The sequence below is a fragment of the Pempheris klunzingeri genome, chromosome 7 (genome assembly GCF_042242105.1).
Source record: "Pempheris klunzingeri isolate RE-2024b chromosome 7, fPemKlu1.hap1, whole genome shotgun sequence".
Classification (NCBI taxonomy): domain Eukaryota; kingdom Metazoa; phylum Chordata; class Actinopteri; order Acropomatiformes; family Pempheridae; genus Pempheris; species Pempheris klunzingeri.
This window is the reverse complement of record NC_092018.1, coordinates 19,534,536-19,678,714: the sequence shown is the minus strand read 5'-3', so window position 1 is coordinate 19,678,714 and position 144,179 is coordinate 19,534,536.

Below are 144,179 nucleotides of genomic sequence, written 5' to 3'. Positions count from 1 at the left end.
CTAACTGTCGTGACGGTGCAGTCAATGTGTAATGTCAATGTCAAGTCAATGTGTAAATATATTGTATTGTTTAAGTGCTGATTGAGATCAGACAAGGAATTGATACGCTACGGTTAGTATGACGGGCGTGTTGTTCAAACATCCAAGGTAATGGAAAATTTAACCCCTCAATAAGCATGAAACATTGTAACCAAAATGTAACCAAATATCACATTTTATACTGTGTTTTAAATATATAATCTTTTATACTTTATTTTAAAAAATGCAGTAAGAGGAAACCCAAATCTAAGAAACCAGAACTTAATGCTGTAATTGGGAGTGAAAGTATTATGTCAACTTAATGCTGTAATTGGGAGTGAAAGTTCCAAGTTAGTCCAAAGTATACACTTTGGACTAACTTGGAACTTGGTAAAACTTAGAGCCTGGACGGAGAGGATTGACACTTAGTCTATGGCCCAAGTTGGGGGGTTTCCCTTCCACCAACATCACTGGAACGAAGCAAGATACAGCACACAGACTGCCTGTAGCTCCTTGTTTAGAGTGAGCTGATATTTGTTTCAGTACTTTTGGTGCTTAAACAAAGTTATTTCTCATTTTCCACGTATCAATATGACTTAAATGAGGCCAAATCAGTTAGAGAGTTATAATATTGGTTTGGATACATTTTCTATCACATGCCAAGCCTAATATTGCTTGCCCATGTGTATAACTTACCTGACATACACGTCAGATGGAAGAGATATCCAGGTGACTATGAGCAGAGTTTCCCCACATCTCCCTCACTACAGGAAGCAAATGCTTTGTGTGTAGATCCAATGCAGCATACAGCTGATTCTCAGGTGTTGGTGTTCTGTGAAAACATGACAAATACAATTGTCTTCAGTCACCACCCCTTCTCATCAAAAGCACACCAATAATAATATCTCAGTCTTTTGTAAACCTCTGCACATTATGGTCACTGAATGGAGGCATGTGGCGAAGCTGCAGCAAGACTGTCACTGCACCTCCTGTCACTGTAAACAGTGTCGTGACTGCGCAAGTCAACGTGATCACTAGAATCAGTTTTCACACTTATTAAGAGACATGATTATCCTTGTAAATATGCAATATTTGACTATTCTTTCTCTCTTCACTGTTGATCTATGTTCATTATACATGTAAACTACCATTATATGTGAGAGAAGTCATCATGACACTTCTATACATCCTTTGATATTGGTATCCCTGAAGATCTAAATAACTACAACACTAACTTATTGTCTGGAAATTCAGCTATGCCCAATCCATGTTTGCTGTGAATACTATATTCAGTATATCACATGAAAGTGCTAAATGTAATGACGCTGACTGACAAAAGTCAGACGCCTGGTGTGCTATAAAATATTGGGATATCACATGATGTAAATATAATGTACTGATTAAATGCTGAATACGATGTAGAAGCAACTGATATTCAATGATTAGTATGACAGGTGTGTTGATCAAATATCCAAGGTAATGGAAAATGTAACCTCTCAATAAGCATGAAACAATGTAACCAAAATGTAACCAAATATCACATTTTATACTGTGTTTTAAATATATAATCTTTTATACTTTATTTAAAAAAATGCAGTAAGAGGAAACCCAAATCTAAGAAACCAGAACCTAATGCTGTAATTTGGAGTGAAAGTATTGTTTAAAAAGTGTTAAGTAGGAGTTGGAACCTAATAGGGTCAGGAGATGGCGCTATAGGATAAGGGATAAATAATAGCTGCTCAGTGGAAGCTCACAAGGTAGGACAAAGTCATCAGGTCAAATTAAGTTCAAAGGGACAAACTCCTCCTTATAAAAGGTGGTATAATTGAATTGGTTAGGGACAGATGCTAGGGGGCAGGCAGATGCTGATTTTGGGTTATAAAAGATGGAACCCGTGCATTGTTTAGTCAGAACTGTTCAAGTTTTGGCCTCGTTCAGATCTCGGGCTTTGTTGTCGACAATAAATCTCTACTGTGCTGAACTCTGAAGTCTCCCGGTGCCTGTTTGGAAAACTTAGACTCTGAGAAAAACTTAGACTCTGAAAAAAGCTCTGAATCTGGAAACAACTTTGACACTCTGGACTAACTTGGAAATTGGTAAAACTTAGAGCCTGGACGGGGAGAGGATTGACACTTAGTCTATGGCCCAAGTTGGGGGGGGTTTCCCTTCCACCAACATCACTGGAACGAAGCAAGATACAGCACACAGACTGCCTGTAGCTCCTTGTTTAGGGTGAGCTGATATTTGTTTCAGTACTTTTGGTGCTTAAACAAAGTTATTTCTCATTTTCCACGTATCAATATGACTTAAATGAGGCCAAATCAGTTAGAGAGTTATAATATTGGTTTGGATACATTTTCTATCAAATACCAAGCCTAATATTGCTTGCCCATGTGTATAACTTACCTGACATACCCGTCAGATGGAAGAGATATCCAGGTGACTATGAGCAGAGTTTCCCCACATCTCCCTCACTACAGGAAGTAAATGCTCTGTGTGTTGATCCAATGCAGCATACAGCTGACTCTCAGGTGTTATTCTGTGAAAACATGACAGATACAATTGTCTTCAGTCACCACCCCTTCTCATCAAAAGCACACCAATAATAATATCTCAGTCTTTTGTAAACCTCTGCACGTTATGGTCACTGAATGGAGGCATGTGGCGAAGCTGCAGCAAGACTGTCACTGCACCTCCTGTCACTGTAAACAGTGTCGTGACTGCGCAAGTCAACGTGATCACTAGAATCAGTTTTCACACTTATTAAGAGACGTGATTATCCTTGTAAATATGCAATATTTGACTATTCTTTCTATCTTCACTGTTGATCTATGTTCATTATACATGTAAACTACCATTATATGTGAGAGAAGTCATCATGACACTTCTATACATCCTTTGATATTGGTGTCCCTGAAGATCCAAATAACTACAACACTAACTTACTGTCTGGAAATTCAGTTATGCCCAATCCATGTTTGCTGTGAATACTATATTCAGTACATCACATGAAAGTGCTAAATGTAATGACGCTGACTGACAAAAGTCAGGCACCTGGAATGAAGCAAGATACAGCACACAGACTGTCAGTAGCTTGTTGTTTCGGGTGAGCTGATTCAGTACTTTTGGTACTTTTTAGCTCTTATCACGGCTTCCTCTCCTCTTCTCCCGAGGACATCGCCCCTCCCGCTGCGGAGCTTGGTTCACGGGGACCGAAGATGAGATGGGCAGCAATCACATCAACGCCTGCTTTAATCCATTTCCAAGAATTTTTAGGTACCCCAGAATACAGAAATATACAAATACGCAATTTTAATCACAGGAAAAAATAACACATTTGACCTGCATGCAAAAACTGCATACTTTTTGACCCAAATTGGATGGGATGAGCATCCAATGCACGTCTGTAAAAGGGAGACTCCTGAAACTTTAAAAATGGCATGCCTGTTTTCCCTTCGCCAAAAATTTAGCACAATTTTGAAATGTTATTACTCCCCCTAGACAAGCTAGCATGATAAGGTTGACGGTACCGATGCGTTAATTCGTCTAGTTTCGTGTGATATCTGTATCTTCAATCTACGCATCTGCTTGCTAGCTAACAACGCAGAACAACACATGTTCGGCCCTTCTGGTCGAGAAAGTAAAATTTTCTTCATTTAAAACATAATTGTTGTAACCTTACCACCGCGGTGCGAGCCTCTGGCGTAGTCCATTAAAACTGAGTCGGGTGCCGACATCGGTAGAAGGACGATAGAGATCGTGTGCTGGCTTTGATTGGCTGGCGGCGGTAGGATCAAAGCGCATCGTCAGCGTCTTCGTTTACCGATGGCATCTGCCTGAAACTTGAACTTTTGAAAAATAACAGATTTCTATGTACTATCTATACATTATGTTAGGCTACATGTTATGTATAATAAATGACAGGATAATTTGAACACTGTATCATGTTTTGATGAGTTACTTTCGCACAGGCTTTTAGATTCATTTTAAATACTTGACTCAGTGTGATTCGACGCGGGTATTTGAAAAAATATTTTAAAGCCATTGACGTTATCTTGAATAAGGTGGATCATTTTTAATGTAGTAGGCCTACAACTGACTGAAAATATCACCTCATATAACTGTACACGCACACATCTCTTATGCCATCACACAGCCTATATGCCAGTGGTCTGTGTATATTGTATCTATGTTATTTCATGTAGGATTCTCATCTCAGCATCATCAATATGCAGCATACTGTTAACATTAGTTGCCATAATCACCAGCATGTTGGCCTTTACAGGCTATATATAGTCTGCCCTCAAATTCACATATTTCATGTACTACCTACTCACATAATTATTGCTCCCATTTAACAAATAAATATTGTCCTGTTCTTAACTGTCAACATCTACTGACGTGTTGACATGTTATTACATCACAGTCAACATTCGTGTTGACTATCCAACACCTCAATCTATATTTTTCATATGTGTTAACTACTCTTAAGCTTAACATAGTTACTTACTGTAACTATACATAATGTTCTCACACTGTATATTTACGCTGGGCTAATCTCTGCATGGAACATGCATTACATTTCCATATAGGCTATGCTTTTCCAGAGGTTTCTTCAATTGTTTTCCCCAATCTTTAGGAGGTATTTTTTCTCCACCCAAGGAAAATCCACATATATATTGTAGAGATTGTAAAGGCCTTTATTTGGGATTTATGATGTTGGGCTATGTTAATAAAACTGACTGAGTTTTGCTTGACTTGAAGGCATGTGCATATACAGTTTATGTTTATAATCCAAGTGTATGACATATTAATCATCGGGTCACAAGTCATATTCTGATTTATTTTGGATATAATGATCCAAAATCATTTATTTTATTTAAGCTATGAAGGAATGATCGTAAACAAAACCTCATTTAAAAAAGTGTCAACCAAACCAGTTGATAAAATAACCCCTAGATAATTGATTCAACCAACACTTGGCAGCAGCAGCTCCTAATCCAGACAGAGATAAAGATTCCATGATTGATGTATTTAGGGTCATGTTCTTTGACTTCTCCAGTGCCTTCAACACCATCCAGCCGTCACTGCTCAGGGTGAAGCTGGAAAGAGCGGGAGTGGACTGTCACCTGGCTGCATGGACAACAGACTATCTCACCAACTGACCGCAGTACGTGAGGCTCCAGGACTGTATGTCTGACATGGTGGTCTGCAGCACAGGGACCCCACAGGGGACAGTACTCTCCCCCTTCCTCTTCACCTTGTACACCTCGGACTTCAGCTACAACTCTGGGAGCTGTCACCTCCAGAAGTTCTCCAATGACACAGCCATCGTAGGGGGTGTGTCAGAGGGGGACGAACAGGAGTACCGGTCGGCCAGGGACTGGACATTGAGAGGGTGGAGACCCTCAAATACCTGGGTGTTCACCTCAACAACAAACTGGACTGGTCTCACAACACAGACGTCCTGTACAAGAAGGGCCAAAGTCGTCTCCACCTGCTGAGGAGACTGAGGTCCTTTGGAGTGTGCAGGACTCTGCTCTGGACTTTTAATGACTCTGTGGTGGCGTCTGCAGTCCTCTATGCAGTGGTCTACTGGGGAGGAGGGAGCACGGAGAGGGACAGAAAGAGACTGAACAGGCTGGTCAGGAGGGCCGCTTCTGTCCTGGACTGCTCCCTGGACTCCATAGAGGAAGTGTGTGAGAGGAGGACATTAATAAAACTCAAGTCCATCATGGACAACCCCTCTCACCCCCTGCACGAGACTGTGGGGCCCCTCAGCAGCTCATTCAGCAGCAGGCTGAGGCACCCACCCTGCAAGAAGGAATGCTACTGCAGGTCATTTCTACCATCAGCCATCAGACTCTTTAACAGCAGCATCACTGGCTGATGTTAATACACTGTTTTTCCATCCATGTCATTCCATTCTTTCATTCCTGTCCATACCTGTACATTTCTGAACCAAAGTGTAAATATCCCATAGTGTAAATATTTATTTCATCACAGCCATATATTTATATTTATATTTATTTTGCTATTGCTATTTTTTCTTTTTAAAACAGAACCAACATGAAAGGACATTAATCAAAAGAGTAATACTAAGTCCCCAGCCTCGTTGTATCCCTCTCTCAATACGCTAACCCCCCTGAATATGAATCAGATGAAGAACTAATTGATTGGATGTTTCTGTTCTGATAAGACATTTTATTCTCATACACTGCCTAAAATCACCCTCACGACTATCTTCCCAGATGTTGATAATGTATCTTAGCAAATTCAAGCATGGAGGAAACGGTGTGCTTTTGAGTGGATAGAAAATTGCAAGTAAGGTTTTGATTCCATACATAGAGGACATAGTTCTGAGCAGATCAAATATGGTATGGAGTGATGGCATGTGAATTTAAGAAGACCTTTGCTGTGATAAAGAAAGGATAAGATGTAGAAGTGGATGACATGTCCAAAACTATACAGGTTATGCTACCTTTAATGTCAGTATTTTGAGATATAAGTTAGTTAAAAAAGTACACGGCCCGTGATTTGAAACTGTGTGAGGATTTAGCTGTGATTTCATGTGCCACAGTAGAAAATACACTCTGTAATGTTTCAGTTTTACAGTAAAGTAAAATAAACCAAAAAAGAAGTCAAAAGAAAAAAGAGGTAAAATCTAAGTACGATCTAAAAGTGGACTTCAGTAAAATGCAAGAAAAGTCAAGCCTCGTGTGTTTATTGGAGGACTTCTGACTGTTAACTGGCTGTCTAGCTTTGCATAAGAGAATGCGCTGCAAGGTCAGTACATGGGTGTAACTGGCATTTGTCACTATAGTTAGAGACCAGGACATTGGGCCAAAGACTGCCTGACAGGACAAATATCAAAACATGAGAGAAGCTCAACTGCAAACTTACCCCTCTCCTCCACCAGCAGCCACTCTTTCATCCACCATACACACAGCAGCAGATGTCTGGAAGCAATCAACAGCAAGAGGCAGCTGCTGAGCAAAGACCTGCTAATCTGCTATGGAGGCAATAGGGAGACCGACAGTGGGACATTGATAAAGGTCAATATTTCAAAATAATAATAAATACTCCTCAATTCCATAACCATCTGAGATACCACAATTAAGTTTGTGTCTCAGGAAAAACGGTCCCATTTCTAATTGATACAACAACACTTTCATGTATAAGACAAAAGGATTTGAAATTAGTAGACAATTCATCTAGTCTGTCTATAACAGTGATGTCCCACAAACAGAACCATTGTCTATTCCATTACACATTGAATTACATGACGTTAAACTCCAAAATCCATATGTTGTGAGTGCTACAACACTAATGTCTTTATTAGGCCATGAGCTTACTGCAATTACTTTATGCTCACAAGATGGCCTTGAAATTCACATTCCTGTTCCATTTCAATTATTCTCTCGCAACATCAATGTAAAGAGTTTCCAGTGAAGAAGTTTACATTTGCCAGCCTCTTGTGTCAAAAATGAGCGTGTTTTGACGAAATAAGCCCAAAATGAACATTTGGTCTATTACCTATTCTAAGTGTGTCCAGTGAATAAGTTGTCATCTGCCAGCTTTTGGGAAGCCTTTCCACCCACTATGTCAAAAATTACCTTCTTTTGATGAAAGAAGCCTAAAATTAACATTAAAAAAAGACTTGTTAGCAAGAGAAACAATAATTTAAATTATGTAAATCATCATGTCCAGAGAGAATCCCCAGTTTCAAGTTCCTTGGGACACACATCTCCGCAGACCTCTCCTGGACTACACACACCTCCCCTGTCATCAGCAGGGCACAACAACGGCTCTATTTCCTGAGTAAGCTCAGGCGAGCGAGACTGACCCAAAACCTTCTGCATCACAGCATGGTATGGTAGCTGCACCAGGAAAGATCAGAATGGGTTGCAGAGGGTCATAAAGACGGCCCAACGCATCATAGGAACTCAACTCCCTGGCATTGAGGACATTTACTTGGCCTGATGTCTCAGCAGGACCATAATCATCACCCGTGACCCAACACACCCGACCCACCAGATCTTCACACCACCAGGCAGGAGATACAGGACAATTCGTGCACACACCACAAGAGTGAAAAACAGCTTCTGCCCCAAAGCTGATTGCCCCCTCGCCCCACTCAATTGACTAATTTGCAGCTACTGATAATTTGCACTGTCACATGTATGAATATAGTTTTCATTGTGTTCTATTCTGTGTTCTATTGTGTTCTATTATATTGTATTTATTCTATACATTTTCTAATATTTGTTTATATCTGTATAGTCATATTTAAATCTCAGGGAGTGTAATCACAATTTCGTTGTATTGTTGCAGCAGTATAATGACAATACAGACTTTTTGATCTTTTAACTTTTGACCTTCTTACAATACAGACATTTGTATCAGACAGCATGTGAGAGCTCAGAATCAGCATTTGCTATGTAGAGACAAACTAGTCAGAGAAACTGTCAGAGGACTCACAGATACATAGGCTGGTCTGAGGTAGGTATGGCCCTGTCTCATCTGCGCATCACTGCTGTATTGTGACCACACGCAGTTCACGTGGATAGAGCATGAGTGGCACAGCAAACAGGGAGGGATAGGGGAGGGGACTCAGGTTAAATGCTGTTCCCACCTATTCTCAATGTGCACAATGTAGAAATTAGCATTTAACAGATTGTCAGTGGAAATTTCACTTCAATTGTAAAAAATCTGTCTATATTCTATTCATCTATATTCATACATATATGTAGGGTGGATGTGGCTGAGAGGTGGAGTGAGACATTTGCATCTGTCAGCTTGTGAGGATAAATTTCACATAAAAAAGAAGTCTATATTCTCCATCCATCCATCCATTATCTTCTGCTTATCCGAGGTGGAAACAGGTCAAGCTTCAGACTCTGCCTCCTCCACAGAGGACGTGTTGGTTGGGTTCAGGAGTTCCTCAAAGTGTTCTGTCAAACCTCAGCAAACCCTCACTATAGGTTTGGGTGTACTGTGTCTGTCTGGCAGCTTCACCCGCCATCTGATCCAACTCACCACCAGGTGGTGATCAGTTGACAGCTCTGCACCTCCCTTCACCCGAGTGTCTGTTGTATCTTCTCTGATGCCAATGATGTGCAGTTGATGAAAGGAAACAATGAACACAACTATAATCATATGCCCTAAAGGCACATACCAGACACTACATATCAGACACCACATGTCCAAGACATACGGCCACAGATCTGATGACACGACCACAAAGTCGATCATAGATCTTTGGCCTAAGGTGGTCTGGTACCATGTATACTTATGAACCTCCCTATGCTCGAACATGGTGTTTGTTATGGCCAAACCATGCCTAGCACAGAAGTCCAATAACAAAGCACCACTCTGGTTCAGATCAGGCAGCCCGTTCCAAAAATTATCGAATGCCCATTTGCTATCTAGAGACAACCTAGTCAGAAACTTTATTCAAAACATGTTATTTGTCATCCCCAACTATTCTCAGTTATTGCAAGAAGAAGATGCAAGAAGTATGCATAGTCTTTATTGGTCATCAAAATGACACTTATAAAAATATAAAAATAAGAGGTAAAGATCAATGAAATGTAATCTATCTGTCTATCTATCTTCAGAATTCAAATATCTTCAGATTCAGAATCTCCAAGACAAGATCACATCACACTTTGCAAGGGCATTGATTGATTAAGATAGTGGAGGAAAACTTGCAATGAGAGATATTCTTGATGATGACCTGTATAAGCACTTCTTTGTGTTTATTGTAGCTATAGGCATTCTGTAATGTCCAAAACTCATGACAGATCACAGTGCTTATGCCCAGCTTCTAAAAGTCCGAAAAACTAGCTAGGGTCCTCTTGGGATGACGTCATGATGTACAATATATGCAGTCTTGATTATGCAAGGAAATATGGGAGGCAGGACAACTGCAGCACATTCCAGTTTGGAAAACTGACTTCATGGCATCAAATGGCTGGTGTGGGTTGGGAAGTATGTACGTTTTTATTAGACTTCAATTCAATTCAGTTGTAACCCATAGAAGATAATCCACAATGAGTACCATGATCCACAAATTTCCCTTAAATTAACCCTTTTTCTTTTCACTGACATGTGTTTTTCTATTTATGTTGTGTAGAGATCAATTTGCAATTACGCATAATATGCATACGCACTTACTCAACACAAAGTAATTTTTTATACATTTGTACATGTGAAACATGCACATTTGTAGATTGTTTTCTGTCAGCGGTTAACGTGTTTGACGTCCCTCCAATTTGTTTGCAGATTTTTGTCCCATTTGTACTGCAGCAAATCTGTTGAATAAATCTACATATGTGAGGTGCAGTTACTAGCTGCAAGCAGCAGATGGGGACATTCATTTACATGAGCTGACAATACAGCCTGCTGTGGAAGAAAGCTAATACACAAGTCTTGTTTTGATGACTTGATTTATCAAGTCATAGAAGTACTTTAGTCTGATTATACTGCGCTCATGACTTAGTTACTTTGGGATGTGTATGATGATATAGATGCATATGACCTAACACAGGCCAGAGTTTTTTATTGTACTTTTTGTTCTTTGAACTGTTAGCTTTGTGTTGTATCCGAAGGTCTGCCATTTTACTTCCCAGTCTAGAATCCTTGTCACGTAAATGTTTCCAAACGACCAATTATTTGTGGGGATGTTCTATATTTGTTCCTTATCCTTATCCATTGAAACCATTTCTCTCTCCTCCTATTTCAATGAACTAGTGTTGCGGGATGGAGACCCCCAGCATGGACCATAGACTGCGTGTTTGTCTTCTTTTTTCTTGGTTCAAAGTTTTTCAAAGTCTTCAAAAATCACATTATTCAAAAAGGCACCAGGAGACTTCAGAATTCAGTGCAGTACAGATTTATTGTCGACAACAAAGCCAGAGACCTGAACAAGATCAAACCTTGAACAGTTCTACAAGATCAAATCTTGAACAGCTCCAACACATAATACAAGGTCATTCTTTTTATAGCCCTAAATCTTGGCAGGATGATGACATTTGCCTGTCCCCTTATCTTGAGTCATTATAATATTGTTTATTATATTATTTATATTTATATTATATTCTTCACAATCTACTCAGAGGTCCAGGCACAGTTTGCTTCTCAGAGTCACATCTCCTTTACACTGTGTTAGGAAATAGAAAATGTGCATACACGCTTATGCTAATACATTTTTATGTTAGTACATTTATGCTTTATTATCATGAAGTTTTAGCCTGATGCTGGACTGTGTAATGGTTGCTGTGACCTTTACACAGATCAAAGAGATGTGTGTTGGCGTAGGATGTATCAGACTGTGCTTGCATTCTTGAGATAAAGAAGAGTTTGAGAAGGCCTTGAACGGAGAGAAGTCAGCGTACCTGCGTTTCCCACCAACCTCCCCTGCAAGGAGGAGAGGGAGCAGGGTGCGGCGGAGGACTGCTGAGAGGAGGAACTTTGCTTATACATGTTATATATGCTTGAAAGACACTGAGACTGCTCAGTGCAGATGTAGATCTTTGCCTGTACTCCTTGCTTGTTGCAAGTAAAACTTTGAACTGAGATCTCTGTCTCTGAGAGTTTATCTTGTGTGTTGGGAAATTAATGGTACGAACTAACAGCGAAAATACAGTTCTGGTCTTATAGAAATAATTTCCTGACACACTGCCCTGGCATGCCCTCCTTGTTATTATTATTTTTTAATCTGCAGCACACCCTGCTGAGACCATTAGGTTCTAATTCCATCTCAAGTATTCACTCCAGTTCACACCATTAGATTCTGGTTTCTTCTTACTGCATTTTTTAAAAACAAAGTGTAAAATGATATATTTGGTTACACTCATGTTCTAACACACTAATTTTGGTTGGTTACATATTCCACCACACCTGTTAGTTGATTAGAACACCTTATGTCAGCCTTAGTCATTGTGTTTCATATCTTAATCAATTCATATTAGGTTAACCAGAGTATTAGGTTACGCATTCGAATCAACACATTATTAATCAATACATTATGTAATATTCACACAATGTGATATCTCAATATTTGATACCACACTAGTCTCAGCTTCTTGATTTTCCTGAACTTGGAATTGTCATGTTGTCATCTTCATTGCCTTCTGCACTAAAATTTGAATCTAGGGCAGCACACAACATGCTATCGTCATTTATCAGGATTGGCTTTTTTATGAACATGCCTACCTTAGTTAGGACTCCCTGCATGAACTGGATGTCAGCCACCACCATGGTGGACCTGGATTCACATTCGTGTCGGATTTCCTCCTTCATCTGTATGCACTAGCATAGCAGTGCAGCTTTTGTTTAGCTGCCCTGCAACTTCATCATGACAAGACTGTTTGGTGGCACGTTAGTGAACTCCATTTTCAAAACTCTGAACTGAAATTAGTCAGTTTAACACAATTTAATAAACAAATAAGGCCTGCATGCCTGTGATAAAACTAACTGTAAACCTGTTAGTTTTGGTTTATTCTTTGGTTTATTATTATATCATTGCTTTCTTGTCAAGTGCATCTGTTCAATTTTTGACAAGAATTTCAAATTTAGATTTCGTCTTAGTTGCTTCCTGAAAATTGTAGTTGTCTTTAAGTCACAGTTTAGTCTTTGTGTATTGTTCCTCCTTCTTGTGGGGATTGTCTGTTACTACACTGAGAGACAGTGGTATCTTACCGCAAGGCCTGAGGAAGGATCGATAAAGTCTGCCCAGAATCCTTCTCTCTGCAGGGCGAAGCAGATCTCCTTCACACCATCAACAAACTGGACAGCAAAACAGTTATTCTCAGTCAGTGAATAGGAATATAGTTTTCACTTATAATTTACTGTCCTCACCTACAAGTGTGTGACACGTGTACAATAAGATAGGTGATCGAGATATTAACCAAAAGTATTTTCTCCCAAAATTCCACAGACCTGGGATGGTTTAACCTTGTGAATGTATTGATTTTGATTTGCTTTAATGTTCATTGAGTTTGATTATTGTGATGTGTTGTAGTTAACTGTGCAGCCCTAAGATTAAGCTGAGTTTGCTCACACAGACAGTTTTGCAGTTTGCAGTTTGCAGTTTTACAGATAGGCCTCAACCAAGAGAGAGAGTTAAGCTTACAGCTACAGCACATAGCTTTCCTTTGTCTGCCTCCCACCCACACACCAAGGAGTTTCGTGGCCATTTTGTAGGGGGTCACCATTTGGTTCTCCCACCTTTTGTAGTCTTCCATGCTACATTCCTTTGCATATTCACTTGTACACACCCCCCCTCAAACATGTACTCTCCCTATTGTTAGTTAGGGCGGCTGTGGCTCAGAGGTAGAGTGGGTCATCCATCAATCGGAAGGTCACTGGTTCGATCCCCGGCCCTATGAGTCTGCATGTCGAAGTGTCCTTAGGCAAGACACTGAACCTGTGAATGAGACAGAATAGTCTCTTCCAATTTAGATTCCTCCTGAATGAGGATGTAATGTAAAAGTGCTTTAAATCATGGAAAATAACATTTAATAATAATTTGGATCAAGTTTTACTGATGAGTTTGTGTGCTGATAGCTTAAATGCAGTTTGATCTCCTCTCTTTGAATTAAGAATGAATTATCCCTTAAGGATAAATTATATAGTCAGTGGATGTATGGATGGATTATTTATTTTCTCAATTCTTTTCGCTTGTGGCTGTGTGCTTTGAGATACTTTTTCCCCATGTCAAGTGCTAGATGTTTAAGTTTGAATTTGAACACTTGGCATGTCAAGCCTAATAACATTTGGGAATTTAATTACTAAATCTCATAATAAATTGTTCAAAATTAAGATATTTTCCGATGTCTGCAATTGCTAATTAGACAGTGGGTCATTAGAAGGATGTTGAAATCTTGCACTTCTTCATAAAACATCTTTACATGAGGTCTAATTTACATATCTAAGATGTAAGCCAGCAGTCGAATCTTGAACATTGATTATGCCCGAAGAGTTGACTCATGAGCTTGAGCTTGTGAAATAAGCTAATTTTCAGCAGATTTGAGACTGCTTGCCACAATCTTTCAGATATAAAATTTTGCACTGTTCACTCTAAGAATGGTAAATAATGTAAATACTTAATGTTAACATAGTTTTATGATCAACTTTTACTGCATAATTTTTCTCTGAATAGCAAATGTTCATTTCGAGCCTTCTTGGTGAGATAAGTTTTTGACAGTTGATGTGAAACAAACAAGCAGTCAGATATAAATTTCAGAATTATATACTATGAGACTGGTAAAGGAAGGAGGCTCACATAGTTTAGATGAAGGTGTACTGGTGTGTCCCAATAGCACATGTGCATTGTGAGCTTCTCTTGCTGAAATTGTTTCTTTTTGTGGTGGAAACGGTTGTGCCACAAGCTGTCACTTACAAATCCCTGCACTGCACTGAGAATGTTAAAGGATGAATTAAGTTTCAGTGACTTTTTTTGTGACATGCTCAGAATGGTAAATAATGAGGGTTAATGGATTGATATGTCCAAAACTTGTGCGACCCCCTGCAATTTCTTTTACTGTTATTCATTATTTACTATCATTCAATCATATTAACTATGCCACAGGTAAATACTGTTGATATTATTTAACACTATATTGCTCCCTCCTACATTGATCCCTGATCAACTATGTGACTTTATTCTCAGTCCAGGTTGCCATAACTCCACTAAATCTTCACATAGCAAATAGTTGTTTAAAGCCTTATTAAAGTACTGAATGTTGTATAGAGATCCTTTGAGGTGATAGGGTGTAGATACAAAATATTTTTAGTCTTCCCCTGCTTATACTGTATTAGTATTACATTGTCATGGCACAGTCACAGTGGCAGTATAATGTATGCTTCCATAAAAAAACCCCCACACAACCCAGACAATTCAATCATAGTAGTGAGAAAGATGTGACTGTTTAGTCAAGACACATGTTATTGTGATAACAGCACTCATTGCAGTCTATGAGTTTGGAATCTATAAATATAAATCACTATCAGCAAATATTTAAACATACATGTTGCACAGACAACAGGTGACACAGTTTATGATGTCAAGTCAAGGATACTATCACTTAACATTCCATACATGTTTTTACAAAGTTTATTGGGCAACCCTGTGTCCCTGAGCTTTTGTTCAGCTGCCCTGCAACTTCATCATGACAAGACTGTTTGGTGGCGCGTTAGTAAAAACTGTCCCCACAAAAACATGTGTCCCCCACAGACACCCTGAGGTGTTTGTTTTAACATGATGAAAGGACACAATGAAGAAATTTCAACTTGGCAGCTGAGGCAGAGTAGTTTTCAAGTCAAGTGTCACAAACGGCCTTAGTTTAGTGAGAAAAGCAAGAAAACCACCATTTCAGTATTTGCTGTCTGGGCAGCACCACCTCCTCTTGTCTCACAGCACCAACAGAAACCGGGCTTGCTGCCACGTACCAAGCCAAAGGGTTCTGGAATGTTCTGGCATGTATGTATGCATGTATGTATGTATGTATGTGTGTGTGTGTGTGTGTGTGTGTGTGTGTGTGTGTGTGTGTGTATGTGTGTGTGTGTGTGTGTGTGTGTGTGTGTGTATGTGTGTGTGTTTCATCCCGTCACTACCGTAACTGTATAGCAATAAACCACACACACACACACACACACACACACACACACACACACACACACACAGACCAACAAGCCCACAGTCATATGTTCTGGAATGTTCTGGAAAGTCCCGTAACCTTCTGTACTAGGGCCACAGGACCTCCATTAGAGTACTCCATTAGAGTACTCATTAGAGTCTCTCTCTTCACAGACACACTGGGGTCCGATCCACCAATACCCAAGGCCATTGTCCCTTTCGACAGTATATGCCGAGCAAACCTGCCAAATACGGGATCAAGTCGCGGGTGGCCTGCGATGCCAGATCCAGGACAACCTGGACAAAGTCGTCGGCACCTACAGCTGCAGGAGGATGACCGCTCGTTGGCCCGTCGTCGTCTTCCACAACATTCTCAATGTGTCCTCCTACAACGCCTTCGTAATTTGGAGAGAGCTCAACCCCGACTGGATGCCCGGCAGGCGCAACAAGAGGAGGGTGTTTCTCGAGCAACTGGGCAAGGCGCTCGTCGAACGGAGGGCTCGCCTGGATGCAGCACATAAAGAAAAAGAACACATTTTCAGGACTTGCATGACCTGTCATCTCAAGTTTCAAAAATTAAAGTGCAAAAGTAATCATCAACACTCTATAAGTACTTAGTCTCACTTTGTGTATGTAACTCATCATGTATTCTTTTATGAGCTTTTCATGGTCTTCGTTCAAGTAGGTACACAAGGACTGGAGGATACATGCTCTTCTTTTGTGTATTGAGTCATCCTGATGGGAAAAAAAAGGAATCCATTTAGACAAAATATAACATTTAAGGCAGTAGTTTAAAGAAGGAACTCTGCAGTTGTGATAGCAAACTGCAAGTTTTACAGAATTTTTTTGCATAATTATTATGGTAGACTAGATCCCAACCTTTGTTTGGTGTCAAGGAGCCTAAAATTGATACACATCAGGCTGTGGACCCGTTGTCCTTGTAAGTTAATGTGTCTCTTCAGAGTAACCAACTGCAGGCCTCCCACTGAATAGGCAGCTAACGGGTAGTCATCAAGCAGTTCCCCATGCTCTATCAGAACCACCTCTCTCACATGTGACATATCAAGTTCAAAAGCTCTAAAGTGGCAGAGAACCTTTTCACAATAAAATGTACCTTGCCTTGCAAAATACAAATCTGCATAATTTCAGCAAACTCGGGCAGACCAAATAATTGACCATGGACAATAATCATTCCTTTGTTGTATTTGATACCATTGTGTGACACACTGTTTGTGATATGGACATCAGTCTCATCTGGTAGTCTTTGCTTAATAGCAATTGCAACGTCAATTTGTAAAACATCAACTGGTATTGATGACACACAAGTTCCTACCAAAGGTGTCCCATGGTCAGAAGAGTACAGGTCAGAAGCAATTATGAGCTGGTGCGTTTTGGCCAGTGTGAGAGGAATGTTTTTAAAACAGTTGGTATGGCAAGCAATCTCTTTAAAGAAACTATGTTTTGCCTCAAATCTCAATGTCCATTTATGAACAAGAGGCCCAAAGAGGCGTATCAGAACAGTGTAGTGTTCCAAATAATGATGTTTAGGGAGAAGACGGCTTTCTGGGAAAAGTGCTTGGTATCTCTGGCGATGTTCACTGATTTTCCACTCAAGATATGAAATTGACTCATCGGAGTGGACAGGGGCTACGAAAAGCTCAACTATGTCCTTGAGATCCAAAGGAACATGCCATGCAGGTTCATCCTCAGGAACAAGTGGACCAATAATCAGAGGCAGCAATCGAAGAAGAGACCAATTCTCAGTGCATTTCCACCAATGTTGTTTTTTGCTGAGAAAGTCTGGGGTATTGCATGGGGCCTGTTGGTTTTATCTCCCCATTTGTATTCAAAATTATGGATCAAATTGTTCAGTTTTTCTAAGGTGAAATATTTTTTACAGATCAAAATAGAAAAACAACGAGCAAGCTCCACAGGTATTATACCCTCAAACAGATCATGCGCTTAATCTGGAGGGTATCCTGCAGTGACATGAAAATGGGTAGGATTCTTAGTCAAAACACAATCCCTTTTAACTCCACAGCATACACTCTGTGTTTCCAGTGCACGCTTCAAATGAGCTTCATGAAGTTGCTGCGTTCGACGCTCAAAAACACCAGCAGTCAATGACTGAATTTCTGATTTCTTAGCTGTGCAGAATCTACAGATGTATTCAGCAGAAAAACTTTCCACAAAACCTGCCAGCCCGTGACCACCTAGGTTGTCAGCTACTACACAACTAACAGTCCCTTTTATAGACTCATTCAACTGACTGATGAACACCCCACGTTGCTCCAAAATGACGAGATCTTTCTAAAGTGGATCCAACACTTGTTCAAACCCAAATGTCCTCACATCTTCACTTTTACAAAGCACAGCCAAATAAATGGATGACAGAGCAGAATGAGAGCCAGGAGGCAAATTCCCCAAGACCCAATATACACCACAAAGCTTATGCTTTTTGCGTGACGTCCCAAGAGGATTACAAATCTCGAACTCGTCAATATAAAGTCTTATGGTTTGAGATTATGGTAATCTCAATTCTCCAACAGCTAGAAAACTATTTGTTTTATAATGCTCACCATCTCGAAAAGACCTGTAAGCACGCTGATCACCATGCAATTCCTCTCTATTTTCTTGAGCTATTTGTTCGTCAATCACTTTATCCAGTAATGTTTTGTGACTTAATATTTCCTGCAAGAACTGTAACAAAGGAATGTACTGAAATGACTGTCTTTGGTCTGCAGATAAAAAATACTCAACTGGCTCAATAACCCTAAAATTTTGCTTGTAGTATTCTTTTCTTTTGTAAGAAGTGGCAAGAGGGCCACACTTTCCCAATATTTTAGCTACAGGATTAGAAACACACACAGAATTGGCAAGTTCTTCAATGACAGCCTGACCAATATGGAGGTTATGGCTTTTGAAAATTTCAGTAACTGTATGCTTTGTGACAGGTGCACAAGCTGAACTCAATAAAAAATGCAATTCTTCCAATAACTCATCAACTCTTCTTGCTGGAATATGAAAAATATGTTCCAATTTCAACAATATTAATGCTATTTTCTGCTCAGTTACTTCTGGCAGGTTTTCAACAGCACCATCATTTTCTGTCAATGATTCATTTTCAACTTCATCACATGACACATCTGCAGAACAGCCAGCCCTCACAATATCAGAGGTATCTGACCCTCGAACCAGGTCCACAAATCTAACTACACTGGCTTTAAAATCTTTAAGTGTGTGTGGATGATGCTTCCTCTTTTTGTGCGTGTAAAAAGTACTGTAAACATTTGTTTTGAAAGGACAACCAAAAAACACACAACTAACCGTCTCGTTACTTCGCAGGTGTGTTCCAATATGAACAAAAAAATCTCTCTCAAAGGCTTGTTCAGCACATTCACATAACTCACATTTAAACGTCACTGAGTTAGAGGCTGTCTGTGTAAGCTGAGAAGAATGAGCTTTATGGACATGGGTGGCAAGTCCACTCAATGTCTTGAATGTGCATGGACAATTTACATATATGCACACATAATGTTGGCCTCGTCCGTAATGGTGGTGTAGTCTGTAATGTTTAATTAGTTTGTACCCACTACTCTCCCTGGTTGTACAATGTTTGCACTGCCACATACAGGTCACTGAAAGAGGAAGAAAGAAAAACATTAGCAAATGATGAAATGAAATAGGAATGCTCAATACAAAGACCCAACAGACTGGTCGGTGAGGGGCAACTAATAATCATGGTCATCTAATCATCTAATCATCTAATAATGATGGTATTTTTGTATATTGTTATTTAATTTTAGTATTTGTTTTAAATAGACAACATTGTCTGAGTTCATTGTCAATTCTTTCAAGTCTAGTTTTTCTTTTAAGTAAACTTTGATATTTTTTTAACACCTAAACAATAATGTTACAAATATATTACCTTACCATGTAATGTAGAGGAGGTGCATACAAATCTTCAGAGCATGGGGGCACTGCTTATTTTTGAGATGTATTTCTGGAGGAAAAAAAGAGAGACATTTTTGAAAAATTAGTCCAAACATTGTTTTTAAAAGAACAAATACAACAGGACAAATGTCTCTATTATGAGTAGGTGCTACAATATTCTTTATATTATAAAGGAATAAATGAAAGCACTACATATGGGATTTTTTTCAATGAAATTGAAAAAAGAGAACTTCTAAACAAATCCGTGTGACAAACGAAGTGGCTAAAACATGATTTACTACAGTTGCAACTATGTCCAGTCACTCCCCCGTTCCCCCATTCTCTCTCACACGCGCGCACTCGCACAAACTGTCATGGCGGAGCAGCTCATGTTTACCTGGCTGCAAGTTAGTTTTGATGCAACGGGCGGGTCAGGCAGCAGTTTCCACACAGAGCACGAAAATTGCACTTTTCAAAGATTAAACAACCATTAGACAACTAAAAAATATGGCAGTATCAGTGACATGAGTGAAGCTAATTCATCCAGTTTTTTTTTAATCCATGTTCAACAGACATGAATGAACCATTTAATGAACATAAACACTCTTAATTCATTTAAGGTGAACATAGTTCTAGTTTATTGAACAAACACATGCCCTAGTTCCTTTTATTTGAGTGTGCATGTTGTTATATATTTTTATTAGTAGTATTATTATTAGTGGTATTATTGTTATTATTCTGATTATTATAAGACTCTGGACTCACCTGGTGCAGTAATTTACCTCTGTGTAATAATTTGTAATAATAATTTTTAATACATCTTTTTTTTTAATTCATACTTTTATATATACTTACATTTTTGCCCAGAAAACACTCTAGTTAAGATGATGAATTACATTAGTTGGATGAAGTTTCTCCAGCTAATTTCTCCAGCTGTTGCCATGGCGCTGTAGAAATGGCAGCCTCTCCAGTTGCTGAGTGTTTGTTTGTTTTTGTTTTTTTCCCTTTTCTTCTATCTAATGTTTATTTTTTGACTTTAAAATGCCATCAGGAGTCGGTCATCTTGTTTACTCAAGAGAGGAATTACTGGCCTTAGAGACAATGGCAAAAGCTGGAGCACGACACAATATACCGGCAGAACTGAGGAGAAGTTACAGAGGCTGCAAGGCTGGTGCTAAGCTAAAGGCTAAGCTGGCAGACAAACGGAGGCGTTTCAAACCATCGATCCCCACCATCATAATGGGAAATATTAACTCGCTACCAAACAAGATTGACGAGCTGTCTGCACTCAACAATCAGCGGATTTACAGAGAGAGCAGCTTGTACATCTTCACAGAGACGTGGCTAACTCAACTGATACCAGACACTAATGTGGACCTGCCGGGCTTTACTGCAGTGAGAGCCGACAGAGACGCTAACGCTTGCGGGAAACGCAGAGGTGGGGGGATAATCATATGTATTAACAACCTCTGGTGTAGCCCGGGACATGTCACTGCGAAAAAAAGGTCTTGTGTTGTAAAGATTTGGAACTGTTAGCCGTTAGTCTGTGGCCATACTATCTACCGAGGGAGTTCAGTCACGTGATCGTGTTAGATCTCCTGGTTCTTTTATTGACAGTCCAAGGATTTCAGCCGGAGAGTTCTGCAGTTCTCAGTAGCAGTTTTATTCAAGTCACAGAAGTCACAGGTAAAGTACATACAGCGCTGGGCTCGGAGTGACAGAGGCCTCATGGATCTCTGGCAGTGAGCCCCGACTCTTTCATGCATATGCTTTTTAAAGGGTTGGCTGGACCGAGTACTATACGTGACTGTCTCTAACTGGCCATTTCACAGATAGTGCATCCCTGGTGTGATCATATAATATTCAAACACTTGTGGATGTTGTTTGCGTAGGCGTGTATCTCTAATCATAACTTAAGAATATGATTAGCACAACAAAATTATTACAATCAAGGTCCGTCTGGTACATTCTGTCTATCTTCTTAACAAAACGATACAGAAGAAGCCACGTCTGTGGAGGTCAGATTGACATATTCTGTTCACTCTCATGAGGAGAGAGTAACTTTATTTGAGAAGGCCTGAAACATTCTATGGTCATATTAAATTCTAATTCAACAATCGCACTCTGTGTTTACATCCCTCCGAGCGCCGATGCCACCATAGCCTGTGAGAAGATCCACACAGTGACAGCAAGGCTACAGACACAACACCCTGAGGCGTTCATTATCATCTCTGGGGATTATAATCATGCTGCCCTGGACTCCACCTTGACTACCTTCCATCAGGTTGTGGACTGTCCCACGAGGAATAACAGGACAATTGATCTACTGTACACCAATGTGAAGGATGCATACAGAGCCAACCCCCTTCCACCTCTGGGAAAGTCCGATCATAACCTGATCCACCTACAGTCACAATACACTTCCCTGGTGCAAAGACAGTCTACTACAACACGCTCTATCAGTGGTCTCCTGAAGTGGAGGACGCCCTGAGAGACTGCTTTGAAGCCACGGACTGGGATGTGCTGCTTAAAGCACATGGTGAGGACATAGAGGGGCAGACACACTGTCTGACGGATTACTTAAATTTCTGTTTGGACGTGGACCCTCCCCTGTTAAGACTGTACACTGCTACCCGAATAATAAACCCTGGGTGACTCAAGAGGTCAAAGCTGTTCTTAACAGGAAGAAGGTGGCTTTCAGGAGCAAGGACAGAGAGGCAATAAAATCAACACAGCGAGAGGTGAAACAATGTCTGAAGGAGGCAAAGGAAAACTACAGGAGGAAGGTGGAACAGATGCTGAGTGAGAGTCGCATGAGGGATGTCTCGGATGGTGTCAATACTATCACAGGCCTCAAGACAAAGTCTGTAACAACAGTAAGGGGGACAGTGGAGGAGGCAAACAAACTCAACAACTTTTTCAACCGTTTTGACCAGCCCCCCATCCCCCCACCCTCACTGCAGCCCTCCCTCCCCCCAATGCACCCCTCCCCCAACAACAATGCTGTCATCCCCGTCATCCCATCGTCCTCTCCCCTCTTCTTCTCCCCTCTCCCCTCCCCACAGCCTCTTCCCTGTATAACTTCAGACCAGGTCAGGGGAGAACTGAGGAAGCTTCGCCTCAGGAAAGCAGCAGGCCCAGGCAAGGTGTCCCCCCAGGCTGCTTAAGGTCTGTGCTGCTGAACTGGGTGAGCCACTCCAGCAGGTCTTCAACCTTAGCCTTCAGCTAGGGAAAGTGCCCTCCTTATGGAAAACACCCTGTATCGTTCCAGTTCCAAAAAAGAACCGGCCCAGTGAGCTGAATGACTATAGACCGGTGGCACTCACATCACAGCTGATGAAGACACTGGAGCGACTCGTCCTTAACCTCCTCAGGCCCCAAGTGCAGCATGCCCAGGATCCCCTACAGTTTGCCTCCCGGGCAGCTGTTGGTGTAGATGATGCCATCCTCTATCTCCCACATCGCACCATCCATCACACTCCTGGATAAGGAAAGTGGCTCAGTGAGGATCCTTTTTCTGGACTTCTCTAGTGCATTCAATACCATCCAGCCCCTTATGCTGCAGGACAAACTGTTGGGAATGCACGTGGACCCCTGCCTGGTGTCCTGGATCTCGCACTACCTTACTGATAGGCCGCAGTATGTCAGGATGAAGGACATCACATCTGACACTGGTCAGCAGCACGGGAGCACCTCAGGGGACGGTGCTGGCCTCCCTTCTCTTCACCTTATACACCTCAGACTTCTTCTACAGCTCGGAACTGTGTCACATCCAGAAGTTTGCCGATGACACAGCCATCATGGGGTGTATTAGGGATGAAAGAGAGGATGAGTACAGGAGTCTGGTAAAAGACTTTGTTGCCTGGAGTGACAAAAAACACCTACAGCTCAACACCTCAAAGACTAAAGAGCTAGTCATAGACTTTGGGAAGTCCAGACCACGTCCACGTCCAGTGTCAATCAAGGGCGACGAGGGCGTGGCTGGACAACAAGCTGGACTGGTCATGCAACACGGACCACCTGTACAAGAGGGGCCAGGGTAAGCTGTACTTTCTGAGGAGGCTGAGATCATTTAACATCTGCAGGGAACTCCTGTGGATGTTCTACCAGACTGTGGTCGCCAGTGTTCTCTTTTATGCTGTGGTGTGCTGGGGTGGCAGGGCATCAAAGAAGGACACCAATAGGCTGGATAAACTGATCAGGTGAGCTGGCTCTGTGGTCGGCATGAAGCTGGACTCTCTGGTGACAGTTGCAGAGAGGAGATCGTTGGACAAACTACTGACCATCATGGATGATGTCAGTCACCCTCTGCACACTGTCATCAGCGCACAGAGAAGCCTTATCAGTAACAGACTGCTCCTCCCCAGATGCAAAACAAATAGACTGAAAGACTCCTTTGTCCCCCGAGCCATTTGTTAGAAACTTTTTCGTCCGGTTCTTATATTGGCAGCTCAAAAACTCAACGGAGGTTTTCAGTCTGGTCTCACAAGCAGTTTATTCATGTCACAGGTCACAGGTAAAGTACTCACAGCGCTGGGCTCATGACCGGACCCCGAGGGGCCGGTCAGAGGAGCTCCCTCTGCTGTGTGTGTCCCTCTGGTGTGTCCTGTCCTGTTCTGTCCTGTTTCCAAACATCTCATGTTTAAATGCTTGTTGGATATCATAAAGTACGTAACCATTTCTGATTAACCCTCTAAGCGCCAAAGTCACAAAATTGCGACAAGCAACATTGCTGAATAAAACAGGCTGTATCTATAAATGTGGTGCCGAATCTTGTTACTACTTTTCACCAGGACATGGCGGACATGTGTGCCTGTAATCTGAGCAGCATTTGTGGGCGTGGTTCTATTCAAAGTTTTACAGTAAAAAGAGTTTGTAAAACACCCTCCGGCGCAGAGACGCGGCAGCGAAGCAGAAGTAGTAGTGTAGAGCGTAGCGAGAGCGAAAGAGTGTTTTTTCATTTACTCACGATGGCGAGAGGTCGGTTTACCATCAACTAAGTACTTCATCAGGTACTGGCTGACTCCGATTCCGAGGAGGAAGACATGCAGTTGTCCAGTGAAGCAGAAACTGACATTAGTAGTGACGGCGAGTCCGTGCGCCATAGTCCACAATCAGCACATGGTATAGCGGATGCTTCACCTCGGCGTGGCCGGGGTAGAAGCATTCTGTGAACGTCAAGCAGGGGACGTGGTCGAGGTGGCAGGGGGGCTCATAACACCGCAAATATGGGTGAATGTAGCGGGGATGAAAACAACCGCGGTTGTCGTGGCAGACGCGGGAGAAGCCGCGGGAAAAAACACCGCTAATAGCAGCAGAGGTGGCGTTCTTTGCCGCACCGTAAATCACGGCGGCAATGATAATGATGATGATGGCTGGCAGTTCTTGAGAGAAGAGGAAGAGTATCAAAAGTGGATCCGAAATTTTGATGAGCCTGTTGGTTATTGTGGAGACGATCTGACAAATTCTGAGCCCATTGATTTCATCTCTCTTTTTCTGAATGATGAATTCTGGAGCCTATCCCAAATTTCGTTTCATACTAAAGATATTTCACATTTACAGTATGCCTTTATCTCAAACCACTTTAAAGTTATAGCCTTTTGAAACCTTGATATCAAAATTGAACATTTTCCAATATGTCCACCACCTTGTGACGTCATAATATGCAAATTAGATGAATAATTTCACTCCCATCACAGACTTTGAGTCATACTGAACAATTTTCTCATTGACAGTATACCTTTATCTCAAACTACTTTCAAGTTATAGCCTTTTGAAATCTTGATATCAAAATTGTATATTTTCTTGAAAAAACTCCGGCGCCTAAAGGGTTAACTGTTTAGGTTCGTGCGTCACAGATAGCACGTTCCTGTAGTGATGTTATGGTAATCTAACAGTTGGATGGTGGTTGCAAGGCGTGTATCTATAATCTAACTTCAGAATATGTTTTGCACAACAAAAGCACTACAATCAAGGTCTGTCTGGTACATTCTGGAGGTCAGATTGACATATTCTGTTCACTCTCATGAAGAGAGAGTAACTTTATTTGAGAAGGCCTGAAACATTCTATGGTCATATTAAATTCTAATTCAACACATTAATCTGTACAACTTTGCCCTCGGTGGGAATAATTTTTGTGTGAATTTTTTGTAAATTTTATCTTGGTCAAAACACTACCCTTGTATATATATATATATATATATATATATATATATATATATATATATATATATATTTTTTTTTTCTCTTTATTGTACTGTATTGTGCTGTGCTGCTGCTGGAACTTCAATTTCCTGAGGGAACCCTCCCAAGGGATTGATAAAGTGCTATCCTATCCTATCCTATCCTATCCTAATTTTTCTGTTTTCAACATGTGTTTATTTTGGCGTTCTCTTGCCATTCTAAGCTTATTTTGGACACAGGAGCTGAATTGTCTTTCCAGGGGCTTACACACCTGAATTTCTGTACATTAAACACTCAGAATAGTTAAAGATGATGAATTACATCAGTTGGATGAAGTTTCTCCAGCTAATTTGTCTGTATTCAACATGTGTCCATTTTAGCGTTCTCTTGCCATTCTAAGCTTATTTTGGACACAGGAGCTGAATTGTCTTTCCAGGGACTGATCGACTTACATTTTTGCCTAGAAAACACTCAGAATAGTTAAAGATGATGAATTACATTAGTTGGATGAAGTTTCTCCAGCTAATTTGTCTGTGTTCAACATATGTTTATTTTGGCGTTCTCTCTAAGCTTATTTTGGACACAGGACGTGAACTGTGTTTCCAGGGGCTGGCAGCCCTGAACTTCTGTACAGGAAACACTCAGAATAGTTAAAGATGATGAATTACATTAGTTGGATGAAGTTTCTCCACCTAATTTGTCTGTATTCAACATATGTTTATTTTGGCGTTCTCTCGCCATTCTAACCTTATTTTGGACACAGAAGGTGAATTATGTTTCCAGGGACTGATATGCTTACATTTTTGCCCAGAAAACACTCAGAATAGTTAAAGATGATGAATATCATTAGTTGGATGAATGCCAGAGCTACTAATCCTCATTAATAGAAGAAAATAAAAGCAACCCTAGATTCCTTTTTAGCACAATAGCTAGGCTGACAATGAGCCAGAACTCTATTGATCCTTGTGTTCCCTTAGAGCTCAGCAGTAAAAACTTCATGAGCTTCTTTAATGTGGTAAATCGGCCAGCAAACAGCTGTCAGCCAAAACAGTGGAGGAGGGGGGATTTGAAAAAAACCTTGACCGCGGGGTCAAGGAAGTTTCCGTTTTTTGAGCCGACACCAAACTGCCTCTTTTTGGTCTGATCCGCCTCCAAACCCGTTGGAAAACAGGTATTGATCACTTTTAATGTGGTAAATCGGCCAGCAAACAGCTGTCAGCCAAAACAGTGGAGGAGGGGGGATTTGAAAAAAACCTTGACCGCGGGGTCAAGGAAGTTTCCGTTTTTGGAGCCGACACCAAACTGCCTCTTTTTGGTCTGATCCGCCTCCAAACCCGTTGGAAAACAGGTATTGATCACTTTTAATGTGGTAAATCGGCCAGCAAACAGCTGTCAGCCAAAACAGTGGAGGAGGGGGGATTTGAAAAAAACTCAAGGAAATTTCCGTTTTTGGAGCCGACACCAAACTGCCTCTTTTTGGTCTGATCCGCCTCCAAACCCGTTGGAAAACAGGTATTGATCACTTTTAATGTGGTAAATCGGCCAGCAAACAGCTGTCAGCCAAAACAGTGGAGGAGGGGGGATTTGAAAAAAACCTTGATCCCGGTCAAGGAAGTTTCCGTTTTTGGAGCCGACACCAAACTGCCTCTTTTTGGTCTGATCCGCCTCCAAACCCGTTGGAAAACAGGTATTGATCACTTTTAATGTGGTAAGTCGGCCAGCAAACAGCTGTCAGCCAAAACAGTGGAGGAGGGGGGATTTGAAAAAAACCTTGACCGCGGGGTCAAGGAAATTTCCGTTTTTGGAGCCGACACCAAACTGCCTCTTTTTGGTCTGATCCGCCTCCAAACCCGTTGGAAAACAGGTATTGATCACTTTTAATGTGGTAAATCGGCCAGCAAACAGCTGTCAGCCAAAACAATGGAGGAGGGGGGATTTGAAAAAAACCTTGACCGCGGGGTCAAGGAAATTTCCGTTTTTGGAGCCGACACCAAACTGCCTCTTTTTGGTCTGATCCGCCTCCAAACCCGTTGGAAAACAGGTATTGATCACTTTTAATGTGGTAAATCGGCCAGCAAACAGCTGTCAGCCAAAACAGTGGAGGAGGGGGGATTTGAAAAAAACTCAAGGAAATTTCCGTTTTTGGAGCCGACACCAAACTGCCTCTTTTTGGTCTGATCCGCCTCCAAACCCGTTGGAAAACAGGTATTGATCACTTTTAATGTGGTAAATCGGCCAGCAAACAGCTGTCAGCCAAAACAGTGGAGGAGGGGGGATTTGAAAAAAACCTTGACCGCGGGGTCAAGGAAGTTTCCGTTTTTTGAGCCGACACCAAACTGCCTCTTTTTGGTCTGATCCGCCTCCAAACCCGTTGGAAAACAGGTATTGATCACTTTTAATGTGGTAAATCGGCCAGCAAACAGCTGTCAGCCAAAACAGTGGAGGAGGGGGGATTTGAAAAAAACTCAAGGAAATTTCCGTTTTTGGAGCCGACACCAAACTGCCTCTTTTTGGTCTGATCCGCCTCCAAACCCGTTGGAAAACAGGTATTGATCACTTTTAATGTGGTAAATCGGCCAGCAAACAGCTGTCAGCCCAAACAGTGGAGGAGGGGGGATTTGAAAAAAACTCAAGGAAATTTCCGTTTTTGGAGCCGACACCAAACTGCCTCTTTTTGGTCTGATCCGCCTCCAAACCCGTTGGAAAACAGGTATTGATCACTTTTAATGTGGTAAATCGGCCAGCAAACAGCTGTCAGCCCAAACAGTGGAGGACGGGGGATTTGAAAAAAACCTTGACCGCGGGGTCAAGGAAATTTCCGTTTTTGGAGCCGACACCAAACTGCCTGTTTTTGGTCTGATCCGCCTCCAAACCCGTTGGAAAACAGGTATTGATCACTTTTAATGTGGTAAATCGGCCAGCAAACAGCTGTCAGCCCAAACAGTGGAGGAGGGGGGATTTGAAGAAAACCTTGATCCCGGTCAAGGAAGTTTCCGTTTTTGGAGCCGACACCAAACTGCCTCTTTTTGGTCTGATCCGCCTCCAAACCCGTTGGAAAACAGGTATTGATCACTTTTAATGTGGTATATCGGCCAGCAAACAGCTGTCAGCCAAAACAGTGGAGGAGGGGGGATTTGAAAAAAACCTTGACCGCGGGGTCAAGGAAATTTCCGTTTTTGGAGCCGACACCAAACTGCCTCTTTTTGGTCTGATCCGCCTCCAAACCCGTTGGAAAACAGGTATTGATCACTTTTAATGTGGTAAATCGGCCAGCAAACAGCTGTCAGCCAAAACAGTGGAGGAGGGGGGATTTGAAAAAAACCTTGATCCCGGTAAAGGAAGTTTCCGTTTTTGGAGCCGACACCAAACTGCCTCTTTTTGGTCTGATCCGCCTCCAAACCCGTTGGAAAACAGGTATTGATCACTTTTAATGTGGTAAATCGGCCAGCAAACAGCTGTCAGCCAAAACAGTGGAGGAGGGGGGATTTGAAAAAAACCTTGACCGCGGGGTCAAGGAAATTTCTGTTTTTGGAGCCGACACCTAACTGCCTCTTTTTGGTCTGATCCGCCTCCAAACCCGTTGGAAAACAGGTATTGATCACTTTTAATGTGGTAAATCGGCCAGCAAACAGCTGTCAGCCAAAACAGTGGAGGAGGGGGGATTTGAAAAAAACCTTGATCCCGGTCAAGGAAGTTTCCGTTTTTGGAGCCGACACCAAACTGCCTCTTTTTGGTCTGATCCGCCTCCAAACCCGTTGGAAAACAGGTATTGATAAATTTTAATGTGGTAAGTCGGCCAGCAAACAGCTGTCAGCCAAAACAGTGGAGGAGGGGGGATTTGAAAAAAACCTTGACCTTGGTCAGGGAAATTTCCGTCTTTGGAGCCGACACCAAACTGCCTCTTTTTGGTCTGATCCGCCTCCAAACCCGTTGGAAAACAGGTATTGATCACTTTTAATGTGGTAAATCGGCCAGCAAACAGCTGTCAGCCAAAACAATGGAGGAGGGGGGATTTGAAAAAAAACCTTGACCGCGGGGTCAAGGAAATTTCCGTTTTTGGAGCCGACACCAAACTGCCTCTTTTTGGTCTGATCCGCCTCCAAACCCATTGGAAAACAGGTATTGATCACTTTTAATGTGGTAAATCGGCCAGCAAACAGCTGTCAGCCAAAACAGTGGAGGAGGGGGGATTTGAAAAAAACCTTGACCGCGGGGTCAAGGAAGTTTCCGTTTTTTGAGCCGACACCAAACTGCCTCTTTTTGGTCTGATCCGCCTCCAAACCCGTTGGAAAACAGGTATTGATCACTTTTAATGTGGTAAATCGGCCAGCAAACAGCTGTCAGCCAAAACAGTGGAGGAGGGGGGATTTGAAAAAAACTCAAGGAAATTTCCGTTTTTGGAGCCGACACCAAACTGCCTCTTTTTGGTCTGATCCGCCTCCAAACCCGTTGGAAAACAGGTATTGATCACTTTTAATGTGGTAAATCGGCCAGCAAACAGCTGTCAGCCAAAACAGTGGAGGAGGGGGGATTTGAAAAAAACCTTGATCCCGGTCAAGGAAGTTTCCGTTTTTGGAGCCGACACCAAACTGCCTCTTTTTGGTCTGATCCGCCTCCAAACCCGTTGGAAAACAGGTATTGATCACTTTTAATGTGGTAAGTCGGCCAGCAAACAGCTGTCAGCCAAAACAGTGGAGGAGGGGGGATTTGAAAAAAACCTTGATCCCGGTCAAGGAAGTTTCCGTTTTTGGAGCCGACACCAAACTGCCTCTTTTTGGTCTGATCCGCCTCCAAACCCGTTGGAAAACAGGTATTGATCACTTTTAATGTGGTAAGTCGGCCAGCAAACAGCTGTCAGCCAAAACAGTGGAGGAGGGGGGATTTGAAAAAAACCTTGACCGCGGGGTCAAGGAAATTTCCGTTTTTGGAGCCGACACCAAACTGCCTCTTTTTGGTCTGATCCGCCTCCAAACCCGTTGGAAAACAGGTATTGATCACTTTTAATGTGGTAAATCGGCCAGCAAACAGCTGTCAGCCAAAACAGTGGAGGAGGGGGGATTTGAAAAAAACCTTGACCGCGGGGTCAAGGAAGTTTCCGTTTTTTGAGCCGACACCAAACTGCCTCTTTTTGGTCTGATCCGCCTCCAAACCCGTTGGAAAACAGGTATTGATCACTTTTAATGTGGTAAATCGGCCAGCAAACAGCTGTCAGCCAAAACAGTGGAGGAGGGGGGATTTGAAAAAAACTCAAGGAAATTTCCGTTTTTGGAGCCGACACCAAACTGCCTCTTTTTGGTCTGATCCGCCTCCAAACCCGTTGGAAAACAGGTATTGATCACTTTTAATGTGGTAAATCGGCCAGCAAACAGCTGTCAGCCCAAACAGTGGAGGAGGGGGGATTTGAAAAAAACTCAAGGAAATTTCCGTTTTTGGAGCCGACACCAAACTGCCTCTTTTTGGTCTGATCCGCCTCCAAACCCGTTGGAAAACAGGTATTGATCACTTTTAATGTGGTAAATCGGCCAGCAAACAGCTGTCAGCAAAAACAGTGGAGGAGGGGGGATTTGAAAAAAACCTTGACCGCGGGGTCAAGGAAATTTCCGTTTTTGGAGCCGACACCAAACTGCCTCTTTTTGGTCTGATCCGCCTCCAAACCCGTTGGAAAACAGGTATTGATCACTTTTAATGTGGTAAATCGGCCAGCAAACAGCTGTCAGCCCAAACAGTGGAGGAGGGGGGATTTGAAAAAAACTCAAGGAAATTTCCGTTTTTGGAGCCGACACCAAACTGCCTCTTTTTGGTCTGATCCGCCTCCAAACCCGTTGGAAAACAGGTATTGATCACTTTTAATGTGGTAAATCGGCCAGCAAACAGCTGTCAGCCCAAACAGTGGAGGAGGGGGGATTTGAAAAAAACCTTGACCGCGGGGTCAAGGAAATTTCCGTTTTTGGAGCCGACACCAAACTGCCTCTTTTTGGTCTGATCCGCCTCCAAACCCGTTGGAAAACAGGTATTGATCACTTTTAATGTGGTAAATCGGCCAGCAAACAGCTGTCAGCCCAAACAGTGGAGGAGGGGGGATTTGAAAAAAACCTTGACCGCGGGGTCAAGGAAATTTCCGTTTTTGGAGCCGACACCAAACTGCCTGTTTTTGGTCTGATCCGCCTCCAAACCCGTTGGAAAACAGGTATTGATCACTTTTAATGTGGTAAATCGGCCAGCAAACAGCTGTCAGCCAAAACAGTGGAGGAGGGGGGATTTGAAAAAAACCTTGATCCCGGTCAAGGAAGTTTCCGTTTTTGGAGCCGACACCAAACTGCCTCTTTTTGGTCTGATCCGCCTCCAAACCCGTTGGAAAACAGGTATTGATAAATTTTAATGTGGTAAGTCGGCCAGCAAACAGCTGTCAGCCAAAACAGTGGAGGAGGGGGGATTTGAAAAAAACCTTGACCTTGGTCAGGGAAATTTCCGTCTTTGGAGCCGACACCAAACTGCCTCTTTTTGGTCTGATCCGCCTCCAAACCCGTTGGAAAACAGGTATTGATCACTTTTAATGTGGTAAATCGGCCAGCAAACAGCTGTCAGCCAAAACAATGGAGGAGGGGGGATTTGAAAAAAAACCTTGACCGCGGGGTCAAGGAAATTTCCGTTTTTGGAGCCGACACCAAACTGCCTCTTTTTGGTCTGATCCGCCTCCAAACCCATTGGAAAACAGGTATTGATCACTTTTAATGTGGTAAATCGGCCAGCAAACAGCTGTCAGCCAAAACAGTGGAGGAGGGGGGATTTGAAAAAAACCTTGACCGCGGGGTCAAGGAAGTTTCCGTTTTTTGAGCCGACACCAAACTGCCTCTTTTTGGTCTGATCCGCCTCCAAACCCGTTGGAAAACAGGTATTGATCACTTTTAATGTGGTAAATCGGCCAGCAAACAGCTGTCAGCCAAAACAGTGGAGGAGGGGGGATTTGAAAAAAACTCAAGGAAATTTCCGTTTTTGGAGCCGACACCAAACTGCCTCTTTTTGGTCTGATCCGCCTCCAAACCCGTTGGAAAACAGGTATTGATCACTTTTAATGTGGTAAATCGGCCAGCAAACAGCTGTCAGCCAAAACAGTGGAGGAGGGGGGATTTGAAAAAAACCTTGATCCCGGTCAAGGAAGTTTCCGTTTTTGGAGCCGACACCAAACTGCCTCTTTTTGGTCTGATCCGCCTCCAAACCCGTTGGAAAACAGGTATTGATCACTTTTAATGTGGTAAGTCGGCCAGCAAACAGCTGTCAGCCAAAACAGTGGAGGAGGGGGGATTTGAAAAAAACCTTGACCGCGGGGTCAAGGAAATTTCCGTTTTTGGAGCCGACACCAAACTGCCTCTTTTTGGTCTGATCCGCCTCCAAACCCGTTGGAAAACAGGTATTGATCACTTTTAATGTGGTAAATCGGCCAGCAAACAGCTGTCAGCCAAAACAATGGAGGAGGGGGGATTTGAAAAAAACCTTGACCGCGGGGTCAAGGAAATTTCCGTTTTTGGAGCCGACACCAAACTGCCTCTTTTTGGTCTGATCCGCCTCCAAACCCGTTGGAAAACAGGTATTGATCACTTTTAATGTGGTAAATCGGCCAGCAAACAGCTGTCAGCCAAAACAGTGGAGGAGGGGGGATTTGAAAAAAACTCAAGGAAATTTCCGTTTTTGGAGCCGACACCAAACTGCCTCTTTTTGGTCTGATCCGCCTCCAAACCCGTTGGAAAACAGGTATTGATCACTTTTAATGTGGTAAATCGGCCAGCAAACAGCTGTCAGCCAAAACAGTGGAGGAGGGGGGATTTGAAAAAAACCTTGACCGCGGGGTCAAGGAAGTTTCCGTTTTTTGAGCCGACACCAAACTGCCTCTTTTTGGTCTGATCCGCCTCCAAACCCGTTGGAAAACAGGTATTGATCACTTTTAATGTGGTAAATCGGCCAGCAAACAGCTGTCAGCCAAAACAGTGGAGGAGGGGGGATTTGAAAAAAACTCAAGGAAATTTCCGTTTTTGGAGCCGACACCAAACTGCCTCTTTTTGGTCTGATCCGCCTCCAAACCCGTTGGAAAACAGGTATTGATCACTTTTAATGTGGTAAATCGGCCAGCAAACAGCTGTCAGCCCAAACAGTGGAGGAGGGGGGATTTGAAAAAAACTCAAGGAAATTTCCGTTTTTGGAGCCGACACCAAACTGCCTCTTTTTGGTCTGATCCGCCTCCAAACCCGTTGGAAAACAGGTATTGATCACTTTTAATGTGGTAAATCGGCCAGCAAACAGCTGTCAGCCCAAACAGTGGAGGAGGGGGGATTTGAAAAAAACCTTGACCGCGGGGTCAAGGAAATTTCCGTTTTTGGAGCCGACACCAAACTGCCTCTTTTTGGTCTGATCCGCCTCCAAACCCGTTGGAAAACAGGTATTGATCACTTTTAATGTGGTAAATCGGCCAGCAAACAGCTGTCAGCCCAAACAGTGGAGGACGGGGGATTTGAAAAAAACCTTGACCGCGGGGTCAAGGAAATTTCCGTTTTTGGAGCCGACACCAAACTGCCTGTTTTTGGTCTGATCCGCCTCCAAACCCGTTGGAAAACAGGTATTGATCACTTTTAATGTGGTAAATCGGCCAGCAAACAGCTGTCAGCCAAAACAGTGGAGGAGGGGGGATTTGAAAAAAACCTTGATCCCGGTCAAGGAAGTTTCCGTTTTTGGAGCCGACACCAAACTGCCTCTTTTTGGTCTGATCCGCCTCCAAACCCGTTGGAAAACAGGTATTGATCACTTTTAATGTGGTAAGTCGGCCAGCAAACAGCTGTCAGCCAAAACAGTGGAGGAGGGGGGGTATGAAAAAAACCTTGACCGCGGGGTCAAGGAAATTTCCGTTTTTGGAGCCGACACCAAACTGCCTCTTTTTGGTCTGATCCGCCTCCAAACCCGTTGGAAAACAGGTATTGATCACTTTTAATGTGGTAAATCGGCCAGCAAACAGCTGTCAGCCAAAACAGTGGAGGAGGGGGGATTTGAAAAAAACCTTGACCGCGGGGTCAAGGAAGTTTCCGTTTTTTGAGCCGACACCAAACTGCCTCTTTTTGGTCTGATCCGCCTCCAAACCCGTTGGAAAACAGGTATTGATCACTTTTAATGTGGTAAATCGGCCAGCAAACAGCTGTCAGCCAAAACAGTGGAGGAGGGGGGATTTGAAAAAAACTCAAGGAAATTTCCGTTTTTGGAGCCGACACCAAACTGCCTCTTTTTGGTCTGATCCGCCTCCAAACCCGTTGGAAAACAGGTATTGATCACTTTTAATGTGGTAAATCGGCCAGCAAACAGCTGTCAGCCAAAACAGTGGAGGAGGGGGGATTTGAAAAAAACCTTGATCCCGGTCAAGGAAGTTTCCGTTTTTGGAGCCGACACCAAACTGCCTCTTTTTGGTCTGATCCGCCTCCAAACCCGTTGGAAAACAGGTATTGATCACTTTTAATGTGGTAAGTCGGCCAGCAAACAGCTGTCAGCCAAAACAGTGGAGGAGGGGGGATTTGAAAAAAACCTTGACCGCGGGGTCAAGGAAATTTCCGTTTTTGGAGCCGACACCAAACTGCCTCTTTTTGGTCTGATCCGCCTCCAAACCCGTTGGAAAACAGGTATTGATCACTTTTAATGTGGTAAATCGGCCAGCAAACAGCTGTCAGCCAAAACAGTGGAGGAGGGGGGATTTGAAAAAAACCTTGACCGCGGGGTCAAGGAAATTTCCGTTTTTGGAGCCGACACCAAACTGCCTCTTTTTGGTCTGATCCGCCTCCAAACCCGTTGGAAAACAGGTATTGATCACTTTTAATGTGGTAAATCGGCCAGCAAACAGCTGTCAGCCAAAACAGTGGAGGAGGGGGGATTTGAAAAAAACCTTGACCGCGGGGTCAAGGAAGTTTCCGTTTTTTGAGCCGACACCAAACTGCCTCTTTTTGGTCTGATCCGCCTCCAAACCCGTTGGAAAACAGGTATTGATCACTTTTAATGTGGTAAATCGGCCAGCAAACAGCTGTCAGCCAAAACAGTGGAGGAGGGGGGATTTGAAAAAAACTCAAGGAAATTTCCGTTTTTGGAGCCGACACCAAACTGCCTCTTTTTGGTCTGATCCGCCTCCAAACCCGTTGGAAAACAGGTATTGATCACTTTTAATGTGGTAAATCGGCCAGCAAACAGCTGTCAGCCCAAACAGTGGAGGAGGGGGGATTTGAAAAAAACTCAAGGAAATTTCCGTTTTTGGAGCCGACACCAAACTGCCTCTTTTTGGTCTGATCCGCCTCCAAACCCGTTGGAAAACAGGTATTGATCACTTTTAATGTGGTAAGTCGGCCAGCAAACAGCTGTCAGCCAAAACAGTGGAGGAGGGGGGGTATGAAAAAAACCTTGACCGCGGGGTCAAGGAAATTTCCGTTTTTGGAGCCGACACCAAACTGCCTCTTTTTGGTCTGATCCGCCTCCAAACCCGTTGGAAAACAGGTATTGATCACTTTTAATGTGGTAAATCGGCCAGCAAACAGCTGTCAGCCAAAACAGTGGAGGAGGGGGGATTTGAAAAAAACCTTGACCGCGGGGTCAAGGAAGTTTCCGTTTTTTGAGCCGACACCAAACTGCCTCTTTTTGGTCTGATCCGCCTCCAAACCCGTTGGAAAACAGGTATTGATCACTTTTAATGTGGTAAATCGGCCAGCAAACAGCTGTCAGCCAAAACAGTGGAGGAGGGGGGATTTGAAAAAAACTCAAGGAAATTTCCGTTTTTGGAGCCGACACCAAACTGCCTCTTTTTGGTCTGATCCGCCTCCAAACCCGTTGGAAAACAGGTATTGATCACTTTTAATGTGGTAAATCGGCCAGCAAACAGCTGTCAGCCAAAACAGTGGAGGAGGGGGGATTTGAAAAAAACCTTGATCCCGGTCAAGGAAGTTTCCGTTTTTGGAGCCGACACCAAACTGCCTCTTTTTGGTCTGATCCGCCTCCAAACCCGTTGGAAAACAGGTATTGATCACTTTTAATGTGGTAAGTCGGCCAGCAAACAGCTGTCAGCCAAAACAGTGGAGGAGGGGGGATTTGAAAAAAACCTTGACCGCGGGGTCAAGGAAATTTCCGTTTTTGGAGCCGACACCAAACTGCCTCTTTTTGGTCTGATCCGCCTCCAAACCCGTTGGAAAACAGGTATTGATCACTTTTAATGTGGTAAATCGGCCAGCAAACAGCTGTCAGCCAAAACAGTGGAGGAGGGGGGATTTGAAAAAAACCTTGACCGCGGGGTCAAGGAAATTTCCGTTTTTGGAGCCGACACCAAACTGCCTCTTTTTGGTCTGATCCGCCTCCAAACCCGTTGGAAAACAGGTATTGATCACTTTTAATGTGGTAAATCGGCCAGCAAACAGCTGTCAGCCAAAACAGTGGAGGAGGGGGGATTTGAAAAAAACCTTGACCGCGGGGTCAAGGAAGTTTCCGTTTTTTGAGCCGACACCAAACTGCCTCTTTTTGGTCTGATCCGCCTCCAAACCCGTTGGAAAACAGGTATTGATCACTTTTAATGTGGTAAATCGGCCAGCAAACAGCTGTCAGCCAAAACAGTGGAGGAGGGGGGATTTGAAAAAAACTCAAGGAAATTTCCGTTTTTGGAGCCGACACCAAACTGCCTCTTTTTGGTCTGATCCGCCTCCAAACCCGTTGGAAAACAGGTATTGATCACTTTTAATGTGGTAAATCGGCCAGCAAACAGCTGTCAGCCCAAACAGTGGAGGAGGGGGGATTTGAAAAAAACTCAAGGAAATTTCCGTTTTTGGAGCCGACACCAAACTGCCTCTTTTTGGTCTGATCCGCCTCCAAACCCGTTGGAAAACAGGTATTGATCACTTTTAATGTGGTAAATCGGCCAGCAAACAGCTGTCAGCAAAAACAGTGGAGGAGGGGGGATTTGAAAAAAACCTTGACCGCGGGGTCAAGGAAATTTCCGTTTTTGGAGCCGACACCAAACTGCCTCTTTTTGGTCTGATCCGCCTCCAAACCCGTTGGCAAAAAGGTATTGATCACTTTTAATGTGGTAAATCGGCCAGCAAACAGCTGTCAGCCCAAACAGTGGAGGAGGGGGGATTTGAAAAAAACTCAAGGAAATTTCCGTTTTTGGAGCCGACACCAAACTGCCTCTTTTTGGTCTGATCCGCCTCCAAACCCGTTGGAAAACAGGTATTGATCACTTTTAATGTGGTAAATCGGCCAGCAAACAGCTGTCAGCAAAAACAGTGGAGGAGGGGGGATTTGAAAAAAACCTTGACCGCGGGGTCAAGGAAATTTCCGTTTTTGGAGCCGACACCAAACTGCCTCTTTTTGGTCTGATCCGCCTCCAAACCCGTTGGAAAACAGGTATTGATCACTTTTAATGTGGTAAATCGGCCAGCAAACAGCTGTCAGCCCAAACAGTGGAGGAGGGGGGATTTGAAAAAAACCTTGACCGCGGGGTCAAGGAAATTTCCGTTTTTGGAGCCGACACCAAACTGCCTCTTTTTGGTCTGATCCGCCTCCAAACCCGTTGGAAAACAGGTATTGATCACTTTTAATGTGGTAAATCGGCCAGCAAACAGCTGTCAGCCCAAACAGTGGAGGACGGGGGATTTGAAAAAAACCTTGACCGCGGGGTCAAGGAAATTTCCGTTTTTGGAGCCGACACCAAACTGCCTGTTTTTGGTCTGATCCGCCTCCAAACCCGTTGGAAAACAGGTATTGATCACTTTTAATGTGGTAAATCGGCCAGCAAACAGCTGTCAGCCAAAACAGTGGAGGAGGGGGGATTTGAAAAAAACCTTGATCCCGGTCAAGGAAGTTTCCGTTTTTGGAGCCGACACCAAACTGCCTCTTTTTGGTCTGATCCGCCTCCAAACCCGTTGGAAAACAGGTATTGATCACTTTTAATGTGGTAAATCGGCCAGCAAACAGCTGTCAGCCAAAACAGTGGAGGAGGGGGGATTTGAAAAAAACCTTGATCCCGGTCAAGGAAGTTTCCGTTTTTGGAGCCGACACCAAACTGCCTCTTTTTGGTCTGATCCGCCTCCAAACCCGTTGGAAAACAGGTATTGATCACTTTTAATGTGGTAAATCGGCCAGCAAACAGCTGTCAGCCAAAACAGTGGAGGAGGGGGGATTTGAAAAAAACCTTGATCCCGGTCAAGGAAGTTTCCGTTTTTGGAGCAGACACCAAACTGCCTCTTTTTGGTCTGATCCGCCTCCAAACCCGTTGGAAAACAGGTATTGATCACTTTTAATGTGGTAAATCGGCCAGCAAACAGCTGTCAGCCAAAACAGTGGAGGAGGGGGGATTTGAAAAAAACCTTGATCCCGGTCAAGGAAGTTTCCGTTTTTGGAGCCGACACCAAACTGCCTCTTTTTGGTCTGATCCGCCTCCAAACCCGTTGGAAAACAGGTATTGATCACTTTTAATGTGGTAAGTCGGCCAGCAAACAGCTGTCAGCCAAAACAGTGGAGGAGGGGGGATTTGAAAAAAACCTTGACCGCGGGGTCAAGGAAATTTCCGTTTTTGGAGCCGACACCAAACTGCCTCTTTTTGGTCTGATCCGCCTCCAAACCCGTTGGAAAACAGGTATTGATCACTTTTAATGTGGTAAATCGGCCAGCAAACAGCTGTCAGCCAAAACAGTGGAGGAGGGGGGATTTGAAAAAAACCTTGACCGCGGGGTCAAGGAAATTTCCGTTTTTGGAGCCGACACCAAACTGCCTCTTTTTGGTCTGATCCGCCTCCAAACCCGTTGGAAAACAGGTATTGATCACTTTTAATGTGGTAAATCGGCCAGCAAACAGCTGTCAGCAAAAACAGTGGAGGAGGGGGGATTTGAAAAAAACCTTGACCGCGGGGTCAAGGAAATTTCCGTTTTTGGAGCCGACACCAAACTGCCTCTTTTCGGTCTGATCCGCCTCCAAACCCGTTGGAAAACAGGTATTGATCACTTTTAATGTGGTAAATCGGCCAGCAAACAGCTGTCAGCCCAAACAGTGGAGGAGGGGGGATTTGAAAAAAACCTTGATCCCGGTCAAGGAAGTTTCCGTTTTTGGAGCCGACACCAAACTGCCTCTTTTTGGTCTGATCCGCCTCCAAACCCGTTGGAAAACAGGTATTGATCACTTTTAATGTGGTAAATCGGCCAGCAAACAGCTGTCAGCCAAAACAGTGGAGGAGGGGGGATTTGAAAAAAACCTTGATCCCGGTCAAGGAAGTTTCCGTTTTTGGAGTCGACACCAAACTGCCTCTTTTTGGTCTGATCCGCCTCCAAACCCGTTGGAAAACAGGTATTGATCACTTTTAATGTGGTATATCGGCCAGCAAACAGCTGTCAGCCCAAACAGTGGAGGAGGGGGGATTTGAAAAAAACCTTGACCGCGGGGTCAAGGAAATTTCCGTTTTTGGAGCCGACACCAAACTGCCTCTTTTTGGTCTGATCCGCCTCCAAACCCGTTGGAAAACAGGTATTGATCACTTTTAATGTGGTAAATCGGCCAGCAAACAGCTGTCAGCAAAAACAGTGGAGGAGGGGGGATTTGAAAAAAACCTTGACCGCGGGGTCAAGGAAATTTCCGTTTTTGGAGCCGACACCAAACTGCCTCTTTTTGGTCTGATCCGCCTCCAAACCCGTTGGAAAACAGGTATTGATCACTTTTAATGTGGTAAATCGGCCAGCAAACAGCTGTCAGCCCAAACAGTGGAGGAGGGGGGATTTGAAAAAAACCTTGACCGCGGGGTCAAGGAAATTTCCGTTTTTGGAGCCGACACCAAACTGCCTCTTTTTGGTCTGATCCGCCTCCAAACCCGTTGGAAAACAGGTATTGATCACTTTTAATGTGGTAAATCGGCCAGCAAACAGCTGTCAGCCCAAACAGTGGAGGACGGGGGATTTGAAAAAAACCTTGACCGCGGGGTCAAGGAAATTTCCGTTTTTGGAGCCGACACCAAACTGCCTGTTTTTGGTCTGATCCGCCTCCAAACCCGTTGGAAAACAGGTATTGATCACTTTTAATGTGGTAAATCGGCCAGCAAACAGCTGTCAGCCAAAACAGTGGAGGAGGGGGGATTTGAAAAAAACCTTGATCCCGGTCAAGGAAGTTTCCGTTTTTGGAGCCGACACCAAACTGCCTCTTTTTGGTCTGATCCGCCTCCAAACCCGTTGGAAAACAGGTATTGATCACTTTTAATGTGGTAAATCGGCCAGCAAACAGCTGTCAGCCAAAACAGTGGAGGAGGGGGGATTTGAAAAAAACCTTGATCCCGGTCAAGGAAGTTTCCGTTTTTGGAGCCGACACCAAACTGCCTCTTTTTGGTCTGATCCGCCTCCAAACCCGTTGGAAAACAGGTATTGATCACTTTTAATGTGGTAAATCGGCCAGCAAACAGCTGTCAGCCAAAACAGTGGAGGAGGGGGGATTTGAAAAAAACCTTGATCCCGGTCAAGGAAGTTTCCGTTTTTGGAGCAGACACCAAACTGCCTCTTTTTGGTCTGATCCGCCTCCAAACCCGTTGGAAAACAGGTATTGATCACTTTTAATGTGGTAAATCGGCCAGCAAACAGCTGTCAGCCAAAACAGTGGAGGAGGGGGGATTTGAAAAAAACCTTGATCCCGGTCAAGGAAGTTTCCGTTTTTGGAGCCGACACCAAACTGCCTCTTTTTGGTCTGATCCGCCTCCAAACCCGTTGGAAAACAGGTATTGATCACTTTTAATGTGGTAAGTCGGCCAGCAAACAGCTGTCAGCCAAAACAGTGGAGGAGGGGGGATTTGAAAAAAACCTTGACCGCGGGGTCAAGGAAATTTCCGTTTTTGGAGCCGACACCAAACTGCCTCTTTTTGGTCTGATCCGCCTCCAAACCCGTTGGAAAACAGGTATTGATCACTTTTAATGTGGTAAATCGGCCAGCAAACAGCTGTCAGCCAAAACAGTGGAGGAGGGGGGATTTGAAAAAAACCTTGACCGCGGGGTCAAGGAAATTTCCGTTTTTGGAGCCGACACCAAACTGCCTCTTTTTGGTCTGATCCGCCTCCAAACCCGTTGGAAAACAGGTATTGATCACTTTTAATGTGGTAAATCGGCCAGCAAACAGCTGTCAGCAAAAACAGTGGAGGAGGGGGGATTTGAAAAAAACCTTGACCGCGGGGTCAAGGAAATTTCCGTTTTTGGAGCCGACACCAAACTGCCTCTTTTCGGTCTGATCCGCCTCCAAACCCGTTGGAAAACAGGTATTGATCACTTTTAATGTGGTAAATCGGCCAGCAAACAGCTGTCAGCCCAAACAGTGGAGGAGGGGGGATTTGAAAAAAACCTTGATCCCGGTCAAGGAAGTTTCCGTTTTTGGAGCCGACACCAAACTGCCTCTTTTTGGTCTGATCCGCCTCCAAACCCGTTGGAAAACAGGTATTGATCACTTTTAATGTGGTAAATCGGCCAGCAAACAGCTGTCAGCCAAAACAGTGGAGGAGGGGGGATTTGAAAAAAACCTTGATCCCGGTCAAGGAAGTTTCCGTTTTTGGAGTCGACACCAAACTGCCTCTTTTTGGTCTGATCCGCCTCCAAACCCGTTGGAAAACAGGTATTGATCACTTTTAATGTGGTATATCGGCCAGCAAACAGCTGTCAGCCCAAACAGTGGAGGAGGGGGGATTTGAAAAAAACCTTGACCGCGGGGTCAAGGAAATTTCCGTTTTTGGAGCCGACACCAAACTGCCTCTTTTTGGTCTGATCCGCCTCCAAACCCGTTGGAAAACAGGTATTGATCACTTTTAATGTGGTAAATCGGCCAGCAAACAGCTGTCAGCAAAAACAGTGGAGGAGGGGGGATTTGAAAAAAACCTTGACCGCGGGGTCAAGGAAATTTCCGTTTTTGGAGCCGACACCAAACTGCCTCTTTTTGGTCTGATCCGCCTCCAAACCCGTTGGAAAACAGGTATTGATCACTTTTAATGTGGTAAATCGGCCAGCAAACAGCTGTCAGCCAAAACAGTGGAGGAGGGGGGATTTGAAAAAAACCTTGACCGCGGGGTCAAGGAAATTTCCGTTTTTGGAGCCGACACCAAACTGCCTCTTTTTGGTCTGATCCGCCTCCAAACCCGTTGGAAAACAGGTATTGATCACTTTTAATGTGGTAAATCGGCCAGCAAACAGCTGTCAGCCCAAACAGTGGAGGAGGGGGGATTTGAAAAAAACCTTGACCGCGGGGTCAAGGAAGTTTCCGTTTTTGGAGCCGACACCAAACTGCCTCTTTTTGGTCTGATCCGCCTCCAAACCCGTTGGAAAACAGGTATTGATCACTTTTAATGTGGTAAATCGGCCAGCAAACAGCTGTCAGCCAAAACAGTGGAGGAGGGGGGATTTGAAAAAAACCTTGATCCCGGTCAAGGAAGTTTCCGTTTTTGGAGCCGACACCAAACTGCCTCTTTTTGGTCTGATCCGCCTCCAAACCCGTTGGAAAACAGGTATTGATCACTTTTAATGTGGTAAATCGGCCAGCAAACAGCTGTCAGCCAAAACAGTGGAGGAGGGGGGATTTGAAAAAAACCTTGATCCCGGTCAAGGAAGTTTCCGTTTTTGGAGCCGACACCAAACTGCCTCTTTTTGGTCTGATCCGCCTCCAAACCCGTTGGAAAACAGGTATTGATCACTTTTAATGTGGTAAATCGGCCAGCAAACAGCTGTCAGCCAAAACAGTGGAGGAGGGGGGATTTGAAAAAAACCTTGATCCCGGTCAAGGAAGTTTCCGTTTTTGGAGCCGACACCAAACTGCCTCTTTTTGGTCTGATCCGCCTCCAAACCCGTTGGAAAACAGGTATTGATCACTTTTAATGTGGTAAGTCGGCCAGCAAACAGCTGTCAGCCAAAACAGTGGAGGAGGGGGGATTTGAAAAAAACCTTGATCCCGGTCAAGGAAGTTTCCGTTTTTGGAGTCGACACCAAACTGCCTCTTTTTGGTCTGATCCGCCTCCAAACCCGTTGGAAAACAGGTATTGATCACTTTTAATGTGGTATATCGGCCAGCAAACAGCTGTCAGCCCAAACAGTGGAGGAGGGGGGATTTGAAAAAAACCTTGACCGCGGGGTCAAGGACATTTCCGTTTTTGGAGCCGACACCAAACTGCCTCTTTTTGGTCTGATCCGCCTCCAAACCCGTTGGAAAACAGGTATTGATCACTTTTAATGTGGTATATCGGCCAGCAAACAGCTGTCAGCAAAAACAGTGGAGGAGGGGGGATTTGAAAAAAACCTTGACCGCGGGGTCAAGGACATTTCCGTTTTTGGAGCCGACACCAAACTGCCTCTTTTTGGTCTGATCCGCCTCCAAACCCGTTGGAAAACAGGTATTGATCACTTTTAATGTGGTAAATCGGCCAGCAAACAGCTGTCAGCCAAAACAGTGGAGGAGGGGGGATTTGAAAAAAACCTTGACCGCGGGGTCAAGGAAATTTCCGTTTTTGGAGCCGGCACCAAACTGCCTCTTTTTGGTCTGATCCGCCTCCAAACCCGTTGGAAAACAGGTATTGATCACTTTTAATGTGGTAAATCGGCCAGCAAACAGCTGTCAGCAAAAACAGTGGAGGAGGGGGGATTTGAAAAAAACCTTGACCGCGGGGTCAAGGAAATTTCCGTTTTTGGAGCCGACACCAAACTGCCTCTTTTTGGTCTGATCCGCCTCCAAACCCGTTGGAAAACAGGTATTGATCACTTTTAATGTGGTAAATCGGCCAGCAAACAGCTGTCAGCCCAAACAGTGGAGGAGGGGGGATTTGAAAAAAACCTTGACCGCGGGGTCAAGGAAATTTCCGTTTTTGGAGCCGACACCAAACTGCCTCTTTTTGGTCTGATCCGCCTCCAAACCCGTTGGAAAACAGGTAATGATCACTTTTAATGTGGTAAATCGGCCAGCAAACAGCTGTCAGCCCAAACAGTGGAGGAGGGGGGATTTGAAAAAAAACCTTGACCGCGGGGTCAAGGAAATCTCCGTTTTTGGAGCCGACACCAAACTGCCTGTTTTTGGTCTGATCCGCCTCCAAACCCGTTGGAAAAAAGGTATTGATCACTTTTAATGTGGTAAATCGGCCAGCAAACAGCTGTCAGCCAAAACAGTGGAGGAGGGGGGATTTGAAAAAAACCTTGATCCCGGTCAAGGAAGTTTCCGTTTTTGGAGCCGACACCAAACTGCCTCTTTTTGGTCTGATCCGCCTCCAAACCCGTTGGAAAACAGGTATTGATCACTTTTAATGTGGTAAATCGGCCAGCAAACAGCTGTCAGCCAAAACAGTGGAGGAGGGGGGATTTGAAAAAAACCTTGATCCCGGTCATGGAAGTTTCCGTTTTTGGAGCCGACACCAAACTGCCTCTTTTTGGTCTGATCCGCCTCCAAACCCGTTGGAAAACAGGTATTGATCACTTTTAATGTGGTAAATCGGCCAGCAAACAGCTGTCAGCCAAAACAGTGGAGGAGGGGGGATTTGAAAAAAACCTTGATCCCGGTCAAGGAAGTTTCCGTTTTTGGAGCCGACACCAAACTGCCTCTTTTTGGTCTGATCCGCCTCCAAACCCGTTGGAAAACAGGTATTGATCACTTTTAATGTGGTAAATCGGCCAGCAAACAGCTGTCAGCCAAAACAGTGGAGGAGGGGGGATTTGAAAAAAACCTTGATCCCGGTCAAGGAAGTTTCCGTTTTTGGAGCCGACACCAAACTGCCTCTTTTTGGTCTGATCCGCCTCCAAACCCGTTGGAAAACAGGTATTGATCACTTTTAATGTGGTAAGTCGGCCAGCAAACAGCTGTCAGCCAAAACAGTGGAGGAGGGGGGATTTGAAAAAAACCTTGACCGCGGGGTCAAGGAAATTTCCGTTTTTGGAGCCGACACCAAACTGCCTCTTTTTGGTCTGATCCGCCTCCAAACCCGTTGGAAAACAGGTATTGATCACTTTTAATGTGGTAAATCGGCCAGCAAACAGCTGTCAGCCAAAACAGTGGAGGAGGGGGGATTTGAAAAAAACCTTGACCGCGGGGTCAAGGAAGTGTCCGTTTTTGGAGCCGACACCAAACTGCCTCTTTTTGGTCTGATCCGCCTCCAAACCCGTTGGAAAACAGGTATTGATCACTTTTAATGTGGTAAATCGGCCAGCAAACAGCTGTCAGCCCAAACAGTGGAGGAGGGGGGATTTGAAAAAAACCTTGACCGCGGGGTCAAGGAAGTTTCCGTTTTTTGAGCCGACACCAAACTGCCTCTTTTTGGTCTGATCCGCCTCCAAACCCGTTGGAAAACAGGTATTGATCACTTTTAATGTGGTAAATCGGCCAGCAAACAGCTGTCAGCCAAAACAGTGGAGGAGGGGGGATTTGAAAAAAACTCAAGGAAATTTCCGTTTTTGGAGCCGACACCAAACTGCCTCTTTTTGGTCTGATCCGCCTCCAAACCCGTTGGAAAACAGGTATTGATCACTTTTAATGTGGTAAATCGGCCAGCAAACAGCTGTCAGCCCAAACAGTGGAGGAGGGGGGATTTGAAAAAAACTCAAGGAAATTTCCGTTTTTGGAGCCGACACCAAACTGCCTCTTTTTGGTCTGATCCGCCTCCAAACCCGTTGGAAAACAGGTATTGATCACTTTTAATGTGGTAAATCGGCCAGCAAACAGCTGTCAGCCAAAACAGTGGAGGAGGGGGGATTTGAAAAAAACCTTGATCCCGGTCAAGGAAGTTTCCGTTTTTGGAGCCGACACCAAACTGCCTCTTTTTGGTCTGATCCGCCTCCAAACCCGTTGGAAAACAGGTATTGATCACTTTTAATGTGGTAAATCGGCCAGCAAACAGCTGTCAGCCAAAACAGTGGAGGAGGGGGGATTTGAAAAAAACCTTGATCCCGGTCAAGGAAGTTTCCGTTTTTGGAGCCGACACCAAACTGCCTCTTTTTGGTCTGATCCGCCTCCAAACCCGTTGGAAAACAGGTATTGATCACTTTTAATGTGGTAAATCGGCCAGCAAACAGCTGTCAGCCAAAACAGTGGAGGAGGGGGGATTTGAAAAAAACCTTGATCCCGGTCATGGAAGTTTCCGTTTTTGGAGCCGACACCAAACTGCCTCTTTTTGGTCTGATCCGCCTCCAAACCCGTTGGAAAACAGGTATTGATCACTTTTAATGTGGTAAATCGGCCAGCAAACAGCTGTCAGCCAAAACAGTGGAGGAGGGGGGATTTGAAAAAAACCTTGATCCCGGTCAAGGAAGTTTCCGTTTTTGGAGCCGACACCAAACTGCCTCTTTTTGGTCTGATCCGCCTCCAAACCCGTTGGAAAACAGGTATTGATCACTTTTAATGTGGTAAATCGGCCAGCAAACAGCTGTCAGCCAAAACAGTGGAGGAGGGGGGATTTGAAAAAAACCTTGATCCCGGTCAAGGAAGTTTCCGTTTTTGGAGCCGACACCAAACTGCCTCTTTTTGGTCTGATCCGCCTCCAAACCCGTTGGAAAACAGGTATTGATCACTTTTAATGTGGTAAGTCGGCCAGCAAACAGCTGTCAGCCAAAACAGTGGAGGAGGGGGGATTTGAAAAAAACCTTGACCGCGGGGTCAAGGAAATTTCCGTTTTTGGAGCCGACACCAAACTGCCTCTTTTTGGTCTGATCCGCCTCCAAACCCGTTGGAAAACAGGTATTGATCACTTTTAATGTGGTAAATCGGCCAGCAAACAGCTGTCAGCCAAAACAGTGGAGGAGGGGGGATTTGAAAAAAACCTTGACCGCGGGGTCAAGGAAGTGTCCGTTTTTGGAGCCGACACCAAACTGCCTCTTTTTGGTCTGATCCGCCTCCAAACCCGTTGGAAAACAGGTATTGATCACTTTTAATGTGGTAAATCGGCCAGCAAACAGCTGTCAGCCCAAACAGTGGAGGAGGGGGGATTTGAAAAAAACCTTGACCGCGGGGTCAAGGAAGTTTCCGTTTTTTGAGCCGACACCAAACTGCCTCTTTTTGGTCTGATCCGCCTCCAAACCCGTTGGAAAACAGGTATTGATCACTTTTAATGTGGTAAATCGGCCAGCAAACAGCTGTCAGCCAAAACAGTGGAGGAGGGGGGATTTGAAAAAAACTCAAGGAAATTTCCGTTTTTGGAGCCGACACCAAACTGCCTCTTTTTGGTCTGATCCGCCTCCAAACCCGTTGGAAAACAGGTATTGATCACTTTTAATGTGGTAAATCGGCCAGCAAACAGCTGTCAGCCCAAACAGTGGAGGAGGGGGGATTTGAAAAAAACTCAAGGAAATTTCCGTTTTTGGAGCCGACACCAAACTGCCTCTTTTTGGTCTGATCCGCCTCCAAACCCGTTGGAAAACAGGTATTGATCACTTTTAATGTGGTAAATCGGCCAGCAAACAGCTGTCAGCCAAAACAGTGGAGGAGGGGGGATTTGAAAAAAACCTTGATCCCGGTCAAGGAAGTTTCCGTTTTTGGAGCCGACACCAAACTGCCTCTTTTTGGTCTGATCCGCCTCCAAACCCGTTGGAAAACAGGTATTGATCACTTTTAATGTGGTAAATCGGCCAGCAAACAGCTGTCAGCCAAAACAGTGGAGGAGGGGGGATTTGAAAAAAACCTTGATCCCGGTCAAGGAAGTTTCCGTTTTTGGAGCCGACACCAAACTGCCTCTTTTTGGTCTGATCCGCCTCCAAACCCGTTGGAAAACAGGTATTGATCACTTTTAATGTGGTAAGTCGGCCAGCAAACAGCTGTCAGCCAAAACAGTGGAGGAGGGGGGATTTGAAAAAAACCTTGACCGCGGGGTCAAGGAAATTTCCGTTTTTGGAGCCGACACCAAACTGCCTCTTTTTGGTCTGATCCGCCTCCAAACCCGTTGGAAAACAGGTATTGATCACTTTTAATGTGGTAAATCGGCCAGCAAACAGCTGTCAGCCAAAACAGTGGAGGAGGGGGGATTTGAAAAAAACCTTGATCCCGGTCATGGAAGTTTCCGTTTTTGGAGCCGACACCAAACTGCCTCTTTTTGGTCTGATCCGCCTCCAAACCCGTTGGAAAACAGGTATTGATCACTTTTAATGTGGTAAATCGGCCAGCAAACAGCTGTCAGCCAAAACAGTGGAGGAGGGGGGATTTGAAAAAAACCTTGATCCCGGTCAAGGAAGTTTCCGTTTTTGGAGCCGACACCAAACTGCCTCTTTTTGGTCTGATCCGCCTCCAAACCCGTTGGAAAACAGGTATTGATCACTTTTAATGTGGTAAATCGGCCAGCAAACAGCTGTCAGCCAAAACAGTGGAGGAGGGGGGATTTGAAAAAAACCTTGATCCCGGTCAAGGAAGTTTCCGTTTTTGGAGCCGACACCAAACTGCCTCTTTTTGGTCTGATCCGCCTCCAAACCCGTTGGAAAACAGGTATTGATCACTTTTAATGTGGTAAGTCGGCCAGCAAACAGCTGTCAGCCAAAACAGTGGAGGAGGGGGGATTTGAAAAAAACCTTGACCGCGGGGTCAAGGAAATTTCCGTTTTTGGAGCCGACACCAAACTGCCTCTTTTTGGTCTGATCCGCCTCCAAACCCGTTGGAAAACAGGTATTGATCACTTTTAATGTGGTAAATCGGCCAGCAAACAGCTGTCAGCCAAAACAGTGGAGGAGGGGGGATTTGAAAAAAACCTTGACCGCGGGGTCAAGGAAGTGTCCGTTTTTGGAGCCGACACCAAACTGCCTCTTTTTGGTCTGATCCGCCTCCAAACCCGTTGGAAAACAGGTATTGATCACTTTTAATGTGGTAAATCGGCCAGCAAACAGCTGTCAGCCCAAACAGTGGAGGAGGGGGGATTTGAAAAAAACCTTGACCGCGGGGTCAAGGAAGTTTCCGTTTTTTGAGCCGACACCAAACTGCCTCTTTTTGGTCTGATCCGCCTCCAAACCCGTTGGAAAACAGGTATTGATCACTTTTAATGTGGTAAATCGGCCAGCAAACAGCTGTCAGCCAAAACAGTGGAGGAGGGGGGATTTGAAAAAAACTCAAGGAAATTTCCGTTTTTGGAGCCGACACCAAACTGCCTCTTTTTGGTCTGATCCGCCTCCAAACCCGTTGGAAAACAGGTATTGATCACTTTTAATGTGGTAAATCGGCCAGCAAACAGCTGTCAGCCCAAACAGTGGAGGAGGGGGGATTTGAAAAAAACTCAAGGAAATTTCCGTTTTTGGAGCCGACACCAAACTGCCTCTTTTTGGTCTGATCCGCCTCCAAACCCGTTGGAAAACAGGTATTGATCACTTTTAATGTGGTAAATCGGCCAGCAAACAGCTGTCAGCAAAAACAGTGGAGGAGGGGGGATTTGAAAAAAACCTTGACCGCGGGGTCAAGGAAATTTCCGTTTTTGGAGCCGACACCAAACTGCCTCTTTTTGGTCTGATCCGCCTCCAAACCCGTTGGAAAACAGGTATTGATCACTTTTAATGTGGTAAATCGGCCAGCAAACAGCTGTCAGCCCAAACAGTGGAGGAGGGGGGATTTGAAAAAAACTCAAGGAAATTTCCGTTTTTGGAGCCGACACCAAACTGCCTCTTTTTGGTCTGATCCGCCTCCAAACCCGTTGGAAAACAGGTATTGATCACTTTTAATGTGGTAAATCGGCCAGCAAACAGCTGTCAGCAAAAACAGTGGAGGAGGGGGGATTTGAAAAAAACCTTGACCGCGGGGTCAAGGAAATTTCCGTTTTTGGAGCCGACACCAAACTGCCTCTTTTTGGTCTGATCCGCCTCCAAACCCGTTGGAAAACAGGTATTGATCACTTTTAATGTGGTAAATCGGCCAGCAAACAGCTGTCAGCCCAAACAGTGGAGGAGGGGGGATTTGAAAAAAACCTTGACCGCGGGGTCAAGGAAATTTCCGTTTTTGGAGCCGACACCAAACTGCCTCTTTTTGGTCTGATCCGCCTCCAAACCCGTTGGAAAACAGGTATTGATCACTTTTAATGTGGTAAATCGGCCAGCAAACAGCTGTCAGCCCAAACAGTGGAGGACGGGGGATTTGAAAAAAACCTTGACCGCGGGGTCAAGGAAATTTCCGTTTTTGGAGCCGACACCAAACTGCCTGTTTTTGGTCTGATCCGCCTCCAAACCCGTTGGAAAACAGGTATTGATCACTTTTAATGTGGTAAATCGGCCAGCAAACAGCTGTCAGCCAAAACAGTGGAGGAGGGGGGATTTGAAAAAAACCTTGATCCCGGTCAAGGAAGTTTCCGTTTTTGGAGCCGACACCAAACTGCCTCTTTTTGGTCTGATCCGCCTCCAAACCCGTTGGAAAACAGGTATTGATCACTTTTAATGTGGTAAATCGGCCAGCAAACAGCTGTCAGCCAAAACAGTGGAGGAGGGGGGATTTGAAAAAAACCTTGATCCCGGTCAAGGAAGTTTCCGTTTTTGGAGCCGACACCAAACTGCCTCTTTTTGGTCTGATCCGCCTCCAAACCCGTTGGAAAACAGGTATTGATCACTTTTAATGTGGTAAATCGGCCAGCAAACAGCTGTCAGCCAAAACAGTGGAGGAGGGGGGATTTGAAAAAAACCTTGATCCCGGTCAAGGAAGTTTCCGTTTTTGGAGCCGACACCAAACTGCCTCTTTTTGGTCTGATCCGCCTCCAAACCCGTTGGAAAACAGGTATTGATCACTTTTAATGTGGTAAGTCGGCCAGCAAACAGCTGTCAGCCAAAACAGTGGAGGAGGGGGGATTTGAAAAAAACCTTGACCGCGGGGTCAAGGAAATTTCCGTTTTTGGAGCCGACACCAAACTGCCTCTTTTTGGTCTGATCCGCCTCCAAACCCGTTGGAAAACAGGTATTGATCACTTTTAATGTGGTAAATCGGCCAGCAAACAGCTGTCAGCCAAAACAGTGGAGGAGGGGGGATTTGAAAAAAACCTTGACCGCGGGGTCAAGGAAATTTCCGTTTTTGGAGCCGACACCAAACTGCCTCTTTTTGGTCTGATCCGCCTCCAAACCCGTTGGAAAACAGGTATTGATCACTTTTAATGTGGTAAATCGGCCAGCAAACAGCTGTCAGCAAAAACAGTGGAGGAGGGGGGATTTGAAAAAAACCTTGACCGCGGGGTCAAGGAAATTTCCGTTTTTGGAGCCGACACCAAACTGCCTCTTTTTGGTCTGATCCGCCTCCAAACCCGTTGGAAAACAGGTATTGATCACTTTTAATGTGGTAAATCGGCCAGCAAACAGCTGTCAGCCCAAACAGTGGAGGAGGGGGGATTTGAAAAAAACCTTGACCGCGGGGTCAAGGAAATTTCCGTTTTTGGAGCCGACACCAAACTGCCTCTTTTTGGTCTGATCCGCCTCCAAACCCGTTGGAAAACAGGTATTGATCACTTTTAATGTGGTATATCGGCCAGCAAACAGCTGTCAGCCCAAACAGTGGAGGAGGGGGGATTTGAAAAAAACCTTGATCCCGGTCAAGGAAGTTTCCGTTTTTGGAGCCGACACCAAACTGCCTCTTTTTGGTCTGATCCGCCTCCAAACCCGTTGGAAAACAGGTATTGATCACTTTTAATGTGGTAAATCGGCCAGCAAACAGCTGTCAGCCAAAACAGTGGAGGAGGGGGGATTTGAAAAAAACCTTGATCCCGGTCAAGGAAGTTTCCGTTTTTGGAGTCGACACCAAACTGCCTCTTTTTGGTCTGATCCGCCTCCAAACCCGTTGGAAAACAGGTATTGATCACTTTTAATGTGGTATATCGGCCAGCAAACAGCTGTCAGCCCAAACAGTGGAGGAGGGGGGATTTGAAAAAAACCTTGACCGCGGGGTCAAGGAAATTTCCGTTTTTGGAGCCGACACCAAACTGCCTCTTTTTGGTCTGATCCGCCTCCAAACCCGTTGGAAAACAGGTATTGATCACTTTTAATGTGGTAAATCGGCCAGCAAACAGCTGTCAGCAAAAACAGTGGAGGAGGGGGGATTTGAAAAAAACCTTGACCGCGGGGTCAAGGAAATTTCCGTTTTTGGAGCCGACACCAAACTGCCTCTTTTTGGTCTGATCCGCCTCCAAACCCGTTGGAAAACAGGTATTGATCACTTTTAATGTGGTATATCGGCCAGCAAACAGCTGTCAGCCCAAACAGTGGAGGAGGGGGGATTTGAAAAAAACCTTGATCCCGGTCAAGGAAGTTTCCGTTTTTGGAGCCGACACCAAACTGCCTCTTTTTGGTCTGATCCGCCTCCAAACCCGTTGGAAAACAGGTATTGATCACTTTTAATGTGATAAATCGGCCAGCAAACAGCTGTCAGCCAAAACAGTGGAGGAGGGGGGATTTGAAAAAAACCTTGATCCCGGTCAAGGAAGTTTCCGTTTTTGGAGTCGACACCAAACTGCCTCTTTTTGGTCTGATCCGCCTCCAAACCCGTTGGAAAACAGGTATTGATCACTTTTAATGTGGTATATCGGCCAGCAAACAGCTGTCAGCCCAAACAGTGGAGGAGGGGGGATTTGAAAAAAACCTTGACCGCGGGGTCAAGGAAATTTCCGTTTTTGGAGCCGACACCAAACTGCCTCTTTTTGGTCTGATCCGCCTCCAAACCCGTTGGAAAACAGGTATTGATCACTTTTAATGTGGTAAATCGGCCAGCAAACAGCTGTCAGCCAAAACAGTGGAGGAGGGGGGATTTGAAAAAAACCTTGATCCCGGTCAAGGAAGTTTCCGTTTTTGGAGCCGACACCAAACTGCCTCTTTTTGGTCTGATCCGCCTCCAAACCCGTTGGAAAACAGGTATTGATCACTTTTAATGTGGTAAATCGGCCAGCAAACAGCTGTCAGCCAAAACAGTGGAGGAGGGGGGATTTGAAAAAAACCTTGATCCCGGTCAAGGAAGTTTCCGTTTTTGGAGCCGACACCAAACTGCCTCTTTTTGGTCTGATCCGCCTCCAAACCCGTTGGAAAACAGGTATTGATCACTTTTAATGTGGTAAATCGGCCAGCAAACAGCTGTCAGCCAAAACAGTGGAGGAGGGGGGATTTGAAAAAAACCTTGATCCCGGTCAAGGAAGTTTCCGTTTTTGGAGCCGACACCAAACTGCCTCTTTTTGGTCTGATCCGCCTCCAAACCCGTTGGAAAACAGGTATTGATCACTTTTAATGTGGTAAGTCGGCCAGCAAACAGCTGTCAGCCAAAACAGTGGAGGAGGGGGGATTTGAAAAAAACCTTGACCGCGGGGTCAAGGAAATTTCCGTTTTTGGAGCCGACACCAAACTGCCTCTTTTTGGTCTGATCCGCCTCCAAACCCGTTGGAAAACAGGTATTGATCACTTTTAATGTGGTAAATCGGCCAGCAAACAGCTGTCAGCCAAAACAGTGGAGGAGGGGGGATTTGAAAAAAACCTTGACCGCGGGGTCAAGGAAATTTCCGTTTTTGGAGCCGACACCAAACTGCCTCTTTTTGGTCTGATCCGCCTCCAAACCCGTTGGAAAACAGGTATTGATCACTTTTAATGTGGTAAATCGGCCAGCAAACAGCTGTCAGCAAAAACAGTGGAGGAGGGGGGATTTGAAAAAAACCTTGACCGCGGGGTCAAGGAAATTTCCGTTTTTGGAGCCGACACCAAACTGCCTCTTTTTGGTCTGATCCGCCTCCAAACCCGTTGGAAAACAGGTATTGATCACTTTTAATGTGGTAAATCGGCCAGCAAACAGCTGTCAGCCCAAACAGTGGAGGAGGGGGGATTTGAAAAAAACCTTGACCGCGGGGTCAAGGAAATTTCCGTTTTTGGAGCCGACACCAAACTGCCTCTTTTTGGTCTGATCCGCCTCCAAACCCGTTGGAAAACAGGTATTGATCACTTTTAATGTGGTATATCGGCCAGCAAACAGCTGTCAGCCCAAACAGTGGAGGAGGGGGGATTTGAAAAAAACCTTGATCCCGGTCAAGGAAGTTTCCGTTTTTGGAGCCGACACCAAACTGCCTCTTTTTGGTCTGATCCGCCTCCAAACCCGTTGGAAAACAGGTATTGATCACTTTTAATGTGGTAAATCGGCCAGCAAACAGCTGTCAGCCAAAACAGTGGAGGAGGGGGGATTTGAAAAAAACCTTGATCCCGGTCAAGGAAGTTTCCGTTTTTGGAGTCGACACCAAACTGCCTCTTTTTGGTCTGATCCGCCTCCAAACCCGTTGGAAAACAGGTATTGATCACTTTTAATGTGGTATATCGGCCAGCAAACAGCTGTCAGCCCAAACAGTGGAGGAGGGGGGATTTGAAAAAAACCTTGACCGCGGGGTCAAGGAAATTTCCGTTTTTGGAGCCGACACCAAACTGCCTCTTTTTGGTCTGATCCGCCTCCAAACCCGTTGGAAAACAGGTATTGATCACTTTTAATGTGGTAAATCGGCCAGCAAACAGCTGTCAGCAAAAACAGTGGAGGAGGGGGGATTTGAAAAAAACCTTGACCGCGGGGTCAAGGAAATTTCCGTTTTTGGAGCCGACACCAAACTGCCTCTTTTTGGTCTGATCCGCCTCCAAACCCGTTGGAAAACAGGTATTGATCACTTTTAATGTGGTATATCGGCCAGCAAACAGCTGTCAGCCCAAACAGTGGAGGAGGGGGGATTTGAAAAAAACCTTGATCCCGGTCAAGGAAGTTTCCGTTTTTGGAGCCGACACCAAACTGCCTCTTTTTGGTCTGATCCGCCTCCAAACCCGTTGGAAAACAGGTATTGATCACTTTTAATGTGATAAATCGGCCAGCAAACAGCTGTCAGCCAAAACAGTGGAGGAGGGGGGATTTGAAAAAAACCTTGATCCCGGTCAAGGAAGTTTCCGTTTTTGGAGTCGACACCAAACTGCCTCTTTTTGGTCTGATCCGCCTCCAAACCCGTTGGAAAACAGGTATTGATCACTTTTAATGTGGTATATCGGCCAGCAAACAGCTGTCAGCCCAAACAGTGGAGGAGGGGGGATTTGAAAAAAACCTTGACCGCGGGGTCAAGGAAATTTCCGTTTTTGGAGCCGACACCAAACTGCCTCTTTTTGGTCTGATCCGCCTCCAAACCCGTTGGAAAACAGGTATTGATCACTTTTAATGTGGTAAATCGGCCAGCAAACAGCTGTCAGCAAAAACAGTGGAGGAGGGGGGATTTGAAAAAAACCTTGACCGCGGGGTCAAGGAAATTTCCGTTTTTGGAGCCGACACCAAACTGCCTCTTTTTGGTCTGATCCGCCTCCAAACCCGTTGGAAAACAGGTATTGATCACTTTTAATGTGGTAAATCGGCCAGCAAACAGCTGTCAGCCCAAACAGTGGAGGAGGGGGGATTTGAAAAAAACCTTGACCGCGGGGTCAAGGAAGTTTCCGTTTTTGGAGCCGACACCAAACTGCCTGTTTTTGGTCTGATCCGCCTCCAAACCCGTTGGAAAACAGGTATTGATCACTTTTAATGTGGTAAATCGGCCAGCAAACAGCTGTCAGCCAAAACAGTGGAGGAGGGGGGATTTGAAAAAAACCTTGATCCCGGTCAAGGAAGTTTCCGTTTTTGGAGCCGACACCAAACTGCCTCTTTTTGGTCTGATCCGCCTCCAAACCCGTTGGAAAACAGGTATTGATCACTTTTAATGTGGTAAATCGGCCAGCAAACAGCTGTCAGCCAAAACAGTGGAGGAGGGGGGATTTGAAAAAAACCTTGATCCCGGTCAAGGAAGTTTCCGTTTTTGGAGCCGACACCAAACTGCCTCTTTTTGGTCTGATCCGCCTCCAAACCCGTTGGAAAACAGGTATTGATCACTTTTAATGTGGTAAGTCGGCCAGCAAACAGCTGTCAGCCAAAACAGTGGAGGAGGGGGGATTTGAAAAAAACCTTGATCCCGGTCAAGGAAGTTTCCGTTTTTGGAGTCGACACCAAACTGCCTCTTTTTGGTCTGATCCGCCTCCAAACCCGTTGGAAAACAGGTATTGATCACTTTTAATGTGGTATATCGGCCAGCAAACAGCTGTCAGCCCAAACAGTGGAGGAGGGGGGATTTGAAAAAAACCTTGACCGCGGGGTCAAGGACATTTCCGTTTTTGGAGCCGACACCAAACTGCCTCTTTTTGGTCTGATCCGCCTCCAAACCCGTTGGAAAACAGGTATTGATCACTTTTAATGTGGTAAATCGGCCAGCAAACAGCTGTCAGCCCAAACAGTGGAGGAGGGGGGATTTGAAAAAAACCTTGACCGCGGGGTCAAGGAAATTTCCGTTTTTGGAGCCGACACCAAACTGCCTCTTTTTGGTCTGATCCGCCTCCAAACCCGTTGGAAAACAGGTATTGATCACTTTTAATGTGGTAAATCGGCCAGCAAACAGCTGTCAGCCCAAACAGTGGAGGAGGGGGGATTTGAAAAAAACCTTGACCGCGGGGTCAAGGAAATCTCCGTTTTTGGAGCCGACACCAAACTGCCTGTTTTTGGTCTGATCCGCCTCCAAACCCGTTGGAAAAAAGGTATTGATCACTTTTAATGTGGTAAATCGGCCAGCAAACAGCTGTCAGCCAAAACAGTGGAGGAGGGGGGATTTGAAAAAAACCTTGATCCCGGTCAAGGAAGTTTCCGTTTTTGGAGCCGACACCAAACTGCCTCTTTTTGGTCTGATCCGCCTCCAAACCCGTTGGAAAACAGGTATTGATCACTTTTAATGTGGTAAATCGGCCAGCAAACAGCTGTCAGCCAAAACAGTGGAGGAGGGGGGATTTGAAAAAAACCTTGATCCCGGTCATGGAAGTTTCCGTTTTTGGAGCCGACACCAAACTGCCTCTTTTTGGTCTGATCCGCCTCCAAACCCGTTGGAAAACAGGTATTGATCACTTTTAATGTGGTAAATCGGCCAGCAAACAGCTGTCAGCCAAAACAGTGGAGGAGGGGGGATTTGAAAAAAACCTTGATCCCGGTCAAGGAAGTTTCCGTTTTTGGAGCCGACACCAAACTGCCTCTTTTTGGTCTGATCCGCCTCCAAACCCGTTGGAAAACAGGTATTGATCACTTTTAATGTGGTAAATCGGCCAGCAAACAGCTGTCAGCCAAAACAGTGGAGGAGGGGGGATTTGAAAAAAACCTTGATCCCGGTCAAGGAAGTTTCCGTTTTTGGAGCCGACACCAAACTGCCTCTTTTTGGTCTGATCCGCCTCCAAACCCGTTGGAAAACAGGTATTGATCACTTTTAATGTGGTAAATCGGCCAGCAAACAGCTGTCAGCAAAAACAGTGGAGGAGGGGGGATTTGAAAAAAACCTTGATCCCGGTCAAGGAAGTTTCCGTTTTTGGAGTCGACACCAAACTGCCTCTTTTTGGTCTGATCCGCCTCCAAACCCGTTGGAAAACAGGTATTGATCACTTTTAATGTGGTATATCGGCCAGCAAACAGCTGTCAGCCCAAACAGTGGAGGAGGGGGGATTTGAAAAAAACCTTGACCGCGGGGTCAAGGACATTTCCGTTTTTGGAGCCGACACCAAACTGCCTCTTTTTGGTCTGATCCGCCTCCAAACCCGTTGGAAAACAGGTATTGATCACTTTTAATGTGGTAAATCGGCCAGCAAACAGCTGTCAGCCAAAACAGTGGAGGAGGGGGGATTTGAAAAAAACCTTGACCGCGGGGTCAAGGAAATTTCCGTTTTTGGAGCTGACACCAAACTGCCTCTTTTTGGTCTGATCCGCCTCCAAACCCGTTGGAAAACAGGTATTGATCACTTTTAATGTGGTAAATCGGCCAGCAAACAGCTGTCAGCAAAAACAGTGGAGGAGGGGGGATTTGAAAAAAACCTTGACCGTGGGGTCAAGGAAATTTCCGTTTTTGGAGCCGACACCAAACTGCCTCTTTTTGGTCTGATCCGCCTCCAAACCCGTTGGAAAACAGGTATTGATCACTTTTAATGTGGTAAATCAGCCAGCAAACAGCTGTCAGCCCAAACAGTGGAGGAGGGGGGATTTGAAAAAAACCTTGACCGCGGGGTCAAGGAAATTTCCGTTTTTGGAGCCGACACCAAACTGCCTGTTTTTGGTCTGATCCGCCTCCAAACCCGTTGGAAAACAGGTATTGATCACTTTTAATGTGGTAAATCGGCCAGCAAACAGCTGTCAGCCAAAACAGTGGAGGAGGGGGGATTTGAAAAAAACCTTGATCCCGGTCAAGGAAGTTTCCGTTTTTGGAGCCGACACCAAACTGCCTCTTTTTGGTCTGATCCGCCTCCAAACCCGTTGGAAAACAGGTATTGATCACTTTTAATGTGGTAAATCGGCCAGCAAACAGCTGTCGGCCAAAACAGTGGAGGAGGGGGGATTTGAAAAAAACCTTGATCCCGGTCAAGGAAGTTTCCGTTTTTGGAGCCGACACCAAACTGCCTCTTTTTGGTCTGATCCGCCTCCAAACCCGTTGGAAAACAGGTATTGATCACTTTTAATGTGGTAAGTCGGCCAGCAAACAGCTGTCAGCCAAAACAGTGGAGGAGGGGGGATTTGAAAAAAACCTTGACCGCGGGGTCAAGGAAATTTCCGTTTTTGGAGCCGACACCAAACTGCCTCTTTTTGGTCTGATCCGCCTCCAAACCCGTTGGAAAACAGGTATTGATCACTTTTAATGTGGTAAATCGGCCAGCAAACAGCTGTCAGCCAAAACAGTGGAGGAGGGGGGATTTGAAAAAAACCTTGACCGCGGGGTCAAGGAAATTTCCGTTTTTGGAGCCGACACCAAACTGCCTCTTTTTGGTCTGATCCGCCTCCAAACCCGTTGGAAAACAGGTATTGATCACTTTTAATGTGGTAAATCGGCCAGCAAACAGCTGTCAGCCAAAACAGTGGAGGAGGGGGGATTTGAAAAAAACCTTGATCCCGGTCAAGGAAGTTTCCGTTTTTGGAGCCGACACCAAACTGCCTCTTTTTGGTCTGATCCGCCTCCAAACCCGTTGGAAAACAGGTATTGATCACTTTTAATGTGGTAAATCGGCCAGCAAACAGCTGTCAGCCAAAACAGTGGAGGAGGGGGGATTTGAAAAAAACCTTGATCCCGGTCAAGGAAGTTTCCGTTTTTGGAGTCGACACCAAACTGCCTCTTTTTGGTCTGATCCGCCTCCAAACCCGTTGGAAAACAGGTATTGATCACTTTTAATGTGGTATATCGGCCAGCAAACAGCTGTCAGCCCAAACAGTGGAGGAGGGGGGATTTGAAAAAAACCTTGACCGCGGGGTCAAGGACATTTCCGTTTTTGGAGCCGACACCAAACTGCCTCTTTTTGGTCTGATCCGCCTCCAAACCCGTTGGAAAACAGGTATTGATCACTTTTAATGTGGTAAATCGGCCAGCAAACAGCTGTCAGCCAAAACAGTGGAGGAGGGGGGATTTGAAAAAAACCTTGACCGCGGGGTCAAGGAAATTTCCGTTTTTGGAGCTGACACCAAACTGCCTCTTTTTGGTCTGATCCGCCTCCAAACCCGTTGGAAAACAGGTATTGATCACTTTTAATGTGGTAAATCGGCCAGCAAACAGCTGTCAGCAAAAACAGTGGAGGAGGGGGGATTTGAAAAAAACCTTGACCGTGGGGTCAAGGAAATTTCCGTTTTTGGAGCCGACACCAAACTGCCTCTTTTTGGTCTGATCCGCCTCCAAACCCGTTGGAAAACAGGTATTGATCACTTTTAATGTGGTAAATCAGCCAGCAAACAGCTGTCAGCCCAAACAGTGGAGGAGGGGGGATTTGAAAAAAACCTTGACCGCGGGGTCAAGGAAATTTCCGTTTTTGGAGCCGACACCAAACTGCCTGTTTTTGGTCTGATCCGCCTCCAAACCCGTTGGAAAACAGGTATTGATCACTTTTAATGTGGTAAATCGGCCAGCAAACAGCTGTCAGCCAAAACAGTGGAGGAGGGGGGATTTGAAAAAAACCTTGATCCCGGTCAAGGAAGTTTCCGTTTTTGGAGCCAACACCAAACTGCCTCTTTTTGGTCTGATCCGCCTCCAAACCCGTTGGAAAACAGGTATTGATCACTTTTAATGTGGTAAATCGGCCAGCAAACAGCTGTCAGCCAAAACAGTGGAGGAGGGGGGATTTGAAAAAAACCTTGACCGCGGGGTCAAGGAAATTTCCGTTTTTGGAGCCGACACCAAACTGCCTCTTTTTGGTCTGATCCGCCTCCAAACCCGTTGGAAAACAGGTATTGATCACTTTTAATGTGGTAAATCGGCCAGCAAACAGCTGTCAGCCAAAACAGTGGAGGAGGGGGGATTTGAAAAAAACCTTGACCGCGGGGTCAAGGAAATTTCCGTTTTTGGAGCCGACACCAAACTGCCTCTTTTTGGTCTGATCCGCCTCCAAACCCGTTGGAAAACAGGTATTGATCACTTTTAATGTGGTAAATCGGCCAGCAAACAGCTGTCAGCCCAAACAGTGGAGGAGGGGGGATTTGAAAAAAACCTTGACCGCGGGGTCAAGGAAATTTCCGTTTTTGGAGCCGACACCAAACTGCCTCTTTTTGGTCTGATCCGCCTCCAAACCCGTTGGAAAACAGGTATTGATCACTTTTAATGTGGTAAATCGGCCAGCAAACAGCTGTCAGCCCAAACAGTGGAGGAGGGGGGATTTGAAAAAAACCTTGATCCCGGTCAAGGAAGTTTCCGTTTTTGGAGCCGACACCAAACTGCCTCTTTTTGGTCTGATCCGCCTCCAAACCCGTTGGAAAACAGGTATTGATCACTTTTAATGTGGTAAATCGGCCAGCAAACAGCTGTCAGCCAAAACAGTGGAGGAGGGGGGATTTGAAAAAAACTCAAGGAAATTTCCGTTTTTGGAGCCGACACCAAACTGCCTCTTTTTGGTCTGATCCGCCTCCAAACCCGTTGGAAAACAGGTATTGATCACTTTTAATGTGGTAAATCGGCCAGCAAACAGCTGTCAGCCAAAACAGTGGAGGAGGGGGGATTTGAAAAAAACCTTGACCGCGGGGTCAAGGAAATTTCTGTTTTTGGAGCCGACACCTAACTGCCTCTTTTTGGTCTGATCCGCCTCCAAACCCGTTGGAAAACAGGTATTGATCACTTTTAATGTGGTAAATCGGCCAGCAAACAGCTGTCAGCCAAAACAGTGGAGGAGGGGGGATTTGAAAAAAACCTTGATCCCGGTCAAGGAAGTTTCCGTTTTTGGAGCCGACACCAAACTGCCTCTTTTTGGTCTGATCCGCCTCCAAACCCGTTGGAAAACAGGTATTGATCACTTTTAATGTGGTAAGTCGGCCAGCAAACAGCTGTCAGCCCAAACAGTGGAGGAGGGGGGATTTGAAAAAAACCTTGACCGCGGGGTCAAGGAAATTTCCGTTTTTGGAGCCGACACCAAACGGCCTCTTTTTGGTCTGATCCGCCTCCAAACCCGTTGGAAAACAGGTATTGATCACTTTTAATGTGGTAAATCGGCCAGCAAACAGCTGTCAGCCCAAACAGTGGAGGAGGGGGGATTTGAAAAAAACCTTGACCTTGGTCAGGGAAATTTCCGTGTTTGGAGCCAACACCAAACTGCCTCTTTTTGGTCTGATCCGCCTCCAAACCCGTTGGAAAACAGGTATTGATCACTTTTAATGTGGTAAATCGGCCAGCAAACAGCTGTCAGCCAAAACAGTGGAGGAGGGGGGATTTGAAAAAAAACCTTGACCGCGGGGTCAAGGAAATTTCCGTTTTTGGAGCCGACACCAAACTGCCTCTTTTTGGTCTGATCCGCCTCCAAACCCGTTGGAAAACAGGTATTGATCACTTTTAATGTGGTAAATCGGCCAGCAAACAGCTGTCAGCCAAAACAGTGGAGGAGGGGGGATTTGAAAAAAACCTTGATCCCGGTCAAGGAAGTTTCCGTTTTTGGAGTCGACACCAAACTGCCTCTTTTTGGTCTGATCCGCCTCCAAACCCGTTGGAAAACAGGTATTGATCACTTTTAATGTGGTATATCGGCCAGCAAACAGCTGTCAGCCCAAACAGTGGAGGAGGGGGGATTTGAAAAAAACCTTGACCGCGGGGTCAAGGAAATTTCCGTTTTTGGAGCCGACACCAAACTGCCTCTTTTTGGTCTGATCCGCCTCCAAACCCGTTGGAAAACAGGTATTGATCACTTTTAATGTGGTAAATCGGCCAGCAAACAGCTGTCAGCAAAAACAGTGGAGGAGGGGGGATTTGAAAAAAACCTTGACCGCGGGGTCAAGGAAATTTCCGTTTTTGGAGCCGACACCAAACTGCCTCTTTTTGGTCTGATCCGCCTCCAAACCCGTTGGAAAACAGGTATTGATCACTTTTAATGTGGTAAATCGGCCAGCAAACAGCTGTCAGCCCAAACAGTGGAGGAGGGGGGATTTGAAAAAAACCTTGACCGCGGGGTCAAGGAAGTTTCCGTTTTTGGAGCCGACACCAAACTGCCTGTTTTTGGTCTGATCCGCCTCCAAACCCGTTGGAAAACAGGTATTGATCACTTTTAATGTGGTAAATCGGCCAGCAAACAGCTGTCAGCCAAAACAGTGGAGGAGGGGGGATTTGAAAAAAACCTTGATCCCGGTCAAGGAAGTTTCCGTTTTTGGAGCCGACACCAAACTGCCTCTTTTTGGTCTGATCCGCCTCCAAACCCGTTGGAAAACAGGTATTGATCACTTTTAATGTGGTAAATCGGCCAGCAAACAGCTGTCAGCCAAAACAGTGGAGGAGGGGGGATTTGAAAAAAACCTTGATCCCGGTCAAGGAAATTTCCGTTTTTGGAGCCGACACCAAACTGCCTCTTTTTGGTCTGATCCGCCTCCAAACCCGTTGGAAAACAGGTATTGATCACTTTTAATGTGGTAAGTCGGCCAGCAAACAGCTGTCAGCCAAAACAGTGGAGGAGGGGGGATTTGAAAAAAACCTTGATCCCGGTCAAGGAAGTTTCCGTTTTTGGAGTCGACACCAAACTGCCTCTTTTTGGTCTGATCCGCCTCCAAACCCGTTGGAAAACAGGTATTGATCACTTTTAATGTGGTATATCGGCCAGCAAACAGCTGTCAGCCCAAACAGTGGAGGAGGGGGGATTTGAAAAAAACCTTGACCGCGGGGTCAAGGACATTTCCGTTTTTGGAGCCGACACCAAACTGCCTCTTTTTGGTCTGATCCGCCTCCAAACCCGTTGGAAAACAGGTATTGATCACTTTTAATGTGGTAAATCGGCCAGCAAACAGCTGTCAGCCCAAACAGTGGAGGAGGGGGGATTTGAAAAAAACCTTGACCGCGGGGTCAAGGAAATTTCCGTTTTTGGAGCCGACACCAAACTGCCTCTTTTTGGTCTGATCCGCCTCCAAACCCGTTGGAAAACAGGTATTGATCACTTTTAATGTGGTAAATCGGCCAGCAAACAGCTGTCAGCCCAAACAGTGGAGGAGGGGGGATTTGAAAAAAACCTTGACCGCGGGGTCAAGGAAATCTCCGTTTTTGGAGCCGACACCAAACTGCCTGTTTTTGGTCTGATCCGCCTCCAAACCCGTTGGAAAAAAGGTATTGATCACTTTTAATGTGGTAAATCGGCCAGCAAACAGCTGTCAGCCAAAACAGTGGAGGAGGGGGGATTTGAAAAAAACCTTGATCCCGGTCATGGAAGTTTCCGTTTTTGGAGCCGACACCAAACTGCCTCTTTTTGGTCTGATCCGCCTCCAAACCCGTTGGAAAACAGGTATTGATCACTTTTAATGTGGTAAATCGGCCAGCAAACAGCTGTCAGCCAAAACAGTGGAGGAGGGGGGATTTGAAAAAAACCTTGATCCCGGTCAAGGAAGTTTCCGTTTTTGGAGCCGACACCAAACTGCCTCTTTTTGGTCTGATCCGCCTCCAAACCCGTTGGAAAACAGGTATTGATCACTTTTAATGTGGTAAATCGGCCAGCAAACAGCTGTCAGCCAAAACAGTGGAGGAGGGGGGATTTGAAAAAAACCTTGATCCCGGTCAAGGAAGTTTCCGTTTTTGGAGCCGACACCAAACTGCCTCTTTTTGGTCTGATCCGCCTCCAAACCCGTTGGAAAACAGGTATTGATCACTTTTAATGTGGTAAGTCGGCCAGCAAACAGCTGTCAGCCAAAACAGTGGAGGAGGGGGGATTTGAAAAAAACCTTGACCGCGGGGTCAAGGAAGTGTCCGTTTTTGGAGCCGACACCAAACTGCCTCTTTTTGGTCTGATCCGCCTCCAAACCCGTTGGAAAACAGGTATTGATCACTTTTAATGTGGTAAATCGGCCAGCAAACAGCTGTCAGCCAAAACAGTGGAGGAGGGGGGATTTGAAAAAAACCTTGATCCCGGTCAAGGAAGTTTCCGTTTTTGGAGTCGACACCAAACTGCCTCTTTTTGGTCTGATCCGCCTCCAAACCCGTTGGAAAACAGGTATTGATCACTTTTAATGTGGTATATCGGCCAGCAAACAGCTGTCAGCCCAAACAGTGGAGGAGGGGGGATTTGAAAAAAACCTTGACCGCGGGGTCAAGGACATTTCCGTTTTTGGAGCCGACACCAAACTGCCTCTTTTTGGTCTGATCCGCCTCCAAACCCGTTGGAAAACAGGTATTGATCACTTTTAATGTGGTAAATCGGCCAGCAAACAGCTGTCAGCCAAAACAGTGGAGGAGGGGGGATTTGAAAAAAACCTTGACCGCGGGGTCAAGGAAATTTCCGTTTTTGGAGCTGACACCAAACTGCCTCTTTTTGGTCTGATCCGCCTCCAAACCCGTTGGAAAACAGGTATTGATCACTTTTAATGTGGTAAATCGGCCAGCAAACAGCTGTCAGCAAAAACAGTGGAGGAGGGGGGATTTGAAAAAAACCTTGACCGTGGGGTCAAGGAAATTTCCGTTTTTGGAGCCGACACCAAACTGCCTCTTTTTGGTCTGATCCGCCTCCAAACCCGTTGGAAAACAGGTATTGATCACTTTTAATGTGGTAAATCAGCCAGCAAACAGCTGTCAGCCCAAACAGTGGAGGAGGGGGGATTTGAAAAAAACCTTGACCGCGGGGTCAAGGAAATTTCCGTTTTTGGAGCCGACACCAAACTGCCTGTTTTTGGTCTGATCCGCCTCCAAACCCGTTGGAAAACAGGTATTGATCACTTTTAATGTGGTAAATCGGCCAGCAAACAGCTGTCAGCCAAAACAGTGGAGGAGGGGGGATTTGAAAAAAACCTTGATCCCGGTCAAGGAAGTTTCCGTTTTTGGAGCCGACACCAAACTGCCTCTTTTTGGTCTGATCCGCCTCCAAACCCGTTGGAAAACAGGTATTGATCACTTTTAATGTGGTAAATCGGCCAGCAAACAGCTGTCGGCCAAAACAGTGGAGGAGGGGGGATTTGAAAAAAACCTTGATCCCGGTCAAGGAAGTTTCCGTTTTTGGAGCCGACACCAAACTGCCTCTTTTTGGTCTGATCCGCCTCCAAACCCGTTGGAAAACAGGTATTGATCACTTTTAATGTGGTAAGTCGGCCAGCAAACAGCTGTCAGCCAAAACAGTGGAGGAGGGGGGATTTGAAAAAAACCTTGACCGCGGGGTCAAGGAAATTTCCGTTTTTGGAGCCGACACCAAACTGCCTCTTTTTGGTCTGATCCGCCTCCAAACCCGTTGGAAAACAGGTATTGATCACTTTTAATGTGGTAAATCGGCCAGCAAACAGCTGTCAGCCAAAACAGTGGAGGAGGGGGGATTTGAAAAAAACCTTGACCGCGGGGTCAAGGAAATTTCCGTTTTTGGAGCCGACACCAAACTGCCTCTTTTTGGTCTGATCCGCCTCCAAACCCGTTGGAAAACAGGTATTGATCACTTTTAATGTGGTAAATCGGCCAGCAAACAGCTGTCAGCCAAAACAGTGGAGGAGGGGGGATTTGAAAAAAACCTTGATCCCGGTCAAGGAAGTTTCCGTTTTTGGAGCCGACACCAAACTGCCTCTTTTTGGTCTGATCCGCCTCCAAACCCGTTGGAAAACAGGTATTGATCACTTTTAATGTGGTAAATCGGCCAGCAAACAGCTGTCAGCCAAAACAGTGGAGGAGGGGGGATTTGAAAAAAACCTTGACCGCGGGGTCAAGGAAATTTCCGTTTTTGGAGCCGACACCAAACTGCCTCTTTTTGGTCTGATCCGCCTCCAAACCCGTTGGAAAACAGGTATTGATCACTTTTAATGTGGTAAATCGGCCAGCAAACAGCTGTCAGCCCAAACAGTGGAGGAGGGGGGATTTGAAAAAAACCTTGACCGCGGGGTCAAGGACATTTCCGTTTTTGGAGCCGACACCAAACTGCCTCTTTTTGGTCTGATCCGCCTCCAAACCCGTTGGAAAACAGGTATTGATCACTTTTAATGTGGTAAATCGGCCAGCAAACAGCTGTCAGCCAAAACAGTGGAGGAGGGGGGATTTGAAAAAAACCTTGACCGCGGGGTCAAGGAAATTTCCGTTTTTGGAGCTGACACCAAACTGCCTCTTTTTGGTCTGATCCGCCTCCAAACCCGTTGGAAAACAGGTATTGATCACTTTTAATGTGGTAAATCGGCCAGCAAACAGCTGTCAGCAAAAACAGTGGAGGAGGGGGGATTTGAAAAAAACCTTGACCGTGGGGTCAAGGAAATTTCCGTTTTTGGAGCCGACACCAAACTGCCTCTTTTTGGTCTGATCCGCCTCCAAACCCGTTGGAAAACAGGTATTGATCACTTTTAATGTGGTAAATCAGCCATCAAACAGCTGTCAGCCCAAACAGTGGAGGAGGGGGGATTTGAAAAAAACCTTGACCGCGGGGTCAAGGAAATTTCCGTTTTTGGAGCCGACACCAAACTGCCTGTTTTTGGTCTGATCCGCCTCCAAACCCGTTGGAAAACAGGTATTGATCACTTTTAATGTGGTAAATCGGCCAGCAAACAGCTGTCAGCCAAAACAGTGGAGGAGGGGGGATTTGAAAAAAACCTTGATCCCGGTCAAGGAAGTTTCCGTTTTTGGAGCCAACACCAAACTGCCTCTTTTTGGTCTGATCCGCCTCCAAACCCGTTGGAAAACAGGTATTGATCACTTTTAATGTGGTAAATCGGCCAGCAAACAGCTGTCAGCCAAAACAGTGGAGGAGGGGGGATTTGAAAAAAACCTTGACCGCGGGGTCAAGGAAATTTCCGTTTTTGGAGCCGACACCAAACTGCCTCTTTTTGGTCTGATCCGCCTCCAAACCCGTTGGAAAACAGGTATTGATCACTTTTAATGTGGTAAATCGGCCAGCAAACAGCTGTCAGCCAAAACAGTGGAGGAGGGGGGATTTGAAAAAAACCTTGACCGCGGGGTCAAGGAAATTTCCGTTTTTGGAGCCGACACCAAACTGCCTCTTTTTGGTCTGATCCGCCTCCAAACCCGTTGGAAAACAGGTATTGATCACTTTTAATGTGGTAAATCGGCCAGCAAACAGCTGTCAGCCAAAACAGTGGAGGAGGGGGGATTTGAAAAAAACCTTGACCGCGGGGTCAAGGAAATTTCCGTTTTTGGAGCCGACACCAAACTGCCTCTTTTTGGTCTGATCCGCCTCCAAACCCGTTGGAAAACAGGTATTGATCACTTTTAATGTGGTAAATCGGCCAGCAAACAGCTGTCAGCCAAAACAGTGGAGGAGGGGGGATTTGAAAAAAACCTTGATCCCGGTCAAGGAAGTTTCCGTTTTTGGAGCCGACACCAAACTGCCTCTTTTTGGTCTGATCCGCCTCCAAACCCGTTGGAAAACAGGTATTGATCACTTTTAATGTGGTAAATCGGCCAGCAAACAGCTGTCAGCCAAAACAGTGGAGGAGGGGGGATTTGAAAAAAACCTTGACCGCGGGGTCAAGGAAATTTCCGTTTTTGGAGCCGACACCAAACTGCCTCTTTTTGGTCTGATCCGCCTCCAAACCCGTTGGAAAACAGGTATTGATCACTTTTAATGTGGTAAATCGGCCAGCAAACAGCTGTCAGCCCAAACAGTGGAGGAGGGGGGATTTGAAAAAAACCTTGACCGCGGGGTCAAGGACATTTCCGTTTTTGGAGCCGACACCAAACTGCCTCTTTTTGGTCTGATCCGCCTCCAAACCCGTTGGAAAACAGGTATTGATCACTTTTAATGTGGTAAATCGGCCAGCAAACAGCTGTCAGCCAAAACAGTGGAGGAGGGGGGATTTGAAAAAAACCTTGACCGCGGGGTCAAGGAAATTTCCGTTTTTGGAGCTGACACCAAACTGCCTCTTTTTGGTCTGATCCGCCTCCAAACCCGTTGGAAAACAGGTATTGATCACTTTTAATGTGGTAAATCGGCCAGCAAACAGCTGTCAGCAAAAACAGTGGAGGAGGGGGGATTTGAAAAAAACCTTGACCGTGGGGTCAAGGAAATTTCCGTTTTTGGAGCCGACACCAAACTGCCTCTTTTTGGTCTGATCCGCCTCCAAACCCGTTGGAAAACAGGTATTGATCACTTTTAATGTGGTAAATCAGCCATCAAACAGCTGTCAGCCCAAACAGTGGAGGAGGGGGGATTTGAAAAAAACCTTGACCGCGGGGTCAAGGAAATTTCCGTTTTTGGAGCCGACACCAAACTGCCTGTTTTTGGTCTGATCCGCCTCCAAACCCGTTGGAAAACAGGTATTGATCACTTTTAATGTGGTAAATCGGCCAGCAAACAGCTGTCAGCCAAAACAGTGGAGGAGGGGGGATTTGAAAAAAACCTTGATCCCGGTCAAGGAAGTTTCCGTTTTTGGAGCCAACACCAAACTGCCTCTTTTTGGTCTGATCCGCCTCCAAACCCGTTGGAAAACAGGTATTGATCACTTTTAATGTGGTAAATCGGCCAGCAAACAGCTGTCAGCCAAAACAGTGGAGGAGGGGGGATTTGAAAAAAACCTTGACCGCGGGGTCAAGGAAATTTCCGTTTTTGGAGCCGACACCAAACTGCCTCTTTTTGGTCTGATCCGCCTCCAAACCCGTTGGAAAACAGGTATTGATCACTTTTAATGTGGTAAATCGGCCAGCAAACAGCTGTCAGCCAAAACAGTGGAGGAGGGGGGATTTGAAAAAAACCTTGACCGCGGGGTCAAGGAAATTTCCGTTTTTGGAGCCGACACCAAACTGCCTCTTTTTGGTCTGATCCGCCTCCAAACCCGTTGGAAAACAGGTATTGATCACTTTTAATGTGGTAAATCGGCCAGCAAACAGCTGTCAGCCCAAACAGTGGAGGAGGGGGGATTTGAAAAAAACCTTGACCGCGGGGTCAAGGAAATTTCCGTTTTTGGAGCCGACACCAAACTGCCTCTTTTTGGTCTGATCCGCCTCCAAACCCGTTGGAAAACAGGTATTGATCACTTTTAATGTGGTAAATCGGCCAGCAAACAGCTGTCAGCCCAAACAGTGGAGGAGGGGGGATTTGAAAAAAACCTTGATCCCGGTCAAGGAAGTTTCCGTTTTTGGAGCCGACACCAAACTGCCTCTTTTTGGTCTGATCCGCCTCCAAACCCGTTGGAAAACAGGTATTGATCACTTTTAATGTGGTAAATCGGCCAGCAAACAGCTGTCAGCCAAAACAGTGGAGGAGGGGGGATTTGAAAAAAACTCAAGGAAATTTCCGTTTTTGGAGCCGACACCAAACTGCCTCTTTTTGGTCTGATCCGCCTCCAAACCCGTTGGAAAACAGGTATTGATCACTTTTAATGTGGTAAATCGGCCAGCAAACAGCTGTCAGCCAAAACAGTGGAGGAGGGGGGATTTGAAAAAAACCTTGACCGCGGGGTCAAGGAAATTTCTGTTTTTGGAGCCGACACCTAACTGCCTCTTTTTGGTCTGATCCGCCTCCAAACCCGTTGGAAAACAGGTATTGATCACTTTTAATGTGGTAAGTCGGCCAGCAAACAGCTGTCAGCCAAAACAGTGGAGGAGGGGGGATTTGAAAAAAACCTTGATCCCGGTCAAGGAAGTTTCCGTTTTTGGAGTCGACACCAAACTGCCTCTTTTTGGTCTGATCCGCCTCCAAACCCGTTGGAAAACAGGTATTGATCACTTTTAATGTGGTATATCGGCCAGCAAACAGCTGTCAGCCCAAACAGTGGAGGAGGGGGGATTTGAAAAAAACCTTGACCGCGGGGTCAAGGACATTTCCGTTTTTGGAGCCGACACCAAACTGCCTCTTTTTGGTCTGATCCGCCTCCAAACCCGTTGGAAAACAGGTATTGATCACTTTTAATGTGGTAAATCGGCCAGCAAACAGCTGTCAGCCAAAACAGTGGAGGAGGGGGGATTTGAAAAAAACCTTGACCGCGGGGTCAAGGAAATTTCCGTTTTTGGAGCTGACACCAAACTGCCTCTTTTTGGTCTGATCCGCCTCCAAACCCGTTGGAAAACAGGTATTGATCACTTTTAATGTGGTAAATCGGCCAGCAAACAGCTGTCAGCAAAAACAGTGGAGGAGGGGGGATTTGAAAAAAACCTTGACCGTGGGGTCAAGGAAATTTCCGTTTTTGGAGCCGACACCAAACTGCCTCTTTTTGGTCTGATCCGCCTCCAAACCCGTTGGAAAACAGGTATTGATCACTTTTAATGTGGTAAATCAGCCAGCAAACAGCTGTCAGCCCAAACAGTGGAGGAGGGGGGATTTGAAAAAAACCTTGACCGCGGGGTCAAGGAAATTTCCGTTTTTGGAGCCGACACCAAACTGCCTGTTTTTGGTCTGATCCGCCTCCAAACCCGTTGGAAAACAGGTATTGATCACTTTTAATGTGGTAAATCGGCCAGCAAACAGCTGTCAGCCAAAACAGTGGAGGAGGGGGGATTTGAAAAAAACCTTGATCCCGGTCAAGGAAGTTTCCGTTTTTGGAGCCGACACCAAACTGCCTCTTTTTGGTCTGATCCGCCTCCAAACCCGTTGGAAAACAGGTATTGATCACTTTTAATGTGGTAAATCGGCCAGCAAACAGCTGTCGGCCAAAACAGTGGAGGAGGGGGGATTTGAAAAAAACCTTGATCCCGGTCAAGGAAGTTTCCGTTTTTGGAGCCGACACCAAACTGCCTCTTTTTGGTCTGATCCGCCTCCAAACCCGTTGGAAAACAGGTATTGATCACTTTTAATGTGGTAAGTCGGCCAGCAAACAGCTGTCAGCCAAAACAGTGGAGGAGGGGGGATTTGAAAAAAACCTTGACCGCGGGGTCAAGGAAATTTCCGTTTTTGGAGCCGACACCAAACTGCCTCTTTTTGGTCTGATCCGCCTCCAAACCCGTTGGAAAACAGGTATTGATCACTTTTAATGTGGTAAATCGGCCAGCAAACAGCTGTCAGCCAAAACAGTGGAGGAGGGGGGATTTGAAAAAAACCTTGACCGCGGGGTCAAGGAAATTTCCGTTTTTGGAGCCGACACCAAACTGCCTCTTTTTGGTCTGATCCGCCTCCAAACCCGTTGGAAAACAGGTATTGATCACTTTTAATGTGGTAAATCGGCCAGCAAACAGCTGTCAGCCAAAACAGTGGAGGAGGGGGGATTTGAAAAAAACCTTGATCCCGGTCAAGGAAGTTTCCGTTTTTGGAGCCGACACCAAACTGCCTCTTTTTGGTCTGATCCGCCTCCAAACCCGTTGGAAAACAGGTATTGATCACTTTTAATGTGGTAAATCGGCCAGCAAACAGCTGTCAGCCAAAACAGTGGAGGAGGGGGGATTTGAAAAAAACCTTGACCGCGGGGTCAAGGAAATTTCCGTTTTTGGAGCCGACACCAAACTGCCTCTTTTTGGTCTGATCCGCCTCCAAACCCGTTGGAAAACAGGTATTGATCACTTTTAATGTGGTAAATCGGCCAGCAAACAGCTGTCAGCCCAAACAGTGGAGGAGGGGGGATTTGAAAAAAACCTTGACCGCGGGGTCAAGGACATTTCCGTTTTTGGAGCCGACACCAAACTGCCTCTTTTTGGTCTGATCCGCCTCCAAACCCGTTGGAAAACAGGTATTGATCACTTTTAATGTGGTAAATCGGCCAGCAAACAGCTGTCAGCCAAAACAGTGGAGGAGGGGGGATTTGAAAAAAACCTTGACCGCGGGGTCAAGGAAATTTCCGTTTTTGGAGCTGACACCAAACTGCCTCTTTTTGGTCTGATCCGCCTCCAAACCCGTTGGAAAACAGGTATTGATCACTTTTAATGTGGTAAATCGGCCAGCAAACAGCTGTCAGCAAAAACAGTGGAGGAGGGGGGATTTGAAAAAAACCTTGACCGTGGGGTCAAGGAAATTTCCGTTTTTGGAGCCGACACCAAACTGCCTCTTTTTGGTCTGATCCGCCTCCAAACCCGTTGGAAAACAGGTATTGATCACTTTTAATGTGGTAAATCAGCCAGCAAACAGCTGTCAGCCCAAACAGTGGAGGAGGGGGGATTTGAAAAAAACCTTGACCGCGGGGTCAAGGAAATTTCCGTTTTTGGAGCCGACACCAAACTGCCTGTTTTTGGTCTGATCCGCCTCCAAACCCGTTGGAAAACAGGTATTGATCACTTTTAATGTGGTAAATCGGCCAGCAAACAGCTGTCAGCCAAAACAGTGGAGGAGGGGGGATTTGAAAAAAACCTTGATCCCGGTCAAGGAAGTTTCCGTTTTTGGAGCCAACACCAAACTGCCTCTTTTTGGTCTGATCCGCCTCCAAACCCGTTGGAAAACAGGTATTGATCACTTTTAATGTGGTAAATCGGCCAGCAAACAGCTGTCAGCCAAAACAGTGGAGGAGGGGGGATTTGAAAAAAACCTTGACCGCGGGGTCAAGGAAATTTCCGTTTTTGGAGCCGACACCAAACTGCCTCTTTTTGGTCTGATCCGCCTCCAAACCCGTTGGAAAACAGGTATTGATCACTTTTAATGTGGTAAATCGGCCAGCAAACAGCTGTCAGCCAAAACAGTGGAGGAGGGGGGATTTGAAAAAAACCTTGACCGCGGGGTCAAGGAAATTTCCGTTTTTGGAGCCGACACCAAACTGCCTCTTTTTGGTCTGATCCGCCTCCAAACCCGTTGGAAAACAGGTATTGATCACTTTTAATGTGGTAAATCGGCCAGCAAACAGCTGTCAGCCCAAACAGTGGAGGAGGGGGGATTTGAAAAAAACCTTGACCGCGGGGTCAAGGAAATTTCCGTTTTTGGAGCCGACACCAAACTGCCTCTTTTTGGTCTGATCCGCCTCCAAACCCGTTGGAAAACAGGTATTGATCACTTTTAATGTGGTAAATCGGCCAGCAAACAGCTGTCAGCCCAAACAGTGGAGGAGGGGGGATTTGAAAAAAACCTTGATCCCGGTCAAGGAAGTTTCCGTTTTTGGAGCCGACACCAAACTGCCTCTTTTTGGTCTGATCCGCCTCCAAACCCGTTGGAAAACAGGTATTGATCACTTTTAATGTGGTAAATCGGCCAGCAAACAGCTGTCAGCCAAAACAGTGGAGGAGGGGGGATTTGAAAAAAACTCAAGGAAATTTCCGTTTTTGGAGCCGACACCAAACTGCCTCTTTTTGGTCTGATCCGCCTCCAAACCCGTTGGAAAACAGGTATTGATCACTTTTAATGTGGTAAATCGGCCAGCAAACAGCTGTCAGCCAAAACAGTGGAGGAGGGGGGATTTGAAAAAAACCTTGACCGCGGGGTCAAGGAAATTTCTGTTTTTGGAGCCGACACCTAACTGCCTCTTTTTGGTCTGATCCGCCTCCAAACCCGTTGGAAAACAGGTATTGATCACTTTTAATGTGGTAAATCGGCCAGCAAACAGCTGTCAGCCAAAACAGTGGAGGAGGGGGGATTTGAAAAAAACCTTGATCCCGGTCAAGGAAGTTTCCGTTTTTGGAGCCGACACCAAACTGCCTCTTTTTGGTCTGATCCGCCTCCAAACCCGTTGGAAAACAGGTATTGATCACTTTTAATGTGGTAAGTCGGCCAGCAAACAGCTGTCAGCCAAAACAGTGGAGGAGGGGGGATTTGAAAAAAACCTTGACCGCGGGGTCAAGGAAGTGTCCGTTTTTAGAGCCGACACCAAACTGCCTCTTTTTGGTCTGATCCGCCTCCAAACCCGTTGGAAAACAGGTATTGATCACTTTTAATGTGGTAAATCGGCCAGCAAACAGCTGTCAGCCCAAACAGTGGAGGAGGGGGGATTTGAAAAAAACCTTGACCGCGGGGTCAAGGAAATTTCCGTTTTTGGAGCCGACACCAAACGGCCTCTTTTTGGTCTGATCCGCCTCCAAACCCGTTGGAAAACAGGTATTGATCACTTTTAATGTGGTAAATCGGCCAGCAAACAGCTGTCAGCCCAAACAGTGGAGGAGGGGGGATTTGAAAAAAACCTTGACCTTGGTCAGGGAAATTTCCGTGTTTGGAGCCAACACCAAACTGCCTCTTTTTGGTCTGATCCGCCTCCAAACCCGTTGGAAAACAGGTATTGATCACTTTTAATGTGGTAAATCGGCCAGCAAACAGCTGTCAGCCAAAACAATGGAGGAGGGGGGATTTGAAAAAAAACCTTGACCGCGGGGTCAAGGAAATTTCCGTTTTTGGAGCCGACACCAAACTGCCTCTTTTTGGTCTGATCCGCCTCCAAACCCATTGGAAAACAGGTATTGATCACTTTTAATGTGGTAAATCGGCCAGCAAACAGCTGTCAGCCAAAACAGTGGAGGAGGGGGGATTTGAAAAAAACCTTGACCGCGGGGTCAAGGAAGTTTCCGTTTTTTGAGCCGACACCAAACTGCCTCTTTTTGGTCTGATCCGCCTCCAAACCCGTTGGAAAACAGGTATTGATCACTTTTAATGTGGTATATCGGCCAGCAAACAGCTGTCAGCCAAAACAGTGGAGGAGGGGGGATTTGAAAAAAACCTTGACCGCGGGGTCAAGGACATTTCCGTTTTTGGAGCCGACACCAAACTGCCTGTTTTTGGTCTGATCCGCCTCCAAACCCGTTGGAAAACAGGTATTGATCACTTTTAATGTGGTAAATCGGCCAGCAAACAGCTGTCAGCCAAAACAGTGGAGGAGGGGGGATTTGAAAAAAACCTTGATCCCGGTCAAGGAAGTTTCCGTTTTTGGAGCCAACACCAAACTGCCTCTTTTTGGTCTGATCCGCCTCCAAACCCGTTGGAAAACAGGTATTGATCACTTTTAATGTGGTAAATCGGCCAGCAAACAGCTGTCAGCCAAAACAGTGGAGGAGGGGGGATTTGAAAAAAACCTTGACCGCGGGGTCAAGGAAATTTCCGTTTTTGGAGCCGACACCAAACTGCCTCTTTTTGGTCTGATCCGCCTCCAAACCCGTTGGAAAACAGGTATTGATCACTTTTAATGTGGTAAATCGGCCAGCAAACAGCTGTCAGCCAAAACAGTGGAGGAGGGGGGATTTGAAAAAAACCTTGACCGCGGGGTCAAGGAAATTTCCGTTTTTGGAGCCGACACCAAACTGCCTCTTTTTGGTCTGATCCGCCTCCAAACCCGTTGGAAAACAGGTATTGATCACTTTTAATGTGGTAAATCGGCCAGCAAACAGCTGTCAGCCCAAACAGTGGAGGAGGGGGGATTTGAAAAAAACCTTGACCGCGGGGTCAAGGAAATTTCCGTTTTTGGAGCCGACACCAAACTGCCTCTTTTTGGTCTGATCCGCCTCCAAACCCGTTGGAAAACAGGTATTGATCACTTTTAATGTGGTAAATCGGCCAGCAAACAGCTGTCAGCCCAAACAGTGGAGGAGGGGGGATTTGAAAAAAACCTTGATCCCGGTCAAGGAAGTTTCCGTTTTTGGAGCCGACACCAAACTGCCTCTTTTTGGTCTGATCCGCCTCCAAACCCGTTGGAAAACAGGTATTGATCACTTTTAATGTGGTAAATCGGCCAGCAAACAGCTGTCAGCCAAAACAGTGGAGGAGGGGGGATTTGAAAAAAACTCAAGGAAATTTCCGTTTTTGGAGCCGACACCAAACTGCCTCTTTTTGGTCTGATCCGCCTCCAAACCCGTTGGAAAACAGGTATTGATCACTTTTAATGTGGTAAATCGGCCAGCAAACAGCTGTCAGCCAAAACAGTGGAGGAGGGGGGATTTGAAAAAAACCTTGACCGCGGGGTCAAGGAAATTTCTGTTTTTGGAGCCGACACCTAACTGCCTCTTTTTGGTCTGATCCGCCTCCAAACCCGTTGGAAAACAGGTATTGATCACTTTTAATGTGGTAAATCGGCCAGCAAACAGCTGTCAGCCAAAACAGTGGAGGAGGGGGGATTTGAAAAAAACCTTGATCCCGGTCAAGGAAGTTTCCGTTTTTGGAGCCGACACCAAACTGCCTCTTTTTGGTCTGATCCGCCTCCAAACCCGTTGGAAAACAGGTATTGATCACTTTTAATGTGGTAAGTCGGCCAGCAAACAGCTGTCAGCCAAAACAGTGGAGGAGGGGGGATTTGAAAAAAACCTTGACCGCGGGGTCAAGGAAGTGTCCGTTTTTAGAGCCGACACCAAACTGCCTCTTTTTGGTCTGATCCGCCTCCAAACCCGTTGGAAAACAGGTATTGATCACTTTTAATGTGGTAAATCGGCCAGCAAACAGCTGTCAGCCCAAACAGTGGAGGAGGGGGGATTTGAAAAAAACCTTGACCGCGGGGTCAAGGAAATTTCCGTTTTTGGAGCCGACACCAAACGGCCTCTTTTTGGTCTGATCCGCCTCCAAACCCGTTGGAAAACAGGTATTGATCACTTTTAATGTGGTAAATCGGCCAGCAAACAGCTGTCAGCCCAAACAGTGGAGGAGGGGGGATTTGAAAAAAACCTTGACCTTGGTCAGGGAAATTTCCGTGTTTGGAGCCAACACCAAACTGCCTCTTTTTGGTCTGATCCGCCTCCAAACCCGTTGGAAAACAGGTATTGATCACTTTTAATGTGGTAAATCGGCCAGCAAACAGCTGTCAGCCAAAACAATGGAGGAGGGGGGATTTGAAAAAAAACCTTGACCGCGGGGTCAAGGAAATTTCCGTTTTTGGAGCCGACACCAAACTGCCTCTTTTTGGTCTGATCCGCCTCCAAACCCATTGGAAAACAGGTATTGATCACTTTTAATGTGGTAAATCGGCCAGCAAACAGCTGTCAGCCAAAACAGTGGAGGAGGGGGGATTTGAAAAAAACCTTGACCGCGGGGTCAAGGAAGTTTCCGTTTTTTGAGCCGACACCAAACTGCCTCTTTTTGGTCTGATCCGCCTCCAAACCCGTTGGAAAACAGGTATTGATCACTTTTAATGTGGTATATCGGCCAGCAAACAGCTGTCAGCCAAAACAGTGGAGGAGGGGGGATTTGAAAAAAACCTTGACCGCGGGGTCAAGGACATTTCCGTTTTTGGAGCCGACACCAAACTGCCTCTTTTTGGTCTGATCCGCCTCCAAACCCGTTGGAAAACAGGTATTGATCACTTTTAATGTGGTAAATCGGCCAGCAAACAGCTGTCAGCCAAAACAGTGGAGGAGGGGGGATTTGAAAAAAACTCAAGGAAATTTCCGTTTTTGGAGCCGAAACCAAACTGCCTCTTTTTGGTCTGATCCGCCTCCAAACCCGTTGGAAAACAGGTATTGATCACTTTTAATGTGGTAAATCGGCCAGCAAACAGCTGTCAGCCAAAACAGTGGAGGAGGGGGGATTTGAAAAAAACCTTGACCGCGGGGTCAAGGAAATTTCCGTTTTTGGAGCCGACACCAAACTGCCTCTTTTTGGTCTGATCCGCCTCCAAACCCGTTGGAAAACAGGTATTGATCACTTTTAATGTGGTAAATCGGCCAGCAAACAGCTGTCAGCCCAAACAGTGGAGGAGGGGGGATTTGAAAAAAACCTTGATCCCGGTCAAGGAAGTTTCCGTTTTTGGAGCCGACACCAAACTGCCTCTTTTTGGTCTGATCCGCCTCCAAACCCGTTGGAAAACAGGTATTGATCACTTTTAATGTGGTATATCGGCCAGCAAACAGCTGTCAGCCAAAACAGTGGAGGAGGGGGGATTTGAAAAAAACCTTGACCGCGGGGTCAAGGAAATTTCCGTTTTTGGAGCCGACACCAAACTGCCTCTTTTTGGTCTGATCCGCCTCCAAACCCGTTGGAAAACAGGTATTGATCACTTTTAATGTGGTAAATCGGCCAGCAAACAGCTGTCAGCCAAAACAGTGGAGGAGGGGGGATTTGAAAAAAACCTTGATCCCGGTCAAGGAAGTTTCCGTTTTTGGAGTCTACACCAAACTGCCTCTTTTTGGTCTGATCCGCCTCCAAACCCGTTGGAAAACAGGTATTGATCACTTTTAATGTGGTATATCGGCCAGCAAACAGCTGTCAGCCCAAACAGTGGAGGAGGGGGTATTTGAAAAAAACCTTGACCGCGGGGTCAAGGACATTTCCGTTTTTGGAGCCGACACCAAACTGCCTCTTTTTGGTCTGATCCGCCTCCAAACCCGTTGGAAAACAGGTATTGATCACTTTTAATGTGGTATATCGGCCAGCAAACAGCTGTCAGCCCAAACAGTGGAGGAGGGGGGATTTGAAAAAAACCTTGACCGCGGGGTCAAGGACATTTCCGTTTTTGGAGCCGACACCAAACTGCCTCTTTTTGGTCTGATCCGCCTCCAAACCCGTTGGAAAACAGGTATTGATCACTTTTAATGTGGTAAATCGGCCAGCAAACAGCTGTCAGCAAAAACAGTGGAGGAGGGGGGATTTGAAAAAAACCTTGACCGCGGGGTCAAGGAAATTTCCGTTTTTGGAGCCGACACCAAACTGCCTCTTTTTGGTCTGATCCGCCTCCAAACCCGTTGGAAAACAGGTATTGATCACTTTTAATGTGGTAAATCGGCCAGCAAACAGCTGTCAGCCCAAACAGTGGAGGAGGGGGGATTTGAAAAAAACCTTGACCGCGGGGTCAAGGAAATTTCCGTTTTTGGAGCCGACACCAAACTGCCTCTTTTTGGTCTGATCCGCCTCCAAACCCGTTGGAAAACAGGTATTGATCACTTTTAATGTGGTAAATCGGCCAGCAAACAGCTGTCAGCCAAAACAGTGGAGGAGGGGGGATTTGAAAAAAACCTTGATCCCGGTCAAGGAAGTTTCCGTTTTTGGAGCCGACACCAAACTGCCTCTTTTTGGTCTGATCCGCCTCCAAACCCGTTGGAAAACAGGTATTGATCACTTTTAATGTGGTAAGTCGGCCAGCAAACAGCTGTCAGCCAAAACAGTGGAGGAGGGGGGATTTGAAAAAAACCTTGACCGCGGGGTCAAGGAAATTTCCGTTTTTGGAGCCGACACCAAACTGCCTCTTTTTGGTCTGATCCGCCTCCAAACCCGTTGGAAAACAGGTATTGATCACTTTTAATGTGGTAAATCGGCCAGCAAACAGCTGTCAGCCAAAACAGTGGAGATGGGGGGATTTGAAAAAAACCTTGACCGCGGGGTCAAGGAAGTGTCCGTTTTTGGAGCCGACACCAAACTGCCTCTTTTTGGTCTGATCCGCCTCCAAACCCGTTGGAAAACAGGTATTGATCACTTTTAATGTGGTAAATCGGCCAGCAAACAGCTGTCAGCCAAAACAGTGGAGGAGGGGGGATTTGAAAAAAACCTTGATCCCGGTCAAGGAAGTTTCCGTTTTTGGAGTCGACACCAAACTGCCTCTTTTTGGTCTGATCCGCCTCCAAACCCGTTGGAAAACAGGTATTGATCACTTTTAATGTGGTAAATCGGCCAGCAAACAGCTGTCAGCAAAAACAGTGGAGGAGGGGGGATTTGAAAAAAACCTTGACCGCGGGGTCAAGGAAATTTCCGTTTTTGGAGCCGACACCAAACTGCCTCTTTTTGGTCTGATCCGCCTCCAAACCCGTTGGAAAACAGGTATTGATCACTTTTAATGTGGTAAGTCGGCCAGCAAACAGCTGTCAGCCAAAACAGTGGAGGAGGGGGGATTTGAAAAAAACCTTGACCGCGGGGTCAAGGAAATTTCCGTTTTTGGAGCCGACACCAAACTGCCTCTTTTTGGTCTGATCCGCCTCCAAACCCGTTGGAAAACAGGTATTGATCACTTTTAATGTGGTAAATCGGCCAGCAAACAGCTGTCAGCCAAAACAGTGGAGGAGGGGGGATTTGAAAAAAACCTTGACCGCGGGGTCAAGGAAATTTCCGTTTTTGGAGCCGACACCAAACTGCCTCCTTTTGGTCTGATCCGCCTCCAAACCCGTTGGAAAACAGGTATTGATCACTTTTAATGTGGTAAATCGGCCAGCAAACAGCTGTCAGCCCAAACAGTGGAGGAGGGGGGATTTGAAAAAAACCTTGATCCCGGTCAAGGAAGTTTCCGTTTTTGGAGCCGACACCAAACTGCCTCTTTTTGGTCTGATCCGCCTCCAAACCCGTTGGAAAACAGGTATTGATCACTTTTAATGTGGTAAATCGGCCAGCAAACAGCTGTCAGCCAAAACAGTGGAGGAGGGGGGATTTGAAAAAAACCTTGACCGCGGGGTCAAGGAAATTTCCGTTTTTGGAGCCAACACCAAACTGCCTCTTTTTGGTCTGATCCGCCTCCAAACCCGTTGGAAAACAGGTATTGATCACTTTTAATGTGGTAAATCGGCCAGCAAACAGCTGTCAGCAAAAACAGTGGAGGAGGGGGGATTTGAAAAAAACCTTGACCGCGGGGTCAAGGAAATTTCCGTTTTTGGAGCCGACATCAAACTGCCTCTTTTTGGTCTGATCCGCCTCCAAACCCGTTGGAAAACAGGTATTGATCACTTTTAATGTGGTAAATCGGCCAGCAAACAGCTGTCAGCCCAAACAGTGGAGGAGGGGGGATTTGAAAAAAACCTTGACCGCGGGGTCAAGGAAATTTCCGTTTTTGGAGCCGACACCAAACTGCCTGTTTTTGGTCTGATCCGCCTCCAAACCCGTTGGAAAACAGGTATTGATCACTTTTAATGTGGTAAATCGGCCAGCAAACAGCTGTCAGCCCAAACAGTGGAGGAGGGGGGATTTGAAAAAAACCTTGATCCCGGTCAAGGAAGTTTCCGTTTTTGGAGCCGACACCAAACTGCCTCTTTTTGGTCTGATCCGCCTCCAAACCCATTGGAAAACAGGTATTGATCACTTTTAATGTGGTAAGTCGGCCAGCAAACAGCTGTCAGCCAAAACAGTGGAGGAGGGGGGATTTGAAAAAAACCTTGACCGCGGGGTCAAGGAAATTTCCGTTTTTGGAGCCGACACCAAACTGCCTCTTTTTGGTCTGATCCGCCTCCAAACCCGTTGGAAAACAGGTATTGATCACTTTTAATGTGGTAAATCGGCCAGCAAACAGCTGTCAGCCAAAACAGTGGAGGAGGGGGGATTTGAAAAAAACCTTGACCGCGGGGTCAAGGAAATTTCCGTTTTTGGAGCCGACATCAAACTGCCTCTTTTTGGTCTGATCCGCCTCCAAACCCGTTGGAAAACAGGTATTGATCACTTTTAATGTGGTAAATCGGCCAGCAAACAGCTGTCAGCCCAAACAGTGGAGGAGGGGGGATTTGAAAAAAACCTTGACCGCGGGGTCAAGGAAATTTCCGTTTTTGGAGCCGACACCAAACTGCCTGTTTTTGGTCTGATCCGCCTCCAAACCCGTTGGAAAACAGGTATTGATCACTTTTAATGTGGTAAATCGGCCAGCAAACAGCTGTCAGCCCAAACAGTGGAGGAGGGGGGATTTGAAAAAAACCTTGATCCCGGTCAAGGAAGTTTCCGTTTTTGGAGCCGACACCAAACTGCCTCTTTTTGGTCTGATCCGCCTCCAAACCCATTGGAAAACAGGTATTGATCACTTTTAATGTGGTAAGTCGGCCAGCAAACAGCTGTCAGCCAAAACAGTGGAGGAGGGGGGATTTGAAAAAAACCTTGACCGCGGGGTCAAGGAAATTTCCGTTTTTGGAGCCGACACCAAACTGCCTCTTTTTGGTCTGATCCGCCTCCAAACCCGTTGGAAAACAGGTATTGATCACTTTTAATGTGGTAAATCGGCCAGCAAACAGCTGTCAGCCAAAACAGTGGAGGAGGGGGGATTTGAAAAAAACCTTGACCGCGGGGTCAAGGACATTTCCGTTTTTGGAGCCGACACCAAACTGCCTCTTTTTGGTCTGATCCGCCTCCAAACCCGTTGGAAAACAGGTATTGATCACTTTTAATGTGGTAAATCGGCCAGCAAACAGCTGTCAGCCAAAACAGTGGAGGAGGGGGGATTTGAAAAAAACCTTGATCCCGGTCAAGGAAGTTTCCGTTTTTGGAGTCGACACCAAACTGCCTCTTTTTGGTCTGATCCGCCTCCAAACCCGTTGGAAAACAGGTATTGATCACTTTTAATGTGGTATATCGGCCAGCAAACAGCTGTCAGCCCAAACAGTGGAGGAGGGGGGATTTGAAAAAAACCTTGACCGCGGGGTCAAGGACATTTCCGTTTTTGGAGCCGACACCAAACTGCCTCTTTTTGGTCTGATCCGCCTCCAAACCCGTTGGAAAACAGGTATTGATCACTTTTAATGTGGTAAATCGGCCAGTAAACAGCTGTCAGCAAAAACAGTGGAGGAGGGGGGATTTGAAAAAAACCTTGACCGCAGGGTCAAGGAAATTTCCGTTTTTGGAGCCGACACCAAACTGCCTCTTTTTGGTCTGATCCGCCTCCAAACCCGTTGGAAAACAGGTATTGATCACTTTTAATGTGGTAAATCGGCCAGCAAACAGCTGTCAGCCCAAACAGTGGAGGAGGGGGGATTTGAAAAAAACCTTGACCGCGGGGTCAAGGAAATTTCCGTTTTTGGAGCCGACACCAAACTGCCTCTTTTTGGTCTGATCCGCCTCCAAACCCGTTGGAAAACAGGTATTGATCACTTTTAATGTGGTAAATCGGCCAGCAAACAGCTGTCAGCCCAAACAGTGGAGGAGGGGGGATTTGAAAAAAACCTTGACCGCGGGGTCAAGGAAGTTTCCGTTTTTGGAGCCGACACCAAACTGCCTGTTTTTGGTCTGATCCGCCTCCAAACCCGTTGGAAAACAGGTATTGATCACTTTTAATGTGGTAAATCGGCCAGCAAACAGCTGTCAGCCAAAACAGTGGAGGAGGGGGGATTTGAAAAAAACCTTGATCCCGGTCAAGGAAGTTTCCGTTTTTGGAGCCGACACCAAACTGCCTGTTTTTGGTCTGATCCGCCTCCAAACCCGTTGGAAAACAGGTATTGATCACTTTTAATGTGGTAAGTCGGCCAGCAAACAGCTGTCAGCCAAAACAGTGGAGGAGGGGGGATTTGAAAAAAACCTTGACCGCGGGGTCAAGGAAATTTCCGTTTTTGGAGCCGACACCAAACTGCCTCTTTTTGGTCTGATCCGCCTCCAAACCCGTTGGAAAACAGGTATTGATCACTTTTAATGTGGTAAATCGGCCAGCAAACAGCTGTCAGCCAAAACAGTGGAGGAGGGGGGATTTGAAAAAAACCTTGACCGCGGGGTCAAGGAAGTGTCCGTTTTTGGAGCCGACACCAAACTGCCTCTTTTTGGTCTGATCCGCCTCCAAACCCGTTGGAAAACAGGTATTGATCACTTTTAATGTGGTAAATCGGCCAGCAAACAGCTGTCAGCCAAAACAGTGGAGGAGGGGGGATTTGAAAAAAACCTTGATCCCGGTCAAGGAAGTTTCCGTTTTTGGAGTCGACACCAAACTGCCTGTTTTTGGTCTGATCCGCCTCCAAACCCGTTGGAAAACAGGTATTGATCACTTTTAATGTGGTATATCGGCCAGCAAACAGCTGTCAGCCCAAACAGTGGAGGAGGGGGGATTTGAAAAAAACCTTGACCGCGGGGTCAAGGACATTTCCGTTTTTGGAGCCGACACCAAACTGCCTCTTTTTGGTCTGATCCGCCTCCAAACCCGTTGGAAAACAGGTATTGATCACTTTTAATGTGGTAAATCGGCCAGCAAACAGCTGTCAGCCAAAACAGTGGAGGAGGGGGGATTTGAAAAAAACCTTGACCGCGGGGTCAAGGAAATTTCCGTTTTTGGAGCCGACACCAAACTGCCTCTTTTTGGTCTGATCCGCCTCCAAACCCGTTGGAAAACAGGTATTGATCACTTTTAATGTGGTAAATCGGCCAGCAAACAGCTGTCAGCCTAAACAGTGGAGGAGGGGGGATTTGAAAAAAACCTTGACCGCGGGGTCAAGGAAATTTCCGTTTTTGGAGCCGACACCAAACTGCCTCTTTTTGGTCTGATCCGCCTCCAAACCCGTTGGAAAACAGGTATTGATCACTTTTAATGTGGTAAATCGGCCAGCAAACAGCTGTCAGCCAAAACAGTGGAGGAGGGGGGATTTGAAAAAAACCTTGACCGCGGGGTCAAGGAAGTGTCCGTTTTTGGAGCCGACACCAAACTGCCTCTTTTTGGTCTGATCCGCCTCCAAACCCGTTGGAAAACAGGTATTGATCACTTTTAATGTGGTAAATCGGCCAGCAAACAGCTGTCAGCCAAAACAGTGGAGGAGGGGGGATTTGAAAAAAACCTTGATCCCGGTCAAGGAACTTTCCGTTTTTGGAGTCGACACCAAACTGCCTCTTTTTGGTCTGATCCGCCTCCAAACCCGTTGGAAAACAGGTATTGATCACTTTTAATGTGGTATATCGGCCAGCAAACAGCTGTCAGCCCAAACAGTGGAGGAGGGGGGATTTGAAAAAAACCTTGACCGCGGGGTCAAGGACATTTCCGTTTTTGGAGCCGACACCAAACTGCCTCTTTTTGGTCTGATCCGCCTCCAAACCCGTTGGAAAACAGGTATTGATCACTTTTAATGTGGTAAATCGGCCAGCAAACAGCTGTCAGCCAAAACAGTGGAGGAGGGGGGATTTGAAAAAAACCTTGACCGCGGGGTCAAGGAAATTTCCGTTTTTGGAGCCGACACCAAACTGCCTCTTTTTGGTCTGATCCGCCTCCAAACCCGTTGGAAAACAGGTATTGATCACTTTTAATGTGGTAAATCGGCCAGCAAACAGCTGTCAGCAAAAACAGTGGAGGAGGGGGGATTTGAAAAAAACCTTGACCGCGGGGTCAAGGAAATTTCCGTTTTTGGAGCCGACACCAAACTGCCTCTTTTTGGTCTGATCCGCCTCCAAACCCGTTGGAAAACAGGTATTGATCACTTTTAATGTGGTAAATCGGCCAGCAAACAGCTGTCAGCCCAAACAGTGGAGGAGGGGGGATTTGAAAAAAACCTTGACCGCGGGGTCAAGGAAATTTCCGTTTTTGGAGCCGACACCAAACTGCCTCTTTTTGGTCTGATCCGCCTCCAAACCCGTTGGAAAACAGGTATTGATCACTTTTAATGTGGTAAATCGGCCAGCAAACAGCTGTCAGCCCAAACAGTGGAGGAGGGGGGATTTGAAAAAAACCTTGACCGCGGGGTCAAGGAAGTTTCCGTTTTTGGAGCCGACACCAAACTGCCTGTTTTTGGTCTGATCCGCCTCCAAACCCGTTGGAAAACAGGTATTGATCACTTTTAATGTGGTAAATCGGCCAGCAAACAGCTGTCAGCCAAAACAGTGGAGGAGGGGGGATTTGAAAAAAACCTTGATCCCGGTCAAGGAAGTTTCCGTTTTTGGAGCCGACACCAAACTGCCTCTTTTTGGTCTGATCCGCCTCCAAACCCGTTGGAAAACAGGTATTGATCACTTTTAATGTGGTAAATCGGCCAGCAAACAGCTGTCAGCCCAAACAGTGGAGGAGGGGGGATTTGAAAAAAACCTTGACCGCGGGGTCAAGGAAATTTCCGTTTTTGGAGCCGACACCAAACGGCCTCTTTTTGGTCTGATCCGCCTCCAAACCCGTTGGAAAACAGGTATTGATCACTTTTAATGTGGTAAATCGGCCAGCAAACAGCTGTCAGCCCAAACAGTGGAGGAGGGGGGATTTGAAAAAAACCTTGACCTTGGTCAGGGAAATTTCCGTCTTTGGAGCCAACACCAAACTGCCTCTTTTTGGTCTGATCCGCCTCCAAACCCGTTGGAAAACAGGTATTGATCACTTTTAATGTGGTAAATCGGCCAGCAAACAGCTGTCAGCCAAAACAATGGAGGAGGGGGGATTTGAAAAAAAACCTTGACCGCGGGGTCAAGGAAATTTCCGTTTTTGGAGCCGACACCAAACTGCCTCTTTTTGGTCTGATCCGCCTCCAAACCCGTTGGAAAACAGGTATTGATCACTTTTAATGTGGTAAATCGGCCAGCAAACAGCTGTCAGCCAAAACAGTGGAGGAGGGGGGATTTGAAAAAAACCTTGATCCCTGTCAAGGAAGTTTCCGTTTTTGGAGTCGACACCAAACTGCCTCTTTTTGGTCTGATCCGCCTCCAAACCCGTTGGAAAACAGGTATTGATCACTTTTAATGTGGTAAATCGGCCAGCAAACAGCTGTCAGCCAAAACAGTGGAGGAGGGGGGATTTGAAAAAAACCTTGACCGCGGGGTCAAGGAAGTTTCCGTTTTTTGAGCCGACACCAAACTGCCTCTTTTTGGTCTGATCCGCCTCCAAACCCGTTGGAAAACAGGTATTGATCACTTTTAATGTGATAAATCGGCCAGCAAACAGCTGTCAGCCAAAACAGTGGAGGAGAGGGGATTTGAAAAAAACTCAAGGAAATTTCCGTTTTTGGAGCCGACACCAAACTGCCTCTTTTTGGTCTGATCCGCCTCCAAACCCGTTGGAAAACAGGTATTGATCACTTTTAATGTGGTAAATCGGCCAGCAAACAGCTGTCAGCCCAAACAGTGGAGGAGGGGGGATTTGAAAAAAACCTTGACCGCGGGGTCAAGGAAGTTTCCGTTTTTGGAGCCGACACCAAACTGCCTGTTTTTGGTCTGATCCGCCTCCAAACCCGTTGGAAAACAGGTATTGATCACTTTTAATGTGGTAAATCGGCCAGCAAACAGCTGTCAGCCAAAACAGTGGAGGAGGGGGGATTTGAAAAAAACCTTGATCCCGGTCAAGGAAGTTTCCGTTTTTGGAGCCGACACCAAACTGCCTCTTTTTGGTCTGATCCGCCTCCAAACCCGTTGGAAAACAGGTATTGATCACTTTTAATGTGGTAAATCGGCCAGCAAACAGCTGTCAGCCAAAACAGTGGAGGAGGGGGGATTTGAAAAAAACCTTGACCGCGGGGTCAAGGAAGTGTCCGTTTTTAGAGCCGACACCAAACTGCCTCTTTTTGGTCTGATCCGCCTCCAAACCCGTTGGAAAACAGGTATTGATCACTTTTAATGTGGTAAATCGGCCAGCAAACAGCTGTCAGCCCAAACAGTGGAGGAGGGGGGATTTGAAAAAAACCTTGACCGCGGGGTCAAGGAAATTTCCGTTTTTGGAGCCGACACCAAACTGCCTCTTTTTGGTCTGATCCGCCTCCAAACCCGTTGGAAAACAGGTATTGATCACTTTTAATGTGGTAAATCGGCCAGCAAACAGCTGTCAGCCAAAACAGTGGAGGAGGGGGGATTTGAAAAAAACCTTGATCCCTGTCAAGGAAGTTTCCGTTTTTGGAGTCGACACCAAACTGCCTCTTTTTGGTCTGATCCGCCTCCAAACCCGTTGGAAAACAGGTATTGATCACTTTTAATGTGGTAAATCGGCCAGCAAACAGCTGTCAGCCAAAACAGTGGAGGAGGGGGGATTTGAAAAAAACCTTGACCGCGGGGTCAAGGAAGTTTCCGTTTTTTGAGCCGACACCAAACTGCCTCTTTTTGGTCTGATCCGCCTCCAAACCCGTTGGAAAACAGGTATTGATCACTTTTAATGTGATAAATCGGCCAGCAAACAGCTGTCAGCCAAAACAGTGGAGGAGAGGGGATTTGAAAAAAACTCAAGGAAATTTCCGTTTTTGGAGCCGACACCAAACTGCCTCTTTTTGGTCTGATCCGCCTCCAAACCCGTTGGAAAACAGGTATTGATCACTTTTAATGTGGTAAATCGGCCAGCAAACAGCTGTCAGCCAAAACAGTGGAGGAGGGGGGATTTGAAAAAAACCTTGACCGCGGGGTCAAGGAAGTTTCCGTTTTTTGAGCCGACACCAAACTGCCTCTTTTTGGTCTGATCCGCCTCCAAACCCGTTGGAAAACAGGTATTGATCACTTTTAATGTGATAAATCGGCCAGCAAACAGCTGTCAGCCAAAACAGTGGAGGAGAGGGGATTTGAAAAAAACTCAAGGAAATTTCCGTTTTTGGAGCCGACACCAAACTGCCTCTTTTTGGTCTGATCCGCCTCCAAACCCGTTGGAAAACAGGTATTGATCACTTTTAATGTGGTAAATCGGCCAGCAAACAGCTGTCAGCCAAAACAGTGGAGGAGGGGGGATTTGAAAAAAACCTTGACCGCGGGGTCAAGGAAATTTCCGTTTTTGGAGCCGACACCAAACTGCCTCTTTTTGGTCTGATCCGCCTCCAAACCCGTTGGAAAACAGGTATTGATCACTTTTAATGTGGTAAATCGGCCAGCAAACAGCTGTCAGCCCAAACAGTGGAGGAGGGGGGATTTGAAAAAAACCTTGATCCCGGTCAAGGAAGTTTCCGTTTTTGGAGCCGACACCAAACTGCCTCTTTTTGGTCTGATCCGCCTCCAAACCCGTTGGAAAACAGGTATTGATCACTTTTAATGTGGTAAATCGGCCAGCAAACAGCTGTCAGCCAAAACAGTGGAGGAGGGGGGATTTGAAAAAAACCTTGATCCCGGTCAAGGAACTTTCCGTTTTTGGAGTCGACACCAAACTGCCTCTTTTTGGTCTGATCCGCCTCCAAACCCGTTGGAAAACAGGTATTGATCACTTTTAATGTGGTATATCGGCCAGCAAACAGCTGTCAGCCCAAACAGTGGAGGAGGGGGGATTTGAAAAAAACCTTGACCGCGGGGTCAAGGACATTTCCGTTTTTGGAGCCGACACCAAACTGCCTCTTTTTGGTCTGATCCGCCTCCAAACCCGTTGGAAAACAGGTATTGATCACTTTTAATGTGGTAAATCGGCCAGCAAACAGCTGTCAGCCAAAACAGTGGAGGAGGGGGGATTTGAAAAAAACCTTGACCGCGGGGTCAAGGAAATTTCCGTTTTTGGAGCCGACACCAAACTGCCTCTTTTTGGTCTGATCCGCCTCCAAACCCGTTGGAAAACAGGTATTGATCACTTTTAATGTGGTAAATCGGCCAGCAAACAGCTGTCAGCAAAAACAGTGGAGGAGGGGGGATTTGAAAAAAACCTTGACCGCGGGGTCAAGGAAATTTCCGTTTTTGGAGCCGACACCAAACTGCCTCTTTTTGGTCTGATCCGCCTCCAAACCCGTTGGAAAACAGGTATTGATCACTTTTAATGTGGTAAATCGGCCAGCAAACAGCTGTCAGCCCAAACAGTGGAGGAGGGGGGATTTGAAAAAAACCTTGACCGCGGGGTCAAGGAAATTTCCGTTTTTGGAGCCGACACCAAACTGCCTCTTTTTGGTCTGATCCGCCTCCAAACCCGTTGGAAAACAGGTATTGATCACTTTTAATGTGGTAAATCGGCCAGCAAACAGCTGTCAGCCCAAACAGTGGAGGAGGGGGGATTTGAAAAAAACCTTGACCGCGGGGTCAAGGAAGTTTCCGTTTTTGGAGCCGACACCAAACTGCCTGTTTTTGGTCTGATCCGCCTCCAAACCCGTTGGAAAACAGGTATTGATCACTTTTAATGTGGTAAATCGGCCAGCAAACAGCTGTCAGCCAAAACAGTGGAGGAGGGGGGATTTGAAAAAAACCTTGATCCCGGTCAAGGAAGTTTCCGTTTTTGGAGCCGACACCAAACTGCCTCTTTTTGGTCTGATCCGCCTCCAAACCCGTTGGAAAACAGGTATTGATCACTTTTAATGTGGTAAATCGGCCAGCAAACAGCTGTCAGCCCAAACAGTGGAGGAGGGGGGATTTGAAAAAAACCTTGACCGCGGGGTCAAGGAAATTTCCGTTTTTGGAGCCGACACCAAACGGCCTCTTTTTGGTCTGATCCGCCTCCAAACCCGTTGGAAAACAGGTATTGATCACTTTTAATGTGGTAAATCGGCCAGCAAACAGCTGTCAGCCCAAACAGTGGAGGAGGGGGGATTTGAAAAAAACCTTGACCTTGGTCAGGGAAATTTCCGTCTTTGGAGCCAACACCAAACTGCCTCTTTTTGGTCTGATCCGCCTCCAAACCCGTTGGAAAACAGGTATTGATCACTTTTAATGTAGTAAATCGGCCAGCAAACAGCTGTCAGCCAAAACAATGGAGGAGGGGGGATTTGAAAAAAAACCTTGACCGCGGGGTCAAGGAAATTTCCGTTTTTGGAGCCGACACCAAACTGCCTCTTTTTGGTCTGATCCGCCTCCAAACCCGTTGGAAAACAGGTATTGATCACTTTTAATGTGGTAAATCGGCCAGCAAACAGCTGTCAGCCAAAACAGTGGAGGAGGGGGGATTTGAAAAAAACCTTGATCCCTGTCAAGGAAGTTTCCGTTTTTGGAGTCGACACCAAACTGCCTCTTTTTGGTCTGATCCGCCTCCAAACCCGTTGGAAAACAGGTATTGATCACTTTTAATGTGGTAAATCGGCCAGCAAACAGCTGTCAGCCAAAACAGTGGAGGAGGGGGGATTTGAAAAAAACCTTGACCGCGGGGTCAAGGAAGTTTCCGTTTTTTGAGCCGACACCAAACTGCCTCTTTTTGGTCTGATCCGCCTCCAAACCCGTTGGAAAACAGGTATTGATCACTTTTAATGTGATAAATCGGCCAGCAAACAGCTGTCAGCCAAAACAGTGGAGGAGAGGGGATTTGAAAAAAACTCAAGGAAATTTCCGTTTTTGGAGCCGACACCAAACTGCCTCTTTTTGGTCTGATCCGCCTCCAAACCCGTTGGAAAACAGGTATTGATCACTTTTAATGTGGTAAATCGGCCAGCAAACAGCTGTCAGCCAAAACAGTGGAGGAGGGGGGATTTGAAAAAAACCTTGACCGCGGGGTCAAGGAAATTTCCGTTTTTGGAGCCGACACCAAACTGCCTCTTTTTGGTCTGATCCGCCTCCAAACCCGTTGGAAAACAGGTATTGATCACTTTTAATGTGGTAAATCGGCCAGCAAACAGCTGTCAGCCAAAACAGTGGAGGAGGGGGGATTTGAAAAAAACCTTGACCGCGGGGTCAAGGAAATTTCCGTTTTTGGAGCCGACACCAAACTGCCTCTTTTTGGTCTGATCCGCCTCCAAACCCGTTGGAAAACAGGTATTGATCACTTTTAATGTGGTAAATCGGCCAGCAAACAGCTGTCAGCAAAAACAGTGGAGGAGGGGGGATTTGAAAAAAACCTTGACCGCGGGGTCAAGGAAATTTCCGTTTTTGGAGCCGACACCAAACTGCCTCTTTTTGGTCTGATCCGCCTCCAAACCCGTTGGAAAACAGGTATTGATCACTTTTAATGTGGTAAATCGGCCAGCAAACAGCTGTCAGCCCAAACAGTGGAGGAGGGGGGATTTGAAAAAAACCTTGACCGCGGGGTCAAGGAAATTTCCGTTTTTGGAGCCGACACCAAACTGCCTCTTTTTGGTCTGATCCGCCTCCAAACCCGTTGGAAAACAGGTATTGATCACTTTTAATGTGGTAAATCGGCCAGCAAACAGCTGTCAGCCAAAACAGTGGAGGAGGGGGGATTTGAAAAAAACCTTGACCGCGGGGTCAAGGAAATTTCCGTTTTTGGAGCCGACACCAAACTGCCTCTTTTTGGTCTGATCCGCCTCCAAACCCGTTGGAAAACAGGTATTGATCACTTTTAATGTGGTAAATCGGCCAGCAAACAGCTGTCAGCCCAAACAGTGGAGGAGGGGGGATTTGAAAAAAACCTTGACCGCGGGGTCAAGGAAATTTCCGTTTTTGGAGCCGACACCAAACTGCCTCTTTTTGGTCTGATCCGCCTCCAAACCCGTTGGAAAACAGGTATTGATCACTTTTAATGTGGTAAATCGGCCAGCAAACAGCTGTCAGCCCAAACAGTGGAGGAGGGGGGATTTGAAAAAAACCTTGACCGCGGGGTCAAGGAAGTTTCCGTTTTTGGAGCCGACACCAAACTGCCTGTTTTTGGTCTGATCCGCCTCCAAACCCGTTGGAAAACAGGTATTGATCACTTTTAATGTGGTAAATCGGCCAGCAAACAGCTGTCAGCCAAAACAGTGGAGGAGGGGGGATTTGAAAAAAACCTTGATCCCGGTCAAGGAAGTTTCCGTTTTTGGAGCCGACACCAAACTGCCTCTTTTTGGTCTGATCCGCCTCCAAACCCGTTGGAAAACAGGTATTGATCACTTTTAATGTGGTAAATCGGCCAGCAAACAGCTGTCAGCCAAAACAGTGGAGGAGGGGGGATTTGAAAAAAACCTTGACCGCGGGGTCAAGGAAGTGTCCGTTTTTAGAGCCGACACCAAACTGCCTCTTTTTGGTCTGATCCGCCTCCAAACCCGTTGGAAAACAGGTATTGATCACTTTTAATGTGGTAAATCGGCCAGCAAACAGCTGTCAGCCCAAACAGTGGAGGAGGGGGGATTTGAAAAAAACCTTGACCGCGGGGTCAAGGAAATTTCCGTTTTTGGAGCCGACACCAAACGGCCTCTTTTTGGTCTGATCCGCCTCCAAACCCGTTGGAAAACAGGTATTGATCACTTTTAATGTGGTAAATCGGCCAGCAAACAGCTGTCAGCCCAAACAGTGGAGGAGGGGGGATTTGAAAAAAACCTTGACCTTGGTCAGGGAAATTTCCGTCTTTGGAGCCAACACCAAACTGCCTCTTTTTGGTCTGATCCGCCTCCAAACCCGTTGGAAAACAGGTATTGATCACTTTTAATGTGGTAAATCGGCCAGCAAACAGCTGTCAGCCAAAACAATGGAGGAGGGGGGATTTGAAAAAAAACCTTGACCGCGGGGTCAAGGAAATTTCCGTTTTTGGAGCCGACACCAAACTGCCTCTTTTTGGTCTGATCCGCCTCCAAACCCATTGGAAAACAGGTATTGATCACTTTTAATGTGGTAAATCGGCCAGCAAACAGCTGTCAGCCAAAACAGTGGAGGAGGGGGGATTTGAAAAAAACCTTGACCGCGGGGTCAAGGAAATTTCCGTTTTTGGAGCCGACACCAAACTGCCTCTTTTTGGTCTGATCCGCCTCCAAACCCGTTGGAAAACAGGTATTGATCACTTTTAATGTGGTAAATCGGCCAGCAAACAGCTGTCAGCCAAAACAGTGGAGGAGGGGGGATTTGAAAAAAACCTTGATCCCTGTCAAGGAAGTTTCCGTTTTTGGAGTCGACACCAAACTGCCTCTTTTTGGTCTGATCCGCCTCCAAACCCGTTGGAAAACAGGTATTGATCACTTTTAATGTGGTAAATCGGCCAGCAAACAGCTGTCAGCCAAAACAGTGGAGGAGGGGGGATTTGAAAAAAACCTTGACCGCGGGGTCAAGGAAGTTTCCGTTTTTTGAGCCGACACCAAACTGCCTCTTTTTGGTCTGATCCGCCTCCAAACCCGTTGGAAAACAGGTATTGATCACTTTTAATGTGATAAATCGGCCAGCAAACAGCTGTCAGCCAAAACAGTGGAGGAGAGGGGATTTGAAAAAAACTCAAGGAAATTTCCGTTTTTGGAGCCGACACCAAACTGCCTCTTTTTGGTCTGATCCGCCTCCAAACCCGTTGGAAAACAGGTATTGATCACTTTTAATGTGGTAAATCGGCCAGCAAACAGCTGTCAGCCCAAACAGTGGAGGAGGGGGGATTTGAAAAAAACCTTGACCGCGGGGTCAAGGAAGTTTCCGTTTTTGGAGCCGACACCAAACTGCCTGTTTTTGGTCTGATCCGCCTCCAAACCCGTTGGAAAACAGGTATTGATCACTTTTAATGTGGTAAATCGGCCAGCAAACAGCTGTCAGCCAAAACAGTGGAGGAGGGGGGATTTGAAAAAAACCTTGATCCCGGTCAAGGAAGTTTCCGTTTTTGGAGCCGACACCAAACTGCCTCTTTTTGGTCTGATCCGCCTCCAAACCCGTTGGAAAACAGGTATTGATCACTTTTAATGTGGTAAATCGGCCAGCAAACAGCTGTCAGCCCAAACAGTGGAGGAGGGGGGATTTGAAAAAAACCTTGACCGCGGGGTCAAGGAAATTTCCGTTTTTGGAGCCGACACCAAACGGCCTCTTTTTGGTCTGATCCGCCTCCAAACCCGTTGGAAAACAGGTATTGATCACTTTTAATGTGGTAAATCGGCCAGCAAACAGCTGTCAGCCCAAACAGTGGAGGAGGGGGGATTTGAAAAAAACCTTGACCTTGGTCAGGGAAATTTCCGTCTTTGGAGCCAACACCAAACTGCCTCTTTTTGGTCTGATCCGCCTCCAAACCCGTTGGAAAACAGGTATTGATCACTTTTAATGTAGTAAATCGGCCAGCAAACAGCTGTCAGCCAAAACAATGGAGGAGGGGGGATTTGAAAAAAAACCTTGACCGCGGGGTCAAGGAAATTTCCGTTTTTGGAGCCGACACCAAACTGCCTCTTTTTGGTCTGATCCGCCTCCAAACCCGTTGGAAAACAGGTATTGATCACTTTTAATGTGGTAAATCGGCCAGCAAACAGCTGTCAGCCAAAACAGTGGAGGAGGGGGGATTTGAAAAAAACCTTGACCGCGGGGTCAAGGAAGTGTCCGTTTTTAGAGCCGACACCAAACTGCCTCTTTTTGGTCTGATCCGCCTCCAAACCCGTTGGAAAACAGGTATTGATCACTTTTAATGTGGTAAATCGGCCAGCAAACAGCTGTCAGCCCAAACAGTGGAGGAGGGGGGATTTGAAAAAAACCTTGACCGCGGGGTCAAGGAAATTTCCGTTTTTGGAGCCGACACCAAACGGCCTCTTTTTGGTCTGATCCGCCTCCAAACCCGTTGGAAAACAGGTATTGATCACTTTTAATGTGGTAAATCGGCCAGCAAACAGCTGTCAGCCCAAACAGTGGAGGAGGGGGGATTTGAAAAAAACCTTGACCTTGGTCAGGGAAATTTCCGTCTTTGGAGCCAACACCAAACTGCCTCTTTTTGGTCTGATCCGCCTCCAAACCCGTTGGAAAACAGGTATTGATCACTTTTAATGTGGTAAATCGGCCAGCAAACAGCTGTCAGCCAAAACAATGGAGGAGGGGGGATTTGAAAAAAAACCTTGACCGCGGGGTCAAGGAAATTTCCGTTTTTGGAGCCGACACCAAACTGCCTCTTTTTGGTCTGATCCGCCTCCAAACCCATTGGAAAACAGGTATTGATCACTTTTAATGTGGTAAATCGGCCAGCAAACAGCTGTCAGCCAAAACAGTGGAGGAGGGGGGATTTGAAAAAAACCTTGACCGCGGGGTCAAGGAAATTTCCGTTTTTGGAGCCGACACCAAACTGCCTCTTTTTGGTCTGATCCGCCTCCAAACCCGTTGGAAAACAGGTATTGATCACTTTTAATGTGGTAAATCGGCCAGCAAACAGCTGTCAGCCAAAACAGTGGAGGAGGGGGGATTTGAAAAAAACCTTGATCCCTGTCAAGGAAGTTTCCGTTTTTGGAGTCGACACCAAACTGCCTCTTTTTGGTCTGATCCGCCTCCAAACCCGTTGGAAAACAGGTATTGATCACTTTTAATGTGGTAAATCGGCCAGCAAACAGCTGTCAGCCAAAACAGTGGAGGAGGGGGGATTTGAAAAAAACCTTGACCGCGGGGTCAAGGAAGTTTCCGTTTTTTGAGCCGACACCAAACTGCCTCTTTTTGGTCTGATCCGCCTCCAAACCCGTTGGAAAACAGGTATTGATCACTTTTAATGTGATAAATCGGCCAGCAAACAGCTGTCAGCCAAAACAGTGGAGGAGAGGGGATTTGAAAAAAACTCAAGGAAATTTCCGTTTTTGGAGCCGACACCAAACTGCCTCTTTTTGGTCTGATCCGCCTCCAAACCCGTTGGAAAACAGGTATTGATCACTTTTAATGTGGTAAATCGGCCAGCAAACAGCTGTCAGCCAAAACAGTGGAGGAGGGGGGATTTGAAAAAAACCTTGACCGCGGGGTCAAGGAAGTTTCCGTTTTTTGAGCCGACACCAAACTGCCTCTTTTTGGTCTGATCCGCCTCCAAACCCGTTGGAAAACAGGTATTGATCACTTTTAATGTGATAAATCGGCCAGCAAACAGCTGTCAGCCAAAACAGTGGAGGAGAGGGGATTTGAAAAAAACTCAAGGAAATTTCCGTTTTTGGAGCCGACACCAAACTGCCTCTTTTTGGTCTGATCCGCCTCCAAACCCGTTGGAAAACAGGTATTGATCACTTTTAATGTGGTAAATCGGCCAGCAAACAGCTGTCAGCCAAAACAGTGGAGGAGGGGGGATTTGAAAAAAACCTTGACCGCGGGGTCAAGGAAATTTCCGTTTTTGGAGCCGACACCAAACTGCCTCTTTTTGGTCTGATCCGCCTCCAAACCCGTTGGAAAACAGGTATTGATCACTTTTAATGTGGTAAATCGGCCAGCAAACAGCTGTCAGCCCAAACAGTGGAGGAGGGGGGATTTGAAAAAAACCTTGATCCCGGTCAAGGAAGTTTCCGTTTTTGGAGCCGACACCAAACTGCCTCTTTTTGGTCTGATCCGCCTCCAAACCCGTTGGAAAACAGGTATTGATCACTTTTAATGTGGTAAATCGGTCAGCAAACAGCTGTCAGCCAAAACAGTGGAGGAGGGGGGATTTGAAAAAAACCTTGACCGCGGGGTCAAGGAAATTTCCGTTTTTGGAGCCGACACCAAACTGCCTCTTTTTGGTCTGATCCGCCTCCAAACCCGTTGGAAAACAGGTATTGATCACTTTTAATGTGGTAAATCGGCCAGCAAACAGCTGTCAGCCCAAACAGTGGAGGAGGGGGGATTTGAAAAAAACCTTGATCCCGGTCAAGGAAGTTTCCGTTTTTGGAGCCGACACCAAACTGCCTCTTTTTGGTCTGATCCGCCTCCAAACCCGTTGGAAAACAGGTATTGATCACTTTTAATGTGGTAAATCGGCCAGCAAACAGCTGTCAGCCAAAACAGTGGAGGAGGGGGGATTTGAAAAAAACCTTGACCGCGGGGTCAAGGAAGTGTCCGTTTTTAGAGCCGACACCAAACTGCCTCTTTTTGGTCTGATCCGCCTCCAAACCCGTTGGAAAACAGGTATTGATCACTTTTAATGTGGTAAATCGGCCAGCAAACAGCTGTCAGCCCAAACAGTGGAGGAGGGGGGATTTGAAAAAAACCTTGACCGCGGGGTCAAGGAAATTTCCGTTTTTGGAGCCGACACCAAACGGCCTCTTTTTGGTCTGATCCGCCTCCAAACCCGTTGGAAAACAGGTATTGATCACTTTTAATGTGGTAAATCGGCCAGCAAACAGCTGTCAGCCAAAACAGTGGAGGAGGGGGGATTTGAAAAAAACCTTGATCCCGGTCAAGGAAGTTTCCGTTTTTGGAGCCGACACCAAACTGCCTCTTTTTGGTCTGATCCGCCTCCAAACCCGTTGGAAAACAGGTATTGATCACTTTTAATGTGGTAAATCGGCCAGCAAACAGCTGTCAGCCAAAACAGTGGAGGAGGGGGGATTTGAAAAAAACCTTGATCCCGGTCAAGGAAGTTTCCGTTTTTGGAGCCGACACCAAACTGCCTCTTTTTGGTCTGATCCGCCTCCAAACCCGTTGGAAAACAGGTATTGATCACTTTTAATGTGGTAAGTCGGCCAGCAAACAGCTGTCAGCCAAAACAGTGGAGGAGGGGGGATTTGAAAAAAACCTTGACCGCGGGGTCAAGGAAATTTCCGTTTTTGGAGCCGACACCAAACTGCCTCTTTTTGGTCTGATCCGCCTCCAAACCCGTTGGAAAACAGGTATTGATCACTTTTAATGTGGTAAATCGGCCAGCAAACAGCTGTCAGCCAAAACAGTGGAGGAGGGGGGATTTGAAAAAAACCTTGACCGCGGGGTCAAGGAAATTTCCGTTTTTGGAGCCGACACCAAACTGCCTCTTTTTGGTCTGATCCGCCTCCAAACCCGTTGGAAAACAGGTATTGATCACTTTTAATGTGGTAAATCGGCCAGCAAACAGCTGTCAGCCAAAACAGTGGAGGAGGGGGGATTTGAAAAAAACCTTGATCCCTGTCAAGGAAGTTTCCGTTTTTGGAGTCGACACCAAACTGCCTCTTTTTGGTCTGATCCGCCTCCAAACCCGTTGGAAAACAGGTATTGATCACTTTTAATGTGGTAAATCGGCCAGCAAACAGCTGTCAGCCAAAACAGTGGAGGAGGGGGGATTTGAAAAAAACCTTGACCGCGGGGTCAAGGAAGTTTCCGTTTTTTGAGCCGACACCAAACTGCCTCTTTTTGGTCTGATCCGCCTCCAAACCCGTTGGAAAACAGGTATTGATCACTTTTAATGTGATAAATCGGCCAGCAAACAGCTGTCAGCCAAAACAGTGGAGGAGAGGGGATTTGAAAAAAACTCAAGGAAATTTCCGTTTTTGGAGCCGACACCAAACTGCCTCTTTTTGGTCTGATCCGCCTCCAAACCCGTTGGAAAACAGGTATTGATCACTTTTAATGTGGTAAATCGGCCAGCAAACAGCTGTCAGCCAAAACAGTGGAGGAGGGGGGATTTGAAAAAAACCTTGACCGCGGGGTCAAGGAAATTTCCGTTTTTGGAGCCGACACCAAACTGCCTCTTTTTGGTCTGATCCGCCTCCAAACCCGTTGGAAAACAGGTATTGATCACTTTTAATGTGGTAAATCGGCCAGCAAACAGCTGTCAGCCAAAACAGTGGAGGAGGGGGGATTTGAAAAAAACCTTGACCGCGGGGTCAAGGAAATTTCCGTTTTTGGAGCCGACACCAAACTGCCTCTTTTTGGTCTGATCCGCCTCCAAACCCGTTGGAAAACAGGTATTGATCACTTTTAATGTGGTAAATCGGCCAGCAAACAGCTGTCAGCAAAAACAGTGGAGGAGGGGGGATTTGAAAAAAACCTTGACCGCGGGGTCAAGGAAATTTCCGTTTTTGGAGCCGACACCAAACTGCCTCTTTTTGGTCTGATCCGCCTCCAAACCCGTTGGAAAACAGGTATTGATCACTTTTAATGTGGTAAATCGGCCAGCAAACAGCTGTCAGCCCAAACAGTGGAGGAGGGGGGATTTGAAAAAAACCTTGACCGCGGGGTCAAGGAAATTTCCGTTTTTGGAGCCGACACCAAACTGCCTCTTTTTGGTCTGATCCGCCTCCAAACCCGTTGGAAAACAGGTATTGATCACTTTTAATGTGGTAAATCGGCCAGCAAACAGCTGTCAGCCCAAACAGTGGAGGAGGGGGGATTTGAAAAAAACCTTGACCGCGGGGTCAAGGAAGTTTCCGTTTTTGGAGCCGACACCAAACTGCCTGTTTTTGGTCTGATCCGCCTCCAAACCCGTTGGAAAACAGGTATTGATCACTTTTAATGTGGTAAATCGGCCAGCAAACAGCTGTCAGCCAAAACAGTGGAGGAGGGGGGATTTGAAAAAAACCTTGATCCCGGTCAAGGAAGTTTCCGTTTTTGGAGCCGACACCAAACTGCCTCTTTTTGGTCTGATCCGCCTCCAAACCCGTTGGAAAACAGGTATTGATCACTTTTAATGTGGTAAATCGGCCAGCAAACAGCTGTCAGCCAAAACAGTGGAGGAGGGGGGATTTGAAAAAAACCTTGATCCCGGTCAAGGAAGTTTCCGTTTTTGGAGTCGACACCAAACTGCCTGTTTTTGGTCTGATCCGCCTCCAAACCCGTTGGAAAACAGGTATTGATCACTTTTAATGTGGTATATCGGCCAGCAAACAGCTGTCAGCCCAAACAGTGGAGGAGGGGGGATTTGAAAAAAACCTTGACCGCGGGGTCAAGGACATTTCCGTTTTTGGAGCCGACACCAAACTGCCTCTTTTTGGTCTGATCCGCCTCCAAACCCGTTGGAAAACAGGTATTGATCACTTTTAATGTGGTAAATCGGCCAGCAAACAGCTGTCAGCCAAAACAGTGGAGGAGGGGGGATTTGAAAAAAACCTTGACCGCGGGGTCAAGGAAATTTCCGTTTTTGGAGCCGACACCAAACTGCCTCTTTTTGGTCTGATCCGCCTCCAAACCCGTTGGAAAACAGGTATTGATCACTTTTAATGTGGTAAATCGGCCAGCAAACAGCTGTCAGCAAAAACAGTGGAGGAGGGGGGATTTGAAAAAAACCTTGACCGCGGGGTCAAGGAAATTTCCGTTTTTGGAGCCGACACCAAACTGCCTCTTTTTGGTCTGATCCGCCTCCAAACCCGTTGGAAAACAGGTATTGATCACTTTTAATGTGGTAAATCGGCCAGCAAACAGCTGTCAGCCAAAACAGTGGAGGAGGGGGGATTTGAAAAAAACCTTGATCCCTGTCAAGGAAGTTTCCGTTTTTGGAGTCGACACCAAACTGCCTCTTTTTGGTCTGATCCGCCTCCAAACCCGTTGGAAAACAGGTATTGATCACTTTTAATGTGGTAAATCGGCCAGCAAACAGCTGTCAGCCAAAACAGTGGAGGAGGGGGGATTTGAAAAAAACCTTGACCGCGGGGTCAAGGAAGTTTCCGTTTTTGGAGCCGACACCAAACTGCCTCTTTTTGGTCTGATCCGCCTCCAAACCCGTTGGAAAACAGGTATTGATCACTTTTAATGTGATAAATCGGCCAGCAAACAGCTGTCAGCCAAAACAGTGGAGGAGAGGGGATTTGAAAAAAACTCAAGGAAATTTCCGTTTTTGGAGCCGACACCAAACTGCCTCTTTTTGGTCTGATCCGCCTCCAAACCCGTTGGAAAACAGGTATTGATCACTTTTAATGTGGTAAATCGGCCAGCAAACAGCTGTCAGCCAAAACAGTGGAGGAGGGGGGATTTGAAAAAAACCTTGACCGCGGGGTCAAGGAAATTTCCGTTTTTGGAGCCGACACCAAACTGCCTCTTTTTGGTCTGATCCGCCTCCAAACCCGTTGGAAAACAGGTATTGATCACTTTTAATGTGGTAAATCGGCCAGCAAACAGCTGTCAGCCCAAACAGTGGAGGAGGGGGGATTTGAAAAAAACCTTGATCCCGGTCAAGGAAGTTTCCGTTTTTGGAGCCGACACCAAACTGCCTCTTTTTGGTCTGATCCGCCTCCAAACCCGTTGGAAAACAGGTATTGATCACTTTTAATGTGGTAAATCGGCCAGCAAACAGCTGTCAGCCAAAACAGTGGAGGAGGGGGGATTTGAAAAAAACCTTGACCACGGGGTCAAGGAAATTTCCGTTTTTGGAGCCGACACCAAACTGCCTCTTTTTGGTCTGATCCGCCTCCAAACCCGTTGGAAAACAGGTATTGATCACTTTTAATGTGGTAAATCGGCCAGCAAACAGCTGTCAGCCCAAACAGTGGAGGAGGGGGGATTTGAAAAAAACCTTGATCCCGGTCAAGGAAGTTTCCGTTTTTGGAGCCGACACCAAACTGCCTCTTTTTGGTCTGATCCGCCTCCAAACCCGTTGGAAAACAGGTATTGATCACTTTTAATGTGGTAAATCGGCCAGCAAACAGCTGTCAGCCAAAACAGTGGAGGAGGGGGGATTTGAAAAAAACCTTGACCGCGGGGTCAAGGAAATTTCCGTTTTTGGAGCCGACACCAAACTGCCTCTTTTTGGTCTGATCCGCCTCCAAACCCGTTGGAAAACAGGTATTGATCACTTTTAATGTGGTAAATCGGCCAGCAAACAGCTGTCAGCAAAAACAGTGGAGGAGGGGGGATTTGAAAAAAACCTTGACCGCGGGGTCAAGGAAATTTCCGTTTTTGGAGCCGACACCAAACTGCCTCTTTTTGGTCTGATCCGCCTCCAAACCCGTTGGAAAACAGGTATTGATCACTTTTAATGTGGTAAATCGGCCAGCAAACAGCTGTCAGCCCAAACAGTGGAGGAGGGGGGATTTGAAAAAAACCTTGACCGCGGGGTCAAGGAAATTTCCGTTTTTGGAGCCGACACCAAACTGCCTCTTTTTGGTCTGATCCGCCTCCAAACCCGTTGGAAAACAGGTATTGATCACTTTTAATGTGGTAAATCGGCCAGCAAACAGCTGTCAGCCCAAACAGTGGAGGAGGGGGGATTTGAAAAAAACCTTGATCCCGGTCAAGGAAGTTTCCGTTTTTGGAGCCGACACCAAACTGCCTCTTTTTGGTCTGATCCGCCTCCAAACCCGTTGGAAAACAGGTATTGATCACTTTTAATGTGGTAAATCGGCCAGCAAACAGCTGTCAGCCCAAACAGTGGAGGAGGGGGGATTTGAAAAAAACCTTGACCGCGGGGTCAAGGAAATTTCCGTTTTTGGAGCCGACACCAAACTGCCTCTTTTTGGTCTGATCCGCCTCCAAACCCGTTGGAAAACAGGTATTGATCACTTTTAATGTGGTAAATCGGCCAGCAAACAGCTGTCAGCCCAAACAGTGGAGGAGGGGGGATTTGAAAAAAACCTTGATCCCGGTCAAGGAAGTTTCCGTTTTTGGAGCCGACACCAAACTGCCTCTTTTTGGTCTGATCCGCCTCCAAACCCGTTGGAAAACAGGTATTGATCACTTTTAATGTGGTAAATCGGCCAGCAAACAGCTGTCAGCCAAAACAGTGGAGGAGGGGGGATTTGAAAAAAACTCAAGGAAATTTCCGTTTTTGGAGCCGACACCAAACTGCCTCTTTTTGGTCTGATCCGCCTCCAAACCCGTTGGAAAACAGGTATTGATCACTTTTAATGTGGTAAATCGGCCAGCAAACAGCTGTCAGCCAAAACAGTGGAGGAGGGGGGATTTGAAAAAAACCTTGACCGCGGGGTCAAGGAAATTTCCGTTTTTTGAGCCGACACCAAACTGCCTCTTTTTGGTCTGATCCGCCTCCAAACCCGTTGGAAAACAGGTATTGATCACTTTTAATGTGGTAAATCGGCCAGCAAACAGCTGTCAGCCAAAACAGTGGAGGAGGGGGGATTTGAAAAAAACCTTGACCGCGGGGTCAAGGAAATTTCCGTTTTTGGAGCCGACACCAAACTGCCTCTTTTTGGTCTGATCCGCCTCCAAACCCGTTGGAAAACAGGTATTGATCACTTTTAATGTGGTAAATCGGCCAGCAAACAGCTGTCAGCCCAAACAGTGGAGGAGGGGGGATTTGAAAAAAACCTTGACCGCGGGGTCAAGGAAGTTTCCGTTTTTGGAGCCGACACCAAACTGCCTGTTTTTGGTCTGATCCGCCTCCAAACCCGTTGGAAAACAGGTATTGATCACTTTTAATGTGGTAAATCGGCCAGCAAATAGCTGTCAGCAAAAACAGTGGAGGAGGGGGGATTTGAAAAAAACCTTGACCGCGGGGTCAAGGAAATTTCCGTTTTTGGAGCCGACACCAAACTGCCTCTTTTTGGTCTGATCCGCCTCCAAACCCGTTGGAAAACAGGTATTGATCACTTTTAATGTGGTAAATCGGCCAGCAAACAGCTGTCAGCCCAAACAGTGGAGGAGGGGGGATTTGAAAAAAACCTTGATCCCGGTCAAGTAAGTTTCCGTTTTTGGAGCCGACACCAAACTGCCTCTTTTTGGTCTGATCCGCCTCCAAACCCGTTGGAAAACAGGTATTGATCACTTTTAATGTGGTAAGTCGGCCAGCAAACAGCTGTCAGCCAAAACAGTGGAGGAGGGGGGATTTGAAAAAAACCTTGACCGCGGGGTCAAGGAAATTTCCGTTTTTGGAGCCGACACCAAACTGCCTCTTTTTGGTCTGATCCGCCTCCAAACCCGTTGGAAAACAGGTATTGATCACTTTTAATGTGGTAAATCGGCCAGCAAACAGCTGTCAGCCAAAACAGTGGAGGAGGGGGGATTTGAAAAAAACCTTGATCCCGGTCAAGGAAGTTTCCGTTTTTGGAGTCGACACCAAACTGCCTCTTTTTGGTCTGATCCGCCTCCAAACCCGTTGGAAAACAGGTATTGATCACTTTTAATGTGGTATATCGGCCAGCAAACAGCTGTCAGCCCAAACAGTGGAGGAGGGGGGATTTGAAAAAAACCTTGACCGCGGGGTCAAGGAAATTTCCGTTTTTGGAGCCGACACCAAACTGCCTCTTTTTGGTCTGATCCGCCTCCAAACCCGTTGGAAAACAGGTATTGATCACTTTTAATGTGGTAAATCGGCCAGCAAACAGCTGTCAGCAAAAACAGTGGAGGAGGGGGGATTTGAAAAAAACCTTGACCGCGGGGTCAAGGAAATTTCCGTTTTTGGAGCCGACACCAAACTGCCTCTTTTTGGTCTGATCCGCCTCCAAACCCGTTGGAAAACAGGTATTGATCACTTTTAATGTGGTAAATCGGCCAGCAAACAGCTGTCAGCCCAAACAGTGGAGGAGGGGGGATTTGAAAAAAACCTTGACCGCGGGGTCAAGGAAATTTCCGTTTTTGGAGCCGACACCAAACTGCCTCTTTTTGGTCTGATCCGCCTCCAAACCCGTTGGAAAACAGGTATTGATCACTTTTAATGTGGTAAGTCGGCCAGCAAACAGCTGTCAGCCCAAACAGTGGAGGAGGGGGGATTTGAAAAAAACCTTGACCGCGGGGTCAAGGAAGTTTCCGTTTTTGGAGCCGACACCAAACTGCCTGTTTTTGGTCTGATCCGCCTCCAAACCCGTTGGAAAACAGGTATTGATCACTTTTAATGTGGTAAATCGGCCAGCAAACAGCTGTCAGCCAAAACAGTGGAGGAGGGGGGATTTGAAAAAAACCTTGATCCCGGTCAAGGAAGTTTCCGTTTTTGGAGCCGACACCAAACTGCCTCTTTTTGGTCTGATCCGCCTCCAAACCCGTTGGAAAACAGGTATTGATCACTTTTAATGTGGTAAATCGGCCAGCAAACAGCTGTCAGCCAAAACAGTGGAGGAGGGGGGATTTGAAAAAAACCTTGATCCCGGTCAAGGAAGTTTCCGTTTTTGGAGCCGACACCAAACTGCCTCTTTTTGGTCTGATCCGCCTCCAAACCCGTTGGAAAACAGGTATTGATCACTTTTAATGTGGTAAGTCGGCCAGCAAACAGCTGTCAGCCAAAACAGTGGAGGAGGGGGGATTTGAAAAAAACCTTGATCCCGGTCAAGGAAGTTTCCGTTTTTGGAGTCGACACCAAACTGCCTCTTTTTGGTCTGATCCGCCTCCAAACCCGTTGGAAAACAGGTATTGATCACTTTTAATGTGGTATATCGGCCAGCAAACAGCTGTCAGCCCAAACAGTGGAGGAGGGGGGATTTGAAAAAAACCTTGACCGCGGGGTCAAGGACATTTCCGTTTTTGGAGCCGACACCAAACTGCCTCTTTTTGGTCTGATCCGCCTCCAAACCCGTTGGAAAACAGGTATTGATCACTTTTAATGTGGTATATCGGCCAGCAAACAGCTGTCAGCCCAAACAGTGGAGGAGGGGGGATTTGAAAAAAACCTTGACCGCGGGGTCAAGGACATTTCCGCTTTTGGAGCCGACACCAAACTGCCTCTTTTTGGTCTGATCCGCCTCCAAACCCGTTGGAAAACAGGTATTGATCACTTTTAATGTGGTAAATCGGCCAGCAAACAGCTGTCAGCAAAAACAGTGGAGGAGGGGGGATTTGAAAAAAACCTTGACCACGGGGTCAAGGAAATTTCCGTTTTTGGAGCCGACACCAAACTGCCTCTTTTTGGTCTGATCCGCCTCCAAACCCGTTGGAAAACAGGTATTGATCACTTTTAATGTGGTAAATCGGCCAGCAAACAGCTGTCAGCCCAAACAGTGGAGGAGGGGGGATTTGAAAAAAACCTTGACCGCGGGGTCAAGGAAGTTTCCGTTTTTGGAGCCGACACCAAACTGCCTGTTTTTGGTCTGATCCGCCTCCAAACCCGTTGGAAAACAGGTATTGATCACTTTTAATGTGGTAAATCGGCCAGCAAACAGCTGTCAGCCAAAACAGTGGAGGAGGGGGGATTTGAAAAAAACCTTGATCCCGGTCAAGGAAGTTTCCGTTTTTGGAGCCGACACCAAACTGCCTCTTTTTGGTCTGATCCGCCTCCAAACCCGTTGGAAAACAGGTATTGATCACTTTTAATGTGGTAAATCGGCCAGCAAACAGCTGTCAGCCAAAACAGTGGAGGAGGGGGGATTTGAAAAAAACCTTGATCCCGGTCAAGGAAGTTTCCGTTTTTGGAGCCGACACCAAACTGCCTCTTTTTGGTCTGATCCGCCTCCAAACCCGTTGGAAAACAGGTATTGATCACTTTTAATGTGGTAAGTCGGCCAGCAAACAGCTGTCAGCCAAAACAGTGGAGGAGGGGGGATTTGAAAAAAACCTTGACCGCGGGGTCAAGGAAATCTCCGTTTTTGGAGCCGACACCAAACTGCCTGTTTTTGGTCTGATCCGCCTCCAAACCCGTTGGAAAACAGGTATTGATCACTTTTAATGTGGTAAATCGGCCAGCAAACAGCTGTCAGCCAAAACAGTGGAGGAGGGGGGATTTGAAAAAAACCTTGATCCCGGTCAAGGAAGTTTCCGTTTTTGGAGCCGACACCAAACTGCCTCTTTTTGGTCTGATCCGCCTCCAAACCCGTTGGAAAACAGGTATTGATCACTTTTAATGTGGTAAATCGGCCAGCAAACAGCTGTCAGCCAAAACAGTGGAGGAGGGGGGATTTGAAAAAAACCTTGATCCCGGTCAAGGAAGTTTCCGTTTTTGGAGCCGACACCAAACTGCCTCTTTTTGGTCTGATCCGCCTCCAAACCCGTTGGAAAACAGGTATTGATCACTTTTAATGTGGTAAGTCGGCCAGCAAACAGCTGTCAGCCAAAACAGTGGAGGAGGGGGGATTTGAAAAAAACCTTGACCGCGGGGTCAAGGAAATTTCCGTTTTTGGAGCCGACACCAAACTGCCTGTTTTTGGTCTGATCCGCCTCCAAACCCGTTGGAAAACAGGTATTGATCACTTTTAATGTGGTAAATCGGCCAGCAAACAGCTGTCAGCCAAAACAGTGGAGGAGGGGGGATTTGAAAAAAACTCAAGGAAATTTCCGTTTTTGGAGCCGACACCAAACTGCCTCTTTTTGGTCTGATCCACCTCCAAACCCGTTGGAAAACAGGTATTGATCACTTTTAATGTGGTAAATCGGCCAGCAAACAGCTGTCAGCCAAAACAGTGGAGGAGGGGGGATTTGAAAAAAACTCAAGGAAATTTCCGTTTTTGGAGCCGACACCAAACTGCCTCTTTTTGGTCTGATCCGCCTCCAAACCCGTTGGAAAACAGGTATTGATCACTTTTAATGTGGTAAATCGGCCAGCAAACAGCTGTCAGCCAAAACAGTGGAGGAGGGGGGATTTGAAAAAAACCTTGACCGCGGGGTCAAGGAAATTTCCGTTTTTGGAGCCGACACCAAACTGCCTCTTTTTGGTCTGATCCGCCTCCAAACCCGTTGGAAAACAGGTATTGATCACTTTTAATGTGGTAAATCGGCCAGCAAACAGCTGTCAGCCAAAACAGTGGAGGAGGGGGGATTTGAAAAAAACCTTGATCCCGGTCAAGGAAGTTTCCGTTTTTGGAGCCGACACCAAACTGCCTCTTTTTGGTCTGATCCGCCTCCAAACCCGTTGGAAAACAGGTATTGATCACTTTTAATGTGGTAAATCGGCCAGCAAACAGCTGTCAGCCAAAACAGTGGAGGAGGGGGGATTTGAAAAAAACCTTGACCGCGGGGTCAAGGAAATTTCTGTTTTTGGAGCCGACACCTAACTGCCTCTTTTTGGTCTGATCCGCCTCCAAACCCGTTGGAAAACAGGTATTGATCACTTTTAATGTGGTAAATCGGCCAGCAAACAGCTGTCAGCCAAAACAGTGGAGGAGGGGGGATTTGAAAAAAACCTTGATCCCGGTCAAGGAAGTTTCCGTTTTTGGAGCCGACACCAAACTGCCTCTTTTTGGTCTGATCCGCCTCCAAACCCGTTGGAAAACAGGTATTGATCACTTTTAATGTGGTAAATCGGCCAGCAAACAGCTGTCAGCCAAAACAGTGGAGGAGGGGGGATTTGAAAAAAACCTTGATCCCGGTCAAGGAAGTTTCCGTTTTTGGAGCCGACACCAAACTGCCTCTTTTTGGTCTGATCCGCCTCCAAACCCGTTGGAAAACAGGTATTGATCACTTTTAATGTGGTAAGTCGGCCAGCAAACAGCTGTCAGCCAAAACAGTGGAGGAGGGGGGATTTGAAAAAAACCATAACCGCGGGGTCAAGGAAATTTCCGTTTTTGGAGCCGACACCAAACTGCCTCTTTTTGGTCTGATCCGCCTCCAAACCCGTTGGAAAACAGGTATTGATCACTTTTAATGTGGTAAATCGGCCAGCAAACAGCTGTCAGCCAAAACAGTGGAGGAGGGGGGATTTGAAAAAAACCTTGACCGCGGGGTCAAGGAAATTTCCGTTTTTGGAGCCGACACCAAACTGCCTCTTTTTGGTCTGATCCGCCTCCAAACCCGTTGGAAAACAGGTATTGATCACTTTTAATGTGGTAAATCAGCCAGCAAACAGCTGTCAGCCCAAACAGTGGAGGAGGGGGGATTTGAAAAAAACCTTGACCGCGGGGTCAAGGAAATTTCCGTTTTTGGAGCCGACACCAAACTGCCTGTTTTTGGTCTGATCCGCCTCCAAACCCGTTGGAAAACAGGTATTGATCACTTTTAATGTGGTAAATCGGCCAGCAAACAGCTGTCAGCCAAAACAGTGGAGGAGGGGGGATTTGAAAAAAACCTTGACCGCGGGGTCAAGGAAATTTCCGTTTTTGGAGCCGACACCAAACTGCCTGTTTTTGGTCTGATCCGCCTCCAAACCCGTTGGAAAACAGGTATTGATCACTTTTAATGTGGTAAATCGGCCAGCAAACAGCTGTCAGCCAAAACAGTGGAGGAGGGGGGATTTGAAAAAAACCTTGATCCCGGTCAAGGAAGTTTCCGTTTTTGGAGCCGACACCAAACTGCCTCTTTTTGGTCTGATCCGCCTCCAAACCCGTTGGAAAACAGGTATTGATCACTTTTAATGTGGTAAATCGGCCAGCAAACAGCTGTCAGCCAAAACAGTGGAGGAGGGGGGATTTGAAAAAAACCTTGATCCCGGTCAAGGAAGTTTCCGTTTTTGGAGCCGACACCAAACTGCCTCTTTTTGGTCTGATCCGCCTCCAAACCCGTTGGAAAACAGGTATTGATCACTTTTAATGTGGTAAATCGGCCAGCAAACAGCTGTCGGCCAAAACAGTGGAGGAGGGGGGATTTGAAAAAAACCTTGATCCCGGTCAAGGAAATTTCCGTTTTTGGAGCCGACACCAAACTGCCTCTTTTTGGTCTGATCCGCCTCCAAACCCGTTGGAAAACAGGTATTGATCACTTTTAATGTGGTAAATCGGCCAGCAAACAGCTGTCAGCAAAAACAGTGGAGGAGGGGGGATTTGAAAAAAGCCTTGACCGCGGGGTCAAGGAAATTTCCGTTTTTGGAGCCGACACCAAACTGCCTCTTTTTGGTCTGATCCGCCTCCAAACCCGTTGGAAAACAGGTATTGATCACTTTTAATGTGGTAAATCGGCCAGCAAACAGCTGTCAGCCAAAACAGTGGAGGAGGGGGGATTTGAAAAAAACCTTGATCCCGGTCAAGGAAATTTCCGTTTTTGGAGCCGACACCAAACTGCCTCTTTTTGGTCTGATCCGCCTCCAAACCCGTTGGAAAACAGGTATTGATCACTTTTAATGTGGTAAATCGGCCAGCAAACAGCTGTCAGCCAAAACAGTGGAGGAGGGGGGATTTGAAAAAAACCTTGACCGCGGGGTCAAGGAAATTTCCGTTTTTGGAGCCGACACCAAACTGCCTCTTTTTGGTCTGATCCGCCTCCAAACCCGTTGGAAAACAGGTATTGATCACTTTTAATGTGGTAAATCGGCCAGCAAACAGCTGTCAGCCAAAACAGTGGAGGAGGGGGGATTTGAAAAAAACCTTGATCCCGGTCAAGGAAATTTCCGTTTTTGGAGCCGACACCAAACTGCCTCTTTTTGGTCTGATCCGCCTCCAAACCCGTTGGAAAACAGGTATTGATCACTTTTAATGTGGTAAATCGGCCAGCAAACAGCTGTCAGCCAAAACAGTGGAGGAGGGGGGATTTGAAAAAAACCTTGACCGCGGGGTCAAGGAAATTTCCGTTTTTGGAGCCGACACCAAACTGCCTCTTTTTGGTCTGATCCGCCTCCAAACCCGTTGGAAAACAGGTATTGATCACTTTTAATGTGGTAAATCGGCCAGCAAACAGCTGTCAGCCCAAACAGTGGAGGAGGGGGGATTTGAAAAAAACCTTGACCGCGGGGTCAAGGAAATTTCCGTTTTTGGAGCCGACACCAAACTGCCTGTTTTTGGTCTGATCCGCCTCCAAACCCGTTGGAAAACAGGTATTGATCACTTTTAATGTGGTAAATCGGCCAGCAAACAGCTGTCAGCCAAAACAGTGGAGGAGGGGGGATTTGAAAAAAACCTTGATCCCGGTCAAGGAAGTTTCCGTTTTTGGAGCCGACACCAAACTGCCTCTTTTTGGTCTGATCCGCCTCCAAACCCGTTGGAAAACAGGTATTGATCACTTTTAATGTGGTAAATCGGCCAGCAAACAGCTGTCAGCCAAAACAGTGGAGGAGGGGGGATTTGAAAAAAACCTTGATCCCGGTCAAGGAAGTTTCCGTTTTTGGAGCCGACACCAAACTGCCTCTTTTTGGTCTGATCCGCCTCCAAACCCGTTGGAAAACAGGTATTGATCACTTTTAATGTGGTAAATCGGCCAGCAAACAGCTGTCAGCCAAAACAGTGGAGGAGGGGGGATTTGAAAAAAACCTTGATCCCGGTCAAGGAAATTTCCGTTTTTGGAGCCGACACCAAACTGCCTCTTTTTGGTCTGATCCGCCTCCAAACCCGTTGGAAAACAGGTATTGATCACTTTTAATGTGGTAAGTCGGCCAGCAAACAGCTGTCAGCCAAAACAGTGGAGGAGGGGGGATTTGAAAAAAACCTTGATCCCGGTCAAGGAAGTTTCCGTTTTTGGAGCCGACACCAAACTGCCTCTTTTTGGTCTGATCCGCCTCCAAACCCGTTGGAAAACAGGTATTGATCACTTTTAATGTGGTAAGTCGGCCAGCAAACAGCTGTCAGCCAAAACAGTGGAGGAGGGGGGATTTGAAAAAAACCTTGACCGCGGGGTCAAGGAAATTTCCGTTTTTGGAGCCGACACCAAACTGCCTGTTTTTGGTCTGATCCGCCTCCAAACCCGTTGGAAAACAGGTATTGATCACTTTTAATGTGGTAAATCGGCCAGCAAACAGCTGTCAGCCAAAACAGTGGAGGAGGGGGGATTTGAAAAAAACCTTGATCCCGGTCAAGGAAGTTTCCGTTTTTGGAGCCGACACCAAACTGCCTCTTTTTGGTCTGATCCGCCTCCAAACCCGTTGGAAAACAGGTATTGATCACTTTTAATGTGGTAAATCGGCCAGCAAACAGCTGTCAGCCAAAACAGTGGAGGAGGGGGGATTTGAAAAAAACCTTGATCCCGGTCAAGGAAGTTTCCGTTTTTGGAGCCGACACCAAACTGCCTCTTTTTGGTCTGATCCGCCTCCAAACCCGTTGGAAAACAGGTATTGATCACTTTTAATGTGGTAAATCGGCCAGCAAACAGCTGTCAGCCAAAACAGTGGAGGAGGGGGGATTTGAAAAAAACCTTGATCCCGGTCAAGGAAATTTCCGTTTTTGGAGCCGACACCAAACTGCCTCTTTTTGGTCTGATCCGCCTCCAAACCCGTTGGAAAACAGGTATTGATCACTTTTAATGTGGTAAGTCGGCCAGCAAACAGCTGTCAGCCAAAACAGTGGAGGAGGGGGGATTTGAAAAAAACCTTGATCCCGGTCAAGGAAGTTTCCGTTTTTGGAGCCGACACCAAACTGCCTCTTTTTGGTCTGATCCGCCTCCAAACCCGTTGGAAAACAGGTATTGATCACTTTTAATGTGGTAAGTCGGCCAGCAAACAGCTGTCAGCCAAAACAGTGGAGGAGGGGGGATTTGAAAAAAACCTTGACCGCGGGGTCAAGGAAATTTCCGTTTTTGGAGCCGACACCAAACTGCCTCTTTTTGGTCTGATCCGCCTCCAAACCCGTTGGAAAACAGGTATTGATCACTTTTAATGTGGTAAATCGGCCAGCAAACAGCTGTCAGCCCAAACAGTGGAGGAGGGGGGATTTGAAAAAAACCTTGATCCCGGTCAAGGAAGTTTCCGTTTTTGGAGCCGACACCAAACTGCCTCTTTTTGGTCTGATCCGCCTCCAAACCCGTCGGAAAACAGGTATTGATCACTTTTAATGTGGTAAATCGGCCAGCAAACAGCTGTCAGCCAAAACAGTGGAGGAGGGGGGATTTGAAAAAAACTCAAGGAAATTTCCGTTTTTGGAGCCGACACCAAACTGCCTCTTTTTGGTCTGATCCGCCTCCAAACCCGTTGGAAAACAGGTATTGATCACTTTTAATGTGGTAAATCGGCCAGCAAACAGCTGTCAGCCAAAACAGTGGAGGAGGGGGGATTTGAAAAAAACCTTGACCGCGGGGTCAAGGAAATTTCCGTTTTTGGAGCCGACACCAAACTGCCTGTTTTTGGTCTGATCCGCCTCCAAACCCGTTGGAAAACAGGTATTGATCACTTTTAATGTGGTAAATCGGCCAGCAAACAGCTGTCAGCCAAAACAGTGGAGGAGGGGGGATTTGAAAAAAACCTTGATCCCGGTCAAGGAAGTTTCCGTTTTTGGAGTCGACACCAAACTGCCTCTTTTTGGTCTGATCCGCCTCCAAACCCGTTGGAAAACAGGTATTGATCACTTTTAATGTGGTAAATCGGCCAGCAAACAGCTGTCAGCCCAAACAGTGGAGGAGGGGGGATTTGAAAAAAACCTTGACCGCGGGGTCAAGGACATTTCCGTTTTTGGAGCCGACACCAAACTGCCTCTTTTTGGTCTGATCCGCCTCCAAACCCGTTGGAAAACAGGTATTGATCACTTTTAATGTGGTAAATCGGCCAGCAAACAGCTGTCAGCCAAAACAGTGGAGGAGGGGGGATTTGAAAAAAACTCAAGGAAATTTCCGTTTTTGGAGCCGACACCAAACTGCCTGTTTTTGGTCTGATCCGCCTCCAAACCCGTTGGAAAACAGGTATTGATCACTTTTAATGTGGTAAATCGGCCAGCAAACAGCTGTCAGCAAAAACAGTGGAGGAGGGGGGATTTGAAAAAAACCTTGACCGCGGGGTCAAGGAAATTTCCGTTTTTGGAGCCGACACCAAACTGCCTCTTTTTGGTCTGATCCGCCTCCAAACCCGTTGGAAAACAGGTATTGATCACTTTTAATGTGGTAAATCGGCCAGCAAACAGCTGTCAGCCCAAACAGTGGAGGAGGGGGGATTTGAAAAAAACCTTGATCCCGGTCAAGGAAATTTCCGTTTTTGGAGCCGACACCAAACTGCCTCTTTTTGGTCTGATCCGCCTCCAAACCCGTTGGAAAACAGGTATTGATCACTTTTAATGTGGTAAATCGGCCAGCAAACAGCTGTCAGCCAAAACAGTGGAGGAGGGGGGATTTGAAAAAAACCTTGACCGCGGGGTCAAGGAAATTTCCGTTTTTGGAGCCGACACCAAACTGCCTCTTTTTGGTCTGATCCGCCTCCAAACCCGTTGGAAAACAGGTATTGATCACTTTTAATGTGGTAAATCGGCCAGCAAACAGCTGTCAGCCCAAACAGTGGAGGAGGGGGGATTTGAAAAAAACCTTGATCCCGGTCAAGGAAGTTTCCGTTTTTGGAGCCGACACCAAACTGCCTCTTTTTGGTCTGATCCGCCTCCAAACCCGTTGGAAAACAGGTATTGATCACTTTTAATGTGGTAAATCGGCCAGCAAACAGCTGTCAGCCAAAACAGTGGAGGAGGGGGGATTTGAAAAAAAACTCAAGGAAATTTCCGTTTTTGGAGCCGACACCAAACTGCCTCTTTTTGGTCTGATCCGCCTCCAAACCCGTTGGAAAACAGGTATTGATCACTTTTAATGTGGTAAATCGGCCAGCAAACAGCTGTCAGCCAAAACAGTGGAGGAGGGGGGATTTGAAAAAAACCTTGATCCCGGTCAAGGAAGTTTCCGTTTTTGGAGCCGACACCAAACTGCCTCTTTTTGGTCTGATCCGCCTCCAAACCCGTTGGAAAACAGGTATTGATCACTTTTAATGTGGTAAATCGGCCAGCAAACAGCTGTCAGCCAAAACAGTGGAGGAGGGGGGATTTGAAAAAAACCTTGATCCCGGTCAAGGAAGTTTCCGTTTTTGGAGCCGACACCAAACTGCCTCTTTTTGGTCTGATCCGCCTCCAAACCCGTTGGAAAACAGGTATTGATCACTTTTAATGTGGTAAGTCGGCCAGCAAACAGCTGTCAGCCAAAACAGTGGAGGAGGGGGGATTTGAAAAAAACCTTGACCGCGGGGTCAAGGAAATTTCCGTTTTTGGAGCCGACACCAAACTGCCTCTTTTTGGTCTGATCCGCCTCCAAACCCGTTGGAAAACAGGTATTGATCACTTTTAATGTGGTAAATCGGCCAGCAAACAGCTGTCAGCCAAAACAGTGGAGGAGGGGGGATTTGAAAAAAACTCAAGGAAATTTCCGTTTTTGGAGCCGACACCAAACTGCCTCTTTTTGGTCTGATCCGCCTCAAAACCCGTTGGAAAACAGGTATTGATCACTTTTAATGTGGTAAGTCGGCCAGCAAACAGCTGTCAGCCAAAACAGTGGAGGAGGGGGGATTTGAAAAAAACCTTGACCGCGGGGTCAAGGAAATTTCCGTTTTTGGAGCCGACACCAAACTGCCTCTTTTTGGTCTGATCCGCCTCCAAACCCGTTGGAAAACAGGTATTGATCACTTTTAATGTGGTAAATCGGCCAGCAAACAGCTGTCAGCCAAAACAGTGGAGGAGGGGGGATTTGAAAAAAACCTTGATCCCGGTCAAGGAAGTTTCCGTTTTTGGAGCCGACACCAAACTGCCTCTTTTTGGTCTGATCCGCCTCCAAACCCGTTGGAAAACAGGTATTGATCACTTTTAATGTGGTAAGTCGGCCAGCAAACAGCTGTCAGCCAAAACAGTGGAGGAGGGGGGATTTGAAAAAAACCTTGACCGCGGGGTCAAGGAAATTTCCGTTTTTGGAGCCGACACCAAACTGCCTCTTTTTGGTCTGATCCGCCTCCAAACCCGTTGGAAAACAGGTATTGATCACTTTTAATGTGGTAAATCGGCCAGCAAACAGCTGTCAGCCAAAACAGTGGAGGAGGGGGGATTTGAAAAAAACTCAAGGAAATTTCCGTTTTTGGAGCCGACACCAAACTGCCTCTTTTTGGTCTGATCCGCCTCCAAACCCGTTGGAAAACAGGTATTGATCACTTTTAATGTGGTAAATCGGCCAGCAAACAGCTGTCAGCCAAAACAGTGGAGGAGGGGGGATTTGAAAAAAACCTTGACCGCGGGGTCAAGGAAGTTTCCGTTTTTGGAGCCGACACCAAACTGCCTGTTTTTGGTCTGATCCGCCTCCAAACCCGTTGGAAAACAGGTATTGATCACTTTTAATGTGGTAAATCGGCCAGCAAACAGCTGTCAGCAAAAACAGTGGAGGAGGGGGGATTTGAAAAAAACCTTGACCGCGGGGTCAAGGAAATTTCCGTTTTTGGAGCCGACACCAAACTGCCTCTTTTTGGTCTGATCCGCCTCCAAACCCGTTGGAAAACAGGTATTGATCACTTTTAATGTGGTAAATCGGCCAGCAAACAGCTGTCAGCCAAAACAGTGGAGGAGGGGGGATTTGAAAAAAACCTTGACCGCGGGGTCAAGGAAATTTCCGTTTTTGGAGCCGACACCAAACTGCCTCTTTTTGGTCTGATCCGCCTCCAAACCCGTTGGAAAACAGGTATTGATCACTTTTAATGTGGTAAATCGGCCAGCAAACAGCTGTCAGCAAAAACAGTGGAGGAGGGGGGATTTGAAAAAAACCTTGACCGCGGGGTCAAGGAAATTTCCGTTTTTGGAGCCGACACCAAACTGCCTCTTTTTGGTCTGATCCGCCTCCAAACCCGTTGGAAAACAGGTATTGATCACTTTTAATGTGGTAAATCGGCCAGCAAACAGCTGTCAGCCCAAACAGTGGAGGAGGGGGGATTTGAAAAAAAACCTTGACCGCGGGGTCAAGGAAGTTTCCGTTTTTGGAGCCGACACCAAACTGCCTCTTTTTGGTCTGATCCGCCTCCAAACCCGTTGGAAAACAGGTATTGATCACTTTTAATGTGGTAAATCGGCCAGCAAACAGCTGTCAGCAAAAACAGTGGAGGAGGGGGGATTTGAAAAAAACCTTGACCGCGGGGTCAAGGAAATTTCCGTTTTTGGAGCCGACACCAAACTGCCTCTTTTTGGTCTGATCCGCCTCCAAACCCGTTGGAAAACAGGTATTGATCACTTTTAATGTGGTAAATCGGCCAGCAAACAGCTGTCAGCAAAAACAGTGGAGGAGGGGGGATTTGAAAAAAACCTTGACCGCGGGGTCAAGGAAATTTCCGTTTTTGGAGCCGACACCAAACTGCCTCTTTTTGGTCTGATCCGCCTCCAAACCCGTTGGAAAACAGGTATTGATCACTTTTAATGTGGTAAATCGGCCAGCAAACAGCTGTCAGCCCAAACAGTGGAGGAGGGGGGATTTGAAAAAAAACCTTGACCGCGGGGTCAAGGAAGTTTCCGTTTTTGGAGCCGACACCAAACTGCCTCTTTTTGGTCTGATCCGCCTCCAAACCCGTTGGAAAACAGGTATTGATCACTTTTAATGTGGTAAATCGGCCAGCAAACAGCTGTCAGCAAAAACAGTGGAGGAGGGGGGATTTGAAAAAAACCTTGACCGCGGGGTCAAGGAAATTTCCGTTTTTGGAGCCGACACCAAACTGCCTCTTTTTGGTCTGATCCGCCTCCAAACCCGTTGGAAAACAGGTATTGATCACTTTTAATGTGGTAAATCGGCCAGCAAACAGCTGTCAGCCCAAACAGTGGAGGAGGGGGGATTTGAAAAAAACCTTGATCCCGGTCAAGGAAGTTTCCGTTTTTGGAGCCGACACCAAACTGCCTCTTTTTGGTCTGATCCGCCTCCAAACCCGTTGGAAAACAGGTATTGATCACTTTTAATGTGGTAAATCGGCCAGCAAACAGCTGTCAGCCAAAACAGTGGAGGAGGGGGGATTTGAAAAAAACTCAAGGAAATTTCCGTTTTTGGAGCCGACACCAAACTGCCTCTTTTTGGTCTGATCCGCCTCCAAACCCGTTGGAAAACAGGTATTGATCACTTTTAATGTGGTAAATCGGCCAGCAAACAGCTGTCAGCCAAAACAGTGGAGGAGGGGGGATTTGAAAAAAACCTTGACCGCGGGGTCAAGGAAATTTCCGTTTTTGGAGCCGACACCAAACTGCCTCTTTTTGGTCTGATCCGCCTCCAAACCCGTTGGAAAACAGGTATTGATCACTTTTAATGTGGTAAATCGGCCAGCAAACAGCTGTCAGCCAAAACAGTGGAGGAGGGGGGATTTGAAAAAAACCTTGACCGCGGGGTCAAGGAAATTTCCGTTTTTGGAGCCGACACCAAACTGCCTCTTTTTGGTCTGATCCGCCTCCAAACCCGTTGGAAAACAGGTATTGATCACTTTTAATGTGGTAAATCGGCCAGCAAACAGCTGTCAGCAAAAACAGTGGAGGAGGGGGGATTTGAAAAAAACCTTGACCGCGGGGTCAAGGAAATTTCCGTTTTTGGAGCCGACACCAAACTGCCTCTTTTTGGTCTGATCCGCCTCCAAACCCGTTGGAAAACAGGTATTGATCACTTTTAATGTGGTAAATCGGCCAGCAAACAGCTGTCAGCCCAAACAGTGGAGGAGGGGGGATTTGAAAAAAACCTTGACCGCGGGGTCAAGGAAATCTCCGTTTTTGGAGCCGACACCAAACTGCCTGTTTTTGGTCTGATCCGCCTCCAAACCCGTTGGAAAACAGGTATTGATCACTTTTAATGTGGTAAATCGGCCAGCAAACAGCTGTCAGCCAAAACAGTGGAGGAGGGGGGATTTGAAAAAAACCTTGATCCCGGTCAAGGAAGTTTCCGTTTTTGGAGCCGACACCAAACTGCCTCTTTTTGGTCTGATCCGCCTCCAAACCCGTTGGAAAACAGGTATTGATCACTTTTAATGTGGTAAATCGGCCAGCAAACAGCTGTCAGCCAAAACAGTGGAGGAGGGGGGATTTGAAAAAAACCTTGATCCCGGTCAAGGAAGTTTCCGTTTTTGGAGCCGACACCAAACTGCCTCTTTTTGGTCTGATCCGCCTCCAAACCCGTTGGAAAACAGGTATTGATCACTTTTAATGTGGTAAATCGGCCAGCAAACAGCTGTCAGCCAAAACAGTGGAGGAGGGGGGATTTGAAAAAAACCTTGATCCCGGTCAAGGAAGTTTCCGTTTTTGGAGCCGACACCAAACTGCCTCTTTTTGGTCTGATCCACCTCCAAACCCGTTGGAAAACAGGTATTGATCACTTTTAATGTGGTAAGTCGGCCAGCAAACAGCTGTCAGCCAAAACAGTGGAGGCGGGGGGATTTGAAAAAAACCTTGACCGCGGGGTCAAGGAAATTTCCGTTTTTGGAGCCGACACCAAACTGCCTCTTTTTGGTCTGATCCGCCTCCAAACCCGTTGGAAAACAGGTATTGATCACTTTTAATGTGGTAAATCGGCCAGCAAACAGCTGTCAGCCAAAACAGTGGAGGAGGGGGGATTTGAAAAAAACTCAAGGAAATTTCCGTTTTTGGAGCCGACACCAAACTGCCTCTTTTTGGTCTGATCCGCCTCCAAACCCGTTGGAAAACAGGTATTGATCACTTTTAATGTGGTAAATCGGCCAGCAAACAGCTGTCAGCCAAAACAGTGGAGGAGGGGGGATTTGAAAAAAACCTTGACCGCGGGGTCAAGGAAATTTCCGTTTTTGGAGCCGACACCAAACTGCCTCTTTTTGGTCTGATCCGCCTCCAAACCCGTTGGAAAACAGGTATTGATCACTTTTAATGTGGTAAATCGGCCAGCAAACAGCTGTCAGCAAAAACAGTGGAGGAGGGGGGATTTGAAAAAAACCTTGACCGCGGGGTCAAGGAAATTTCCGTTTTTGGAGCCGACACCAAACTGCCTCTTTTTGGTCTGATCCGCCTCCAAACCCGTTGGAAAACAGGTATTGATCACTTTTAATGTGGTAAGTCGGCCAGCAAACAGCTGTCAGCCCAAACAGTGGAGGAGGGGGGATTTGAAAAAAACCTTGACCGCGGGGTCAAGGACATTTCCGTTTTTGGAGCCGACACCAAACTGCCTCTTTTTGGTCTGATCCGCCTCCAAACCCGTTGGAAAACAGGTATTGATCACTTTTAATGTGGTAAATCGGCCAGCAAACAGCTGTCAGCCAAAACAGTGGAGGAGGGGGGATTTGAAAAAAACCTTGACCGCGGGGTCAAGGAAATTTCCGTTTTTGGAGCCGACACCAAACTGCCTGTTTTTGGTCTGATCCGCCTCCAAACCCGTTGGAAAACAGGTATTGATCACTTTTAATGTGGTAAATCGGCCAGCAAACAGCTGTCAGCCAAAACAGTGGAGGAGGGGGGATTTGAAAAAAACCTTGATCCCGGTCAAGGAAGTTTCCGTTTTTGGAGCCGACACCAAACTGCCTCTTTTTGGTCTGATCCGCCTCCAAACCCGTTGGAAAACAGGTATTGATCACTTTTAATGTGGTAAGTCGGCCAGCAAACAGCTGTCAGCCAAAACAGTGGAGGAGGGGGGATTTGAAAAAAACCTTGACCGCGGGGTCAAGGAAATTTCCGTTTTTGGAGCCGACACCAAACTGCCTCTTTTTGGTCTGATCCGCCTCCAAACCCGTTGGAAAACAGGTATTGATCACTTTTAATGTGGTAAATCGGCCAGCAAACAGCTGTCAGCCCAAACAGTGGAGGAGGGGGGATTTGAAAAAAACTTTGACCGCGGGGTCAAGGACATTTCCGTTTTTGGAGCCGACACCAAACTGCCTCTTTTTGGTCTGATCCGCCTCCAAACCCGTTGGAAAACAGGTATTGATCACTTTTAATGTGGTAAATCGGCCAGCAAACAGCTGTCAGCCAAAACAGTGGAGGAGGGGGGATTTGAAAAAAACCTTGACCGCGGGGTCAAGGAAATTTCCGTTTTTGGAGCCGACACCAAACTGCCTCTTTTTGGTCTGATCCGCCTCCAAACCCGTTGGAAAACAGGTATTGATCACTTTTAATGTGGTAAATCGGCCAGCAAACAGCTGTCAGCCAAAACAGTGGAGGAGGGGGGATTTGAAAAAAACCTTGACCGCGGGGTCAAGGAAATTTCCGTTTTTGGAGCCGACACCAAACTGCCTCTTTTTGGTCTGATCCGCCTCCAAACCCGTTGGAAAACAGGTATTGATCACTTTTAATGTGGTAAATCGGCCAGCAAACAGCTGTCAGCCAAAACAGTGGAGGAGGGGGGATTTGAAAAAAACCTTGACCGCGGGGTCAAGGAAATTTCCGTTTTTGGAGCCGACACCAAACTGCCTCTTTTTGGTCTGATCCGCCTCCAAACCCGTTGGAAAACAGGTATTGATCACTTTTAATGTGGTAAATCGGCCAGCAAACAGCTGTCAGCAAAAACAGTGGAGGAGGGGGGATTTGAAAAAAACCTTGACCGCGGGGTCAAGGAAATTTCCGTTTTTGGAGCCGACACCAAACTGCCTCTTTTTGGTCTGATCCGCCTCCAAACCCGTTGGAAAACAGGTATTGATCACTTTTAATGTGGTAAATCGGCCAGCAAACAGCTGTCAGCCCAAACAGTGGAGGAGGGGGGATTTGAAAAAAACCTTGACCGCGGGGTCAAGGAAATCTCCGTTTTTGGAGCCGACACCAAACTGCCTGTTTTTGGTCTGATCCGCCTCCAAACCCGTTGGAAAACAGGTATTGATCACTTTTAATGTGGTAAATCGGCCAGCAAACAGCTGTCAGCCAAAACAGTGGAGGAGGGGGGATTTGAAAAAAACCTTGATCCCGGTCAAGGAAGTTTCCGTTTTTGGAGCCGACACCAAACTGCCTCTTTTTGGTCTGATCCGCCTCCAAACCCGTTGGAAAACAGGTATTGATCACTTTTAATGTGGTAAATCGGCCAGCAAACAGCTGTCAGCCAAAACAGTGGAGGAGGGGGGATTTGAAAAAAACCTTGATCCCGGTCAAGGAAGTTTCCGTTTTTGGAGCCGACACCAAACTGCCTCTTTTTGGTCTGATCCGCCTCCAAACCCGTTGGAAAACAGGTATTGATCACTTTTAATGTGGTAAATCGGCCAGCAAACAGCTGTCAGCCAAAACAGTGGAGGAGGGGGGATTTGAAAAAAACCTTGATCCCGGTCAAGGAAGTTTCCGTTTTTGGAGCCGACACCAAACTGCCTCTTTTTGGTCTGATCCGCCTCCAAACCCGTTGGAAAACAGGTATTGATCACTTTTAATGTGGTAAGTCGGCCAGCAAACAGCTGTCAGCCAAAACAGTGGAGGCGGGGGGATTTGAAAAAAACCTTGACCGCGGGGTCAAGGAAATTTCCGTTTTTGGAGCCGACACCAAACTGCCTCTTTTTGGTCTGATCCGCCTCCAAACCCGTTGGAAAACAGGTATTGATCACTTTTAATGTGGTAAATCGGCCAGCAAACAGCTGTCAGCCAAAACAGTGGAGGAGGGGGGATTTGAAAAAAACTCAAGGAAATTTCCGTTTTTGGAGCCGACACCAAACTGCCTCTTTTTGGTCTGATCCGCCTCCAAACCCGTTGGAAAACAGGTATTGATCACTTTTAATGTGGTAAATCGGCCAGCAAACAGCTGTCAGCCAAAACAGTGGAGGAGGGGGGATTTGAAAAAAACCTTGACCGCGGGGTCAAGGAAATTTCCGTTTTTGGAGCCGACACCAAACTGCCTCTTTTTGGTCTGATCCGCCTCCAAACCCGTTGGAAAACAGGTATTGATCACTTTTAATGTGGTAAATCGGCCAGCAAACAGCTGTCAGCAAAAACAGTGGAGGAGGGGGGATTTGAAAAAAACCTTGACCGCGGGGTCAAGGAAATTTCCGTTTTTGGAGCCGACACCAAACTGCCTCTTTTTGGTCTGATCCGCCTCCAAACCCGTTGGAAAACAGGTATTGATCACTTTTAATGTGGTAAGTCGGCCAGCAAACAGCTGTCAGCCCAAACAGTGGAGGAGGGGGGATTTGAAAAAAACCTTGACCGCGGGGTCAAGGACATTTCCGTTTTTGGAGCCGACACCAAACTGCCTCTTTTTGGTCTGATCCGCCTCCAAACCCGTTGGAAAACAGGTATTGATCACTTTTAATGTGGTAAATCGGCCAGCAAACAGCTGTCAGCCAAAACAGTGGAGGAGGGGGGATTTGAAAAAAACCTTGACCGCGGGGTCAAGGAAATTTCCGTTTTTGGAGCCGACACCAAACTGCCTGTTTTTGGTCTGATCCGCCTCCAAACCCGTTGGAAAACAGGTATTGATCACTTTTAATGTGGTAAATCGGCCAGCAAACAGCTGTCAGCCAAAACAGTGGAGGAGGGGGGATTTGAAAAAAACCTTGATCCCGGTCAAGGAAGTTTCCGTTTTTGGAGCCGACACCAAACTGCCTCTTTTTGGTCTGATCCGCCTCCAAACCCGTTGGAAAACAGGTATTGATCACTTTTAATGTGGTAAATCGGCCAGCAAACAGCTGTCAGCCAAAACAGTGGAGGAGGGGGGATTTGAAAAAAACCTTGACCGCGGGGTCAAGGAAATTTCCGTTTTTGGAGCCGACACCAAACTGCCTCTTTTTGGTCTGATCCGCCTCCAAACCCGTTGGAAAACAGGTATTGATCACTTTTAATGTGGTAAATCGGCCAGCAAACAGCTGTCAGCCAAAACAGTGGAGGAGGGGGGATTTGAAAAAAACCTTGACCGCGGGGTCAAGGAAATTTCCGTTTTTGGAGCCGACACCAAACTGCCTCTTTTTGGTCTGATCCGCCTCCAAACCCGTTGGAAAACAGGTATTGATCACTTTTAATGTGGTAAATCGGCCAGCAAACAGCTGTCAGCCAAAACAGTGGAGGAGGGGGGATTTGAAAAAAACCTTGACCGCGGGGTCAAGGAAATTTCCGTTTTTGGAGCCGACACCAAACTGCCTCTTTTTGGTCTGATCCGCCTCCAAACCCGTTGGAAAACAGGTATTGATCACTTTTAATGTGGTAAATCGGCCAGCAAACAGCTGTCAGCCCAAACAGTGGAGGAGGGGGGATTTGAAAAAAACCTTGACCGCGGGGTCAAGGAAATCTCCGTTTTTGGAGCCGACACCAAACTGCCTGTTTTTGGTCTGATCCGCCTCCAAACCCGTTGGAAAACAGGTATTGATCACTTTTAATGTGGTAAATCGGCCAGCAAACAGCTGTCAGCCAAAACAGTGGAGGAGGGGGGATTTGAAAAAAACCTTGATCCCGGTCAAGGAAGTTTCCGTTTTTGGAGCCGACACCAAACTGCCTCTTTTTGGTCTGATCCGCCTCCAAACCCGTTGGAAAACAGGTATTGATCACTTTTAATGTGGTAAATCGGCCAGCAAACAGCTGTCAGCCCAAACAGTGGAGGAGGGGGGATTTGAAAAAAACTTTGACCGCGGGGTCAAGGACATTTCCGTTTTTGGAGCCGACACCAAACTGCCTCTTTTTGGTCTGATCCGCCTCCAAACCCGTTGAAAAACAGGTATTGATCACTTTTAATGTGGTAAATCGGCCAGCAAACAGCTGTCAGCCAAAACAGTGGAGGAGGGGGGATTTGAAAAAAACCTTGATCCCGGTCAAGGAAGTTTCCGTTTTTGGAGCCGACACCAAACTGCCTCTTTTTGGTCTGATCCGCCTCCAAACCCGTTGGAAAACAGGTATTGATCACTTTTAATGTGGTAAGTCGGCCAGCAAACAGCTGTCAGCCAAAACAGTGGAGGAGGGGGGATTTGAAAAAAACCTTGACCGCGGGGTCAAGGAAATTTCCGTTTTTGGAGCCGACACCAAACTGCCTCTTTTTGGTCTGATCCGCCTCCAAACCCGTTGGAAAACAGGTATTGATCACTTTTAATGTGGTAAATCGGCCAGCAAACAGCTGTCAGCAAAAACAGTGGAGGAGGGGGGATTTGAAAAAAACCTTGACCGCGGGGTCAAGGAAATTTCCGTTTTTGGAGCCGACACCAAACTGCCTCTTTTTGGTCTGATCCGCCTCCAAACCCGTTGGAAAACAGGTATTGATCACTTTTAATGTGGTAAATCGGCCAGCAAACAGCTGTCAGCCCAAACAGTGGAGGAGGGGGGATTTGAAAAAAACCTTGACCGCGGGGTCAAGGAAATTTCCGTTTTTGGAGCCGACACCAAACTGCCTCTTTTTGGTCTGATCCGCCTCCAAACCCGTTGGAAAACAGGTATTGATCACTTTTAATGTGGTATATCGGCCAGCAAACAGCTGTCAGCCCAAACAGTGGAGGAGGGGGGATTTGAAAAAAACCTTGACCGCGGGGTCAAGGAAGTTTCCGTTTTTGGAGCCGACACCAAACTGCCTCTTTTTGGTCTGATCCGCCTCCAAACCCGTTGGAAAACAGGTATTGATCACTTTTAATGTGGTAAATCGGCCAGCAAACAGCTGTCAGCCAAAACAGTGGAGGAGGGGGGATTTGAAAAAAACTCAAGGAAATTTCCGTTTTTGGAGCCGACACCAAACTGCCTCTTTTTGGTCTGATCCGCCTCCAAACCCGTTGGAAAACAGGTATTGATCACTTTTAATGTGGTAAATCGGCCAGCAAACAGCTGTCAGCCAAAACAGTGGAGGAGGGGGGATTTGAAAAAAACCTTGATCCCGGTCAAGGAAGTTTCCGTTTTTGGAGCCGACACCAAACTGCCTCTTTTTGGTCTGATCCGCCTCCAAACCCGTTGGAAAACAGGTATTGATCACTTTTAATGTGGTAAGTCGGCCAGCAAACAGCTGTCAGCCAAAACAGTGGAGGAGGGGGGATTTGAAAAAAACCTTGACCGCGGGGTCAAGGAAATTTCCGTTTTTGGAGCCGACACCAAACTGCCTCTTTTTGGTCTGATCCGCCTCCAAACCCGTTGGAAAACAGGTATTGATCACTTTTAATGTGGTAAATCGGCCAGCAAACAGCTGTCAGCCAAAACAGTGGAGGAGGGGGGATTTGAAAAAAACTCAAGGAAATTTCCGTTTTTGGAGCCGACACCAAACTGCCTCTTTTTGGTCTGATCCGCCTCCAAACCCGTTGGAAAACAGGTATTGATCACTTTTAATGTGGTAAATCGGCCAGCAAACAGCTGTCAGCCAAAACAGTGGAGGAGGGGGGATTTGAAAAAAACCTTGACCGCGGGGTCAAGGAAGTTTCCGTTTTTGGAGCCGACACCAAACTGCCTGTTTTTGGTCTGATCCGCCTCCAAACCCGTTGGAAAACAGGTATTGATCACTTTTAATGTGGTAAATCGGCCAGCAAACAGCTGTCAGCAAAAACAGTGGAGGAGGGGGGATTTGAAAAAAACCTTGACCGCGGGGTCAAGGAAATTTCCGTTTTTGGAGCCGACACCAAACTGCCTCTTTTTGGTCTGATCCGCGTCCAAACCCGTTGGAAAACAGGTATTGATCACTTTTAATGTGGTAAATCGGCCAGCAAACAGCTGTCAGCCAAAACAGTGGAGGAGGGGGGATTTGAAAAAAACCTTGACCGCGGGGTCAAGGACATTTCCGTTTTTGGAGCCGACACCAAACTGCCTCTTTTTGGTCTGATCCGCCTCCAAACCCGTTGGAAAACAGGTATTGATCACTTTTAATGTGGTAAATCGGCCAGCAAACAGCTGTCAGCAAAAACAGTGGAGGAGGGGGGATTTGAAAAAAACCTTGACCGCGGGGTCAAGGAAGTTTCCGTTTTTGGAGCCGACACCAAACTGCCTCTTTTTGGTCTGATCCGCCTCCAAACCCGTTGGAAAACAGGTATTGATCACTTTTAATGTGGTAAATCGGCCAGCAAACAGCTGTCAGCCCAAACAGTGGAGGAGGGGGGATTTGAAAAAAACTCAAGGAAATTTCCGTTTTTGGAGCCGACACCAAACTGCCTCTTTTTGGTCTGATCCGCCTCCAAACCCGTTGGAAAACAGGTATTGATCACTTTTAATGTGGTAAATCGGCCAGCAAACAGCTGTCAGCCAAAACAGTGGAGGAGGGGGGATTTGAAAAAAACCTTGACCGCGGGGTCAAGGAAATTTCCGTTTTTGGAGCCGACACCAAACTGCCTCTTTTTGGTCTGATCCGCCTCCAAACCCGTTGGAAAACAGGTATTGATCACTTTTAATGTGGTAAATCGGCCAGCAAACAGCTGTCAGCCCAAACAGTGGAGGAGGGGGGATTTGAAAAAAACCTTGATCCCGGTCAAGGAAGTTTCCGTTTTTGGAGCCGACACCAAACTGCCTCTTTTTGGTCTGATCCGCCTCCAAACCCGTTGGAAAACAGGTATTGATCACTTTTAATGTGGTAAATCGGCCAGCAAACAGCTGTCAGCCAAAACAGTGGAGGAGGGGGGATTTGAAAAAAACTCAAGGAAATTTCCGTTTTTGGAGCCGACACCAAACTGCCTCTTTTTGGTCTGATCCGCCTCCAAACCCGTTGGAAAACAGGTATTGATCACTTTTAATGTGGTAAATCGGCCAGCAAACAGCTGTCAGCCAAAACAGTGGAGGAGGGGGGATTTGAAAAAAACCTTGATCCCGGTCAAGGAAGTTTCCGTTTTTGGAGCCGACACCAAACTGCCTCTTTTTGGTCTGATCCGCCTCCAAACCCGTTGGAAAACAGGTATTGATCACTTTTAATGTGGTAAGTCGGCCAGCAAACAGCTGTCAGCCCAAACAGTGGAGGAGGGGGGATTTGAAAAAAACCTTGATCCCGGTCAAGGAAGTTTCCGTTTTTGGAGCCGACACCAAACTGCCTCTTTTTGGTCTGATCCGCCTCCAAACCCGTTGGAAAACAGGTATTGATCACTTTTAATGTGGTAAATCGGCCAGCAAACAGCTGTCAGCCAAAACAGTGGAGGAGGGGGGATTTGAAAAAAACTCAAGGAAATTTCCGTTTTTGGAGCCGACACCAAACTGCCTCTTTTTGGTCTGATCCGCCTCCAAACCCGTTGGAAAACAGGTATTGATCACTTTTAATGTGGTAAATCGGCCAGCAAACAGCTGTCAGCCCAAACAGTGGAGGAGGGGGGATTTGAAAAAAACCTTGACCGCGGGGTCAAGGAAATTTCCGTTTTTGGAGCCGACACCAAACTGCCTCTTTTTGGTCTGATCCGCCTCCAAACCCGTTGGAAAACAGGTATTGATCACTTTTAATGTGGTAAATCGGCCAGCAAACAGCTGTCAGCCAAAACAGTGGAGGAGGGGGGATTTGAAAAAAACCTTGACCGCGGGGTCAAGGAAATTTCCGTTTTTGGAGCCGACACCAAACTGCCTCTTTTTGGTCTGATCCGCCTCCAAACCCGTTGGAAAACAGGTATTGATCACTTTTAATGTGGTAAATCGGCCAGCAAACAGCTGTCAGCCCAAACAGTGGAGGAGGGGGGATTTGAAAAAAACCTTGACCGCGGGGTCAAGGAAATTTCCGTTTTTGGAGCCGACACCAAACTGCCTCTTTTTGGTCTGATCCGCCTCCAAACCCGTTGGAAAACAGGTATTGATCACTTTTAATGTGGTAAATCGGCCAGCAAACAGCTGTCAGCCCAAACAGTGGAGGAGGGGGGATTTGAAAAAAACCTTGACCGCGGGGTCAAGGAAATCTCCGTTTTTGGAGCCGACACCAAACTGCCTGTTTTTGGTCTGATCCGCCTCCAAACCCGTTGGAAAACAGGTATTGATCACTTTTAATGTGGTAAATCGGCCAGCAAACAGCTGTCAGCCAAAACAGTGGAGGAGGGGGGATTTGAAAAAAACCTTGATCCCGGTCAAGGAAGTTTCCGTTTTTGGAGCCGACACCAAACTGCCTCTTTTTGGTCTGATCCGCCTCCAAACCCGTTGGAAAACAGGTATTGATCACTTTTAATGTGGTAAATCGGCCAGCAAACAGCTGTCAGCCAAAACAGTGGAGGAGGGGGGATTTGAAAAAAACCTTGATCCCGGTCAAGGAAGTTTCCGTTTTTGGAGCCGACACCAAACTGTCTCTTTTTGGTCTGATCCGCCTCCAAACCCGTTGGAAAACAGGTATTGATCACTTTTAATGTGGTAAGTCGGCCAGCAAACAGCTGTCAGCCAAAACAGTGGAGGAGGGGGGATTTGAAAAAAACCTTGACCGCGGGGTCAAGGAAATTTCCGTTTTTGGAGCCGACACCAAACTGCCTCTTTTTGGTCTGATCCGCCTCCAAACCCGTTGGAAAACAGGTATTGATCACTTTTAATGTGGTAAATCGGCCAGCAAACAGCTGTCAGCCCAAACAGTGGAGGAGGGGGGATTTGAAAAAAACCTTGACCGCGGGGTCAAGGAAATTTCCGTTTTTGGAGCCGACACCAAACTGCCTGTTTTTGGTCTGATCCGCCTCCAAACCCGTTGGAAAACAGGTATTGATCACTTTTAATGTGGTATATCGGCCAGCAAACAGCTGTCAGCCCAAACAGTGGAGGAGGGGGGATTTGAAAAAAACCTTGACCGCGGGGTCAAGGAAGTTTCCGTTTTTGGAGCCGACACCAAACTGCCTCTTTTTGGTCTGATCCGCCTCCAAACCCGTTGGAAAACAGGTATTGATCACTTTTAATGTGGTAAATCGGCCAGCAAACAGCTGTCAGCCAAAACAGTGGAGGAGGGGGGATTTGAAAAAAACCTTGACCGCGGGGTCAAGGAAATTTCCGTTTTTGGAGCCGACACCAAACTGCCTCTTTTTGGTCTGATCCGCCTCCAAACCCGTTGGAAAACAGGTATTGATCACTTTTAATGTGGTAAATCGGCCAGCAAACAGCTGTCAGCAAAAACAGTGGAGGAGGGGGGATTTGAAAAAAACCTTGACCGCGGGGTCAAGGAAATTTCCGTTTTTGGAGCCGACACCAAACTGCCTCTTTTTGGTCTGATCCGCCTCCAAACCCGTTGGAAAACAGGTATTGATCACTTTTAATGTGGTAAATCGGCCAGCAAACAGCTGTCAGCCAAAACAGTGGAGGAGGGGGGATTTGAAAAAAACCTTGATCCCGGTCAAGGAAGTTTCCGTTTTTGGAGCCGACACCAAACTGCCTCTTTTTGGTCTGATCCGCCTCCAAACCCGTTGGAAAACAGGTATTGATCACTTTTAATGTGGTAAATCGGCCAGCAAACAGCTGTCAGCCAAAACAGTGGAGGAGGGGGGATTTGAAAAAAACCTTGATCCCGGTCAAGGAAGTTTCCGTTTTTGGAGCCGACACCAAACTGCCTCTTTTTGGTCTGATCCGCCTCCAAACCCGTTGGAAAACAGGTATTGATCACTTTTAATGTGGTAAGTCGGCCAGCAAACAGCTGTCAGCCAAAACAGTGGAGGAGGGGGGATTTGAAAAAAACCTTGACCGCGGGGTCAAGGAAATTTCCGTTTTTGGAGCCGACACCAAACTGCCTCTTTTTGGTCTGATCCGCCTCCAAACCCGTTGGAAAACAGGTATTGATCACTTTTAATGTGGTAAATCGGCCAGCAAACAGCTGTCAGCCCAAACAGTGGAGGAGGGGGGATTTGAAAAAAACCTTGACCGCGGGGTCAAGGACATTTCCGTTTTTGGAGCCGACACCAAACTGCCTCTTTTTGGTCTGATCCGCCTCCAAACCCGTTGGAAAACAGGTATTGATCACTTTTAATGTGGTAAATCGGCCAGCAAACAGCTGTCAGCCAAAACAGTGGAGGAGGGGGGATTTTAAAAAAACCTTGACCGCGGGGTCAAGGAAATTTCCGTTTTTGGAGCCGACACCAAACTGCCTCTTTTTGGTCTGATCCGCCTCCAAACCCGTTGGAAAACAGGTATTGATCACTTTTAATGTGGTAAATCGGCCAGCAAACAGCTGTCAGCCAAAACAGTGGAGGAGGGGGGATTTGAAAAAAACCTTGATCCCGGTCAAGGAAGTTTCCGTTTTTGGAGCCGACACCAAACTGCCTCTTTTTGGTCTGATCCGCCTCCAAACCCGTTGGAAAACAGGTATTGATCACTTTTAATGTGGTAAGTCGGCCAGCAAACAGCTGTCAGCCAAAACAGTGGAGGAGGGGGGATTTGAAAAAAACCTTGACCGCGGGGTTAAGGACATTTCCGTTTTTGGAGCCGACACCAAACTGCCTCTTTTTGGTCTGATCCGCCTCCAAACCCGTTGGAAAACAGGTATTGATCACTTTTAATGTGGTAAATCGGCCAGCAAACAGCTGTCAGCCCAAACAGTGGAGGAGGGGGGATTTGAAAAAAACCTTGACCGCGGGGTCAAGGACATTTCCGTTTTTGGAGCCGACACCAAACTGCCTCTTTTTGGTCTGATCCGCCTCCAAACCCGTTGGAAAACAGGTATTGATCACTTTTAATGTGGTAAATCGGCCAGCAAACAGCTGTCAGCCAAAACAGTGGAGGAGGGGGGATTTGAAAAAAACCTTGATCCCGGTCAAGGAAGTTTCCGTTTTTGGAGCCGACACCAAACTGCCTCTTTTTGGTCTGATCCGCCTCCAAACCCGTTGGAAAACAGGTATTGATCACTTTTAATGTGGTAAGTCGGCCAGCAAACAGCTGTCAGCCAAAACAGTGGAGGAGGGGGGATTTGAAAAAAACCTTGACCGCGGGGTCAAGGAAATTTCCGTTTTTGGAGCCGACACCAAACTGCCTCTTTTTGGTCTGATCCGCCTCCAAACCCGTTGGAAAACAGGTATTGATCACTTTTAATGTGGTAAATCGGCCAGCAAACAGCTGTCAGCCCAAACAGTGGAGGAGGGGGGATTTGAAAAAAACCTTGACCGCGGGGTCAAGGACATTTCCGTTTTTGGAGCCGACACCAAACTGCCTCTTTTTGGTCTGATCCGCCTCCAAACCCGTTGGAAAACAGGTATTGATCACTTTTAATGTGGTAAATCGGCCAGCAAACAGCTGTCAGCCAAAACAGTGGAGGAGGGGGGATTTGAAAAAAACCTTGATCCCGGTCAAGGAAGTTTCCGTTTTTGGAGCCGACACCAAACTGCCTCTTTTTGGTCTGATCCGCCTCCAAACCCGTTGGAAAACAGGTATTGATCACTTTTAATGTGGTAAATCGGCCAGCAAACAGCTGTCAGCAAAAACAGTGGAGGAGGGGGGATTTGAAAAAAACCTTGACCGCGGGGTCAAGGAAATTTCCGTTTTTGGAGCCGACACCAAACTGCCTCTTTTTGGTCTGATCCAAACAGCTGTCAGCAAAAACAGTGGAGGAGGGGGGATTTGAAAAAAACCTTGACCGCGGGGTCAAGGAAATTTCCGTTTTTGGAGCCGACACCAAACTGCCTCTTTTTGGTCTGATCCGCCTCCAAACCCGTTGGAAAACAGGTATTGATCACTTTTAATGTGGTAAATCGGCCAGCAAACAGCTGTCAGCCCAAACAGTGGAGGAGGGGGGATTTGAAAAAAACCTTGACCGCGGGGTCAAGGAAATTTCCGTTTTTGGAGCCGACACCAAACTGCCTCTTTTTGGTCTGATCCGCCTCCAAACCCGTTGGAAAACAGGTATTGATCACTTTTAATGTGGTAAATCGGCCAGCAAACAGCTGTCAGCCCAAACAGTGGAGGAGGGGGGATTTGAAAAAAACCTTGACCGCGGGGTCAAGGAAATTTCCGTTTTTGGAGCCGACACCAAACTGCCTCTTTTTGGTCTGATCCGCCTCCAAACCCGTTGGAAAACAGGTATTGATCACTTTTAATGTGGTATATCGGCCAGCAAACAGCTGTCAGCCAAAACAGTGGAGGAGGGGGGATTTGAAAAAAACCTTGACCGCGGGGTCAAGGACATTTCCGTTTTTGGAGCCGACACCAAACTGCCTCTTTTTGGTCTGATCCGCCTCCAAACCCGTTGGAAAACAGGTATTGATCACTTTTAATGTGGTAAATCGGCCAGCAAACAGCTGTCAGCCAAAACAGTGGAGGAGGGGGGATTTGAAAAGAACCTTGACCGCGGGGTCAAGGAAATTTCCGTTTTTGGAGCCGACACCAAACTGCCTCTTTTTGGTCTGATCCGCCTCCAAACCCGTTGGAAAACAGGTATTGATCACTTTTAATGTGGTAAATCGGCCAGCAAACAGCTGTCAGCAAAAACAGTGGAGGAGGGGGGATTTGAAAAAAACCTTGACCGCGGGGTCAAGGAAATTTCCGTTTTTGGAGCCGACACCAAACTGCCTCTTTTTGGTCTGATCCGCCTCCAAACCCGTTGGAAAACAGGTATTGATCACTTTTAATGTGGTAAATCGGCCAGCAAACAGCTGTCAGCCCAAACAGTGGAGGAGGGGGGATTTGAAAAAAACCTTGACCGCGGGGTCAAGGAAATTTCCGTTTTTGGAGCCGACACCAAACTGCCTCTTTTTGGTCTGATCCGCCTCCAAACCCGTTGGAAAACAGGTATTGATCACTTTTAATGTGGTATATCGGCCAGCAAACAGCTGTCAGCCCAAACAGTGGAGGAGGGGGGATTTGAAAAAAACCTTGACCGCGGGGTCAAGGAAATTTCCGTTTTTGGAGCCGACACCAAACTGCCTGTTTTTGGTCTGATCCGCCTCCAAACCCGTTGGAAAACAGGTATTGATCACTTTTAATGTGGTAAATCGGCCAGCAAACAGCTGTCAGCAAAAACAGTGGAGGAGGGGGGATTTGAAAAAAACCTTGACCGCGGCGTCAAGGAAATTTCCGTTTTTGGAGCCGACACCAAACTGCCTCTTTTTGGTCTGATCCGCCTCCAAACCCGTTGGAAAACAGGTATTGATCACTTTTAATGTGGTAAATCGGCCAGCAAACAGCTGTCAGCCAAAACAGTGGAGGAGGGGGGATTTGAAAAAAACCTTGACCGCGGGGTCAAGGAAATTTCCGTTTTTGGAGCCGACACCAAACTGCCTCTTTTTGGTCTGATCCGCCTCCAAACCCGTTGGAAAACAGGTATTGATCACTTTTAATGTGGTAAATCGGCCAGCAAACAGCTGTCAGCCCAAACAGTGGAGGAGGGGGGATTTGAAAAAAACCTTGACCGCGGGGTCAAGGAAATCTCCGTTTTTGGAGCCGACACCAAACTGCCTGTTTTTGGTCTGATCCGCCTCCAAACCCGTTGGAAAACAGGTATTGATCACTTTTAATGTGGTAAATCGGCCAGCAAACAGCTGTCAGCCAAAACAGTGGAGGAGGGGGGATTTGAAAAAAACCTTGATCCCGGTCAAGGAAGTTTCCGTTTTTGGAGCCGACACCAAACTGCCTCTTTTTGGTCTGATCCGCCTCCAAACCCGTTGGAAAACAGGTATTGATCACTTTTAATGTGGTAAATCGGCCAGCAAACAGCTGTCAGCCAAAACAGTGGAGGAGGGGGGATTTGAAAAAAACCTTGATCCCGGTCAAGGAAGTTTCCGTTTTTGGAGCCGACACCAAACTGCCTCTTTTTGGTCTGATCCGCCTCCAAACCCGTTGGAAAACAGGTATTGATCACTTTTAATGTGGTAAATCGGCCAGCAAACAGCTGTCAGCCAAAACAGTGGAGGAGGGGGGATTTGAAAAAAACCTTGATCCCGGTCAAGGAAGTTTCCGTTTTTGGAGCCGACACCAAACTGCCTCTTTTTGGTCTGATCCGCCTCCAAACCCGTTGGAAAACAGGTATTGATCACTTTTAATGTGGTAAATCGGCCAGCAAACAGCTGTCAGCCAAAACAGTGGAGGAGGGGGGATTTGAAAAAAACCTTGACCGCGGGGTCAAGGAAATTTCCGTTTTTGGAGCCGACACCAAACTGCCTCTTTTTGGTCTGATCCGCCTCCAAACCCGTTGGAAAACAGGTATTGATCACTTTTAATGTGGTAAATCGGCCAGCAAACAGCTGTCAGCAAAAACAGTGGAGGAGGGGGGATTTGAAAAAAACCTTGACCGCGGGGTCAAGGAAATTTCCGTTTTTGGAGCCGACACCAAACTGCCTCTTTTTGGTCTGATCCGCCTCCAAACCCGTTGGAAAACAGGTATTGATCACTTTTAATGTGGTAAATCGGCCAGCAAACAGCTGTCAGCAAAAACAGTGGAGGAGGGGGGATTTGAAAAAAACCTTGACCGCGGGGTCAAGGAAATTTCCGTTTTTGGAGCCGACACCAAACTGCCTCTTTTTGGTCTGATCCGCCTCCAAACCCGTTGGAAAACAGGTATTGATCACTTTTAATGTGGTAAATCGGCCAGCAAACAGCTGTCAGCCCAAACAGTGGAGGAGGGGGGATTTGAAAAAAACCTTGACCGCGGGGTCAAGGAAGTTTCCGTTTTTGGAGCCGACACCAAACTGCCTGTTTTTGGTCTGATCCGCCTCCAAACCCGTTGGAAAACAGGTATTGATCACTTTTAATGTGGTAAATCGGCCAGCAAACAGCTGTCAGCCCAAACAGTGGAGGAGGGGGGATTTGAAAAAAACCTTGACCGCGGGGTCAAGGAAGTTTCCGTTTTTGGAGCCGACACCAAACTGCCTGTTTTTGGTCTGATCCGCCTCCAAACCCGTTGGAAAACAGGTATTGATCACTTTTAATGTGGTAAATCGGCCAGCAAACAGCTGTCAGCCAAAACAGTGGAGGAGGGGGGATTTGAAAAAAACCTTGATCCCGGTCAAGGAAGTTTCCGTTTTTGGAGCCGACACCAAACTGCCTCTTTTTGGTCTGATCCGCCTCCAAACCCGTTGGAAAACAGGTATTGATCACTTTTAATGTGGTAAGTCGGCCAGCAAACAGCTGTCAGCCAAAACAGTGGAGGAGGGGGGATTTGAAAAAAACCTTGACCGCGGGGTCAAGGAAATTTCCGTTTTTGGAGCCGACACCAAACTGCCTCTTTTTGGTCTGATCCGCCTCCAAACCCGTTGGAAAACAGGTATTGATCACTTTTAATGTGGTAAATCGGCCAGCAAACAGCTGTCAGCAAAAACAGTGGAGGAGGGGGGATTTGAAAAAAACCTTGACCGCGGGGTCAAGGAAATTTCCGTTTTTGGAGCCGACACCAAACTGCCTCTTTTTGGTCTGATCCGCCTCCAAACCCGTTGGAAAACAGGTATTGATCACTTTTAATGTGGTAAATCGGCCAGCAAACAGCTGTCAGCAAAAACAGTGGAGGAGGGGGGATTTGAAAAAAACCTTGACCGCGGGGTCAAGGAAATTTCCGTTTTTGGAGCCGACACCAAACTGCCTCTTTTTGGTCTGATCCGCCTCCAAACCCGTTGGAAAACAGGTATTGATCACTTTTAATGTGGTAAATCGGCCAGCAAACAGCTGTCAGCCCAAACAGTGGAGGAGGGGGGATTTGAAAAAAACCTTGACCGCGGGGTCAAGGAAATTTCCGTTTTTGGAGCCGACACCAAACTGCCTCTTTTTGGTCTGATCCGCCTCCAAACCCGTTGGAAAACAGGTATTGATCACTTTTAATGTGGTATATCGGCCAGCAAACAGCTGTCAGCCCAAACAGTGGAGGAGGGGGGATTTGAAAAAAACCTTGACCGCGGGGTCAAGGAAATTTCCGTTTTTGGAGCCGACACCAAACTGCCTCTTTTTGGTCTGATCCGCCTCCAAACCCGTTGGAAAACAGGTATTGATCACTTTTAATGTGGTAAATCGGCCAGCAAACAGCTGTCAGCCAAAACAGTGGAGGAGGGGGGATTTGAAAAAAACCTTGACCGCGGGGTCAAGGAAATTTCCGTTTTTGGAGCCGACACCAAACTGCCTCTTTTTGGTCTGATCCGCCTCCAAACCCGTTGGAAAACAGGTATTGATCACTTTTAATGTGGTAAATCGGCCAGCAAACAGCTGTCAGCAAAAACAGTGGAGGAGGGGGGATTTGAAAAAAACCTTGACCGCGGCGTCAAGGAAATTTCCGTTTTTGGAGCCGACACCAAACTGCCTCTTTTTGGTCTGATCCGCCTCCAAACCCGTTGGAAAACAGGTATTGATCACTTTTAATGTGGTAAATCGGCCAGCAAACAGCTGTCAGCCCAAACAGTGGAGGAGGGGGGATTTGAAAAAAACCTTGACCGCGGGGTCAAGGAAGTTTCCGTTTTTGGAGCCGACACCAAACTGCCTGTTTTTGGTCTGATCCGCCTCCAAACCCGTTGGAAAACAGGTATTGATCACTTTTAATGTGGTAAATCGGCCAGCAAACAGCTGTCAGCCAAAACAGTGGAGGAGGGGGGATTTGAAAAAAACCTTGATCCCGGTCAAGGAAGTTTCCGTTTTTGGAGCCGACACCAAACTGCCTCTTTTTGGTCTGATCCGCCTCCAAACCCGTTGGAAAACAGGTATTGATCACTTTTAATGTGGTAAGTCGGCCAGCAAACAGCTGTCAGCCAAAACAGTGGAGGAGGGGGGATTTGAAAAAAACCTTGACCGCGGGGTCAAGGAAGTTTCCGTTTTTGGAGCCGACACCAAACTGCCTGTTTTTGGTCTGATCCGCCTCCAAACCCGTTGGAAAACAGGTATTGATCACTTTTAATGTGGTAAATCGGCCAGCAAACAGCTGTCAGCCAAAACAGTGGAGGAGGGGGGATTTGAAAAAAACCTTGATCCCGGTCAAGGAAGTTTCCGTTTTTGGAGCCGACACCAAACTGCCTCTTTTTGGTCTGATCCGCCTCCAAACCCGTTGGAAAACAGGTATTGATCACTTTTAATGTGGTAAGTCGGCCAGCAAACAGCTGTCAGCCAAAACAGTGGAGGAGGGGGGATTTGAAAAAAACCTTGACCGCGGGGTCAAGGAAATTTCCGTTTTTGGAGCCGACACCAAACTGCCTCTTTTTGGTCTGATCCGCCTCCAAACCCGTTGGAAAACAGGTATTGATCACTTTTAATGTGGTAAATCGGCCAGCAAACAGCTGTCAGCAAAAACAGTGGAGGAGGGGGGATTTGAAAAAAACCTTGACCGCGGGGTCAAGGAAATTTCCGTTTTTGGAGCCGACACCAAACTGCCTCTTTTTGGTCTGATCCGCCTCCAAACCCGTTGGAAAACAGGTATTGATCACTTTTAATGTGGTAAATCGGCCAGCAAACAGCTGTCAGCCAAAACAGTGGAGGAGGGGGGATTTGAAAAAAACCTTGATCCCGGTCAAGGAAATTTCCGTTTTTGGAGCCGACACCAAACTGCCTCTTTTTGGTCTGATCCGCCTCCAAACCCGTTGGAAAACAGGTATTGATCACTTTTAATGTGGTAAATCGGCCAGCAAACAGCTGTCAGCCCAAACAGTGGAGGAGGGGGGATTTGAAAAAAACCTTGACCGCGGGGTCAAGGAAATTTCCGTTTTTGGAGCCGACACCAAACTGCCTCTTTTTGGTCTGATCCGCCTCCAAACCCGTTGGAAAACAGGTATTGATCACTTTTAATGTGGTATATCGGCCAGCAAACAGCTGTCAGCCCAAACAGTGGAGGAGGGGGGATTTGAAAAAAACCTTGACCGCGGGGTCAAGGACATTTCCGTTTTTGGAGCCGACACCAAACTGCCTCTTTTTGGTCTGATCCGCCTCCAAACCCGTTGGAAAACAGGTATTGATCACTTTTAATGTGGTAAATCGGCCAGCAAACAGCTGTCAGCCAAAACAGTGGAGGAGGGGGGATTTGAAAAAAACCTTGACCGCGGGGTCAAGGAAATTTCCGTTTTTGGAGCCGACACCAAACTGCCTCTTTTTGGTCTGATCCGCCTCCAAACCCGTTGGAAAACAGGTATTGATCACTTTTAATGTGGTAAATCGGCCAGCAAACAGCTGTCAGCAAAAACAGTGGAGGAGGGGGGATTTGAAAAAAACCTTGACCGCGGCGTCAAGGAAATTTCCGTTTTTGGAGCCGACACCAAACTGCCTCTTTTTGGTCTGATCCGCCTCCAAACCCGTTGGAAAACAGGTATTGATCACTTTTAATGTGGTAAATCGGCCAGCAAACAGCTGTCAGCCCAAACAGTGGAGGAGGGGGGATTTGAAAAAAACCTTGACCGCGGGGTCAAGGAAATTTCCGTTTTTGGAGCCGACACCAAACTGCCTCTTTTTGGTCTGATCCGCCTCCAAACCCGTTGGAAAACAGGTATTGATCACTTTTAATGTGGTAAATCGGCCAGCAAACAGCTGTCAGCCAAAACAGTGGAGGAGGGGGGATTTGAAAAAAACCTTGACCGCGGGGTCAAGGAAATTTCCGTTTTTGGAGCCGACACCAAACTGCCTCTTTTTGGTCTGATCCGCCTCCAAACCCGTTGGAAAACAGGTATTGATCACTTTTAATGTGGTAAATCGGCCAGCAAACAGCTGTCAGCAAAAACAGTGGAGGAGGGGGGATTTGAAAAAAACCTTGACCGCGGCGTCAAGGAAATTTCCGTTTTTGGAGCCGACACCAAACTGCCTCTTTTTGGTCTGATCCGCCTCCAAACCCGTTGGAAAACAGGTATTGATCACTTTTAATGTGGTAAATCGGCCAGCAAACAGCTGTCAGCCCAAACAGTGGAGGAGGGGGGATTTGAAAAAAACCTTGACCGCGGGGTCAAGGAAATTTCCGTTTTTGGAGCCGACACCAAACTGCCTCTTTTTGGTCTGATCCGCCTCCAAACCCGTTGGAAAACAGGTATTGATCACTTTTAATGTGGTAAATCGGCCAGCAAACAGCTGTCAGCCCAAACAGTGGAGGAGGGGGGATTGGAAAAAAACCTTGACCGCGGGGTCAAGGAAATCTCCGTTTTTGGAGCCGACACCAAACTGCCTGTTTTTGGTCTGATCCGCCTCCAAACCCGTTGGAAAACAGGTATTGATCACTTTTAATGTGGTAAATCGGCCAGCAAACAGCTGTCAGCCAAAACAGTGGAGGAGGGGGGATTTGAAAAAAACCTTGATCCCGGTCAAGGAAGTTTCCGTTTTTGGAGCCGACACCAAACTGCCTCTTTTTGGTCTGATCCGCCTCCAAACCCGTTGGAAAACAGGTATTGATCACTTTTAATGTGGTAAATCGGCCAGCAAACAGCTGTCAGCCAAAACAGTGGAGGAGGGGGGATTTGAAAAAAACCTTGATCCCGGTCAAGGAAATTTCCGTTTTTGGAGCCGACACCAAACTGCCTCTTTTTGGTCTGATCCGCCTCCAAACCCGTTGGAAAACAGGTATTGATCACTTTTAATGTGGTATATCGGCCAGCAAACAGCTGTCAGCCCAAACAGTGGAGGAGGGGGGATTTGAAAAAAACCTTGACCGCGGGGTCAAGGACATTTCCGTTTTTGGAGCCGACACCAAACTGCCTCTTTTTGGTCTGATCCGCCTCCAAACCCGTTGGAAAACAGGTATTGATCACTTTTAATGTGGTAAATCGGCCAGCAAACAGCTGTCAGCCAAAACAGTGGAGGAGGGGGGATTTGAAAAAAACCTTGACCGCGGGGTCAAGGAAATTTCCGTTTTTGGAGCCGACACCAAACTGCCTCTTTTTGGTCTGATCCGCCTCCAAACCCGTTGGAAAACAGGTATTGATCACTTTTAATGTGGTAAATCGGCCAGCAAACAGCTGTCAGCAAAAACAGTGGAGGAGGGGGGATTTGAAAAAAACCTTGACCGCGGCGTCAAGGAAATTTCCGTTTTTGGAGCCGACACCAAACTGCCTCTTTTTGGTCTGATCCGCCTCCAAACCCGTTGGAAAACAGGTATTGATCACTTTTAATGTGGTAAATCGGCCAGCAAACAGCTGTCAGCCCAAACAGTGGAGGAGGGGGGATTTGAAAAAAACCTTGACCGCGGGGTCAAGGAAATTTCCGTTTTTGGAGCCGACACCAAACTGCCTCTTTTTGGTCTGATCCGCCTCCAAACCCGTTGGAAAACAGGTATTGATCACTTTTAATGTGGTAAATCGGCCAGCAAACAGCTGTCAGCCCAAACAGTGGAGGAGGGGGGATTGGAAAAAAACCTTGACCGCGGGGTCAAGGAAATCTCCGTTTTTGGAGCCGACACCAAACTGCCTGTTTTTGGTCTGATCCGCCTCCAAACCCGTTGGAAAACAGGTATTGATCACTTTTAATGTGGTAAATCGGCCAGCAAACAGCTGTCAGCCAAAACAGTGGAGGAGGGGGGATTTGAAAAAAACCTTGATCCCGGTCAAGGAAGTTTCCGTTTTTGGAGCCGACACCAAACTGCCTCTTTTTGGTCTGATCCGCCTCCAAACCCGTTGGAAAACAGGTATTGATCACTTTTAATGTGGTAAATCGGCCAGCAAACAGCTGTCAGCCAAAACAGTGGAGGAGGGGGGATTTGAAAAAAACCTTGATCCCGGTCAAGGAAGTTTCCGTTTTTGGAGCCGACACCAAACTGCCTGTTTTTGGTCTGATCCGCCTCCAAACCCGTTGGAAAACAGGTATTGATCACTTTTAATGTGGTAAATCGGCCAGCAAACAGCTGTCAGCCAAAACAGTGGAGGAGGGGGGATTTGAAAAAAACCTTGATCCCGGTCAAGGAAGTTTCCGTTTTTGGAGCCGACACCAAACTGCCTCTTTTTGGTCTGATCCGCCTCCAAACCCGTTGGAAAACAGGTATTGATCACTTTTAATGTGGTAAATCGGCCAGCAAACAGCTGTCAGCCAAAACAGTGGAGGAGGGGGGATTTGAAAAAAACCTTGACCGCGGAAAATTTCCGTTTTTGGAGCCGACACCAAACTGCCTCTTTTTGGTCTGATCCGCCTCCAAACCCGTTGGAAAACAGGTATTGATCACTTTTAATGTGGTAAATCGGCCAGCAAACAGCTGTCAGCCAAAACAGTGGAGGAGGGGGGATTTGAAAAAAACCTTGATCCCTGTCAAGGAAGTTTCCGTTTTTGGAGTCGACACCAAACTGCCTCTTTTTGGTCTGATCCGCCTCCAAACCCGTTGGAAAACAGGTATTGATCACTTTTAATGTGGTAAATCGGCCAGCAAACAGCTGTCAGCAAAAACAGTGGAGGAGGGGGGATTTGAAAAAAACCTTGACCGCGGGGTCAAGGAAGTTTCCGTTTTTTGAGCCGACACCAAACTGCCTCTTTTTGGTCTGATCCGCCTCCAAACCCGTTGGAAAACAGGTATTGATCACTTTTAATGTGGTAAATCGGCCAGCAAACAGCTGTCAGCCAAAACAGTGGAGGAGAGGGGATTTGAAAAAAACTCAAGGAAATTTCCGTTTTTGGAGCCGACACCAAACTGCCTCTTTTTGGTCTGATCTGCCTCCAAACCCGTTGGAAAACAGGTATTGATCACTTTTAATGTGGTAAATCGGCCAGCAAACAGCTGTCAGCCCAAACAGTGGAGGAGGGGGGATTTGAAAAAAACCTTGACCGCGGGGTCAAGGAAGTTTCCGTTTTTGGAGCCGACACCAAACTGCCTGTTTTTGGTCTGATCCGCCTCCAAACCCGTTGGAAAACAGGTATTGATCACTTTTAATGTGGTAAATCGGCCAGCAAACAGCTGTCAGCCAAAACAGTGGAGGAGGGGGGATTTGAAAAAAACCTTGATCCCGGTCAAGGAAGTTTCCGTTTTTGGAGCCGACACCAAACTGCCTCTTTTTGGTCTGATCCGCCTCCAAACCCGTTGGAAAACAGGTATTGATCACTTTTAATGTGGTAAGTCGGCCAGCAAACAGCTGTCAGCCAAAACAGTGGAGGAGGGGGGATTTGAAAAAAACCTTGACCGCGGGGTCAAGGAAGTTTCCGTTTTTGGAGCCGACACCAAACTGCCTGTTTTTGGTCTGATCCGCCTCCAAACCCGTTGGAAAACAGGTATTGATCACTTTTAATGTGGTAAATCGGCCAGCAAACAGCTGTCAGCCAAAACAGTGGAGGAGAGGGGATTTGAAAAAAACTCAAGGAAATTTCCGTTTTTGGAGCCGACACCAAACTGCCTCTTTTTGGTCTGATCCGCCTCCAAACCCGTTGGAAAACAGGTATTGATCACTTTTAATGTGGTAAATCGGCCAGCAAACAGCTGTCAGCCCAAACAGTGGAGGAGGGGGGATTTGAAAAAAACCTTGACCGCGGGGTCAAGGAAGTTTCCGTTTTTGGAGCCGACACCAAACTGCCTGTTTTTGGTCTGATCCGCCTCCAAACCCGTTGGAAAACAGGTATTGATCACTTTTAATGTGGTAAATCGGCCAGCAAACAGCTGTCAGCCAAAACAGTGGAGGAGGGGGGATTTGAAAAAAACCTTGATCCCGGTCAAGGAAGTTTCCGTTTTTGGAGCCGACACCAAACTGCCTCTTTTTGGTCTGATCCGCCTCCAAACCCGTTGGAAAACAGGTATTGATCACTTTTAATGTGGTAAGTCGGCCAGCAAACAGCTGTCAGCCAAAACAGTGGAGGAGGGGGGATTTGAAAAAAACCTTGACCGCGGGGTCAAGGAAGTTTCCGTTTTTGGAGCCGACACCAAACTGCCTGTTTTTGGTCTGATCCGCCTCCAAACCCGTTGGAAAACAGGTATTGATCACTTTTAATGTGGTAAATCGGCCAGCAAACAGCTGTCAGCCAAAACAGTGGAGGAGGGGGGATTTGAAAAAAACCTTGATCCCGGTCAAGGAAGTTTCCGTTTTTGGAGCCGACACCAAACTGCCTCTTTTTGGTCTGATCCGCCTCCAAACCCGTTGGAAAACAGGTATTGATCACTTTTAATGTGGTAAATCGGCCAGCAAACAGCTGTCAGCCAAAACAGTGGAGGAGGGGGGATTTGAAAAAAACCTTGACCGCGGGGTCAAGGAAATTTCCGTTTTTGGAGCCGACACCAAACTGCCTCTTTTTGGTCTGATCCGCCTCCAAACCCGTTGGAAAACAGGTATTGATCACTTTTAATGTGGTAAATCGGCCAGCAAACAGCTG